The 115,826-nt window shown below is 30.4% G+C and overlaps 2 protein-coding genes across 2 annotated transcripts; one reads left to right on the top strand and one right to left on the bottom strand.

Moving 5' to 3' along the window:
• Window positions 1-14,964: 14,964 nt before the first annotated feature.
• Window positions 14,965-64,384, bottom strand: LOC129984789 (Krueppel-like factor 1). Its single transcript, XM_056094745.1, has 4 exons — window positions 64,012-64,384; window positions 26,740-26,922; window positions 19,160-19,453; window positions 14,965-15,524 (listed from the first exon to the last, which is right to left on the bottom strand). Exons 1-4 carry the CDS (start codon window positions 64,099-64,101, stop codon window positions 15,009-15,011), a joined length of 1,083 nt encoding a protein of 360 aa, XP_055950720.1. The 5' UTR covers window positions 64,102-64,384; the 3' UTR covers window positions 14,965-15,008.
• A 37,534-nt stretch (window positions 64,385-101,918) lies between these two features.
• On the top strand, window positions 101,919-103,379 carry LOC129983987 (THAP domain-containing protein 2-like). The gene is made up of 3 exons (XM_056093724.1): window positions 101,919-102,243; window positions 102,560-102,660; window positions 103,355-103,379. The coding sequence occupies exons 1-3, from the start codon at window positions 102,088-102,090 to the stop codon at window positions 103,377-103,379; spliced, it is 282 nt and encodes a 93-aa protein (XP_055949699.1). The 5' UTR covers window positions 101,919-102,087.
• Window positions 103,380-115,826: the final 12,447 nt, after the last annotated feature.

Here is a 115,826-nt window from a genome sequence, read left to right on the forward strand (position 1 = left end):
ATCATCAAAAGAGTGTGTGTGTGTGACGCTTATCTGTAAACATAGGAATCGAAAATTACATCGAGAAGCATTGAGAAACATCGAGAATTATCTACAAATATCGAAACGCACACCTCTTCTTCTGTTGCATGATTTTTAAATCAGAACCTAAATTTTGTATTCAAATTTATATTTCTAAAAATGAATATTATGATATTATCGGTTAATGTGGTTCCAGTTTATAAGTTTAATATGCCGATATTCTGGCATAGGGGTAGCATGTCTTCCCCGTGATCTGGGCGTCTGGGTTCGAGTCCCGGTTCGGGCATGGTTGCTCTTCATCTGTTCTATATGTGAGATGTGTGAATGCCCCCCCCCCTGTAAAAAGGGGCTGTGCAAGCAAATGTGATGCGTGAGTAGCAAAATCGTACCCTTCGCCCAAGTTGGCGTTACTAAAAACGAGGCGCTCTCACCCGGCTTGTCCATGGCAAGTGCCATCAGAAACAACAAGTTTAATATGGAATAATCTCAAATTGTGCAATAAGTTTAGTTATAGAAATCATGTTTGCATAAAACTTATTTAATCTATTATATACTAGCCGCCTATGGCGACCAGTTAGTTGGCCGAGAAAAAGGATTGTTTTAATTTCCGTTAAATCTCTTATACATAACTTTAATGCCTGTGATTCTTGTCATTATTTGTGGGTATCAAAATACAATAATCTTGTCATTATAACTGTATTACCTTAATTGCCTTACACTTGTGCTTTTTTTTATGTAAATGAACCTTCCTAATGAAGCTAAGTCCGCTGACTACATATTATTAAAAAAACACTTGTTCATTTATTATTATTATTATTATTTTACAACATTCGCTGTAATGTGATTTTGCTTTCTTATTCCTCACTTGAGCTGCAATTTATTTAAATACCATCTTTTTCCTTTCATTGTTCTGTGCGTTTCATTGTTCATTGTGCGATTAAATGTTCGATGAAAAAAGGAAATCGATTTCAATTGCATTTCAATAATGAAGGGCACTGTTACAAAATTATGCAAAAAGTATTTTAAAACATTGCCGAAATTCAGAAAACAATTACAAGAGAATTAAGATAGAATTGTTCAAAAACAATCTTAAAAATTTTTTAATGATGTAAAGATAATTTTTGTGTATTAATATTTTCTTTTAAGTTATCGCGGAAGAACTCGAAACTAAGACTGGAGTTTTAATAAATCAAATTTAGTATTTTTATGATACCCATCTCGCAAAAACCATAAGTAATACATTCTCCTTCATTATTAAAAGAAACTAATCGCCTTTGGCAACTATTTGGTTCGTCTGGAATATTATGTTTGATTACCTTTAAAAGTTATTCACATGATTCTATAATCATTGTACTACTGAATTGAGATAGAAATTTAAATGCCAATTTTTAGTTCACTGACATCTGTTTTGCTGTTTATGTTCATTATCAATTCATAGATCAAAATTGTATAAAAATCGTAGTTGCCCGTATTATCTAGCATGTATTTGATCATTTACTTACGTGGTGCTGTAACTTTACTTTCCCCAAATCTGAACATGTGAGATGCCCTCTGTAAGGATCAGAACAATTGTAAATAAATGAATAAATAAATAAAAACCCTCGATAAAAAATAGAGCTACAAAATAGTTTTTATACAGTAAATGCAATTTTATTTTTATGATATTCATCTCGCTAAAATTGAAATTTTATTCTTATGAGATTAAAGAATTTAAGTTAAAACTGAGCTAACCCTTAGAATTTGAGAATTAAAACTTTTAATGTCTCTCGCTTATTTCACGAAACACCAATTTCATGACAAACATAAAATACTATGCCATCTAACTCGTTGTCTTTCATTGCCCAATAACATCACATTTTTCACTTTTTATTCTAGAATTAAACTGGCTGTTAAAAGTAGAATTGAAAATTTTTCTGAGTTATATAATTGATATTTGCAATTGAATGTAAAAACTCAATTAAAGAAGTTGCATTTCATTCGATAATTTAGGCCGTCGTGTTTTATATTTATTGTCAACGCAAAATAAGGGATATCATAATTGAAACAAACCAAATTTAATTGAAAATTATTTTTAATGTCTTTTCTCATAATTATATTTATTATTTAAGCCATGCCTTTTGTAAATCTTCCTAATTCTTTTGGATTTCCTTCAATATAGTAAATTTCTTGTGCGTTTATTATTAGATTCTTACAATAGATGGCAGCACAGATGCGCAATTTTCATTGAATCTTTTCGCAAAAAATTTTTGCCGATAGATGTCACCACGAATAAACTAGATTGGAATTACAAGTATTTTTAATATAGTTTTCCTAAGTAAAGAAATGTTTAGCATTGATGTTGTTGCTCTAATAAGCGAAACTATTCGTATTCATGCTAAAAAGAGTATTGTAAGAACTAAGAGTTTTTTTAATAGCAAGAGGGATATTTGGGGGGGGCATTGCTCTATTTTATTAAACATTCTGGGATGAAAAATGAATAAATAACAGTAATCGTTGATAAAATTTTTCTCTTTTGTGTATAGATAATTTTTTTATGTAAAAATAAGAGAAAGATACCACCAAAATTCGCTGGGAACTTATTTCTGCGTTTACGGACATTTCATCCTCCTTCTGGTGTGGTGTGGTGACGAGGGGAGTGCCAGCTCAGGTGTCGTTTTCGTCATCTGACTGTGGTTCAGAATTACGAGGTCCGTCCCAAAATAGCCCTAGTGTTGCTTTACATCGGGACGTTAATATAACTAAACTACAGACATTTCATATTTCAAAATCTGTCTAAATAAAGTGACATCTTGAATCAAATTTGAAAGGAATAGTAAGTTTTTTTCTTTAAAAATTAAACCATGACATATTGAAAAAAGATATTTTTGGAATTATGCTTGCATGTCCATCTATTTGTAAACTCGATGACTTAAAAACCTGCAAATTAAAAGGATGAAATTTGGATTATGAAATGCCAATTATCCTGTAAGAACATTTTATAGTTATTCATAAAAGACATTTATAGCATTTTCATTGAAGTCTGCTTTGAAATAGCTATTAATATACCAATTTCCTTTAGCACTGAAAGAGAAATGCGTACTTTTAGTCCGAAATATCGTAGAATATAATTTTACGTCCATTTCTTCTGCCTTTATATTAATTTTAAAAATTTACTCTTAATTACACCAATAATATGCACAAAACAGTGGAAATGTCTTCCCACAAGTTTCTTGTATGATCTCATAAATTTGTAATGCCAGAGAACGCCTTGCATAGCATTGCTGTGCCATATTAACCTTTGGCTTGAATTGAACACTTTTATTCACTCCATCGCATCCTCCTTGGAAAGTTATTTGTCGATTCATAACTGGCATGCGTTATCAACATCCAAAAATCGATTCTGTATTTTAGACCCTTTCTCCTCAATCAATTGAAATAAAAATTTGGCACAAAACTGCACTAGTAATCATAAAATCCAATAAAAAATGTGATATATTTAAGTCACTGCGCTTTTGTATAATCACATTTACCTATTTCTGAAATTACAGACCGACAGACAGTCAACAATTTGTTAGATTTATCTCAAAATTTGACACTATAGATGTTAAATATGTGTACCGAATCCTATCTCAGTAGCTCTATGCATTTTGTAGTAATCGTGTTAACTTATATCCGAACAGCCGGACTTCCGCTGAACAGATTTTATTCAAAATTTGATAGAAACCTGCAAATCTAGTATAAAGATTCTATTCCAAATTTCAGCTATTTAGCTCAAATTATTTTGAGTTATCTTTGTCACAAACATGCAGACATTTTTCCCAAAAATGTGTTTTTCGAACTTCGGAAGGTCTAAAACGTCGAAATTCGTCAAAATCTCGAGTTCGAATTTTTTCGACTATTGCTATACTTTTTCTGCACTGTGTAAGTATACGGTAAAGTAAAAATTTATATTTAATATCGGTTTAATATGCGTGAGGATAAACAATGAATGCATCTCTAAAACAATGAATATTGTTTGTCAGCGCAAGATACTTACGATATTTCCAAGATGCTTCCAGATATTTTGAATGCTTATAATATGAAAGTATTGTGAAAATGCTTGTGGGTATTTTGCGTTTATAGGATCGTTGTAAAATTTACTTTAAAATATTTTAAATGTAAGGAAATAAAACTGATATCATTGAAAAGTTTAGTTTTAAACTTTTAAAATGTAAAAATGGTTTTGAGGCGGCACTGTGATTGGAAGTTATTGAAGAAAGACATTAAAAGTTTGAGATGACCTTTCATAGTGAGCATTTAATAGACAAGGAGTAACTACGAACCAATTATGGTAGCTCTAGATCCGATAGTCTGCTCTGTACAGCATTTTGAAGGATTTTTGCATCAACCATTTGCAAAATGCAACTTGGTTTGGAATGCGTGAATTTACAAATAATATCTTCCTTATGAATATTATCATAATAAAGATTATCTTATTTTAGCGTCCCAGGAGCATGCCAAAATGTAAGCTTCACGGTGATAATATTGTACCATACTTGTTGGAAAATATCATTTTTTCAAAATAGTTGTTCTATTAAAAATCTTAAAATTTTTTTTAATTAACCGTTAGCTGTAGTAAAGTGCTTATTAATACTATCGTTATATAACGTTATTCTGGACGATCCCCCAAGAAATTCATAGGCAACCAACTTATTTTAGAACATAACTGCTGAAGTTAAAAAGAATGCTGACGCCTTTCTTGATTATCAAAAAGAGAAAGGAGGCTCATATGTAGATTAAATAATTTTTAATTAAATTTGTAACATTCCTTAAATATTTGCTTCAAAATTATAATGGATATTTTCGTGAAAATAAATAAACAAACATCGTATTCTGTCTTTGATATTAAATAAATGCTACCATTCAAAAATGACAGCACTATCTGCATTTTCTTTTTCACTTCGTGCTTGAAATTTAAAACAGCGAAAATAATCTTCTCTATGAAAGCACAGAAAATATAAATAAAGTGTTTGTAATACTATTACGATGGCATTCACAAATATTTAAATCTTTTAGAACAACATAATGTAATTAGCCGGAGACGTCTCCTCGAAACTTTCTCGCATATCTTAATAAGAGTGTTGTTCTCTCCATTTCCGTATAAATTTGTGGACGTTAGACAAGGCCATGAATTCTATGAATACTCAGAATTTTATTTCCAATATCCTGAATAGAAGCACTTTATGCTACATAATATAATGTAGTCAACCACGTATGTGTATTAGACGTGGCAATAAATAATTCTTTCGACTGACTGAAACAGAAATTGTGTCTGGAATTAAAATTGTAGCAATAAGTTCATATACCAAATTTAATTTATCTAAGTTGTTGCACTTTTCGATTTTTACGAAAGAGAATACACAAACCGATAAACGACCAATCTTTTGACGAATTTTATTCAAAATATATTAAGATTACACGTTTTATATACTAAACCTGTATTCCAAATTTTAGTTTTTGCCTTTTAGAGTTATATTTACATTTATGGGAAAGTACACATAGGCAGATAGACGGTTTAACGGATTTGGTTCAAAATTCGGCACAGATTCACACTTTATATTCTAAATTTGAATGCCAAATTTTATTCATCTAGATCTTTATATTTTGAAGCTATCATGTTCCCTGTCATTCGGATAGCCAGATTGACACATTTCCTGTGAATGCTATTCGTTCAAAATTTGAAAGAATTCTAAAAATTTGGTATAAGGACCATGTTCCGAGATTATTTCGAAAATGTTATTTTTGGTTTTAAGGTGTTCTGAAATATGGAGTTTCGTCAAAATCTCGAATTCGAATTTTTCGACAGTTACTATATTTTCTCTTTGTATCTTTCGTATATGAGAAGGTAAAATTCGTGGTGAAAATAAATTATGTGATACCAACGTCGCCAACGTCAGGCCAAATTGTGCCTGTCAAATATTTTTTAAAAAAATTATTAAACATTCGCCATGTTGAAACCAGAATTTTACAATCTAAAACCGAAACTTTAGGGTTATTACAAAAATGAAGTGACTTATCATATATGGCGAGTGATCGCCAAAAAAATTCTAGTTTGCGAAGGTATTACTTACTTAATTCTTAAAATAACATAAATATGAAATGCATTTATCTTTTTCTCTAATGAAACTCAAAAATGCTGGTATAATATTATTGTTGAGGAAATATTAGATTTCAGCATTAATTATTATTTAAAATCATGATTAATTGGCAACAATTTCAATTTGAACATAATTTTTATTACTAAAAAATATTAAGAAATCATCTATAACTCGCAAAACCAAAAATAAATTATTAATCGTATAAATGATGCTTCATTTTATGTTGATGACTTTAATGGCTAAAATAACAATACGAATGAATCAGTTTCATCTGGCTTGGCGCTTCATGTTTTTTAAGCAGTTACGATACAAAGTTTCAACCATTTCCCTGGCTGTTAGCGGTCGCAGGACAACCCATTCTGTCATACCATTTTCCGAGTATAGGAACCGTCTTGTGCAATACATTTCGCCGGTCTTCTCCGCAGATACTACAGATTCATCCTCCTTCAGTTGAAAAGATCGTTTCGAAGAAGGTTTCAAAGGCGGAAAAGTTTCGCGAAAAATGCGGGCAAATAAAGGTATTATTATTAATTCAAAATACATGCTACAAAAGCTTAGACCTTTCAAACTATGATATTTACTATTTTACAAATAAAGTTTTAAAGTTAAATATGGTGTTGTAATTGGGATTGTTTATAATAAGAAAGTTTTTCTGCGTGCTGATATCTCCACGTAATCAATCGTTTCTTGTTTCACATGACTCGTGAAAAAACTTTTTTTTTTAATGTGATCAGAATTAAAATGTATTGAACCCGTCTTAAGATTGACGTTTATTCGATTTTTTGGGGGGGAGGGAGACAGCTTTTTTCCAAGTGTAATCTTGACAACATTTTATCGCAATCCTAAAAGCTATTTGTTTCTATTTCTCTTAGCCATCCAGGATGGTGGACTTTTGCTGAGTTTTGGGAAAGTTGGCATGATTTTGCTACCTTTGGCGAGAAATTAGAAATTCAATTTAAATCTTGTCATTTATTAATCTTTTCATGAATAACGATAGATCGGAAAATACTTTTTGTTCACAAAAAAGTGTTCAAGTATAATATTTTCTTTATCCAAAAAAGAAATTCGGAAAGGCTTTCTCCGGAATGTACAAAAGCCCTTTCAGCAAGTGGTAAGAAACTGTTGTTGCTTCTATATATTTTCGTGTGCTCTGCCCTAAATTTTCAGAAAGATTTGCAATTATAACAATAACAACTTATGCGCAAATTAATGTATTTCATATTTTACTGTTTGTGTTGGATTGGCGACGCTCTTATAAACAAACACTATGACTTAAATTATATGTGATATTTTTTTAGATCTTGAATAGCTACTGGCAAGCAAATAAATGCATTATACATGTAAACATTTTTTGTTTTATTAAATATCAGCATCTACATTGATGTTCCTCTCATATCGCCAACGATCGCCAATTACCAATGCCAAATAGAAAGACAGTTTATAGGCAAACAATGTAATATGACTGGGGATAACGGCCTTTGTCGCTATATCCCTCACTGTTTATATTCAAGTTCAATGTAATATGACATACCGAAGTCTACAAGTGGAAATACCCCATTTGATTGTTTGGGTTGTGATATTAGCGACGAACTCAAGCAGCCCATTAAAATATATTTCAACTGAAAAAAAATTAATTGCTTTTTCTTCTAATCCATCAAGAAATATCTTAATGTTATTAGTCTATTAATGAGCCAAGGCCTGATCATTGAAACGAAATCTGAGTTCATTCAGCGAATAACTAGACGATCGATTTCTGGCGATTTCCTGTTAAGTAAAACTTAAGATTTACATAGACTTTCCGCCAAGCAGTCAAAATCGCGCCAATCATCGAAAGACTTGCCAAAAGTTTTTTATCTTGATTGGTTACCAGAAATGGTAACAAATGGTTTTTAGGAATACAATGTTTAGGGATACAATAAAAAAATTGTCAGCATTGGAGAACATAGATTAAGTCTCAAGTCTGGCCCCTTGCTAAATTTCTAGACCAAAAAAAAATAAAAAATAACTATCTATATCATGATGCTATGCTGCATCGTAAGAAAGGTATTCGATTTTTCTTTAAGATCCAAATAAAATTCAGTTTTCTCGATTTATAATATTTTAATATTTAAAAAAATAAGTTTTTGGTTGAGTTAAGTTGTAATTTTTTAATTGAATACGGAATAATTTATCATGAAACATTTTTTTTATTTGATAATTGTTTATATTTAAACATTTTTTTAATATACTATTTATAAAATGGGCAAACAATGTGTAAAATGCGATGTGGTGGTTGAAAAATCGCTCAAAATGCTCTACAAAGCCCAAAACTGGGCTTAAATTTATCAAAATCTTCACAATCACTTTTTTGGTTAGTAAGGCTTACAAAAATAGATTTGTTTAAATTTTTATTAAAATTTTCTGTATAATTTTTGTAACGCATTATTGCACAAAAATATTTTTTACTCCACGATAAAAATATTTTTACAATATGACTTTTTTTTTTTAGCTCATATGAAACTTTTCCTAGATTATATAAAAAAAATATTTGGAATCATTTGTAAATTTAAAATATTAGGAAAATAATTAGCCAATCACTCCAAACACAAGTTCCCGATTTCGACAATTTTTATTTTATATGAAAGTTTATGACCTCTAAATATGCCTTTAGTTGACTGCCTTCCACCATGCTCTATTTTTAAGGTAAATCGGGGAAAAAAGTTCATAACTCATTTTCTCTAGTGAAATCTACGACAGAGTTCAGCAGCGCCATACCATAATAGCAATCTCAAAACGTTTTGTTTCCTATAAAAGCTCATGATTCATAAAATGTCATCAACCGTTATCTGCCTTCAACCATCTACCAAATTTGAGAAAAATCGAAAAAAAAAAAAACTTTTTTGCACATTTTTTTTGCGGAAATAGCTCTTCAAAGTTACCCAATTCCAAACCATCTCTGAAAATTTTTATTTCGTTCTAGTCGCCTTTGGCGATCATTTGATTCGCCAAGATTCATGCTCCCTACAATTTTCACTTAAATATTTTTTTCTTTAATTTGATTTCTTATTAATTTTTGCCGAAAATATTTTTAAGCTTCCAATTTTGATAGTCATATAATTCATATACTATTATAAACGCATTACAATATTCATTGTGATACGTATTTATTTCTCTAATTTTCTGTTAGCTCCCACAGAATCTGAACTTGAAATTGAAGCTTGATAAAACTTCAATAGATACAAAAAATTTTTGCTGAAATAATCAAATGTCTTTTAAAAATATGACTACAGAATAAAATATGACTATCAGCACAGAATAAAAATATGACTTTTTCAGCACTAACATCTTATGAGAACTTTAAAAAAATTTTTATAATTTATTCAATACCTCAAAAAATTATCCAATAAAAATTCTTTGATTCATCAGACGATTCGATTTTCAATTTTACTTTCAAAAGGGTTTAAATGTGGTAAGTTATGTGTCAATTTATATATCAGTTAATAAATTTAATTCCGAAAAAAACTATGAAATTTAAATTTTTTGCTGTCATTCGGTCCTATGAACCATATTCAATACAATAATCTTGATAGCTTAACGTTTTAATCTTCAGCTTTATAAAGCCCCAAATATTATTGTTTTAGGTCATTTAAGGCCGTCGCTGATGAGTGCATTTTCCTTAAAACGGTCAATGGAGAGGTCTAATTGTTCGTTTTTATTGAAAAGAGATATTCAAATTTTTCATAACTCAATCAACTTTTGCCACAAAAAAAATGGAATTTATTTAAAATATTAGTGTCTGAAAAATATTTTATTAAATATGCCTCCCAGGACGAAATCGTAGTTTATGAAAACATTTATTGATTCAAATTACATAAGAAATAACTAGGAGGCTGCTCGCTTATGCTCGCCAACCCCCAGGAACTTCTAATGCAGTTCCTCTCAGATCGCTTCGCTCGCTCGCCATCTACTAAACTACTTTAGTCAAGCAACAGATATATTCAGATTCAATTTTTTTCCAAAATATGATAAAACAATGAAAGAAATAAAAAATGTAAAGCAAAAAGGACACTCGTAATAATCACCTGCATCAAAGTTCTTTGTAAACACAAATAACCTTTCATTTAAATAACTATATACATCCACCAATGAAACAAATTTAAAACTTTTTTTCCCAGTAACGTGCCTGGCAAAAAGAACAGAGTTCTGATATAATCCCACAACTATGCTCCCGTAGTTTGGAAACTTCGCTCCGTACACATAACCGTTTAACCCTATCTCATTCATTACGACTGGATCTTCTCATGAACGATTCTTGATCATTTTCATTCGACCTGTCTTCTCTTTTTCGACGATTTCGTTTTAAAATCGATACGGTACGACTTAAACTCATTGTCAAAAATTTTGTTCGTTTCTTGACCGTTAATTTTTTGTTAAAAATTTTTTCATACCGAGCAAGAATAGCGTTCGCTTGAAATCTTATCAAACAGCGTGTTGATGTTCCCGGACTAGGTCAAGTGTTTGCAAACAGCGGTTAAGAAATTCGGCCTGATTTTGTGTCCACGTAAGCGTTTTATAAATATATATCTAGATAGATTATTTACTTTATTTAGATCATTTTTATGAATACATATGCATTTACTAAAGTTTTAAAAATAAGCTGCTCGGCCCTGATTAGAATGGCCTTTCTGTATATATTAACCCGTTCTAGGGCCGTGGGAAGTATGCTTCCCACCAAATGTATCAATCTTTGTATGAAATGATGTAGGTTGGCATAAGTTCTGACACACCTTTTTAGAAAGACAGAAACTTAGATGCTTCAGTTCTTTATCTCACACAAATTGATGCGTTTGATTTGTTACTTAATTTACCAAATTAATTAAGTTTATCTAATAAGCTAAATGAATCCCTTTTCTTATTCTAATTTCAAGTCTAAAAATATTTTAACACAATATGACTAGAAAAAAATGGCCCTTTAAAGGGTTAAACTACGTTTGCCTTAAATAAAACTGAATTTTGGGATGAACAGTATAGATATTTTTAATGTCGCAGAAAACGTTTTCTTTCGTTTATTTTTTTTTTAGAAAATATATCGCATTTCACATTTAATTTCATTCAGAGACGTGTTGAAAATTACACTTTTGTAGGTTTCATTTGCATTAAGAATTTGAACCTTTGTCAAAGTGATGGCAACGCGTTGTTAAAAGCTAATTTCTTATGCATGCATAACGTGCTTGTGCAGATATAATTTTACTTTTATTGATTTTATTTATTAATTTTATTTAAATTGTTTGGAAATATGATTAAAATATATTTTTTAATTCTTTTATGGTAGACATTTTTATGTTAAGATATTGTTAACATTAACAGTTAACATTGCAGCATACAAATTATTTTTATATCAATGTTTGCGAATGTTATCACAGAAAACCTCCATAAAATTCGCTTGATTTTTTAATACGATTCTGATTAATCGTATTTATTAACCATTTTACATTAGCCATCCCTACCCACAGGTATATAAGTTCCAAATTTGGTAATTCTAGGTCAGGCAGCGTAGTCTGTAAGCGCCAACACACATACACACGCACGCACGCACGCTTTTAATAAAAATGAATATGTGTGTGTGAATGAGAGAGAGAGGAACAGACCGCAGGGTGGAACAAAAACAGTCTTAATTTTTTAGCTTTTAATTTGGTAATAGTTCAAAAAAGTTGCCTTTTAGGTTCAAAAGCAATATCTAAAAGTTTGGTTGCAATATTACATAGTATCTTGGGGTGCCGCAAAGAGCTAATTTGTAAAAAAAATTGAGAAAAAAATGAAAATTTTTTAAAAATGTCTTTAAAAATTTTTCTTAATTTTAGTTTGGTAATAGTGGAGAAAAGTTAGCTTTTAGGTTCAGAAATAATTTTTAAAAATTCTGGTTACAATACAACAATATTTCGAGGTGCCGCAAAGAGCTTAAAGTTTGTAAAAAAATTGAAAAATTATAAACTTTGATAAAATATTTTATGAATTTTTCGTTCATATAATGTTACAGAAGATGAATTTAAATCATATATAAGCATTACAATTGGAAAAAATTATTAATCACAAAATATAAAAATAATAAAAAAATATTTTTATGTCAAATTTTGCGTTTCTTACTTCTGTATCCTTAATGATTACAAATGTTACAGCTGCAAAATGTTTGTTTCTACTTCATCGCCTTATTAAACTGTTTTTTAATTAAATTTTGGCATATTCACACGTGAGTCAATTTTTGCTCTTGCGCCTCTTTCTCTCGCAATTGAACCGCAGACATTTTGAGCTGATTCGGCTACCAGTCTCACAGATTTTACCACTGCTTCATGTGACAAGGAAGCCGAGAAAAGTCAATAACCGAGTCCAATATACTATTTGGTTCAGCTTCAGATGCCTTCTGTATAAAATTTCAACTTAATATTAAACGGCACAGGCACTTGGTAGTTTTATCGCTTCTTGTCTGTCTGATGGATCTGGTTGGCTTACCTCATTTTGCAAAGAACACTGTTGTTCTTCAGCTTTCTCATTGTGGTCAGTAAACATTTCTGATATTTTTTGCCCGTTCTTGATAAAACTCAACTATTCTCTGTTGTTCTTTACTCTTCCTTGCTTCTTTCTTCCTGAAAGCGTTTGTGGTAGCAATATCAATATTACCTATAACCATTTTCCTGTTAGAGCATTGATCGTTTAGGATCTCTTATTCTTTTGGCACATTTTTTTCTTTTATGCAAGTCAGCAATACCTAATAAACATCTAGAGTCTTTAAATTCTGTGAGGCTGTAATCAAACTTATCTGAACATCTATTGATTTTAGACTTTAATAAATTCTTTAATTAAATATTCTTTGATTCCAGACTTTATTAAATTCCTGTATTTAGTTTTTATCCTTTGTGAAATTCTTTTGCTAGAAACACTGAGAATAGAAGCTTTTGACTATATTTGTTCTATTATGGGAATTGCATATTTAGCTTACATAAAGATCCTTCTCTGAAGCAATTTTGAGGTTATTTCTAATATAACACTTGCACTAGATTCATATGTAGTGAGTTTAACATCAAGCAAATCGCTAATTTTTCTAAAAATAGAGCACTCCGATATTTGCCTTGTCTTCACTAATTTCGATTAAACAGTTTTTACTCACATCAAAGCACACAAGCACACAAACTAACAAAGGAGTTACAAAATAAACGGAGCGGAGACGCCAGCTCAGTTGAACTCGACAAAGCTACTGCTTTGAAACTAGCTCTGTCCTTATCACCGGATGCAGACAAATCTCAGCCTTACCTCAATAGCAACCGCTACGAGGATTCATTGTCATGCCAATGCAATAGTAGAACTATTTTTATACTTTTATTCATATGACAATGCCTAATGAAAACTTTTTATTTCATAATTGTGGCATGCAAAAATCCTTAAAAAGTTGCAAAAAGTGTGTTTTTATGAAACTTTAACGTCCTTGCGGCACCTCAAGACCTATTACAATATTTTTCATATTTATAATTTATTTTATCTACACGAAAAGGGAACTTTTCCGCGCTATTACAAATTGAAAATCAAAAATTGATTTTTTCGTTCCATAATGTACAATTGTATCATTTCTCTTTTTTTTATATATATGACTAATTTCTTAAGATTTTGCCAATATTATCATTCCTGCTTGCGCTTATAAATTACTATATATGGGATTTCAATTGAAGAAATTATTCCATAAATGAAATATGAAGTTTTTGGATTTAATTCCAATTTACATTTAATGACAGACAAATATGTTTATTTTGTTTGATTCCATCCATTTTATTATGTACATATCATATTCCAAAATAAAACTTCTAAATTATTTTCCAAAATTTCAAGTTTTCTTACGAAATATTTCACAAAGTTCATTGCCAGTTTCTGAGGCATATGATTAAAGAATATCAAATAAATGACATGTTATTTGGCATACTTTTAATCTTGCGTTTAAACAGAAAGGATTTCCCTTCTTTTCCAATTGAGTAACAGTCAGAAATAAAAAAAAAATAGAAAATTCTATTTGGATTATTATTAACACGTTGATGGACAGTAACGCCTTCAGGCATCAAGCTCATGAAAATGATACGACAGTACTCCTGTGGGCGTCGTATTTACATATGATCAGTTGTAGAGTGCACCGTGGCGGTGCACTTACGTGTTGCAACACGTTTTCGAGCGCAGTTGTTTTTCTAAAAGGTAAATATATATTGTATGTACTGTCCATCAATGTGTTAGATAATCTAATCCTCTTTTCTTTAGTCATAATATATTGATCATAATGAAGACGAAGTGAGCCACAATGGACTATGGCAAAAATTTTCTAAACTTCATTAGATAGACTTAGGTATAACGTTTTTACAAGCATCATAAGTGAGCCCTTGGCATCTGTTTTTTTATCAAAATAGAATTATTTAAACTTTTTCGATCTGTTTGCATTTTAAAAACAAACACGAATGTTTCTTATCAACATAATACAATGCCGGATTAAATCTTGATGAGGTCCAAAGCTGTTTGAGATGAGCGTTTTATAAATCCATTCTTTCATAGTTATTTGACTTCTGATAGTTCAGGTAATATTCTGGGAGCAAGCAAGAAAGTGGGAGCCTTGAGATATAACTTGAGTAAAACATACATAAATCCGGCACTGACTTGATTCTAATTATTCAACAAAAGTAACGAATTGATCCGTTGTCATTCCCAGATATCATCACATATGAAAATCAGAAAAATCTCAGATATATCTTAATCGTTTCCAAAACACTTTTTTTTTTTCATTTCACAGAATTTATTTCTCTTGCAAACTTATCGATAATATGAGTCGTAATTTAATTTAACAAAACAGACAAAAAAAGCGATACGTCACAACAAATCTGAGTGACGTTTCATATGAAGTGACAGATGATCCGACCTGGCAAATGCCCTGTCACAATACTCACAACGAAAAGGCCTGTCTCCTGTATGTTTCCTGAAATGTCTGGTCAACTCATCAGAACGAGCGAATTTCCAGCCACATCCACACCAAGTACAGGCATAAGGTTTTTCTCCAGTATGAGTCCTCACGTGAGCCTTCAAGTGCGAGCTTTTCGTGTATGTCTTGTTGCAGCTGTCGTAGGTGCAGGTGTGGTAAGTGACTTTGCGCTTAGAGGGTCTTTTTGATCGTCTTATTCTTTTGGAGAGTTTTGCTTGGACGGCGCAGGTAGATTTCGTGGTGGTGAGGTCGCAAGTGAAAACTTGTGGAATGTTGCAAGTGGTAGTTTCACCTGGATGGACTTGTAAAATGCTGGCATTTCTTGCTATGGAGTAGGCGGTAGGAAAGGGTCGGATGGAAACTGGAAAAGGAGATACATCGAGTTTCCATGTAGCTAGTGGATTGTACTGAAAAAAAAATGGAAAGTAAATGTTAGCGACAAATCAAAATTGTTTTAACAGTATGATTCACTTGTTTTAACGATTCAATTTGTCACCGACTAATAGGTGTTCGTGCTACAGTGGTGCAGTCCAGGATGCCAAGCATTTGATATTTGAATGCACAAAGTTTATTCCGGAAAGACGTAAACTCAGGGACTGCCTTCTAAAGAACAATATAGCTTGGCTTCATTTATCTGCCTTTGTACAACTTAAATCATCTTTCGTTTCCTTTTGTACATATATTAACAGTATTTTTCTCCGTAAAATTTAAACTTTACTTCAGTGTGTTTGCCTACATATATTTGCATATATACTTTTGTATTTGTATTTTGAATATTTTATTTGATTATGCTTCTTCAATTGTTTTATATCCTTTACTGTATGTTTCTGTTACTATGTGAGCAATTTTGTTTCATTTTTGCTTTTGTTGTTGTATCTACTAGTTTTCTCCTTTTTTTTTGCGTTTGTGCCTGCGTCCTTATATTTGAAATTTATTCTACTGTCAATTGTTTTATATCCTTTACTGTATGTTTCTGTTACTATGTGAGCAATTTTGTTTCATTTTTGCTTTTGTTGTTGTATCTACTAGTTTTCTCCTTTTTTTTTGCGTTTGTGCCTGCGTCCTTATATTTGAAATTTATTCTACTGTCGATTGTTTTATATCCTTTACTGTATGTTTCTGTTACTATGTGAGCAATTTTGTTTCATTTTTGCTTTTGTTGTTGTATCTACTAGTTTTCTCCTTTTTTTTGCGTTTGTGCCTGCGTCCTTATATTTGAAATTTATTCTACTGTCAATTGCGTACTGACTTACATCTGTAAGCCTTGTGCTGTTCTTGTTGGCACATAAGGAGTTTATACATCGAGAACAAAAAAAAAAATCAAAACATTTAACCATTGTAAACTTGCTAATAAAGCTAGGGTAATTGCTTTAAACCACAAAAGGGAAATCTCCGACGCTTTCTCATATGCTGTCTAATAAAAGTGGTCAAACGCGTTTGCATAAAATTAGGGATCTTCATTAGGGCAGTGCATTCCATGTGTAATCAGAATTTTATTTTCATAGTTTCACAAATGAGCATTTTGTGCTTCAAAGTAAAACAAACATACAAACAAAAAGATTATCTATTTTGGGTGTCTTTTCTTCAACTGGTTGAAATCAAAATTCGATACAGAACTGCAATTTTAATAGCAAGATCGCATATCAAATTTTCTTATTCATTTAATTATTATCAAATACCAAATTTTATCGCGTTTAGGTGTATGCGAAAGTACAGACCAACAGTCAACCCTCTGCAGATTTGGCTTAAAATTTGGTGTCGACCTATGCTTTAGATGTTAATTTTAAGTGTCATTTTACCATTTATCTTGTAATTATCGAATTTATTTTATTCCGATAGCCAATCAAACTTTTCATGAATAGATTTCGTTCAAGTTATGGTAGGAATTCTACAAATTTGGTGTAAAGATCAAGTACCAAATTTTATCCGTCCGGCTCAAAGTATTAGTTATCATGTTCGCAGATACACAAACATCGTTTCAGAAATGTGTTCTTTGGACTTAGAGCGGCGGGAAATGCGTATAAATATCTAGTTTGAAATTTTCCATGTTTTAGTTTAAACTCTCAAATGTCAAGTTTAAATATAAACTAGTATTAAAGTAAGATTCTCCTGATTCAACACATCTCATTAAAGATATTTTTACTTAGACTCGACGACATTACTATATGTTACTCTTACATTTGAAAGCGCAATAGAGCTTCAACTATTTAAATTCATCTGGTTTTCTTAGAGAGGAAAAAAAAGTTTTCCAGCAAATACTTTTAGAGTAAAAGTGGGCAAAGTTAGTGAAGCAATTGACTGCTATGTTCCACCAGTGATAATAATAGGGGGTTACACCCCCTGCTCGCTCCGCTTATCAATCTTCAAGAATCATATAGTGATCCCAGCTCGATTTGGCTCGCTCGGCATTTAGTTATGTATACCTGCCAATAATAAGATTTGATACTTTTCCATTTCGATGACACAAATTTCGCCAGACAGACTTTATTGGCGACAACACAAAATATACACATTAAAAATTGTTAATAATGCTTCAAATCTTGCCAAGCATACTCGTTTTGAAAATATGATAATAAAAGGTTACCAGAGGAGATATTACGTTTCTATAATCAATTTGTAGTGCAAATTGTATCCTTTTTGGCGACTTTATCGGCTGCGCCAGCAAAATGGAAAAGCACCTAAAACTCTATAAATGCATTTATTGCTAAAATTAAAATTAATTTATTAATTGCGTGAACTACCAGCAATGCTAGTAACTTTTACACATCAGAAATTCTAACTTCTGACTACTACTAATCATCATCAATTTCTCAAATTAAAAGTTTCCTGTAATAGCAAGATGAATTGGCCATGCTCCTGCAGTTCGGGAACCTCGCCCAGTAGAGAAAAAGCTTTCTATTTTATTCAATCCGACTGAATCTTCTTATGAATAATTTAACACTTTCAATTGCATTAACTTCTCTTTTCCAACTATTTCGATTTGTAATTGAAAAAATTCGACTTGAACTCATTTATTTCGTATAATCCAGCTCCAAAATAATAGAATTAAACCAGAACTTAAGTGTAAACAGTGTGGGGTATAGTGACAAAGCTTATTATCCGGAAAAAAAATAGTGTTGCTTCAGACGTTCCCCAAACTTGTAAACAATCCGAATTTGCATTTATGTAAGCATTTTATATGTTGAAATATTAATTTACAAAATATAAACACTTATTAATTGCATTGATTTTTTCTATGTTTATTTTTAACATGATAATGTGTTATAGCCTTGTGTATTATCAACAAATTGCGATACGCTTGAAAAACCGTTATAAACATTCTGTAAATCGACACGTAGGGCCTAAAATGATCAAATTTGTTTATTAATCTTAAGTAGTAGATGTTTACTTAAACAGAATTTTTTTCTGAACTTTAATCACGTTTAATTTAAGAAATTAGTAAGTTCAAAGCATTTTCTTACATAAACATATTATAATATATTAAAATTCAAAAAATAAACTTTCAAATCATGTAAATGCTTCTACTCTTACAATCTTTCCTCTAATTTTAATAAATTTTTTCAAATACTTTTATATCTATTTTATGACGACACCTTTGATTGTTTTTGTTACTATTTATACATATATAATATGCTCACGCATATTGCAACGATGTTAAATACAATTTTTTTGTGCATTTCACCATTGCTTACCTTGCATTTACCAGACGAATTTAAGAATAACATATAGGAATCAACCCTCAGACATTGTCATGTTATAATATTTTGGACTAGAGACTCGATTCTTCTTGAAATCACCCGAACTCTTTTTTCCCCCCTTCAATTGTCTGAGTATTTTATTATCTGATTAATATTCTAAATAGTATTAATTAGTAATTATTAGTATAAATTATTCTTGGATAAAGTTCTCCAACTGATCTGAATAATTATATTTCTATTGTGTTTGATATTAATAGTTTCTTTTTGATGCAAGATCCAAGGAAATCCCTCGGAATGGTAATAATAATGCAGCTTAACTATTAACTGTATTTATCTTTACTTACCTGCCCAGCTGCAGTCTTTGGCAAAATCAGCTTCTCATAACTCGAAGAAGGGAAATATGTGTTCTCTGATCCGTTTCCTGAGATAACAGTGCTAGGAGATGCAATATTTACTATGGCCAATTCGTTGGTATTCGATTCTGGTGAGGATGGGGGTGTGGGGCAATGGGAAGTAGAACCGCCCACTTCCACAGTGGTAGGATTAGTAACATTCTGATCATGTTTGGGCTGCATTGAAATACAGTATCTTCCCGGGATGTTCGTTAAACAGCTCTGCTTTGAAAGATATCCAGTATCCTGTGTATAAAAGAAAATATCTCATATGTATATCCTTAGTAGAGTAGGACCCTGATTTTCTGAACTTACAAAAAAAATAAAAAATACAGTTTTTGGCACCGGCTCTTTTACCAGAGATCTTGGTTTACAGAACTATTTCGTGTACCATTGCTTCTCGAATAGAAGTACTTATATTATTTCGAAAGAAGTTAACTGCAGTTAAACTACTAAACTAATGATTATTCAAATTTTTATTTTTATTATTATGGAATAAAAAGTGAAAATTGTTGATAATTATGCAAATTTTAATGGAAAAATGTAATTTTTATTTTCTCGTATACGAAGTACAGAGAAAGTATTGTAATCGTCAAAAAATTCCAACTCAAGATTTTGACGAATCCCCCAGGCCGCGGTGGCCTGGTGGTAAGGTCTCGGCTTGTGACTCGTATGGTTTGAGGTTCGAAACCCGATTCCACCGAAAAACCGTCGTGTAAGGGAATCTGTTGCACGTTAAATCCGTCATGTTAAACGTCCTCCCGTTGGTGTGGTGTGGTGTAGCGTGGAGAGGGGGCTGCCAGCTCAGATGTCGTCCTCGTCATCTGACCGTGGTTCAAAATGACGAGGTCCGTCCCAAAATAACCCTAGTGTTGCTTTACAACGGGACATTAATATAACTAAACTAACTAACCTGTCGAATCTCGACGTTTTAGATTTCCCCGAATTTGAAAATACATTTTTAGAAAAATGCTTGTTTGTGTCTCTGTGATAAAGATAACTTAAAAAAGCTTCGAGCTAGATGGATGAAATGTGGTATAGGGTCTTTACACCAACTTTGTAGATTTCACCAAATTTTAAGAAATTCCGTTCAAAAGAAATCTGTCTGTGTCGCTGTCTGAATGTAGTTAATGCGATAACTACAAAACGAAGAGAGCTAGATACATAACATGTAGATTAACATCGTTAGTGTGTACATCTTTCCAAATCCAACGTGTTTACCGTTTGTCGGTCTGTACTTTAATATGTAAACACGGTAACTCAAAAACCCAATGACTTAAACATATAAAATTTGGCACAGCCTTTCGTGACTACAAATGTAGCTTTATGCCAAATTTTTGTTTCAATCTTTACCGCATGCCAGAGATTAATCGCCAAAACGCTGGCCGAGGATCACATTCTAGATTCAGCAAAAATGCTAAATGCATGTCAAAGATTAATATTTTGTAAGTATTGTATGCCAAAGTTAGAAAAGGCGTTCTCTATTGCAAGAAAGTATGCAAGAAAGTTTTGAGGAGACTACACTTTTAAGATAAAATCTTTAATTGTGGGATAATTTAAATTTCTTGTGTAATTTAGACAAAAATGAGCGAGATGAAAGATAGCTGAATTCAGACTAGAAATAAATTGCACCATATCGATTAAGTTTCGTAAAACATTTATTTCCTTTTAAAATAAATTTAGTTAGATTATCTCTAAACATCTTAAAAACTTATATAAAATAACTATCGTAAATATCGTTTGTTTCATATTTTTATTTTGATATATCATCGTTTTTACTATTAGAATAGAATTACATAAATTTGACAATTTGAAAGTATTCATAAGACAAAATGTTTGGATGCATGTTTTTATCTCCTGTTTATATATTATTTGAAATTCATTTCATTAAAAGAATATTAAAGAATGACTTTAATTAATTAGTATTTATAATCTTATAAAACTAACAATAATGTAGCTTCTGGAAAAAGGGAAAAATTGAATGACATGTCCAAATGTATTTAAAACAAAAGTTACTGAAGTATAGAAAGGAAAAATTCTGAATATTCAAGAGAGATTTTAAAAGGCAATAAATGAATTATAATAATATAAATACAGAAAAAATCATTCCTGTTCAGAAAATTTTATGTTTAAATTTATTTTATAACTAATATTCTATTATTAAATGTCTTCAAAATGAATCCTAATAAAGAATAACTGACACAATTTTTGCTATAATATATTGGGAAAAAAAAATTCTCCTGAAAGATTTGTACCTTACTTTTGCGACACAATGTTTATTTAAAACAAACGCTTGATTTACTATGCTTTGGTTTGTTGCTGCTAAAGATATGAATGAGTTGAAGGATTTGATGAGATGAATGAGTTGAAGGATTTGATGAGATGAATGAGATGAAGGATTGGATGAGATGAATGAGATGAAGGATTGGATGAGATGAATGAGATGAAGGATTGGATGAGATGAATGAGATGAAGGATTGGATGAGATGAATGAGATGAAGGATTGGATGAGATGAATGAGATGAAGGATTGGATGAGATGAATGAGATGAAGGATTGGATGAGAGGAATGAGATGAAGGATTGGATGAGAGGAATGAGATGAAGGATTGGATGAGAGGAATGAGATGAAGGATTGGATGAGAGGAATGAGGTGAAGGATTGGATGAGAGGAATGAGGTGAAGGATCGGATGAGAGGAATGAGGTGAAGGATCGGATGAGAGGAATGAGGTGAAGGATCGGATGAGAGGAATGAGGTGAAGGATCGGATGAGAGGAATGAGGTGAAGGATCAGATGAGATGAATGAGGTGAAGGATCAGATGAGTTGAGGGATTGGATGAGATGAATGAGTTGGCAGTTAAAATTATCACATTTATTAATGTATATGCCCATCTGAATAATTTCGAATCAGTGATAAACAAACTGAAAAACTGGAATATAATTTAATAATTTTTTTTTAAAAAAATTGATTTTTTGTAAAGTTTATACACTGATATGTAAAAAGTAAATTTCAAATTTTCTGCAGTTACAGTCTATTTTATCAGTGAGATGTTCAGTGATACTTTAATATTTTATGTCTTATATTATTTGTAAAAATGAGTAGCGCAACTGAAATAATTTTAACACTAAATATACAGGCATCTCGCTGATACATAGAAACTGCCATTGGAAAATGGCATATGATCATTAATAGTATGTTTAGTTTTAAATTACACTAGATGCCTTTAAAAGCATAAAAAGTAAGTTCCTCAAAAAAAATCTTAATTTCCTTGAAATTTTTATTTTGAATGTTTGTCTATAGAATAGTGATTTTTAGAAATAAAATTTCATGACTATTTGATTACAGTATGAAAGAAATGATTTGAATCGATTAGGTGAAGGAGAGCTGTCATTTGGCGAGAAGCTGGCCAATTTCAGGCGGACATCTCTGAATAATTAAAGAAGTTTCACATATTGGTAACAATCTTTTGATATCAATTCCAAATTGCAGTGTATCAATCAGATTAATCCAATCAGTTATTCCAAGCAATATTTTAATACTCCTCGCATTTTATTTATAATATATCCCTAAACCTTCTCAAGTAACTAATTTTTATAATTGTTTCATTTTTTTCATATTACTGTACATTATCGTGTTCATTCATTTAGTTTTATTGTACTCTAGATACTTTTCATTCCTAGTTTATACTATTTTTTATTATGTTATATTTTGTCATATTTTATCATTTGTATGTTTGTTTCCAATTGATTTCGGAGTAATTTTTTAATAAATTCCATCTACATGTACACCAAACTGGAAAAGGCGCCACATGAGCTCTAGAAACGGTGTGAGGTGTAGTGTAAGTGTTAAACTTCAGTGTATTATCCTATTGTGATGAGGTCAATTAGATCACCACGTCTCAATCTAAATATATTTTGGATGTTCTAGGATAGTCATTACACGATGTCAAGTAAAATATAGCAAGGTTAAAAATCAATAATTTTTGACTGATGAAGAGCAATCTTTATGAAATCAATCTCAGCTTCTATTTAAAAAAAAATGTCTCCATAGAAGAATTGAATTTCAAAACCCCTTTTTGTAGTTTTTTATGATTTTTTAATGCATTGTTCATTCTTGTAGGAAATCTCCTTTGAGAAGAAGTTTTTGACGAAGAAAAATGCATTTCAAATGATAAAAAAAAATCAAATGTACATAATTTCGACAATCTAGTAGGGTTTTATTTTTACGTTATCTCGCTAGTTATCAATCTAGCTATCAATGCTTATTGAACATGTAGTGATACAATTGGATAGGAAAGTAACCTTAACTTTAACCGGCTACTCCAGCCCTCCATTAGGCACACTGGTAAATCCTATTGATCAGACCACCGCGACAGCAACACTCCTCGAATTATGGTTGAATTCTAAGGGCCATCACCGGCCACGGTATAACCCTTCCCGTGGGAAGCATGTCCCATCATCGATAAGGGGTAGGCGACGTCTACCATTTCTCTAGTCACCTGGGTGGCGAGAACCAACCACCATACCGGAAGCTATCATCCTCATTTCTGAGGTACCCCTCCGGTTAGAGGGATAGGAAAGTCAAACTATCTAAAGTGTGTTAGAAAGATAACGTGTATTATTAGTCAGCTATAAGAGGGGAGTAGAAATTAATGGTTAGCAAAAATGCGAACTTCATTCACTGGCACCACACGATCTAGCATATCTAGCCAAATCCATGAATTTAGGATTCGTAATAAAGATGAAATATGGCATATTCCAATAGTCAAAACCATCTTGGAGCTCATAGGCACCTCCTGAAAGTTGAATTTCAAAGAAAATTAATACAAACTTATATTTCGATGAATAGAAAACAAAGAAATCATTGAGCAATCAACCTGACCACGCCGAGCAATTCGATGCTAAGCTTCATATGTTTGCTTGTTTTTGACTAGTTAGAAAAAATCGAAAGGTAGTCAGTCCTTCTACAACTTACATCCTATAGCTATGTCAAGCATTATTCCTCTAAGCCAGAAGAATGAAGTTCAGTATGCCTTTGATAATCTGAATTTTGATAGATGTGGCACAGAAGAAGACGTGGAAGATCAATTCGAGATATTCAGCAGTATTATTGGCAGTGGAAGTGGTAAAGGAATAAAATGAAAACAGAGTTTGAGTGGTCTTCCCGAAACTTTCTCGTGTACTCTCCAATAAAATTCAGGTCTCCTTTCCCCCTCATAATTTTGTGGATAAGACCACGAATACATTTCAAGGAATTGGTGAACGATAGTTACGAAATACTGATCTTTAGTATGAATTTATCATTTTTATTAAATATATCATAAAAATCTGTTTTTTTTTTTTTTTGTTTTTTTTTGTCAGCCGGATTACACCAAAATTTGACTCGAAAGTATAACTGTACACACAAGATAACTTCATTGATTCAAGTTGTTACGTTTACATGCATATGAAAGTACAACCGACAGACGGTCAACTTTCTGATAGACTTAGTTCACAATTTGATAAATATCTATATTTTACCTGTGTAAACCAAGTTTTATTTACCTTGTTCATTGCGTTTTGCAGTTATCGAGTTCTTTTGTAATCAAACAGCAGACAGACTTCTTGGGAATGCACTTTATTCGAAATTTCAATAGAAATCTACAAATTTGATCGTAATTCAGTACACGAAATTTCAAGCGTCTACATCAAAACGTTTTTGAATTATTGTGTTCATATATAGACAGACATAATGCCAAAAATGTGTTTTCGGAATAATGATTTCTGAAACGTGGAGATAAGTTAGAATTCGAATTTATTGTCTATTCTAATCTATTTCCTATACTTTGTATAAGAGAAAGTAAAAATTAATTTTTTCCTCCAACTTGTGAAGGAAAAATTAAAATTATACAATCAGAAATGTATAATAATGATATTCGCTTCTAATTGTTAAACTTCTTTAATAAATGTATTAAAGCAGAGAACTAAGAAATCAGTGTTGAAGCAGTAAAAAGTTTTAACATCTTCCGGGAAACAGAACTTGGGGGGGGGGGTTCTCGTGTAATACGTGTATTAAGAACAAAATATTTCAGTAGACTTAGCAGTTTCAAACATGAAATTGTCTTCATACTATTTTAATTTTTAAAATTTAACTCAATAAAAAAAAATCTCAGTGAATTGCACTGAAGCTGTTTTCCATTTGAATAACTAATGAGTCATTTTTAGAATTTAACTTAATAAAAAAAAATCTCAGTGAATTGCACTGAAGCTGTTTTCCATTTGAATAACTAATGAGTCATTTTTAAAATTTAACTCAATAAAAAAAAATCTCAGTGAATTGCACTGAAGCTGTTTTCCATTTGAATAACTAATGAGTCATTTTTAGAATTTAACTCAATAAAAAAAAATCTCAGTGAATTGCACTGAAGCTGTTTTCCATTTGAATAACTAATGAGTCATTTTTAAAATTTAACTCAATAAAAAAAATCTCAGTGAATTGCACTGAAGCTGTTTTCCATTTGAATAACTAATGAGTCATTTTTAAAATTTAACTCAATAAAAAAAAATCTCAGTGAATTGCACTGAAGCTGTTTTCCATTTGAATAACTAATGAGTCATTTTTAGAATTTAAGATTAGTTAATTCGATACTATTTGAGTGCTGTCTAATGTTAGGGATTGAAACTTTGTAATATCATAAAAAAAAGGACAAAAAATGTAAAATAAAAAATAGATCCTACATATGTTATTAAATTAAATCGAATCACTTGAACCCATATTTATAATAAAGCTGCATTGTGTGTTGGCGCTGTACACGCTAATATCTACTCCATTTAGCAAATGTATATCTTGGAGGTCAGAAATGTGCACATCGTAGAGATTTTTTGAATTTTTAGCTAGAATTTTAATTAATTAAAAATTATGCGAAATTGAGACAGTTTTTCATGATAGCTTTAATTAAAAGTTGAAGTGTCAAGAGTCATTCGCAGAATATGATTTCTTAGGACCAAAAGACTTTTCAAAATTTAGACTATATATTTTTTGAAGTATATTTATAGACCGAAACAAAATAAAATAGTGTTATTCACGTTATTTAAATCCTTTCAAAAGTAAAACTAAAAATTGGATTGGATGATGAATCTGAGAAATTTTAATTCTTGAGATATTACATAAATTATGAAAATTCTGAAGTGCACATAAGACTTAAAAGCTGAATGAGTCTGCTTTTAATACTCATATTTTTAAAAATATGCTTGATTTCAGTGAAAGTTTTTTATATTAATTGTCGTTTAATCATTTTCACTTTAAAGTTGAAATTTTAGGGGAGCTGACAGAAAATTAGAGTGATGAATAGTACATTATGGCTTAAGGCCTTTATAATAATATGATTGAATTCTATGACTATCAAAATGTGAAGCTTAAAAATATTTTGTTGAAGTAGCTATTAAAAGAAAATATACATAAAATATTGAATTAAAAACTTTAATGAGCATTAAAATGGCGAACTGGCTGGTCGCCAAAGGCGGCAAGTTTAAAATAATGATGAAGCACTTACTGAAGTTGAGAGAGGATGATATGAGGTTGATAAATATCCATCATCCTCAGAAGAGCTCGCACATTTTACCTGATGATGAATTTCGTCGGCATCGCTGCTAGGAAATCCCGAGCTTCTCAGTGGCGTTTCGCATTCAATCCATGCAGCAGCGGAATGGAGGACAGTTTCAATATCTTTCCATATCTGTTTGAAAAATTTTTAAATTTTTTATTATTTTAAAATTAAATTAAAAAAATTTTCAATATCAGGAAGTAAAATATTTTTGTGAGTGATTCTTTTCTCATAATTTAACTATTAATGAGACGTACAATTATTTTATATTTGAGATTTTTGTCATCTCTTTAGAAGCCATAACTGCACTTCATGCCCCTGCAACTGTAAACATTAAGATAACCATAATGGAATACACTCGCCCCACTAGAAAGCATATGGAGATGGTTTGAATAAGGGGAAATCACGACAACATTGAAAAAACTATGGTAGAATCCTAATTGCCTTTATCTACCACGGTGCAATCCCTCTAGTAGGAGGTACATCCCGTCATCAGCAGAGGGATCCAACCACTAGGGAGAACCAATCACTATATAGAATGCTTCTAATTTCCATATCTATATATATCCCCTCGTGGATATTAAAAGTAAGATAAATAACAATATATGAAGAGTTTGTAATATTGAGAACGAAGTTTCAGACATATGGTTTTATGCTGAAAATGCACAATAATTACTATAAATTATTGAATAAATATATTAAATGAAATATATATTACACAGATTTTTAAAAAAATAGTCTAAAAGAGCGACAAAAATCAAAAACTTTCAATAAAAAAATATTTATTTTTTTCGTCATTTTTTTTCCTTTGGAAAATTGATTTGTTAATATTCTTTTTTTCAAAAACCTAAATCACAATTTAAAATGATCACATCATTCTGTATTAATAGTTAACGTTTTCTCTCGGAATATATGAAAAAAAATCTGTAAAAATTATATAGTTAAAATATAATGGAATTTTTTTATTAAAAAAAGTTTTTGTTCATAAAGAAGTAATAACTGTTAAATAAAATCGAAAGTGTGCCATATTATAAGCAAAAATGTATACTTAAAGCAACTTTATTTTCAGGCAGGCGGATATACTGGTACTGGTGGATATATGCACCTATGAAAGATTTTTTAAATTTTAATTAATCAATAAAATGTTAATCTTTTGTGTGTGTGTGTGTGTATTTTGTATATCGTATTTTCCTGTCATTGATGAAAACGGAAATTGAGATTCAGTTTATCCTTTTAAATTCTTTGCCGATATCGTTATAAATTTGTACATTTTATTTCATAAATTTTTTGGTTGTTTTATTTACACAATCCTCTAAGGTGTTAAATAAAACATCCAAAATTCTGAAAAAATATATTAAATGGATATTTTTTATTCGCATGTTCAATCGATCTTATATGCTGGTTAAAGGGTTCATACAATGCATATAAATTTCGCTGTTTTCCATTCCCAATTTGGAATGAACTGTATATTGTATCTGGAAAAAAAAGTAAAATTTCAGCATTAAACAACTCAAATTTAAATGGTAGATGATGTTAAGAGTTAAGTGCCATGTATATTTGATGTCAGTTGACACATTTTTAATACACAATAAAAATAGTAGATGAATGACTAAAATAAAATAAGTTAAAAACTTGATTTTTTAAGCCAGTAAGAATGGTATAATTGAATACTTCTAGCGTATTCCCAAACAAAAGTATCCCCCCCCCTTCATGCATAAAAAACAGTGGACCTTAGGCAAACCCATGAACACCATTAGTGTTAAAATTTTTACTTTTACGTATGCAAAAAAAAAAAAAAAAAACTGTGATTTTGATGATTTTTTTTTTTCGTTTTAGACCTTCTTGAACTCGAAAACATATTTTTGGAATTATATCTGCCTATAAACACAACAACTAAAGCTAGAGAAAAACACAGTGAACAAGTTGTATGTAAATACGACAACTTGATCTAGAAAAAAGAAAATTTAGAATATAACCTTTGCACCGAACTTTATAAATTTATATTTTATTTTTAATAAAATCTGTTCAGAGGGAATCTGTCAATCCAACTATCCAAATACAAATGAACACGACAGCTAAAAACATAAAAAATTAGATAGATAAAATTTGGTATACAAGTTTAAGCATCTGTCATGTTGGTCAATATCAAACTTGGGGCCAAATGATTCAAGAGATTCATCATGACTAAAATTGTAGTTATGTGCTAAATTTTCATTTCAGACTGCTTGCAAAAACATCCGTCCAAAATACGCATTCGATTTCCTGTATTTTAATACGAGAATATCGCATGTGCGGTACTCTGAAAATAAAAATGTCGTCACTCAGAGTGTTCACGATCTCAGGCATATTTTTTCTTCCCGTAAAACAATTATAAGATTGTCTCTCACACTAGAGAAGTTGGAAAGAGAAATTATTCACAGAAGGTAGACATTTTGTTGTTTGATTTGTGAACGAATCAATGTCAACCTTTCTGGATTGTGTCATTTTATAATTATTGTAGAAGCAAGTAAACTATTTGAGTACTTACAATAGGTTGTTTTATCATAATCATTTTGCTTATTACAAAGATGCTATATAGAGACGTCCAGCTGCCAAAGATTTGAGACACACATTAGAGGAAATGGTTACAAATAAAGCCTGTCTGTTAAACGGGTTAATAACTGTGAGATTTATGAGCTTCCTGATTTACTATTATTATGAAAGCTACCATGTTTTAAATTATACTAGCCACCTTCGGTGACCAGCTTGTTCGCCTAGATGATGGATGTTTCAAACTGTTAAATAGTTAATATGGGATGCATTTTTTAAAATTTTATAGTCATTAATATTTAATAATACTGAAAAACATCAATTGAATCAGTGTACAGCAAATTTATTGGAATATGAAGATTCGATCCCATTGACAGGGTGTGTGTGTGTGTGTGTGTGTGTGTGTGTGTGTGTGTGTGTGTGTGTGTGTGTGTGTGTGTGTGTGTGTGTGTGTGTGTGTGTGTGTGTGTGTGTGTGTGTGTGTGTGTGTGTGTGTGTGTGTGTGTGTGTGTGTGTGCGCGCGCGCGCGCGCTTTTCTTTGACTGGGTGAACTTTTAATGAAACAGTGAATCTTCCCCTGAACATTTCTAAAACTAATATTTTGCAGTTCCATTAATTAAGTGAAGCCATGCATTTAATGCAACTGTAAAAACATTCAATGAATTCGTGCCATGTTTTGTTTACATTTGATTGTCGCCATTCAATAGAAAGTAATAAGAGTAATTTTTGTGCCCTGTACATTAGCAGTTTATATATATAATATAATATACAGATAGATTCTATCTCCTCTATCAAAAAGATGGAATCGGGTGCACTTTGGAGGGTCCCACCTGCTCACCCTTGTTACTTTGGTAAAAGTCCTGGTTGGTGTCACCGTCTGGATATCTCTAGAAAACAGCAAATGGCTTTCTCTCGTTTCTTGAGTAGGTACACCAAATCCCTCACCTTCCAACACGGTCGGAGGATCTTTACTGATTGTTCTTGGTGCAAGGTAGATCAAGACTTCCCCAATCATATTCTTAAATGATAAAATTTTACTATTTTTGAGATTTTAAGGGATTCGCGATTGTTTTTGGACTTTTTAAAGATCTTTCGTTTCATGGAGGTGGTATAGCGCAGTTATACCACCTGGGATCAGAAACAACAACACAGATAGATTCTTATTGTTTGATCTTCAGACATTAAATATCGTGTTTTAATTATAATGTAGCGAGCGTATTTGAACATTCACTTTAATGTCTTCATGCTACACGGTAAATTATTTTAAATACTTAATTTAACTTGGTTTGAAAAATTATCCGATTTTTTTTTATATATTAGTATAAATTTGATTTAAAAAAACTTAATTTGCATGCACAAATTTTGCCCTTCTATCCAGTTTTGGAAATAACTCATTATATATTAAAAATATAAATTATAATTATTATATGAGATTAAATGACTGGCTTATTTAAAGTCAGTTGAAAGTACATGAGACACTCGGTCAACTGTTCAAGTTGAGATCACCTATAATTGACAAATTACCTATAATTTTTTTTTATCTTTTTACTCATGAAACCATTACTTAATCATAAATAATAAAAGAACATCCTAAATACTGAAAGCAATTGCTTTTTCTAAATTTTATGAGACTCTGACATGAAAGGGAACCGGATATCTAAGAATACATATTTTTTTTTCTTAAACAAGTGATTTTCCAAAAGCACTGTAATATTATAAATGTTATATCGGTTTTTAAATTTAATGTATTACAACATTATTAAAAAAAGATTATAGTTAACACTAACATTCATATACATAAGGTACATTCGCGATGGTGCCCGTTTATCTCATCTTACCACAATCTCATATATTTTGATTATTTAATTCCTTGAAATAAAAAGGAATAAAGCATGTAATAAATTGAGATCCGATTATTTAGCTTCTCATTCTAATGATCAACCTATTTATTATTTTTAAAAAAACGTACTCAGATTTTTAAAAAGACATCGCAGAAGAATTTCTAACAGCTTAAAGATTGGTAGTACATCTGGGGGTACGGCAGTGCCCCCGCCAAGTCGAGCAAAACCAAGCGGCACGGCCGTACTATCCTTTTCTCGAAGCAGTTCAGGCCATTTTCGAGCCCCTATATCTTCGTTGTGGATAAAACTAGAAGCCTGAATTTTCAGTAACCAAGCAGGCATTATATAAACACGGTATATTTCAAATTTCATTAAATTTGAACCAGCAGTTTAAGAATTATAACTAGTCAAAGTTTGTGAATTTTGTCACTGACTGACTGACCGATCATCAAAACTCTAAGGGACTTCTAGCAGACATAAAAGCTTCAAATTTAGAATACAATTATAGTTTAGTGTATAAATGAAGGAAAAACTAAAATATGCGTTAATAATGGACGGATCAATAAATTTTTCGAAGTTTCGAGCATTATCCATTTTGTCGGCAAATTCGTCGCCAAGTCGCCAAATGGTCGCGAAGTTTGTCACCAAGCTCTCGTATCACTGGCTCGGAATCCAGCAGCATCCAATACAGATTACTGTAAAACAGTCTTTCATATGATGACACTATTCTCGCTGAGAAAAATTAATTAAATCTCAAAATTAGAGGTTTCTAACAATATCTAATTTGAAATAATTCAATTTGAAGCTGTGGAAGCTGCAAACGCAATGGGTGACTTTCAGAGAATCAGTCTGGTAGAAAAAAAGGTCTCAAAATTACAGGTTTCTAACAATATCTAATTTGAAATAATTCAATTTGAAGCTGTGGAAGCTGCAAACGCAATGGGTGACTTTCAGAGAACCAGTCTGGTAGAAGAAAGCAAACTGATTTTCGAAGTATGATCGCAAAACTTAATGTCGATCAAAAAAGAGTCTTCGATATGATCACAAATAAAATGGACAGAATCGATAATAACGCTGACGTTTTACGCTGTTTTGTGAGTGGAACTGGTGGCACTGGAAAGAGCTTTTTAATAAAAACTCTGAAAATTTGGGTTAAGACGTATTTAAACAAAAAAAGTGGCAGTTAGTACTCCAACAGGAATAGCTGACTATACATAGAATAGATTGACTATACATAGACTATTGCAGCTGCCTGTAGAACACAAAAAAACACCGAAGTACAAACAACTTTCTGATGAAGTGCTCCAAGTTCTGAGATCAGATTTGAAAGAAGTAGTGTTGTTTATAATAGATGAAGTGTCTATGATATCCATGTTACTTTAACATATATTCACTTACGCTTATCTGAAATATTCGACACAAGAGACGATCAGAATGGGTAGTTAGGAAAAAAATATCTTGTAGTTTTCGGAGTTCTCTTACAGCGCCCGCCGGTAAGAGAAAAGTCACCTTTTGAAAAACTATCAACTGCTGAAACTAACAAGTTATTAGGTTCCCTCAGTGTACCGAATCTGTGGACTGAATTGTTCATATACGATGAACTTACAAATAACATGCGACAGCTCAATGATTCTGACTTTGTTGAAATGCTAAATAGAATAAGATTAGGTGTGACTACACAAAAAGACCGTGACTTACTCTCGACTAGATTAATAACTCTCAAATCCACTTCAAATTAAAACAGATTAATTGAAATAATTGAACACCTCTCGAAACTTCCTGATGATACCGTTTGCTTATTATCTACAAAAAACATGTGTCAACAATTAAATACTGCAATGCTTAAATCTCTTCCACATCCCAAAATAAAACTTACAGCTGTAGATAGCATAAATTTCCCCAGATACCTAACAAAAAGAGCTCGTGAATGCATAAAAAAAAAATATGAAGACGATGCGTCTATGACTGCAGGCCTGGAAGAGAACATAATTATAAAAATAGGAGCAAAAGTTATGTTAAGGCGAAATATTGACGTGAGTCTTGGTTTAGTTAATGATTCTATCGGTATAGTGCAAAGAGTAAAGGTTGATCCAGGAAATACAAAAAATAATTAAGAAAATATACATTACTTTTAATAAAGAACATGTTTACGAGCTTAGTCCGGTCAAAACTAAATTTGAAATTCTTAATAGAGCTTATGTTCATCGCGAACCGTTAACCATATGTATAGCCTATTCTATAACTATACACAAAAGTCAGGGTCTAAGTCTAAATAATGCCTTGATGGATATCGGTTCTGCAGCATTCACATCTGGTCAAGCTTACGTGGCACTTTCGAGAGCTACAAGTCTGGACGGCTTACATCTAATAAATGTCGACTTTGAAAGTATTAAAGCGCAGGAATCCTCAATCTTTTATGGTTTAAATAAATAGATTGACTTGACAATCGCACTAGACAATCTAATTTAATATAATATGCTAATGTAATCTAATTTAATGTAAAGATGCATTGTGTTTTCATGCGATGGCCAAGTCAATCTATTTATTTAAAAGATTTTTAATATTGATATGGTCACTATAAGATGTTGTTAGGTTAGCTAATTACGTAATAACTTAAGACAGAAGGACCCTTAAGTAGGGACTGAATAAATTGACCGACTTGGTATTACATGGATCTCACAACTTTTTACGATAGAAGAACTGAGTTGCGAGACTTGGTTTTTTTTTTTACAAGTTATGTTTTTGATGGCTTCAATTATTACTGAAATATTTGAATAAAAATAGTTTATCCATCATCACAATCATATTTAGAGTTCAACACATTTTCATCTGCATATTTAAAAGAAACAATATAAAAGGAAATATTGCGCATTTTTAATAAATGAATATTTATAACTGAGCTAATGGCTGCTAGCTTGTAATTTATATGTCGATATAGTCATAAACAACAAGATAATTACTTGTTTTTTCACTAATAAAATATGAGATAAGTATTTTTAGTAATCTTGCTTCCCTTATAAATAAAAAGTTAATTAGAAAATGTTTTAGTTTAAAATTTATTTCGATTATTTGTACTAAAGTATCTTAATTCTAGTACATATTGACTTTTTTTTTAAAAAAAATTTAACTTTTATAAACAGATTAATAAAATTATTACTAACTTAATAAACAGATTAATAAAATTAAATTTGTTCTCATGTTTTCTATATAACTTTTTAGTAAAAGAAATCACTTGTTTTTACAAACAAATCTTTTTACAGATAGTAGAGGTGAAAAGTCCTGGTGATAAATTATCTTCTAAACAAATTTTATGGCTTGATTATCTTATTCAGTTGGGAGCAGATGCTGAAGTCTGCTTAGTTGAAGGTGTGTAAAAAATTTTTTATTTATTTCCAAAACTTTCCTAATTCTTTAAAATATTTATAATAGTACACACAAAATATCTTAGATAATTTTTCAAAGAAAACTGGGCTAATGATTTTTATAATATCTACTGAAAATTGGTTAAATAACTTATATTGGATCTTAACTGTGCACCATCCAGAACAAAATTAAAAATGCATTTAAATGTATGTATGAAATGTAATTCTATATTTAAAATCTCTAATTTTGTTTTAAAAAATCTGTAATATTTATTTATTTTGAAACATTTTATACATTGCATTTAAAGAAAAATTAAATTATTGAATTGATGTGACTATGTGTTTCAGTTCCAAAGTAAGTAAAATTATGGGTATTAATATTATTATATTTTAAAGTTTAATTTTAAAAGTTAACTTTTAAAAACAGTGTTTACATGTTTCACTTGATCTTAGGGAATTGGGGAATAAGAAGTCAATAAATAAACAGTTTAATATATTTTTGAATAAAATTTTCAAAATATTTTGAATTTCAGTTTTGAATTGAGAATATTACCACATAAAGAAATCTTTTCAACAGTTTCTGTGATTCAGTTGATAGAGCATCAAACTGTAAGCCTGGTTGTCTATGGTTTCAGTTCTGACCACAGTAGACTAATGTAAGAGTATTATTTTATTTAGCTTATTAGATATTCTTTATGTCCTAGATGGTTTTAGTTCTGCCTTTAAAAATCTAGATATATATTCTAAATTATTCTTCAAATGTACAAAGTCTTGAAAGAGTCCCACAAAATATGAACTTGCATAAGGTTATTGATCTTTAATGGTATACAACAATATGTTCTTTTATCTCTTTAATATTAAATTAATATAAATGATAAAAATTGCAAGGCATTTGAAAGCCAACAAACTTTAATGACTGTGTTATTATTATCCTCCCCCCCCCCCAAAAAAAAAGAAAAATGTTGCTTGCATATTATGCATTGTGATGTATTGTTCTTACATAAACATTATTTTTACTTTGTATCTGTGTATTTTAATAATCGTTTTTAAAATTAAAAAATATTAGTTTATTTTTTTTTCTTTCTTTCTTTCTTTTCAGCTGTTGCATCAAAGAAACTTCGAAAAGAAACCTCCAAGGAAATGTAGTTTTATTTTTTATAATAGTTTGAAAAGAATTTTATAATAAATATTTTTAATGGAATTTAAGTTTGTTCAATTACTTTATTATAATATTTATATCAATCATCATAATATTTTTATGAAGTGCTTTTGATACACATTAAAATTTTTTTTATTTACTTATTTTTTATAATAATATAAAAAAAGTTCTGTATTTTAAATAGTGTACATGATACTTACTTATGTAAATCTCTACTATTTCATTAAATATTATACAATTTTCTTAGAAATAAGGATATGTTTATTTTAATTATGAAGTAAATAAAAACATATCTTTCAGTTTATGTGAGGTTTGGTAGTGGTTTATTATTAATATTTTTCTGTTAAAGGCAATGAATGGCAGAATTCTTTGTCGACATTTAAAAAGAGGGGGATAGAGAAAGGCTTTGCTGACAATTTATGATAGGAACAATAAAACTGCCATATTCAATTAAGTAATGTTATTTTCACATCATTAAAGTTTCCAAAAGAATTATTATTTTTTTGTGGGAATGAAAATATTAATTGAAAAGGAATATTGATATGAAAATCTATTAATGATTAAGATAAATGTTTGTGTGAAAGAGAACTGCCAATTTATAGACCAGATGGTTTGACTTAGGGCTACAAACTGGACACATATATATTTTGGAGGTTAGAATGTCCTTCTCAGAGTCTGCTTTTTAAAATTTTAATGATAATTATATTCAATTAAAAATTGAACAAAAATTTGTGTTTTTGCGCATTAATTTCCGAAAATATTATTGCACAAAAAGAAATTTTATACCATTCCAAAATTTAAAAAATTGTCTTTTTAATAATATGACTTTATAATGGATGCCAATTTTTAGTGAATTTTGGCAGTTTTATATATATATATATATATATATATATATATATATATATTTCTGATTTCCGAGAATAGATTACATTGTTGCCCTGAAATTCAAACCCTTTTCGTTATTTCATCTAATTTTAATCCTGTGATTCTCTTCTATTGTTGAAAACTAAAAAAGGATGAATCTATTAATTATCTGTGATGTTTACAAGACAAATAAAAAAAAAGTGAAATTACAATATTGCAAAAATTTGAAAATAGATGAATTAGACATTTATGTTTTTAATATAGCTGTCGTAGAACAAGTCTCCATTTGAAATGTTCAATGAACAGAAACTATGTGGGACAATTAAAATAACACGGCTTTAATGTCTATTTAACGGAATCATGGGCATGAAGTTATAGCTAAAGGATTTAACTGCAAAGCGAGTTGTAAATTAATAAAAATTGTTGAATAACCATTAAAACATTACCTATTTTCTTTCATTTTTTATAGTATTCTTCTATCATTATTGTGGGTTAAATATGTAAAGGTCTAAGAATTAATTTGATGAAGAAAAATTATGATTGATTCTTTTGATAAATATATCCACAAAATCAAAATTTAGGAAGGAAATATTTTAAAATTTATCAATCTTAATTTTTTATCTTAATTTCTTCTTTTATCAATTTTAATTTCTTTTAATTATTTTTTCTTTTCTTTTGAAACAAATTATGAACATTAAAGTCGTTTTCTGGATATGACTTAAAGGATAATAATATCTGGAAGGTTCTGGGTGGAAATCTGGTGAAAGAATTAAAACATGAACGAAACTGCATTTTTCATTTCAGTTACAAATAAATCAAACACACCGTTCATGACATGATAACCCTCAAAGGCTGTATATTATAGATATTCTTAATAACCTTATTTTAGTAACACTGATTAATTAATTAAAACCGTTTTTAATGTAAGCAGCCTTCTAAAAAAATTAATGGATTAATAAATGCATGTATATATTACTGTTTCAGGCATGTATATTTGTAATCAGCTGTATATATATATATATATATATATATATATATATATATATATATATATATATATATATATATATATATATATATATATTAGTATACTGCTGTTTGTATGGTCTTAAAAACTTTAAGTTCCTTGGGCTAGAGTAATTTACCTGTGCACCAAAACCCAGACTAAGAATGTGAGTGACTAAGATCCCCTGAAAATATCCACCAACTTAAATTGTTTCAGAGCAAAATTTAATGATAATGAAAAATCTTATAACTGTAAAAATCGCGCATTTTCAACTTATATGATTTTGGACCGATCGATCTGCCGAACGTTTCATAAGATTTTTCATCATGCATTTCGCACATTACAGCTTTTATTTGCCAAGCTATGAGAATTATTTGAATGATTATAAAAAAATAATATTTATAATTGAATATAATATAAATATAATAATTATTAAATGTAATATAAAATTAACAATGTAAGCACACTCATAAAAGGAATGATTATTTCTTTTCTTTTTTTTAGCTTACTAAAAATTAAATTTAAATTATATGACTTCACATCATGTATAACACACTTCATCAAAAGCTATCCCTCTCCCCCAAAAAAAGAAAATGATTTTTCTAATTGAAAATTTGTTAAAATTTTAATTGATGCATTTCATCTATTATATATGTCTGCATTTCGTATATAAATTCTCATTTTGCTGTCAAAAGTAAATTAATTTATAAGTAAAATAATGTAATAAAGTCAAGTAAGTTAATTAATTTACAAATTCAAGTAAAGTGAAGTAAGTTAGTTAATTTAAAAATAAAGTAAAAAGCATGACCAAACTTGAATTTTTCTTTGGCAATACTGCTCCAAATGTTTCATAACAATTAATAGTATCAGGAGGACGTTTGGCGAGCTTTTTAATATTTCACGCGATTTTCACAAAAATCTGGTGACAAACATCCACACACTTTTTAAGCCAGATAGAGACATGGGAGTTGTATCGTTTTAAAGCTTGCATCGAGACAAATCCAACGGTACTAGTTTTATGCTTCTAGGATCAATAGTTTGGTCACAATTTACGATTGAAAATTTAGGTGCAGGTGATAGATCTCGGCTCCTATGGTACCTAGAGAGTTGGTTCCACTATCAATGGATAGAGCATTAAATATTGAGTAAATTCCAGTCGGTGGTGAAAATGTCACATGATGCATAAGGGAATTATAGCCCCTCAAAGTTTGAAATTTTTGGACTTTATTGGACCTTTGCACGGAACCTATGGAACCTACCAAACAATACTTTGTGTCAATACGTGCAGAATGACTCGTTTTACATACCTACAGAGTTTCGTGTCGTTCGTATGAAAAATAAAATTTTGGTACCGGTACTGAATAAATACTACAGTATCCTCGATGATACAGGTACATTCGTCTCTTCGAGACGAGTCATTTGAGTGGTTACAACATATACCTAGGTCCCATAGGAGCCGAGATATCGATGATTGAAAATTTGACCTTGGCCGGACCCTAGGGGGTGACCCCTCACAGAAAAATTTTGGAGACAGTCGGACCATAAACAGCCGAGATATTCACATTTTTTTGATTTTTTAGACCCAGGGGGGGTCACCATGGGGGGTCGACCCCCTGGGGGGTAAGACACTCCATGGGGTACCTTCATACCAAATATCAAGACCCTACCCCCCATAGATCCCGAGTTGTAGGTAAAAACCCCATTTTACCATTGTTTCCTATAGGGAACCATGGTAACGTGCACAATTGTGTGATAAAATTTCTAAAGATTACTATGGTGAAAACCCCATGTCTCTAACATATATAGTTTACGAGATATAACGAAAACAATCCGCGCTCAATCGCCAATTTGTTGCCTACGCATTTTGAGGCTTCAACAATTTGTTGCCTACGCACTTTGAAGCTTCATCAATTTGTTGCCTATGGATTTTGAGGCTTCAAAAACCTCAAACCAAAACATCATGTCCACGCATGATTTAAAAAAAAAAAAAAACCGCTTAAGGCGGGTTTTTTTTTTTCTCTCTCTCTCTCTCTCTCTCTCTCTCTCTTTTTCCTTTTTAACGTTTATAACATTTTTTCCTGTCCTCCAGCTTTAGGAGTGTCACAACTCTATGTTTTTTGTCAATTTCATATATCAGACGCCACCTTGTATGCCCGAATTCTTTACTGTACTCGTTTCCGCGTCCATGAAGTTTTTTCCCTCCTGCATGAAAAGGGTTCGCGCTCAATAAAGATATGAATTCATCAATATTTGTAAGATATCGCCCGAGATCACCATCAGTCAACCGGTTTTTCTGGTATGTTTTGGTTTCAACGATGTCGTAAATAATTGTTTTGTCCATACTTTATTATAGCGCAACATGGTCCCCATAGGAAACAATGGTAAAATAGGGTTTTTACCTATAACTCGGGATCTATGGGGGGTAGGGTCTTGATATTTGGTATGAAGGTACCCCATGGAGTGTCTTACCCCCCAGGGGGTCGACCCCCCATGGTAACCCCCCCGGGTCTAAAAAAAATCAAAAAATGTGAATATCTTGGCTGTTTATGGTCCGAATGCCCCCAAAATTTTTCTGTGAGGGGTCACCCCCCTGGGGTCCGATCAAGGTCAAATTTTCAATCGTGGATATCTCGACTCCTATGGGACCTAGGTATATGTTGTAACCACTCAAATGACTCGTCTCGACGAGACGAATGTACTTGTACCATCGAGGACATTGTACCACTTATGGTACTCGAGTACCGGTACCAAAATTTTATTTTTCATAGGAACGACAAGAAACTCGGTAGTTATGTGAAACGAGTCACTCTGCACATAATGACACAAAATTATGTTTAGTAGGTTCCATAGGTTCCGTGCAAAGGTCCGGAAAAGTCCAAAAATTTCAAATTTTGAGGGGCTATAATTCCCTCATGCATCACGTGACCTTTTCACCGCCGACTGGAATTTACTCAATATTTAATGCTCTATCCATTGATAGTGGAACCAACTCTCTAGGTACCATAGGAGCCGAGATCTGGCACCTGCACCTAAATTTTCAATCGTAAATTGCGAGCAAACTATTCACCCTAGAAGCATAATACTAGTACGTTGGATTTGTCTCGATGCAAGCTTTAAAGCGATAAAACTCCCATGTTTCTAATCGGTCTCAAACCAAAGTTCCAATCCGGACCCACACTTGTTAAAATCCGACTCTCTCATAACTCGGCTCCTAATGATGCGAACGATTTGAAATTTAAACTGTAGACTCATCTCTGAATCCTAATCCCAATTGACCTTGAACCGAGTGTCTAGCCATATTTGATCATACGGCCCGTATGTCACTAAAATGATCAGTTTTCAGGCTCCCACGGGTCCCTATGGCCCCGAATGACTAGATATTTTTTGCATTCATCTTTATTCGTCAAGACGGTTCACGTAATGTATCACACATGCTTATCGAGCAATAAATTAAACATTTCATAAAACCGAGCTGAATGCATGCAATTTTGCAAACTTTGAGCTCGGATAATTTCTGTCTGGTAAAAGTCATCTTTACAACAGTACTATATTTGTACTGCTCAAATCATTCTGCGTCATTTGATACCAAACACATGTCACTTTGTACCAAAAGAAATCGAGTTCTGGGACCAGGTTTCCAAACTTTAACCCTCTATTGCGCCAAAACTATCAACTTGATGAGCATAAAATGACTACCGTTGAGTGTGTCATGTAAAGATCTTTCCAATGACAAAAAACATTTGTCACTAGCAAATCTGTAACATGGGTTTCAGACCGGGTCCCAAACTACATGAAATTGCAAACTCTGTAACTCGTCTCGTAATAACAGCAGCAATATGAAAATTTAGTATTAAACATATCTTGACAAGCTTTATGCAACACCATTAAATTGTGACTCTGGCAAAACTTGTTTATCTGGCAGATTGCATCGGTCATCCAGTATGTTTCCGAGTTGTACGGTCCACCTACGACTCTGAATGAAAAACTTTTTTCACCGTATGAGTAAACACGGTAAAACGAGTTAAATAAATAATTAATATAAGCAAATAAATTACAAAATTGATGCTTGAAAAATGCAATGTTAAAAAGCCATACAACGTACCGTAAGCGAGGCAAGAAATTTTTTCCGACCAAAAAAATTTTTCAGACAGAGACAGTATTTTTTTTTTTTTTTTTTTTTTTTTTTTTTTTTACTTGACTTTGTCTGTGTCTCTTCTGAAAATTCTTTCCCTTCACTGTTTTTAGGGTTACTGGTTTCCTATACTGATTTTTCCTCTTTTTCCAATAATGTGAAATTTTGCTCAAATTTTCTTTATAATCATACCTTTTCCGCTTTATGATCCAGTCTGACTTACTCTTTGTTGTCCGCAACTCCTTTCCATATTTGTTTTACTTTCCAGTCATGTTACATTCCAAGACTACTGGTCATCTGTTTGTAGTTTTTACACTCTCTTTCTGTAAAAGTCTCGTTTGCATCTTTCCAAGATTGGCATTTCATCTGATCCAAAAAAATGGGAGAGAGTCGACACGAGTCTGTTCAATCGACTCTCTCCCACCTTTTTGGGGAAGCTGGTTCTCAGTTCACAGTTCATACCTGCACAGAGGACAGGTAACATCTTCAAACATCCATCTTTCCAAGCACGACGAGAGAAACGTATGTCCACAGGTCGTCTCCACAGTCTCTCATGAAGCTGCAACAGTCTTTGAAATAACGCAAAAAACTTTTTGCAATCTTGGCAAGTAAACAGAACCAAAAAATGGGAGAGAGAGAATTATTGCTTCTGTTTTCGAAACGTTAATAGTGATTTTCCATTTTTCGAACCAACCTTCAAGTTTGTGGAGGTGTCTATTTAGAGCTAGCTGTATGTAATTTGGATTTTTGTTTTTAGCGAGAATCGCTGTATCGTCTGCAAAAATGCATAGCATAGTATTGAATTGTTTGGGTATATCGTTTATAAATAAACGCACTGGAACAATTTTGGATCCTTGGGCTACGCTGGTTTGAATGTTTTTTTCCGAGGAAATTGCATTTTTAATTTTTATTTTAAATTTTCGATTTGACAGGTAGGAGTGAATTATTTGAATAAGATAGTTTGGGGTATTGTAGTTAATTAATTTGTAGATTAGACCGTGTTACCAAACTCTATCGAAGGCTTTTTGTATGTCTAAAAAGACTGCTGCAGCTTTTTCTTTATTATTAAAGGCTTCTTCGATGAATTCGGTAACACGGTATAGTTGATGGGTTGTCGAGAGATTTTTTCTGAACCCAAATTGCTCTGGGATAAGGACATTATTTTCTTCTAGGAAGATATTTAGTCTATTAAGAATTATTTGTTCGGTTAATTTACTTATTGAAGGTAGCAGGGATATGGGTCTGTAGTTTGTGGGGTCGGTTGGGTCTTTGCCGGGTTTGTGAATAGGTACCACAGTTGCTGTCTTCCATCTTTTAGGAAAATACCCAATAATTAAAATTTTATAAATTAAAATTGTTAATTCATAAATAATATTGTCAGGGAGATTTTTAAGCATTTTATTATTAATACCATCGTGTCCTGAGGATTTATTATTTTTAAGTTTTTTAATAGCTAGTTTAATTTCAATGGGGGTGGGAGGTGTTCTGATTTCTTTAAGGGTGTTTTTATTAAATTTAAAATGGGCTACTGTTTCATTTGCTATATTGTCAGTGACAAAGTCTATTGTATCATTATTTTGAAATTGTTTTTCTAAACTATTGGCTATGCATTCTGCTTTATCCTCATCTGTAAGAGCAAGAGTATATGTGTCTTTAAGTGGTGGAATGTTTTTGAATTTCTTTTTAAAGGGTTTAACAAGTTCCCAGATTGTATTATCTTCAGGATTTGCGTTGACTATTTTATTAATGAAGTTGTTTTATTCTATTGTTTTATTTATTTTGCAATGTCTTTCGAGAGGGCTCGGCTTTTATAGTCTGAGAAAGGAGGGCAGTCGCGTCTGATTGGTCCACGTCAGAGTACGCGATGGGAAGAAATGTTCTAGTCGGACTTGCAATCTTGAAATAATAATTTTTTCTCGTCCCAATCTCGGTAAAGAGATAAGCGCACAAACTTTCTTGCGCCAAACAAGATTTAAGAGAGTGAAATAGAAATTTTCATGCATAAAACAAAACCAAAGTCGGATTAAAACTTGTTTAGTGAACTGCCCAAGAAATTACATGCAACAATATACTCTGCAGAGAGCACAAAATATTATGTGTCAGAAAAATTTTTCAGTAGGAACAAGAAGACAAGACATTTTTTTTTTATCCACTCTGAAATTTTTTTTAACCAAAATTTTTCCGGTTGCCTCTTACTACACTGTTCAAGTAACTTTTGTACCCGTGCAAATAATGACATTTTCCTGCAAAGATTCTTCATTTAGCTTTTCATCTTCCACAGAATTCATAGCGATGCGACATTCACACGCAAACGGCCGACTGGTATTCAGCATGATTAAATCTTCACACGCAATTTTGGACAAGGGGCAATAATCCCAATGAATTCCTCTGTTCAAGACGTTATTGACCAAAGTTTTCTCGCGTAAAAACTAACGCTTGGGATGTGAAAGATTAAACTTGCAACTGCAATCTTCTTGTCTGGATAAACACAGGAGGACAAATGCCAACCGCAGTGAAATATCAAACGGGGATTGACTCCACAATCCAACTGGGTGGATCGGATATCAAACTCCAATACTTTTGCAAGAGTGTTTAACCGATACCACAACTGGTACTTGTCAGCCTGGGAATGTCACGAATGGCATCGTGAACGGTCTTGTCAACATTATCCATGAAATTCTCGACATTCGTAATGAAACAAACTCTTTGTTAAACATGCCATGTTAAAAAAGTAAAAGTATGTACCGTCAGCGGGGCAAGAAAATGCTGTGACAAGAAAAAATTTTCAGTGGAGACAAGAAGACAAGTAATTTTATATATATATATATATATATATATCCTCTCTGAAAATTTTTCTTCTCCAGAAAATTTCTTGTTGAATCCTGACACACCAATTTCACAATTGCATACTTTTAACATAACGTTTTTCCAGCTCACCACTTTCAGACAAACATTCTCCTTCAGCTGATGTTTGCTGGCTGCATAACATACGTTTCATTTCTGAAATAATTCTTCTCAGTTTCTCACATTCCTTTTGCAATGTCTCGTAAGACATTTCACCCAGACAATACGGGCAACGTTCTCGGACGTGTAATCCTTGCAACCAACGACCGTGTTGGGTGTAAAATTCATGAAACCAAATGGGATTATAAGAAGTTGGACGCGTTACAGGTAAGTCATCAGCACAAGAGGCCGACATGACGTGTAACACGGTCCGTACTCCACGAGTGCTACTCAAAGAATGAATGGTGTGAACATGTGCAATAGGAACGAGATGGGAAAAAATGAATGTCACGTGACCGATATGTGGTGTGTCACGTGACTTTGACGTAAAGGCCAATGTCAAAAGTCACGTGACAAACCGGCGTGTCAGGGGCTAAAACCATAATATAGTATAATATAAATGCCATCAAAAACATAACGTGTAAAAAAAACCAAGTCTCGCAACTCAGTTCTTCTATCGTAAAAAGTTGTGAGATCCATGTAATACCAAGTTTGTCAGTTTATTCAGCCTCTACTTAAGGTTCTTTCTGTCTTAAGTTATTACGTAATTAGCTAACCTAACAACATCTTATAGTGACCATATCAATATTAAAAATCTTTTATGGTTTAAATAAATAGATTGACTTGGCCATCGCATGAAAACACAATGCATCTTTACATTAAATTAGATTACATTAACATATTATATTAAATTAGATTGTTTAGTGCGATTGCCAAGTCAATCTATTTATTTAAACCATAAAAGATTTTTAATATTGATATGGTCACTATACGATGTTGTTAGGTTAGCTAATTACGTAATAACTTAAGACAGAAAGAACCTTAAGTAGAGACTGAATAAATTGACAGACTTGGTATTACATGGATCTCACAACTTTTTACGATAGAAGAACTGAGTTGCGAGACTTGGTTTTTTTTACACGTTATGTTTTTGATGGCATATGTATATACAAATTAGAAACAAGTCAATTATTGAATGCTTTGAAAACGATTTTTTATTGAGGTAAGTGCCAAACATCTGCATTAAGACAGGAATCAGATAATGTATGCGGCATCGAATCTCCTGCTAAATGCAGGAACAATTTAAATGGATATTTCTTTCATATTTCTTTCCTGTAGCCATGTAGGAAGTATGCAAATGAGAGAAAGGATTATAAAATGAATTATCGTCAAAAGAAATCACGGTTTTTTTTACGAGATAAATGAGGTGTAAAATATGTAGTTGGGATTTAAATAAAATAATGCATGAGCCTCCAAATAGAATATCTAGGAAAGGGAACAACATAGAATTTGTTTATGTATTAGATCAGTTCCGTACCTTTTTATTAATTGAGGCGCAACATTTTTTCACTTTTGTAATGAACCATTTCGAAGTCCAATGCTTGTTTCGTTTTCAATCCACAACAGTGATATTGACGATGTTGCTAGTAGAGATTCGCGTATTAAATTTTTTGTCTTTTTAAAATTCAAAATTTAAATAATTATATAAAATCTTAGCATTGGTATTTATAGAATTGCCTTTTGTATTTTATTATAGCTTTCCAATGATGATTTTAATCCATTTTTCTTTGAAATAGTTTATAATATATAAACGTGGGCGAAAATTAAAAACTTGTATGGCGAAATATATAACCTATATACTAGACCTTGGCTATAAAATCCACAAACATACCGAATCTGTGTAGTTACTAGAATTCGACTTTCCTGGCCGGTTTATTTCGAGTTCAATTTTAGAATTTTAAGTGCAATCGGTAATGTACAATAGTTATTGCCGAAATATTGCTTATGGAACTTTTTACACAAATAAAACGAGGTATTAAATACATAACAAACAAGAATTGCCAATTATTTTTTTTTATTTTGCAAAAAAAAAAAAGTACAAAAAAAATCTATTTTTTATTAAGTTATAATTGTGTCTGTAAGACCTCTATTACAAGTAAAAATGATTAAAAAGCACTTTCGAATTGGTTTGTGTCATGCTTCTGACATCTTTCGGACTATCTGTGAAAGCCATTTTACTCGGCTATGGGGCAATCCGGCGTTTCGGAATCAATATGAATTCTGTGTTACTTATAATAAGTCAATTTTAAGAATTTCATGTCATATTTATATTACAATACAATGTTTCACAATCGTTATTTTTCAACTAGTGAGGAAATTATCCCTGAATCTCGCCATCAGTATTTAAAATATTATTTTATATCTGTAGTTTATCGCAAAAGAGAGAAAAAAATATTTTAATTGTTTTAAGGCAAACGATTTGCATTTTATAGTTAATTGTGATTTAAAACTGAATCTATTATCCTTTTTAAAAAGGCAAAGTTATCTTGGATCAATGTTTTTTTTTTACAACATGGTCTTTGGTTTCCCAATAAAATTTTCAGAATTTCATGTTTTTTTTATGCCTCTTAAAGCATATGCTACATAATTAGAAGCATTGATTTTGGAATGAAATAGAATATCTTCGCTTTGTATCTGACCGAAAAGATGAAAAAAATTATTTCTTAGACGTAAACTTGTGTATAACGTATTAAATGAATCACTTCAAATATTTTTTTTTTTTTTTGCATTCTACATATTGGCTTAACCCTTTCAAGAGCCATTTTTTTCTAGTCATATTATGTTAAAATATTTTTAGGCTTGAAATTAGAATAAGAAAAGGGATTCATCTAGCTTAATAGATAAATTTAATTTGATTCATTAATTAATTTGGTTAATTAATAATTATGTAAAAAATCAAGACACATCATTTTATCTGAGATAAAGAACTGAAGCATCTAAGTTTCTGACTTACTAAAAAATTGTGTCAGGACTGATGCCAACCTACATAATTTCATGCAAAGATTGATAAATTTGGTGAGAAGCATATTTCCCACGGCCCTAGAAAGGGTTAATACATTAGCACTCCGGTTTGTTGATATTTCCCACCTCGAAGCGATCGTGATATCTCAGTTTTAGATGATTACTATACTGTAATCAAAATAACATGTCTATAAAAAAAACTTCTTCAGGGATTTCGATTATACATATAACAAACGAAGATGTTATTGCAAACATGCTCTAATAAATATGAGCAGTGGTTGCCCCTGATCAATTAAGTCTTCTGAATCAGTGTTAAACAATCTCTACTGGAATTATCCAACGAGCAGTGAATCCATCTCGGACGTCATTCCAATTTCGCGTCCTTCAAAACCCGAAGCTAAGCAAGGCAAATTAAGACACTCTAGCAGAAGTTGTACCATTCCGTGCGTGCGCGCGGAGGGATGCGATTACATGCCTACTGCTCAAAACAACCCAAAAAAAGAAACCGACGGCAATTTCTTTTCAATCTTTTGTGATTAATAATTTATGAAGGGAGATTTATTTTCCAGAACAATCATCCATTCAGAGCACGCACTCCAATTGATATCTGTGCGAGATGTATTTATTCGTAGAAGTTCTGTTTCTTGTTTTCAGTGGTGACTTCACTCCGGAGGATAGGGTCTTCATTTATATTTGAGTCGGATTCCACGTTGTTTTTTTTTTTTCTTTTCTTTCTTATTAACGATGTGGAGCACGTCATGTTATTAGGTGGTGGAGATGTCTGACGGAGAGAGCCGACTCAATTTGTCAAAGGATTGTTCTTGAAATTGATTGTTGCGCAAGGGCTGCTGTGGTAGATCTTAATCAGGTGAGATTCGACAGCGAGGGTTGGTGGAACGAGATTCGTTGCTTTTGATGCCGATTGTGTTTTGTGGATGGATCAAAAGGTTGAGAAATAGATGCAGAAACATTATGCATAACCTGATGGGTATTATCACTCGGGTACATACAGTAATCAATTATGCAAAGGAATCAAATAATAATATAAAAAGTTAAAGGAGATTCCAGTCTCATGAATGAAATATTGTGATATGATAATCTTTTAAGCTTTGATTCATCTGGCTTTATATTTTGAAAATTTTACACTCAATAACATAGCAAAGCCAAGATTTATACGGACAATATATTTAATATCTTGGTAGTTATAAACCATAAAAATCATAGTTGCAAAATATGTTTAAAATATTTTTAATTTTTTAATTTAAGGAAGTTTTGCGGAAATAAAAATATCTCAAAAGATTTCATTATTAAATGGCATAAAAATGTGGGGGGGGGCGCAATTACTATGTTTATTTTTAACTAAAAATTTAATTTTTTAAAATCTTTTCTTAGCGAAAGTAAATACAGTATTATTCGGCAACTCTAGGTCCAATAATCTGCTTTATTAAACTATTTAACTTATTTTTAATTAATATTTAATCACATCTAATTAAACTATGAAAAAAGCAAAACAGATAAAGGATCTGAAACTGCGTAAGAGCTATTAATCTGTAGTTAAACTATTTAAATGATGATATCAAATTTTAAACATTTGTTAGCTAACTCTAATCACTGTCTCTAAACCAGCCAGAATGATGTTTTGAACACTTTTTTTGCGGTCCGAATGAAACCAAAATTTCACATGAAAATGTAGTTTTAATTACATAATAACATACTGAATTTTTTTGATTTAAAGACTCAGCGTTTATCAGTTAGTGCGTTTGCATGCATTCGGAAGTACAGAGAGACGGTCAACTCTTTGATAGAGTTAGTTCAAAGTTTGATAAGAATCTATATTTGAAATGTTAAGCCTATGTGTGTGTATTTAAATTTTATTTATCTAACTCTTTGCGATTTGGAGTCATAGAGCTCACTTGTTCTAGAACAGCCAACCAGGCAGACTTACTCTAATCAAAATTCGATCGAAATCTACTATTAAAAATAATTTATAAACCAAATTTCATCTGCCTGGCTCAAAGAAATTTTGAGTAATTTTCACAGACAAACATAATGCTAATGTCTTTTTCAGATCCGGGGTGGGAGAGGGTCTGAAACGAGGAAATTCGTCAGAATCTCGAGTTCGAATCTTTTTGACAATTACAATACTTTCTTTATACTTACGATACCAGTAAGGAAAAACGATTTTATAACGGCATTTTACATCGTTACATTGTAATTGCCTGTTTTACAATCAATTATTGAATAGAATTGAAATTATGATGTCGGACCGATAGAGCGGTTGGTCCAAATTCGGCTAATTCTCCCCCTTTTATTTTATTAAAATGAAATTTAGACTTTCTTTCCCAGCAGATTTGTGACTTGCTTCTTTGACTTTGAAACTAATTTTGTCATTTAAAAGTTTTGCTAATTTTCTCTAAACTGAAATATAAATTGTTTCAGTTATCATTCACGCTTATATTGCTTTCATTAATTGAAACAGTTTCTATCATATGAAAAAAAGGGTCAATATGAAATTTTTACTTAAAAAGATCGCCAAATTTTTTCTATTATCTTTATTTAATCTTTATTCAAAATAATAATTTGTATCGTTATGCATTGTTAAGCAATATATTTGCCGAAGCTCACTAGAAACTTCTTTAAAACATCCCCAATCTAAGTAAAATTTAGAATTGAGGTAAAACGACGCAAATTCAATACATTCAGTTTGTCCGATTCGTTTACAAAAGTAATGATAACCTTACAATTAGCAAAAAATTATTAATAATTTGATACCTATATTGATATATACCTATTGAGATATATTAATTCTATTTTTAAAAAAGAATATAACATCGTTCAATCTTTTTTTTTTTCTTTCTTATATACGAAGTACACAAAGAAGACAAAAAATTCGAAATGGAGATTTTGGCGAGTCTCCAAGTTTTTGACTCCCCAAGTCCGAGAAACATATTTTTTAAAAATTATCTGTTTTTATGTTTATGAATACGATGACTAAAAAATACTTTGAGCTAGATAGATGGAATTTGGTTCTTTCCCTTGTTTTTAAATTTAGAATTTGTAGATTTCTATCTGATTTTTAATTAATTTCATTTTCAAAAAGTCAGACTGTTTGAGCATAAATGAGCAGGACAACTAAAAAAACGTTAAAATCTAGTTTGTTTCAGTTTAGTGCTCAATTTCAGTTTCTGAAGTACAAGTTTCTATCAAAGTTTGAGCCAATTTCCTTGACGGTCGAACCCTGCATTCGCATGTAGGTATGTCAAAAATGAAACAACTTACTTGAGAAATGAAACTTGGTAAGTGATCTTGTAACAACAGTTATAATTCTATGATAAATTTTGATTTCAATCAGTCTGAAAATAAGCGTCCGTAATGCATATTCTATTTTTGTGCATTACGCTTATGCTAGCAATCAATTGCTGAAAAAATCGCCAATGATAGCGTATTAGATTCAATAAAAAGACTAAATTCCCGCCAAAGATTTATATTTCGAACTATAACTCGCCAATACCATGCAAGGAATTCAATGCCTTAACCATGGTTCACAAATTAATGTGGAGGGAAACAACACCCTTAGTAAAGAGCATGCGAGAAAGTTTTAAGGCGACTACTCCCTTTGGTTAAAGAGAAGGTATTGCTACGTGGTTGCAGTTAGTGAACAACTAAATGTAACTTAACTAAATGTTACTGAAACTAAAGTTACTGAATAACTTAAATTTATGCCATCCACTAAATATTTAATCAAAAAGCTATTGACCATTTCGCATACAACGACATTTAGCAACAGAAGAAAATATCAAAAAATACAAAAAAAAAAAATCACTTAGAAACGCTTTAGTACCTCAAAGACCCTTATCTATACTTATAATAAAGCTCAATGTGTGTGTGTGTGTTGGCGCTCTACAGGCCAGACCGTTTGACATACAGCTACCAAATTTGGTACATGTATACCTTGGAGGTTGGGAATGTGCACCTGGGGTTTCTTTTTTCGAATTTTTAATTAGAATTTTAATTATTAATTAAAAACTAACTTTCCCGCCAAAAAAATCTTCCATTTTCCCCACCGCCAACTTTTCCGCCAAAAAAATCTTCCATTATCCCCAGCGCCAAACGAGAAAGGCTTCAGTTTTTTTCTTCTCCCAACAGTAATGAGGCTAGGGTTAAAATTTTTCGGCGGATTATTTCAATCGGTTCTGTTTATTTTCTTAATGTTTGATGCATTTAAAATTAAACATTGTTAATGAATCAATCTTTCAGATTCATTCTGAAGTACTTTTGAATTAAAATAAAACAGAATAAAGGAAATTAAAAATTTCTAATCCGCATAGCGTTACCCCAACTGGCGTAGAAAAAAAATCACGTATTTGCGTTACGTAACCGGCGAAGAAAATTCACGCATGCGCATTCTGTTCTGATTGTTGCCATGACAACGTTATCAATGAATGATTTAAATTATTTTTGGGTTAGTTGCATGCTTTTGTAAGTAAATTGTATTTATGTTAGTTATATATTTTTTGTATATGCTTATAGTTTTAAGTACATCGTTTTTTAAGTAGTTTTTTTTAAACCTGTTTTCAACCGTTTATTTTAAACGATTCGTTTTATTTTCTTAGTGTTTGATGCATTTAAATTTAAACATTGTTAATTAATCGATCTGCTCATAATGAATCTAAGAAAATTTTGTTGACCAACTCTTGAGATATTACATAAATTTAAAAAGATATTCTTTAGTGCCCATAAAGTTTAAACGCTGAGTGACTCTATTTTCAGTAATCAGATTATAAAAAAATGCTTTGTTTCAGTAAAAAATATTATTATATTAATTGAAGATAAATTCTTTCCACTTTAATTTAAAGCATAAATTCTACGGGTGCTAACAGAAAATGAGAGAGATACATATTACGTTATGACTGAAGGCCTTTATAATATTATGAATGAATTATATGATAATCAAAATTTGAAGTTTTAAAATATTTTGATGAAGAAGCTATTAAAGTTGAAATTGCATAAAATATTTAATTATTAAAATTTTAACGAACATTAAGATTGGCGAACCGGCTGGTCGCCAAAGGCGGCTAGTATTATTATAAGAGTCAAGATAAATGTCCAAAATAGGTGTACCATCTAATTAAGTAAACTCGTATGTCACGAGTTTAAGAACTTACATTGTTTTAAAATCAGTGGGAAAATATGTTATATCTTTAGAGAAATTTTCCATGATTAGATTGCTATATAATTTTATCATGTAAAAACATGATGTTGTTTTGGTTTGGTGGTTTTGAATCTCGAAATCGCGTAGGCAATGAATAAAGCATAAATGGCAATTTTCATCATCATCATCATCTTTTAATCACATGTATTTTTTTTACCTGCTTTTACCAGTATTGCTTTATTATTATGCATGCTTCTTTGAAAGCAGATGCGTTTTTAAAAGGTTGACCTGCTTTTACCAGTATTTTATTATTATATATGCTTCTTTCAAAGCAGATGCGTTTTTAAAAGGTTGACCTGCTTTTACTAGTATTGCTTTATTATTACGTATGCTTCTTTGACAGCAGATGCGTTTTTAAAAGGTTGACGTAGAACTGTGACATCATAACTGTTATTTCCTCTCAAAATCGGTCGAGCTCCAAAATTTTGTTTGCCAAATAGAAAAATTGAAAATGAAAGTTTAAAAAAATTATCATATATATAATATAGCGATAGATACCAATAGAGAAGTCTCGTGATTCTTTCAAACGGGTTTAAACTGATTAATAACTTGAAATTTGCGATCGTAGATTTCATTTTTTAAATTAAAATTAGCAATTTTTTTTAAAAAAGCAGCGGAAGTTGTCTCTCCAAAACATTCTCGTATTCTCTGTAATAAAGAAATAATCCCCTCTCTCCGCATAAAATGATGGACTTTGGATAAAATCATGCATATGGCATGGGCGAACATTAATTACTTAATATAGATCTTAGACGTGATCGTAGTATTTTTACATAACCAGTCGTGTGATCTATGGATTAATCCCTGGCTAGCTATTAATATAAGCATCGGAAATCGAATTTCCATTTATTTTTTTCACACCGATTGATATCAAAATTTAGCATAGAATTACGATTATGGTCGCAAGATTTCAAGACATTTGGTTTCATTTATGTGTTTTCATGGCCAGTTTATCGGCATGATAAGACATGATTAACAAAACGGTCAACCCTTTCATAGATTTTCTTCGGAATTCGATAAGAATTTACATTTCAGGTGCCAAACTTTTGTACCAAATTTTATTTATCCTGCTTTTATGATTTGTAGTTATCATGCTCATGTGTCCTGCTTTTATGATTTGTAGTTATCGTGCTCATTTATATTCGGACAGTCTTCTGAGTGATTTTCTTACAAATTATGGCAGGAATCTACAAATGTGATGAAAATTCTATATACCAAATTTAACCCTTCTAAGTCAACTTAATCATCGTGTTCGCAGACATGATACCAAAAATGCAGGGGAATTTTGTAATCTTTTTTTTTTTATTTCGCGAGATTTGAAACGTGCAAATTTACCAAATATCAAATTCGAAGACTTTGACGATTACACTACTTTTTCTTCATACACAAGGAAAAGATTAATTGGGGGGGGGGGTAATTCGGTGATCTTCCTCTAAATGAAAATGAAAACTTTTCTGACTCAAAAAAAGGTACTAGAATTGGAATAAACCAATCAAATCGCTAACGAATTATTTTTTCTTCGATCTTCTAATATATCTTCACGATGTAGGCATTATGTCTTTTAGCTTCCCCGCATAATGAAGCGAAAGCGTTTAGAAACGTGACCACTTTCCTCCCGAAATTTGTAAAGATCTACAGTTTCAGAATAAAAATATCAAATTAATTTTTGTTTATCTTGCTCGATACATTTTTGAATCAGTAAACACGCATGCGTAAGGATAGACATACAAACATTCAGCTCACTGGTGGGTTTTCAGTTGTCAAAAAAATGTATTCACATCTGCATTTCAAATGATAAAACAATATTCAAAATTGCATCCATGAACTTCAAAGACAGAATAACTTCCCATATTCTATATGTAATCATTTCTAAATGTTTGCATATTGATAGACATAATTCCAAAATTGTTTCTTCCATACTCAGGCAGATCTGAAACACGGAGATGAGTGACATTTTCTCCAATCCAATTTTTTAGCCATTACGATGCTTTTTATATTTTAAACCAGTCGCCTCAGGCGACCAGCGAGTATGTCAGAATGTTGGCTATACCTGATTTCAGATAAATCATTTAATATAATGTTCATACTTATGATTTCACTAAATAATCTAAGATTTAAGTTTTGCTATTTTAATTGCTTTACTTAATAGCATCATAGCGTTATACTCATAGCATCATAGCGTTATTAAAAACTCAAGCATCTTGCTCGTCTGTTTTCTAAATTTCGCTATATTGTGATTTCACTTTTTATTTTTTCTAATAAACTACACAAATATTAAACAGAATCCTTCTTTAGTTTTCAACAATGAAAGAAAATCAAGCGATTCAATATTTTTTGAAATAATGAAAACATCTTGAACTTCAAAATAACAATGTAATTTGTCATTGGAAATTAAGAAAAATATTTTTAAAAAATGTCAAATTCAGAAAAAATGCACTAATATTAAATGGATATCATTAAAAAGACAATTTTTACATTTTGAAATGGAGTAAAATTTATTTTTATATAATAATATGTTTGGAAATTATTGTGGAAAAAATGGGAGAAATTTGCCCAATTTTTATTTTAATAAAATTTTAAAAACAAATCTCTCCAAGGTGTACATTTCCAACCTCCAAAGTATTTATGTGCTCTTTGGTAGTTCTAAGTCAAAAGGTCTGGCCTGTACAACGACAACACGCACAGATTCATTTTATTATTAATAGAGATATGAGAAATAATAAACATGCTTTGAGTCAAACGTTGATTTTTTTTAAATTATGAAGAAAATAAAAAGTAGTATAAAATATCTACGATAGCAATATAACTTTTAAAAGAAAAAATAATTATCTATGTTGTTTGACTTAACCTTTCGGGCCAAAGAAATAACGTAGTTTAAAGCATGAGTGTTATCTATGAAAGTAACAGTTATCAATAAGCATATTTTATTATTAACTTCTTTTATTTAGTATATTATTAAAAGCGTGTCTTTTTTAAAATTTGGATGAAACTGAAATTACCTTATATGTATTATTATATTATTGAGAGCCTTATTAGATTTTTGGTTAACCTATAAAATAGATTTAAGGTAAATTTTCTGAAGCGCACTAAAATTGAATTGTTTAAGATTTTATATTAGTCTTTCACTGAGATTTAGATTAAAATCAAGAAAAATTTGAGCATAAAAAGTTACAAATATATTAATTACTTGAAAAAAAAATCTGAAAATTGGCTTAACTCACTAAATAAAAATAACCTTGAAACAACGCAAGGAAAATTTTGAATTTGCATTTCAATAGATTTCACAGGTGTTTAATCTAGAAAGTGCAATTCTGTTTTACATCTCAGAAATTATTCTTTCTTGAATAAAAAATTTATTAATTTATTTAACTTCCTTTTAATATATCAGTGTTATGCACAAGCACTGATACTTCCACTTAGACATCGGAAAATGACCTTCTATTCGAATTTTTCTGAAGACCAGTTTAATTATTTGGGAAAACTTCCGAAGAAATCAATTCGGTTCACAGATAGGATTATCTGAACAATTTTTTTATTTTTTTATTATAAAATACAATAAAAAACTAATACCAGACGCACGTGTTATGTGACGCCATATAAAAAATAGTCCGGTATAAAAGAAATTATATATTAATTACAGCATTTGTAAATTTTTAGATAACTGGTAGATAAAAAAAAATGTGAATAAAAATCAACTGTCATTTTCGGTTTCAGCATAGTTCATTATTATTAAAAATTCCGTCACCGATATTAATTCTATGCACTCGTATTAAACTCACGCCTTATGATTGGATTGTCACAAGTTCGAGCCCTCTTCCATGAAAAATCTGCAGCACATATGGGCTTAATATTTATTCAATCTACTGAGGATCAAACAAATATCCACTGGTGTGGTGTAAAAGTTTGGTGAAAGAGATCCCAGCTTTTCGTTGTTCTCCACATTTGACCAATATTATAAATTAGCCACCTTTGGAGATCAACTAATTTGTCAAGAATATTTGTGTTCGCTTTCCAATAAATTTTTTATACATCATTTGTAGTTCACGATCCCATCAAGAAAATATTTGTAAGCATCGAATTGGGTTGGTTGGTTGGTTGGTTGGTTGGTTGTTCGGGTTTTTTGGCGCAAGAGCCATGTTTGGCTATGCTGCGCCAAGCAGATGGTAAAAAAAAACAAAAATAATTTATATAAACACACATGTTAAGATATAAAAGCCAAATGTATCAAAAAATGGGAAAAATGAAAGTGCAGAAATATATAAGGTTAATGCATTTATAAATGAAATACTGATTCGCAAAACGAACGTTACAATGAATTGTCGAATGTGAACAGAAGTTAAAAAATGCTAAATACAACTATAAAAACCAATGGTTTTTAAAAATTTAAAAATGTTTGGGTGGAATTTTTCACCCACCAGGTCTTGTAAAGTTAATGACGATGATTTAAAAAAGTGTAAACGAAAGGAATTAAAAGATGCGCACTCGATTAAAATATGTTTAATGGTAAAATCTACACGACATGTGGAGCACTTTGGTGTTGCCTGGCCAAAAAGGAGATGTTTGTGTGTAAAACGAGCATGTCCTATACGGAGGCGAGTCAATTTGACATCAACCTCTCGTATAGGATGGACAGGCCACAAACTAATTGTCGGTTTAATTGAATGTAATTTGTTGTGGATCTGCAGATCCCATGATTGCTGCCAGTTAGTAAAGAGCGAACTAGTGAAGGAACTTTTGGCATCAGAATAGACAAGTGAATGTGTTAGAAAAGTTGATGCAGCTTTAGCAGCAAAATCTGCCCTTTCATTGCCGTAAATACCTACATGCCCCGGAACCCAGCAAAAAATGACTTTAAATCCTTTATTTCGTAGGATTGTTAATGTAAATAAAATTTGGACTGCAGCTGGGTGCATCTGAATCTGATAATTAGAAAGTGTTTCTAAAGCACTCATACTGTCAGTATAAATGATGAAATTACGCTGAGTAGAAGAATTGGGAAAGACATCAAAGTCGTGTTATTTTAGTAGCTTTACACCTGTTGTGCTCATCCTAAATGCGTTATGTTTCATGATATGATACTTCAATTACAAATGTAACTGTCCATTTATATATCTTCTAGTTATAGCTATAATGTAACTTCGCTTTTTTTTCCTGTAAATTATATTGATATTAAAAAGAATCTTTCTTTAATTCTCAGACGGAAAGAAAATCACGCGACGAATATTTGAAGGAAAAATGAAAGCGGCTTGAATTTCAGTTTCAAACAATGGAAATTATGTGAAGATTATGAAAAGAAATATTTTAAAGTATACAAAATTCCTTAAAAATTTGCACGCCAACTAAAATTGCTTTTATTAGAAAAATAATTTCTAAAAATTTTGCAATAATTTTTTTTAAAAAAAATTAAGCAATAATATTTAGGGGTGTTATCACTGATAAACTCCAAAATCTCCCAAGCTTGAAAATTTTTTAATTAGCTAATATTTTAATAAAATTTCAAAAAAATATTCTGAATATCACATTTTCACTCTCCAAAGTATACTGCGTCCAATTTAATAGTTCTTCCTCAAATGGAGTCTTGTATACCAGCAACACACATACTCAGAGGGACAGAAACACACATTCTCATTTGTTATTAATAGAGATTATGAGGTCCATGCGGAACAAAGCTATAGTGCTGCTTCAAAACTCTATAACTAAGTTCAACTGAGACTCGATGATGATCTCTTTCAAATAACTCGGGATTAAGTGTTAATCTAACAAGCCAATCAGTCGAATACATTGTTGAAAACCAGGGGGAGTGGTCTTCCCAAAACTTTCTCGCATATTCTCTAATAAATATGCTATCCCAGAGAATGCCTTGCATGGCATTGGCGTACAATAGATATGAAATGTCAACCTTTGGCGAGAATTTAGCCTTTTTGAAAAATCTAACAAGTAATCCTTGGCGAGTGTTTCGGCGATTCATCCCTGGCATGATGTTATAAGTATCCAAAAATCGAATTTGGGTCTCTGGTGCGTTCTTCCCAACCGATTGAAGCAAATATTTAATATAAAACTACACTTAAAGTCGTACCGAATCACGTACCAAATCTGATATATTTAAGCCATTGAAATTTTGAATTATCACTTTTATATGTTTCTGAAAGTACAGACCAACAGACGATCAACCCTATTTGGATTTCTCTCCAAATTTGGTAGGTTTCTATACTATAGATGTTAAATCTCTGTACCGAATCTTATCTATCTAGCTCTGTTCGTTTTGTAGTTATCATGTTAACTTATATTAGAACAACTGGACTTCCTCAGATCACATTTTACTCAACATGTGATAGAGATCTGAAAATTTGCAGTAAAGACCGTATACCAAATTTCAGCGGTCTAGCTTAAAGTGTTTTTGAATCATTTTTGTCACAGACAGATAGAAGAACATTTTCTAAAAATGTGTTTTACGAACTCAGGGAGGTCTAAACTATAGAGATTCGTCAAAATCTCGAGTTCGAATTTTTTGATGATTACTCTATACTTCGTTTATGATGAATGATCATGAATGCTACTATCATGAATGATTCCCAAAATAAAATATTTTTTATATATTCGGCCTACATGCCTATATAGCAACATTGTTAATTCTTTATTTTCTTGAATACTTTCTCTCTTTGGGTAGTTTAGATAATCGTGTATAATTTATCTCTTTAGGTAGTTTAGATTACCGTGTATAGTTTATCTCTTTAGGTAGTTTAGATAATCGTGTATAATTTATCTCTTTAGATAGTTTAGATTATCGTGTATAATTTATCTCTTTAGGTAGTTTAGATTATCGTGTATAATTTATCTCTTTAGATAGTTTAGATTATCGTGTATAATTTATCTCTTTAGATAGTTTAGATTATCGTGTATAATTTATCTCTTTAGATAGTTTAGATTATCGTATATAATTTATCTCTTTAGATAGTTTAGATTATCGTGTATAATTTATCTCTTTAGGTATTTTAGATTATCGTGTATAATTTATCTCTTTCGGTAGTATAGATAGTGGCGTATCGTTCTTATAACGGAAGCTAAAATAAACTGAAACCAGCAGGAGTGGTCTTTCTAGAAGACTCGCTAATACAAGTCCCTCTCTCTCTCTCATCTTAAAATGTTGATCTTGAATAGGCCAGTCACGCCATCATAGTCTAGATTGTTAGTTTATGAGTCCCATGCATGAGTTACATACTTTTTTTATTCATAGTAAAAAATGAAAATAAAATCCTCAGTCCCTTTTTTTTCCACCGAATGAAATGAAAATCTACCAGAGAACTACTGTTTTAATAATAAGATCCCATGCGTGTTATAATTATTTAGATGCTTTTTTGAGCTATCGCGTTTATATGAATGGGAAATGACAAAGCAACAGGTGGTTGACAATCGGATGGATTTTGTTCAAAATTGGATACACATCTATACTTTAGATGATAAATTTACGCACCAGATTTAGTTCATCTAACCCTTTCGTTTCGCCATTATCGTGTTCACTTGTATTCGAACAACTAGACATCGACTTATTGTGGATGTATTTCTTCCAAAAGTTGATAGAAATTTAGGATAAAGACCATATACAAATTGCATCCATCTCTTTAAAAACGTTTTTGAATAATCGTGTTGAATTAAGTTATAATTCAAAAAATATACTATTTGGCACCCAGTCATATCTGAAATGTGGGAATTTCTCAAAATCTCAGTTCCGACCAAAATATTAACCAGTCCTAATTATTTATAAAATACTACGTATACAGGAAAGTGAAAAAACAGAGTTTATAAATTTATTCGTTCAATAAAGAGCTCAATTTAAAACTATACTCAGAGAAAATTTTCATAAAATTTATATAACTTTTTTTCAAAATTGAAACAATATTTTTTTTAATGATTTCTGAAAAATGAAGAGATATTCCTTTTTGGGGGGAAGAAGACGTTATTTATAAAAAAAAAAATGTTAGACTATGATGGGAATTAATTATGATAATCAATTAGCTGTGCAAATGAATAATTATCTTAACCCTTTAAAGGACCATTTTTTTCTAGTCATATTATGTTAAAATATTTTTAGGCTTGAAATTAGAATAAGAAAAGGGATTCATTTAGTTTATTAGATAAATATAATTTGATTTATTAATTAATTTGGTTATTTAATAATTAAATGACAAACCAAGACACATGATTTTGTCTGAGATAAAGAACTGAAGCTACTAAGTTTCTGACTTACTAAAAATTTTTGTCAGAACTTATGCCAACCTACATCATTTCATATAAAGATTGATAAATTTGGTGGGAAGCATACTTCCCACGGCCCTAGAAAGGGTTAAATCTAAAAATTAAAAATAGTCCAAAATATAACAGAGCTCCTAATTTATTTCAAAGTATTTCAATAAATAATAAAATTTAATTTTGAACATATCTAAAGCTGCAGAGAACGGATAAATGTATGAATTATATTAGATTGCGTGATTTTCTTCTATGATCTTCACTCATATTTAAATAGGAAAGTATATCGAGAAATAATTTCAAAAATACCAAAGTAACTTTTAAAATGCTGATAATCTCAAAAAAATATTTTAGGGAAATTCACATCTCTATTTCAAAATATCGTTGCGTCATATTATTTTAGGCTTGATTCATTTAATTTTTCTTAATTATATGGGAACCATAACATGCGTATAAAAATCGTGCCTAATATCATTGCTACGCAAGTAAATATGAATCTAGTCACTAAAACGATAAAGTGTTATTGTGAAATATATTTTTAAATAGTTTTAAAAAATTAATAAAATTTGAAAAAATAAATTGACTTAAATTAATACATCTAAATTTAAAAAAAAAATTTTTTTTAATAAAATTTTGCACAAAAAAAATGCTCATCAGTTATCGAAAGAAACCTTTAAAATCTTGAATGATTTTTTTAGTGAAAATCTAAATAAAATTTCGAAAAACCCCTTTTTTAAGCAGTACCTACTGTCCAGGCACAATTTCATGATAAATTTAGATACTCAAGTCCAGTTCTCTTGTGCATTTCGAACGATTTTTTGATGACTCATGCTCGTAACATTCATATCATATTTTGCCTATAAAAATCTTCTTATTTATAATAAAGAGTGTGTTTTGGCGCCCTGTCGCCCTACAAATTAGATCATTTGGATTAAAGCTTCCAAACTTGGCACATGTATATCTTGGAAGGTAAAAATGTGCACTTCCGATAGATTTTTAAAAAAAAGTTTAATTAAAATTTTTATTCATTGAAAATTCTGGAGTTTCCAATATTCTGCAGTTTTTCCACAATAAATTCCGAAAATATTAAGCATAAAAAACAATTCTTGCATCATCTAAAATTTATCTTTTTCAATGATACTAATTTTTTAACATATAAGTTTCAAATTTTTTAATCAGTTTTTTTCTTTTCTTTTTTTTTTTTTTAATATTCTAAGCATATTTTCTAGCAATTTATTTCACACAAATTAAAAATAAATTTTTTCTATGTATCATAATGTTGCACGTGCATGGGGAAAATTGCATGGGGATTTTATCAATGTGTTAACATCACATCGACAAAGGTCAAATTAAAAAAACCTAGAAAAGAGTGATTTTCAGCACGTATCTGAGAGAAATGAAATGAACACAACAAAAGATATTCTCTACAAAGATAAGTGCAAGCAAAGTTTCCTGTGCTTTAAAATATCAGTATTATTATTTAAGGCCAAACACACACACATATATATATATAATTTAGTATGCTCACTCTAATCAGTTCTCAACGTCACATTTCTAAACCGTTAGTATTAGGCATATCTAAAAGAAAAGAATTATCTAAATGAAGTAAAGAAATATTATTTTAAGCAGTTTGATTAAATTATCTTAAGAATTATGAATTTTATTTTTTCATGCACATCCTCACTCCTATGTCATATTTAGTAGAATATATTTAGATACACTAACAATTTAAATAAAAAGAAATGTTCACTCTATCTCAGCTAAAACTGAGTGGGTTATGAAATTTTGAGTATTACTATCTTATAAAAATAGACGATTTTAAACCACTCCATCCATCATCTCAAAGAAGATGCCCCAATACGCACCCGCCATTTTCCAAGATGGATTAAAGCAAAAATTATAGAAAATTAAATATGACTATTAAATTTAAAAATATTTTGCCGAAGGAGTTATTAAGAGACAAAATTGCATAAAATAGTGAACTGAAAATGTCAATTGTAATTCTAGCAAACCAACTAATCAAAAAAGGCTACTAGTTTTAAAATATTTTCTTTCTATTAATCTAAGTGAATAATAGTTTTCTGATTTTATGCTAAACAGTAGTTTACCCTTTCAATACCAGTTTTTTCTTTTCCAAAAATAAGATAATTTAGGGCTCTAATGGGTCAATTAAAGTATAAATAGCTATTTCGCCTGCGAGAACAGTTCTAAGTATGTGAGCTCAGCAGAAGGTGAATCGCTAGGCTGCTTCCTTTCTTATCAGGCCTCTGCTGAACATATTCTAGACTGTTTAGGATTTCATTGGGGAGAAATTTATTCTTCTCCCTTCCTCGCTTTTGACTTTCTTCTTGTCAACGGATTTTTGGATTTGGTCTGACTAAGTCAGGCCATGGAGATTAGCAACAACAACATAAACAGCTATATTTTGCTAAACAAAAATTAACTATAGGTGCCGTTTTTGAGGACGGTCATAAGTGTCCCAGTGGTATTATTAAATGGAACACACGTGTCCCGTTGGTGTTGAGGTGACCATATAAAAAAGAGTGAAAAGTTGAGACTCTAATTTTTATAATATTTTAAAACCAATTTATTGCAAGAAAACTCTCACCAATTACATATATTCAACATTATTCATGACATTTCTATGTATGATACACTGCTAAACAGTTTTTGCAGAGTGCAACTTTACTCATGGCACATGAGTTTTCGTTCGGGTTCCTTTATTACTACTTTATCACTAAAATGTAATTAAAAATTCCACTAACATATGAATGTAATCACAGAAAATCATTGGAACATGCACTTCAATTACTTCCCCACTTACTTATCCTTTTGGATGATTTAAAAATATAAGCGGGGGGTATATGCCCCGGTGGACCCCAAAGAGTTAAATTAATGTAGGAAACTAATCTTTACAGAAAAATCATCTTTGTATTTTATAATGGAAAGGAATTACGCGTATAAAGATATTTTATTTCATAAGAACTAAGAAAATTTCATAAAAATAATCGATTGAAGAGAAAATAAAAATTAAAGAAAAAAAAATGAAAAAGGAAACGATACTCACCTCTTGGAAGTCAATGGTACTTCCATTTTTATTTCGCTTCTCTTCGAACGAAATAGGCTCAGGCTGTAGAACTTCTGAGCAAATGTCCATTTTATAGCAATTACAGTAATTATGCTTAGTTTTAGAAGCAGGCTTAAAACATCATCTATTTTTTGATAGTTTAAAAAATGAACTAAATTGATTTTAATTAAAAATAGGCTGTCTTCGACTTTTGGATCAAAACAGTGCTCAACTATTCTTAGTAATGCTCTACTTTAAATAGAACAACTTTAAAAAAAATACAGGAAAACCTTTGAAAAAAAAAACACTTCTATGCGGATGCAGAATCAATTATTTCTTCAGTTAATCATTCTTCGGCAATTACGAAAAAAATCGTTCGGTTACTCATTGGTGTGAAGGCGAAAAAACGTGTTACAACTCTCACCGAAACTTTTCGAAAACATTTTTACCTGTTTCAAAAGTGGGCGGGAATAAAACGCGTGCCGAAACTCGTCCGCCAATCGCGTTTCAGCTCGGAGGAGAGCAAAATTGCAATGGCTATATTTTATTACTTTTCGGCCTCCCGTGTATCTTTTTTTTTTTTTCCAATTAATCGTGGATTTTGTTTTGAATTGTTTCTTGTAATAAAGATTCGAACAAGATTTTGTAGCTATTTTATCTGGTAGGCACTTCTTTGATTACATGTCTATACGATAACACTATTTATGGCGCAATTTTTTTTTTAAATGTTACTGACACACACATATTATCTAAAAATAGCATAATGGATTATGTCTCCAATTGGATGGATTAATTCGCTTCTTTTTTATTAGTATTGAATGGTGTAATGTCAATATCTGACATCTAGTGGACAAAATAAAGAATTAGACATTTTGCTGTCCTAAACAATGCTCACTGTGAAACACCCTTTTTATTTTCTCGTTTACGTAGTATACAGAAAGTATTATAATCTTTAAAAAATTCGAGCTAGAGATTTTAACGAATTTCCATGCTTTAGACCAGCCTGGGTTCGAAAAGCACATTTTTGAAAAAATGTCGGTCTATCTGTATGTGACAAAGATAACTCAAACTAGAGCTAGACCTTTGAAATATGGATGCGGTCTTTATACCAAATATATAGATTTCTGTCAGTTTATGAGCAAAATCCATTCAGAGGCAGTCTGTCTATCCGGCTGTTCAAATCTGAGTCAATACGATAATTACAAAGCAAAGTGAGCTAGATAGATAAAAGTCGGCTCCCGCATTTAATACCTATAGTGTACCCATCCAATTTTGTACCAAATCAATTGAGGAGTTCAAGTCTGTCCAGCCGGCTGTTCGAATATAAATATGATAATTAAAAAGAGAGCAAAGAGAGATAAAGAAGAGATAAAATTCTGAACATAAATTTAGCATGTATAGTGTAGACAGTTGTCAAATTTCGAGCCAGATCCAACTAAGGGTTGACTGTCTGTCGGTCTGTACTTTCAGAAACATACAAACGTGATACCTCAAAAACGTAATGAGTTAAATATATTAAATGGAATTTTGTGACTACAGGTGTGACATTTTAACAAATTTGTTTCAATTTTTATAAATTTGTTTTAACTTTTTTGTTTCAATCGATTGGTAAAAATGTCTCTAAAATATAGCTTCGATTTTCAGTTGTTAGTTATCTATTTATTAGAACTTAATCGACACATAACTTGCCAAGGATTGAATAGATAGATAAAAATGATGGACTGAGAAAAATGCTAAATTTATGCCGAAAGTTAATATTTCATAATTATTGTGCGCCAATGCCATGTAAGGTGTTTTCTGGGATAATACCTTCATTAGACAGATTCCCCCCTGGTTAAATGTTACTAACACGTACAAATTATCTAAAAATTGCTTTATGGATCGATTCTCTTATTGAAAGGATTAATTCCTTTTTTCGCGATTATCTAATTTAATGATCTAATGTCTTTCGCTGTCTTAACCCTTTCTAGAGCCGTGGGTAGCATGCTTCCCACCAAATTTTTCAATCTTTGTATGAAATTTTGTAGGTTGGCATAAGTTCTGACAAATTTTTTTAGAAAGACAGAAACTTAGATGCTTCAGTTCTTTATCTCAAGACAAAATGATGTGTCTTGATTTGTTACTTAATTATTAATTAACCAAATTAATTAATTAATCAAATTAAATTTATCTAATAAGCTAAATCAATCCCTTTTCTTATTCTAATTTCAAGCTTAAAAATATTTTAACATAATATGACTAGAAAAAAATGGCCCTTTAAAGGATTAAGCAGCTGTCTACACTGCCTAGCAGAAACTGACTGACAGTAAACTCGATTGTTATAAAATGTTACATTATATTTGAAATTGATTTGAAAAATTCTGCAATGAGTGAAAATAAATGACCTATCAATCAATGACAAGATTTAAACATTTCTTAAAATCAAAGAATCAAACGTTGTAGGGAAATAAAAATGGGTATCGCTGAAAAATTTATTTTTTTGAATTTTAGAATGATATAAAGATGAGTTTATTTTTTTGCAGTAATATACTTCCTTAAAAAACCTTATTTATACTTATTTTAATAATATATATATATATATATATATATATATATATATATATATATATATATATATATATATATATATATATATATATATATATATATATATATATATATATATATAATTTTGAAATTGCTTTTATTAAATTAAAATGCTTATTAACGATCATCTTCCACGCAAAAGGAAATTATATGCCGTAATTGGTAGCTTTAAGGTATGTCTACCTGTAGAGTATTATCACACGGTGGTGCCCTCGTAATTGAGGATGAGTAGCTTCCGTCATGGTGGTTGGTTCTCGCTACCCTTTTGTGTACACGAAAAGTTTGGGGGTCTGGCTCTTTCCATCAATGACAGGACGTACTTCCTTAGGGAAGAGTTGTGCCGTGGCTGAATGTGGCTCTTAGAACTCAATCACAGTTCTCAATAGCGTTGCCGCTCAGGCAGTCCGGTCATTCAGTTTTCCATGTGCCTTCTGGATGGTCGGAGTAGTCAGTTTGTGATTCCTGTAGAGTGTTTTGAACATATTTTTCGTTCATACCGCAAATGACAGATAGTATGCCATGCTTTTAACAATATCATGCTAAAATATTTGTTATAGTCATAATAATACAACAGCAAGAAAATTTATCAAAATTTTGAAAAAATGTGTGCTATATGTTCATCTTAGACATTAAGATCTTCGAATGTATTTTTACCCAAACGTGCAGCAACAGTCTTGCTTCTTATCACATGAATTTATTTCTTACCAAAATGTATTCTTACCAATTTATTCTTACCAAATAATGAAATAATTAAAACGGGAAATTTATCATTTATTCTATCACGATGACTGGCCATCATATAGTACATTCAATCAGAAAATCTTAAAATGATAGGCGCGCCTCATGAGAGTCAAAATTTAAAAAATTCCATTTCGTACTTTCAAACGATTTTCCGAACAGACAGCTATGTTTTATGTTACTAATCTAACATTCAGCTTAAGAATTTGCTATAGTGTTACCATGGCAACAATGTGATAGGTTTTCCCTAAATTTTCTCTGAGTTTTACAATGCTTAAAGAATATTTTGGAATTCTATTTTTTTTTTTAATTGGAAGCATTGTTTATCAATAGTGTTTCCTCTTAATGAAATTTTTTTCTTGAGCCTAAATTAAATTTTACTAAATAAAATATTCATATAGATATATAAGCTATTCTTCTATCAATTTTCTACTCAAAATTTAAAATTTCTTTCGTTTGCGAAATATACAAAATGAAAAATATTATAATCATCACAAAATTGCAACTCGAAATTTTGACGAATCTCCATGCTTCAGAATTTCCCGAATTCAAAAGACACATTTTTGGAATTATTTCAGTCTTTGGAATTTAGTCTCTGAAAATGATTGTTCAAATATACTTTAAGCTAAATATATGAAATCTGTGTATGATCTTTGCATTAAAATCGTAGATATCTACTGAATTTTGAACGAAATCCTTTCACAGGAAATATATCTTCTCTGAAACCAAGTGTACACAATAACTACAAAAAATAAAAAAACTAGATGAATAAAATCTAGTATACAGTTTTATCATCTGATTTGCAGATTCTTAAGAAATTTTGAACCAAAAATCTGTACTTTCCTTGCATGTAAACGCGATGCCTCAAAACTTAGTGATAAGAGCGATAACTGAATGACTTAGATAATGGAATTCGGTATGGAGTCTTATTGCTAAATTTACTTCTGTCTCAGGACCGGTATAGCCTGGTTGGTAGGGCGTTGAATTCGCGTCTCTTGGGTTGCGAGTTCGAACAACGCTGGTCGAAGACTCCACAAAGCTGTGTGGTGGCTGGCGCACGTATAAGTCTATCGTGGTCACAAAGTCCTCCATGTCGAGAGTAATACCATTGGGGGTACTGGATCAGGAGTGATCGTTCTCTGATTCAATTCTAAATGACACTCTGTGATTGAGTGAATGAAAAGCCTGAATGAAGTCCGCCACGTAAAAAAGGTTGTGACGTGTGTGTAGCTAAGTCGTACTCTTGGCCTTAGATGGCGCTGCTGAAAAAACAAGAGACGCACCCTTGGCTTAAAATCACTGACTTCTAAAGTCAGTGGGCTTGTCTATGACAAGTACCATTAGAAACAACAAAAACTTCTGTGTCAGATTTCACTTTCAATTTTCCTTCTATAAAGCATCCAAAATTGCATACTCAGCCTTTCATCACTATACTGCGAAGCATAAAATGCTCATGTGCGTGGGACTGAAAATAAGAATCTGGACACTAACAACATTCACGCCTTTACTCAAGGCCATTATGTGAGGCAATAAACGGGATATTATCGTATAGAGTATCGGAGAAAATTTCTGGAAAATCACTACTACTGAATGTCACATGTTTTTAACTTATTTCCATGTTTGATATGTTTGTGTTCAATACAGTTTCTTTTCTATTAAATTATTGTTATTATTATTTTACTATATTCGTGAAAAAGAATTTTTTTCTTTGGAAATTTTAATTTGGCATTCGTTTAAAGAAAATATTTAGATGGATGCAAAGTTTTATTTAAATGTTTTTTTCATGAAACGATCAGACAATACAAGACTATTTTTGCAGTTATAAAACTTATTGAATTGGGAATTCTTATTTCAATTGATGACCGTCAGTTTTATTGTTTATTAATTTACAAATTATTTTTTACCTAGAGAAAGATAAATGATTCGGCCACTGCTTATGCTTTAACTGAATTCTAATTGAACCAAATCAAAAGAAAGAATTTTTACATATTTACGTCTTTTTATCATATTTTCATCAAATTAATAGAAGATTAATATAACAAAAGTCGAAATGTGGGTATTAATGCTTTGGTTATTAGTTGAAAAGAGAACCAGGGGAAAAAAATATAATCTATTTTTTCGTTAACGTTTTAACCCGTAACTGGAGATGGGAGTTAAAATGACTTCGCGTTGTTCATTAGCTCCGATTATCACGTGGTATTTTGTCCTTAAATACAATCGTATCTCTTCAGTACCTTCAAGTTGTTCTTTCAGCAGTATTTTGGCAAAAGTCTGAGTATGAAAAAATGCATGTAACTGAGTTATTCTTTTTCAATTTTTTTTTCTGTTATTTAAGGAGTCATTGACTTCATGTATATCTGAAACTGCATTTAATTTAAATAATGCAAAAGGAATAAAGAAGTAGTCTTAAAATAATATTTTAAAATATTGTACTCTTCATTTTTGTTTTTTAAATTCTAACATTTATTAACATTTGCGTAATTCCGCAATATCTAAACAAAGTAAATACTCGTTAAAAGATTGTTTAAGTTTTTCTTATAACATCTTTCCAACATTTCATATTATAACATTTAACATATTTAACCCTTATCGTGGCAAGATTGCTTTTTTGAAGAAAAGCAAAAAGAATGTATATAGGAAACTTATTTTATATATATATTTTATATTTTATATATATATTTTTTATTTTGTATTTTTATATTTTATATATATTTTTATTTTATAGTGGTAGTATATTTTTATAAAGTTGTATGTATGGTATACTATACAAAATGAACATAAGGGTTAATATTAATATTTTTAATATTTTTGGTAGCTACATGATTTTCAGAATGTACCGTGTTTCCAAAATGAATTCTAATGTTGTTTACAAAAGACAAAAGAAGAAAAATAACAATGGAGCCATTTTGATTCCATGTCTCTGGTCACGTGAGGAAATTCATGCCACCAGAACGGGTTAAAACCAAATAGGCCGAAAGATAGATGGACCCCCTCTATCCTACTTTGTGAAATGTTTCTGATTTCATCAATTCAAGTTGTATAATATAACAACCATCCAAACTTCAACTATATTAAAAACTGCAAGTTCACTCATCCCTGCCTTTCTACAATTAATTTTCTTCATAACACGCGCGCTTACGTATAAACACAAATTATTAGATTTGAAGATGACCCACAATTAAAACCATCTTACTTTTGTTATTCATTTAAGAATTGATTAATGAATTCTACCATTTTAATACAGGCTTCTCAAGAAATGAGCGACCCTACACTCACAGCAAGGTCACTTTTTTCATTTTTGTTTATTCGAAATGGAACGGTTCTTTCCCGCCCTTTTCACCGCCCTCGCGTTGCCATTATCCCAGCAGCGAACGCACTTGAAGAAAAGTTCCGCGCCTGTGCAAAGGTAGGGCTTCGTTAAGGAGAATTCCGCCATTTATTGTGTAGATTTCTTTTATTATGTCCTATGACCTTCCTGTTTGACCTCGGAACCACACCGTTTGACACCCGGTAAAAGCACTTGATATTAAAAACAGATTCGTGCTATGTGGATGTGGGTTTTAGAAAAAGGGCTTGCTCGGTGGTAATGAATGTGTGCTTTTTCAACATGACGTTTCAACTGTCAGGTTTATTATTCAAAGTCAAGGGAAGCACTCGCTTTAAGAAATGTACGATACTGCAAAGGTCAATCGAAAAGTTACATATGGTGCCAGGTATGGGAAGAGAGAATGTGTAAAATAAAGTTATTTTATGCCCTCGGGATTTTGTTTTAATTTCAAGTTTTAATAGTAGTTGGAAAAGTTGAGGTGGAGTAGCAAATGCTATGGTGTAAATGGGAAATGAGAAACAGTTTCCCGAACTGACAGGTGTGAACTTGCTGTGCAGGAAGTGAGCACGTGAAATCGGACACTTCCGTGAATTTATTTCATATTTGGGTTTATAATTCAAACAAATATTAATTATATTTTAACTGTGCCATCATCAACGTTTAAAAATTAATGGCGTTTTGTTTCATTGCCTTTTGAAATTATAATAAACGCTATTATAATCTTTCCTTAGCGTGTGCTCTTGAATTCACGTAGGTGAATAAATATGAATTGCATACACGGTTAAGTCACAATTCCTGAAATTCAAGAAAAGAATTTTCATTTTTATTTTAAGTATTTTTTTTTATTTTCAAAAAAAAATTATATAAAAAATAAATTTATTTTTGTTTTCTGTAAGTTACAAGCATTTGATTGAATATTCAGATCATAAAAAACTATCTGGATTATATCTTATTGTAACTTTTAATTTTAAAAAGAATGGAACTTAGTAAGATGATGTTTTATTTATAATTTAATTGATTGTTTATAGGATTAAATTATATTAATAGAAATTTTGTAAAAAGCATTATTTGTACTTTATTTGAAAGAAATAAATGAAGAAAGAAAAATGGAATTAATATAGATTTTTTTAATGAGTATTTATTACTCAATTTAATACTTAACTTAAATTTATTACTTACTTTATTTAAATATCATTAGTGTTTACCCAACAACATCATGCATTTACTGATGGCAAATTTATTAACCACCAATAATATATTCGATAAATTTTTCAAAGAAAACTGCATGTCGATATATAACAAAAAATAGTTAAACATCTCTACTTATAATAAAGATGAAAGTGTGTGTGTGTGTGTGTGTGTGTGTGTGTGTGTGTGTGTGTGTGTGTGTGTGTGTGTGTGTGTGTGTGTGTGTGTGTGTGTGTGTGTGTGTGTGTGTGTGTGTGTGTGTGTGTGTGTGTGTGTGTGTGTGTGTGTGTGTGTGTGTGTGTGTGTGTGTGTGTGTGTGTGATGGCGCTCTACAGGCGAGACATTTTAACCTAGGCCAAACTTGGCACGGATATATTTTGGAGTGTGGGAAGTTGCACCTCGGAACGGTTTTTTAAAGAATTTTTTGGACGAATAACGAAGAAATATTTTGAAAATTAATCGATATTTTTTGTGTTTTTCCGCAACAATATCTGAAAATATAAAGCCTAAAAAATGGTCATCTTAAGATTCAAAAATTTATCTTTTCAATGATACCAATTTTTTTTTATTTATAAGTTTAATTTCTGTTTTTAATTAATTTTTAAAGAAATATTTAAATATAGTTACTACAATATATCTCATTAATGAAGTGAAAATCAATTGTCTTTATTGCTAATATTAATTTCATTCTGCCCTTTATAACGTTGTTGGTATTAAGGTATACTGTGCGATACCCCGATCTAGCCAGAGGCCATGCGGGAAACTTGATAGGGCCGCCGAAGAGCAACCTCAGTTAGCACGAGAGAACAAACTATACTTGATGACATTGGAACCTTGCAAACAATAAAGAACCTTTTTGAGAAAATACATAGGGGTACAGAAAAAGAATAGAAAAAAGTGCATTTTACATTACATATTAAGTTGTGAAACATTAAAAATCCTTGAAATACATTAATTGACTGTTAACTTTTTACATTAGGAGAGCTAAATACAAGAGACAGAATGTCCCTAATAGAAGATTTAATGAATGGAATTTTTATGAGTTCTTCGACTTCAAAAAACATCCAATTTCTTGGCTATCTGAGTTTGTGTTCTCGCCATAGTGCATAGGCTTTGATCACAGGATTTATAGATCCTTCTTCAGTTCGGTATGGATATTCAGATTATTTTCCCACGTTGCGTGGGTCTCAGTTAGGGTATGCTTTTAATAATTTTTTTCAAATTTTGTTGTACTTACAATTAAGGCTTAACTTCAGACTCAAACATGGTAAAAAATCAGAATGGATAGAAGAATAAATAGAATATCGCACTCATTAAAATAAAAGCAAGTCTCCGAAAATGATGTTTTCGAATTCTGGAAAGCCTAAAACTGAAAAATTATTGAAATCTCAAAATCGAATTGTTTGATGATTAAAGTATTTTTTCTGACTAAATTTAGTTTTGAGACAGAAGAGAAGATTTATACCAAATTGAATATTCAGTCTTTAAAAATTAAGTATGAAAATGCAAGGAAAACGTTCCTGTAAATTGATATGTAGTATTTTATAATAGATTAGCTTTAAAATAATAAAAAAATAAGCGCATTATATATATAAATCACATTAACTTGAACAAGATTCCTTCAAACTTGGTCGCATAATCAACAAATGATTATTAGGAATAAATTATCTTAATTTCAATACGAACTTTGACACGTGGAATCTTCATAAGTAATTCTGTCAACGTTCAATGGATTAATATTATTAATGATTCAAAAATGCGGCATTGCGTTGTCACTAAGTTAACGACGGTGTACAGTTTTGTACTCGTTCCTGCAAAGATAATTAAGTATAATTACATGGAATTGGTAAATACTTTTAATGTAATTTTAGATTAAGATTTTAGAAGTCGTTATTACAACTAAAATGCGAATGAGATTCTCTCCTCTCTCGTTTTAGCATTGAGATAGATTATTTAGGAATACATAGGAAAAATATTAATACTCTGACCATTAATAGGGGTAAATAATAGCTTTTAATAGTTCTTTTAATGTATAGGGTGATTAAAATTAATGTATAGACAGTTAGAGCTCAGTAATAAAGAAAATGTCATGCCAAACGCAATGCCACTTTATGTACATTCGTATTTAGTCCATGCCAATTGATTTACAAAGGAAATAATCAATATTTTCCCTACTAGGGACAAAAGTGTCGCTGCAGGCCGAATTTGAGTAGTAAAATAGATATAAAAGAGAATGTTTTATTTGTAAAAACTTTTAGAAAAAAATAATTATTTAATGAAAAAAAACCCTAGTTTTTAAAAATCAAACTCCACTACCTAGGGATAATTGACGCATATAAATTTTGCAAAAGATTATTTTCTTTCTCGCTCAATTGAAATTCATTTGCTTTTGTGAATGTTTGCTAAAACCTTTTGAAGAAAATGATATTCAATCGAATTTTTAAAATAGTTTTTACTACACTTTCAAGTATTAATATTCTGACTAAACTCACTCAGTATTATTTTACTTTTTTTTTGACGAAAAGTTTTATTAAGTATTTTATTTTTCGCGGTTGAATAGTTCCCATTCTTGATATATATATTAATATCGTTTATTCATTTATATTTAAATAGAAATGCGTCAAAATATGCCAATATTTCAATTATTTTCAGATGTTCATTTGAGCTATATTTCATTATGCTATCTAGTATCTAATACTAGCCGCCTTTGGTAACCAAATATTTAATCGAATTGAAATAGAATTGCAATAATCTCTTTCATGCGTAGCTTGATGATAATATTCTCCTCAGCATGAGTTCTTAAAAATCAAATTTTAATTGGCATGTAATATGCATGATTTTAAAAACATTACACATGATGTGTTCATTGTGCTTATATATACAAATTCTTTTTGACATGAAACCAAAAATTTAAACTTTAATCTGAACAGAGTAATAATTAAACCATTTCAATAACTTACTTACCTAATCGAAACATGTTCAGAAAAATATTTAACGATAAGTGAAATAATGGAATTAAGATTTTGAAATACTAAGATTTATTTTTTAATATCTGAGAGAATTTTTCTGATTTTTTTAAATTAAAAGAAATCAACTCACTGCTATCTAAAAAACAAATTCAAGTTTAAACGAAATCATTTTTACACATTAAATATTTAACAAATAAAAGTAGCAGTATTTAGAATTGTAAAAATTATAATATATTTTCACCATTGCGTAAACATAAAGTTAAATCACAACTGTAATTATTACAAAAGCTAAAAAGAAAAAAAATGAATGATTCAATCAAAATTTTATTTTAAGGCCCGACTTTTGAAAATAAACCTGCTCAATATGCAAAGGAACTAAAATCTTCAAACTTTGACTATCAAACATGAAAAAAAAAACCTGAAAAATAATACTTTCGGTAATACTGAAATTGATTCGAATTTTATAATAATAATGAAAATTACTGTTGCAATACATACATAAAATATTTTTTTAAATTAATTAAAATTAGACAATAAAATATTCCGCATTTAAATTAATATTAAAAAATTTACAATTTTTGGATGGTGTAAAAATTCTTTCTTTGGCTATAACATTTTCCAAAGTTATCGAAATTTTGCTTATCTTTTTATTAGAATTCTAGTTAAAATTTTAAAAAAAACTCCGAGGTGCACATTTCCGTTCTCTAAAATACGATTATACCACATTTTGTAATTCTAGATAAAGTGGTCTGGCATGAAAGACACTGGCACGTACATTCTTCATTTTTATTATTAGAAAGTATTTGAGGTGTTGCCGACATTGTATAATGATATAAATAAAAAATAAATAAAAGAAAAAATCTTGTCTTTATTGCACTTTTAAATCTTTCACACACAATTTTAGTAAAATTGATGACAATCTTTCCTAACATGCTGTTACTTTGATCTTCAATTCTTTTGTTGCCGTGAAATAATTAACCGTTGTATTTGTACGTATGTTTGAAGAACGATTTTTTTACATAAATGTTTTTCTTTTTATGTTATCTATCCAAATTTTTAATTTATTATTGTCATAATTTTTTATTCAAACTTTTATCAGTTTAATCTTAATAATTACGAGAGAAATCTAATGTATCTGAACTTTGAATTTTCCTGCGTACGGTAATGATGCTAGAGCGGCGCTACTGTGCATAGTGGAAGAAAACTAATGCGCATGCTTGAATTTTTTTTCTCCATATTCGAGTGTATCATTCGCTGCCTGCTGTTCTCTGAATAAGATGCTGCTATAAGTGTTCGTCGGATTTTTGATTTCTCTCAAGATGACTGAACGAGTTGAACAAAGATATTTCATCAAATTTTGTCGAAAGCTTTGTGATTCCCAAAGTGATAATTAGTAAGATTCAAAAAGTGTTTGGAGACGATGCTATAGGAGTTAAACACACGTGAAGGAGTGGTTTAACCGATTCAAAAATGACCGCACATTGGCCATGGAAACGATTATAAATGCATCCTGAATACACACCAAAACGACAACAGTACTATCAACAAATTATTAGTTGACTCAAAGATGCAGTTCGGCACAAAAGAGTAGACCTCTGGACGACAAAAACCAGGTAGTTGCATCATAACAATGCTCAGGCCTATTTGTCACATTTAATCCAGACTTCCTTGGAGAAATACAGAATTTCAATCGTCTCCCAACTTCCCTACTTACTATATGGCTCCTTGCGACATCTGGATGTTTCCAAAATTGAAGATGCCATTGAAAAGATTGCATTTTGAGAGTAGAGAAGAGATAATTCAGAACGCGACAGCGGAGAAGCCTTTCAGGAGTGTTTGTGCCACTGGAAAGACCAGTGGGCTAAGTTTATGAAAGCGAAAGAGGGGGGAGATGATGATGGGGATTAGGGTCCCAAATTCGTTACGTAAATAATTTATTTTTCCTGGCCAAAAGTCGGATACTTTTTAAACAGCCCTCGTTTCTTATATTTTCAAATAGCGGCAAAATCAAATATATAAAAATGAAAGAATAGAGTTTTAAGGATTTTATCTTTATTTATGCTTTTATTATTATTATATTGAACTAAATTAAACAAAAAAATGTATCTTTTTTTCAAAATGAAAGTGAGAATACTAGAGAATATACTTTTTCGCTTCATGATGCATTTCAAATTTAAATCTTCAATTTTTTTTTCTTTTTGTTTTGCTTGTAGTTTGTAGTTTGTATAAAGTACCCGAGCAGACTAATTTGCTTCTTGTTGAATCTGTAAGAAATACGGCACATCATCTACAAAAATTATAAACATTTCCACAGTGTGTTTTTTAAAAACATTTCTATGATTCGAAATATTTAAAGGCAGCTATTAGTATATTTTAGAAATTAACTTTATAACCAAATTTTTAATAAATAAAAATTTTTAATTGATCTCTGGAAGTAAGTGAATATAGTACTAATAGAACTAAAACAAATTAGAGTTTGATCTATTTATAAATTTATATTTTACGGAATATAATTGAACAGATTAAAAAAAATGGAAACAAAATTCCTCAATACTTAAAAAAAGAGTAGAAAGATTAAAAAAATCAGTAAGCAAGAATTATGTTAATTAAATATGTAGAGCGAAAAATCATTTCTTTATTTATCATAAAAGCAATAATTAAACATTTTTATAAGGCGTCAAAAGACCGGAAATTCCTGTCAATATATAGCCTTGACGGAACTGATTTCCATTTTATCTCGTAGCTTGGTTACATATTATTCAGAAAATTGCATAGTGAAATACAGTGCTTGTCCCGTTAAGTCTCAAACAAACAATCATATAATTAATTTTGAGTACGAGGTAAGAATATTTTAGAAATGAAAGAATTATGGAAGAATAAATATTTAAGAGAATATTTCTGGATATTTTTTTGTACTTATGAACGCTTAATAATTAATTTCTTAAGAAATACGCTTATTCAAATATAACCATGAAAAAAAAGGCCAAAATCACTCTTTTTGTATTTTAAGCAGCTAATTCGGAGGATAATATTAAAAGTAATCTACAATCAAAATAATCATTCAATTTCTTTAAAAATCTTGATTGAAATCTTCTTATATACTTTCAATATTTTTCGCAGCTTATTTATATTTTTAAATAATTAAGACACAGATCAAGAGGCTTAAGCTATCGATAATAAAATATATAAAAAATAAATAGAAAGCGTGTCAATTTACATTGAATTGGTTAAAATACTTTACATAGTGCAAAGTCAACTCAAGGTTTTATAAGAAATACAATTCGAGAAGTTGAAATCTTATTATGGAGTGATAATATTAGTATGTTTTTATAATATATAAAGAAATCATACATACTTAAGATGTGAAAAATAAATATCAAAATATTTCACCTTAATGATAACAAATATGAAATTCCTTTATTTACATTACAATCAAAGCTATGCAAACGATTTTATGAAAATCAAAAAAGAATACTTCTTCTCAAAATACTGTCTGTAAAAATAAATTTACGCATACATTTAAAAAATTTTATTTCAAAAAAAATAAATTATTTTATTATTTAAAAATAATAAATGTTATTATTTAAAAATAAAAAATTTTAAATTAACATTAAATTAACGATAAGAAAAGTAAATTATCCTTTGCAATGGCGCTTCTATGAATTAAATTCATATACAGAAAACCAATTGAGAATTGCAGATATTTGTACAAAAAAAAATGTGATATGAAAGAAATATTTTTGTGTTTGAAAATATTTAATATTATTTAAAGAACATCGTTCCTTATCTGGTACAAAAACAGAAAGTTAAAATATGTTCAACATTTTCAAATAACAAAGAACATTTCAGTAAGAAATAAAATATCGTTAAATGAACCACGCTTTAAAATTTCTTTTTCCAATTTAAAAAAATATTTAACTAATGAATTCGAAAATTTACAGGGTTTTTAAAATCAGCATTTATAAATAATTTCTCTCTTATTTTTGAAAATGTTTAATTAAAAATGTGTAGTTCTAGAGAAGCATTCGAACTTTCTTCTTAAAAAATGTTCTGAAAATTTTTAGCAAAATGTTGTTTGTAATATGGTATGATTCAATATATAAAAAATGTTCGAACATAAGCAAGATAAATTAAATGTTGCGGAATCTATTGTGAATTTTTGAGAATTGTTTATCGATGAATCCCTGGCATGCGGTTATTAATGGAAGAAATTCGAATTTATGTTTTCGACATGTTTTTACCAACCCATTGAGGCAAAAATTTAACACAAAACTAGCATTGTAGTCTGAAAAATCACATACCAAATTTGATATATTTAAGTCATTGAGTTTTTGAGTTATCGCTCTTACGTGTTTTTCTGAAAGTACAGACTGACGGACAATCAACTCTTCTTTGGATTTGGCTCACACTTGGAAAGATGTCTACACTATAGATGTTAAATCCGTGTACAGAATTTTATCGATCTAACTCACTTTGTTTTGTATTATCGTGTTAACTTATATTCGAACAGCAGAAAGACTTTCCCAATATAGATTTTGCTCAATATTTGAAAGAAATCTGCAAATTTGGTGTAAACACCGTATACTATATTTCATCTGTCTAGATCAAAGCGTTATTAAGTTATCTTTGTCACAGACAGCTAGGCACACAGAGGGACATTTTTCAGAAAAATGGTTTTCGAACTCAGTGAGGTCTAAAATGTGGTAATTCGAATTCGTCAAAATCTCGAATTAGAATTTTTTGACGATTACAATACTTTCTCTATTCTTCGTATACAAAAAAAAGTGAAAAAAAATATATATGGTTTATAAATCGACAAAATTATGAACGCCAACATAATACGGTCAATTTATAAAAAATAATTACATTATACATTTGCTGATGCGAAAACAAAAGCGAAATGCTTTTATGGAGTTCAATTGATCCCGTATTTGTACTCTGAAAATTAACATAATATAAATAGCCTGAACATTACATAAAGAATTTGCTTTCAGTGTGCATACAGTTGTTTCAAACCAAAAGTCAAAAAAGGAAGGGGAATAAAAAGCAAAGAAAGTAATTCTTAGTTTGACTGAATGTATATAAGAATATGCAATTTCTATGACAAATTCTAAAGGGAATAATTTATCAATTTTGTTTCCTGACATAAAGTCGAAACAAAACTAATAACGATTTGTAAATCTATAATCACTAATAATGCCGTAAATATCCTAAATAATCTATATAAGATGCAAGTATTGAAATACCAATTTTTAGAAGCTCGGTACTTTGCTTATCAAAATGCACACAGGATCCAGCTAATGCCTTCCATCACCTTCTTATGCAAGCTGCAATGTTAAAATTCGTCGGCTTTCCTTCAGAAACCAGGGAAGGGGATGGGTGGGGGGTGGAACAGGCCGCAGTAGCCGAAGTAGATTCCTATCAGCTTAAAGGTGTCATGGAGGGCCCGAGGGCCGCCATTTTTCACGCGTCCTGATCGTTACTTAAATATGCTGTGTTCTGCTGAGGAATAATTCAGGGGATTTAGATCATTATCGCAGGGCAATCTAGGTGTTAGTATAACGATTTCTCATGTTTCAACGATGCCGAGAAGAATAAAGGGATTTTTGCCTAGATTTACGGTAAAGTAGGGAAATCTTGGGGAATTATCGTTGAAAAAATTAAGTTCATTTCCTTTGCTTGTTTTGAAAGTTTAAATTTCTCAAGAATTTATTTTTGTAAATTTATCGATAATTAAACAAATATTATTTCTTTTATCACATACAGTTTATTTTTTAAAATACCTGTTTTTTACTTTTTTATATTCAATTCTAAAGAAATCTAGAAGATGCAATAAATAATCTTATGATTTTGTTGTAAACTTTAATCTGGCAATTAATTATTTCATTTAAAATCATTTTTGATCAGATTATAAATGCAGCTGATCTCAAAAACAAATGGCTTTATTCAGTAAATTAAAGAAAAACGGAACGTATTCGCGGAATTGAATAAAATATTTCCAAAATATTGGCAAGATATTGAAAAAAAAAATGGAAATTATAATAACATCTCCTTTTTTTGTATTATCATAAGAATAGAACAAAAGAGCACTAATTGAATATACAGTTTTTTTGTACACGAAAGACAATTATTTATGATAGAAGACATCTGTACGAGGGACAAAAAATTGAATTTATCAAAATATACGATTTTTCCAAATATTTTCAATGAATGACATTAATTTTTTGTAGCAAAGAGGATTTTGGTTTTGAATTTCGAGTACAAAATATAACCTTATTAATTTTGTGCATTAGAAAAACATGTTCATTTATTTGAAACATTTATTTTAAAAAAACAAATCATTTCTTCCAATTTTAAAATTGTAAGTTACATCTCAATTTTACAGAAAGGTTTTTCAGATAATAATTGCAGTAACTAAATTTAGTAATAATAAATTTTAGCAACTGAACTAAAAGAAATGATGGCAAAAGCATTTAAAAATAATTTTAATACACATTTATTATGACTTCAATGCATAGATAATATACAGATAATTCATATGAAAATTATATTAAATGTGTTTAAGTAGCATTATAATACTTTGTGCTTTTTTACGCAACTATTTCATCAAAGAAAACATTTTTTACATCTTCAGTTAATTAGTCACTTATATTATGAGATTTAAAATAAGACAGGATTAAAAATTTATAATAAATATTATATATAATATAAGAGTAAATTAGATTTACAGCATTTTTAAAATCCTTTTTCACGCCATTTATTATTCAAAGAAATGAACATTTGACTTCCAAATCGTGAAGATCTAGAATTTCCCACGCTATCAAAATTGATTTATAAGAAATTTAACTTTTCTGCATCCATCTGACTGTATAAAATGCACCATGATCCCCAGAAAATTGCATATTTACTAATTTATCTGTTTTAATTTCTAGATGAGAGAAAATTCTAATTTGCTACATTTTTTTATGTGACTACCTTGAAAAGTCATTTTTTACGAAATTATGTAATTTTTTTCATTCAATGTTTGTAATTTTTAAACAGACTTCTTTTTAAAATTCTGTTTATAAATCTATTTTTTGGGACGTTACACTGTTTTTTATATTTGTAATTACATATATTTTAATGCTATTTTATATTTTTAGATGCTAATATCTCAAATTAATCTTTTTGCCACAATTTCATACAAAAAAAAACTCATAAACTAAATGTAATGCATATTTTTTGTTCAAATTTTGTATATTAATTTCCCAATATGTCCAGCATTCCTGAACTAGAGAATAAGTAATCTATTCATTTAGAAATATTTTTGTTGTTTTAGTGCTTCACAATATGAAAAAATTGGAAATTTCGTGTCATTTATCAGTTGAACTCCAATGCTTAAAAAAATGGATAAAAATACTGCTTATTTCTTAGTTCGGGAATAGGTAATATATTTCTTAAGCTATCTGCAAAATTTTAATCAAATCATTTGATAAACCTATAAACTATAAGATTTTTGCTTTATACCTCTTTTTAGATTAAAAAAAAAGTTCTTTTATCCAATTTTCAAAAAAAATCTATTATATATATAATAATTATTTGTATATATATATATATATATATATATATATATATATATATACTAGTTGACCCGGCAAACGTTGTTCTGCCATATAAGTTATTTCTAGTGAATATTTTGGTTGTTAATTAAAAAATAACGAATGTATTGTAAGTGTGTGGGGATGGGATCTATGGCAGAAAGAGGAATGGAGCGCTGTAGACGATGATCACCGATAAAAACAAAACAAAAACACCAACCAATCATTTTCTCAATACAATGTATTTCATTAACGTAACGAACATATACATTGTTTGATCTCTTAAAAGTTAAACGTAAAGTGAAAAAAGAGTAATATATTTTTATCCTAAAGTATAGAAATGAAATCAAGAGAATACATTTTCATTTCGAAGAGCAATTGAATGGACGATATTTTTTTGTCAGACCGTCTTTAGCCAATACAAAAAAGTTCAATGGTTTGCCCACGCGAGAACATGCCACCTATAATTGTTCGTGTGAAAAACATGGTGTGCCCAAATCTAAGCCGCAAACAGACATCGTTTGACCTTGCGACTTTTTGAATGTCATTGCGAATGCCAATCTAATAGGAAATTGAACGCGTTTGAATTCAATTGGCACGTCTGTGAGAATCATTGGAATTTATGGCAGCAAAACACTTTCGGCTCGGAATTTGCCATTCAAAATTATGGTTTCGATAATGTTTTTCATCAATTTTTTTAATGACAGCCGTGTTGGGTTCGAATTCCGAAGTAAAATAACCGGAGATTCAACTTTCAATCATTGAAGGTGTGGTGACATGCCTGGCAAATCCAGTGAGTTCAAAAACTCTGTTGGATAATTTACAGCTTCGTTAGCATCTCAAACTGTGTCGATCAATTTGTATGATACCAAGTATCTTGTATGATACCTGTATCTTGAAGTTTAAATCGTCGACGTCCACATTTTTTGCTGCCAAAAATGGCTCTTCCTGCCAGCCACGCATGATTTATGTATTGTGTGCGTACATCGGGAAATATGCGGTCAATGAGAGCATTCTGCGAATCAACGATAGTGCAGAAATGAGTGGGCAATTTTATGCATCCAGTATTTTTATAGACAGCAACTTTTTCATCGCCGATATCTAACAATTGGTCCAAGAATGTATCAGCAGACGGATTTTGTAGCATTTGGACGCGCGTGCTTATTTTTAGCTGGACTTTTTCAAGATTACGCCACAGTGGCGATGATTTCAAGCAAGCGTTGATCTCATCAGCGTACGTTGAACGTGGAATGACGGGAAAACACTGGATAGGAACACCCTAATTACCTAACGTTATGAAATATACTTTAAGACCTATTATCATACCTACCAAATACACATAAAAATTTAATAAAAATCGGTCGAGCTGTTTCGGAGGAGTACGAACACAAACACCGTGACACGAGATTTTTATATATTAGATTATTTATACTGTTATATATTTTCATAAACTATAATATTTGAACTAATATACTTAACTGGTATATTTTGGTATCTTAGATTTTTTTTCAATCTTTTTTATGCAAATATTCAAAAAAATATTCAGATATTCGAAATATTCAAAGTATTTTCGAACGTTTTTCAAAGAATTCATTCCAAACATAATCATATACCTAAAACATCATGCAGAGAAAGCGTGCCACTATTTTCGAAGTAGCAAAAATAAATTGGAGGCAGGTAATTTCCCTCCAGAAAAAGAAAATCCCTATTCTGCAGAGCGGAATTCTGTCCACAAAAAGAGGATTAGGATTTGTCTTTATCAATTAAACGTTTACCTTGCGTAATTGCAGAAAGCGGAGAAGTGAAATCCCATGATTCATGACAAAGGAAGGTGTAAAAAAATAAATAATTCATCTCGTTATCGGGAAAATCTCCCCCGATGGGAAAGATTATGTTAGAATATATTAGCTCCAAATCTCTGAAAGACTGCGTTGTTCACGATCTGCTGTTCGCCCTCCAAGTGCATCTCGGAAATTTTTGGTTCTTACAAGGAAATATTATTTGCTATGTTCGGCTGATTTACTTTTATGTTTGAGAAAAAAAATTGCTTTATTTCGTTTTATAGCTGCTGTGCAGTTTTGAAAAGAATTAAAAATTGTGTTGTAAAACAAATCAGAAACAAAATTTTAACAATAAGTAAAAGTTTATCTTTTTTTGTAATTGCCATCGATTTACAGAAAAATATCTTTTCTGAGAAATGTAGTGGGTGTTTTTTTTTTTTTTTGGACACTGAAAATTAAATACAGAAACCAGTAAGTAAGTAAACCTATTTAACTCACCAAGATGCTCTGGCATACTCTCTAATAAAGCTTTCATCTCAGAGAACGCCTTACATTGCTTTGACGTACAATAGCTGCAAAATGCTAGCCTTTGGTGAGAATATAGAATTTTTACAGAATGTATCGTGTAATCCTTGGAATGTAGTTAATAAGTATCAAAAATTCGAAATTTTAGGCTCATTTCTCCCAACCGATTGAAACGAAAATTTGACATCAAACTACAATTGTGGTCACAAAATCCCATTCCAATTTTGATATATTATATAAGCTATTCCGTCTTTGAGTTTTCATGTTTGAGAAAGTACAAATCGAGAGACGGTGGATAATTGGCTCAAAATATGAAAGGTGTCTAGACTACGGATGTTGAATCTGTGTACCCAATCTTATCTATCTAGCTCTCTTCGTTTTGTAGTTATCGGACTGACTTATATTCGAGCAGTCGGACAGACAGGCTTCCTTTAAATGGATTTGCCCAAAATTTGATGGAAATCTACAAATTAAGTATAAAGTACGTATACCAAATTTCAATCGTCTAGCTAAAAGCGTTTTTTAGTTATCTTTGTTACAGGCAGACAGATATTTTCTAAAAATATGTTTTTCGAACTCAGGGGGATCTGAAACTTGCAGATAATTTCGATTTCGAATTGTTTGACGATTTCTATACTTTTGGCCTCGGTCTCGGAACCGGAGGGTTTCAAGTTCGTGACCCGATTCCACCGAAGAACTGTCGTGTAAGCTAGTCTGGTACACGTTAACACAGTCCGGGCCAAACGTCCTTCCACTGGTGTGGCGCGGTATGGAGAGGAGGATGCCAGCTCAGGTGTATTCCTCGTCATCTGACTGCGGTTCAAAATTGCGAGATCCGTCCCAAAATAGCCCTAGTGTTGCTTTAAAACGGGACGTTAATATAACTAAACTGAACTTACTATACTTTCTCTATACTACGTATAAGATAAAGTAAAAAAAAGAGGAAACAGAAATATACATGTGCGGTATTTACATGTATGGCAAGTAGCATTTATTTTACATTTATGGTGTCATGAAACGTTCAATATGTGTGTGTGTGTGTGTGTGTGTGTGTGTGTGTGTGTGTGTGTGTGTGTGTGTGTGTGTGTGTGTGTGTGTGTGTGTGTGTGTGTGTGTGTGTGTGTGTGTGTGTGTGTGTGTGTGTGTGTGTGTGTGTGTGTAATGATCTCTTAGATTAATTTGGATATAAATTAAATTCCTAATTTTTATCTTCAATTACTGAACAATTTATTATAAAAATGCTCCTTGTTTTTATTAAACTGTCTCTAGTTTTATCTTTAAAAGCATCGATTGCAAATGATACGAAAAAAGACCCCAAAGATGTTCCTATATAGCATTTGATATTTCTATAATTTCATTGACAGAACATTTATTTATTCTATATCTGCAGAATTTAATAGTAAACTTTCGAATATAAATTTCATGTCTTCATTATCAGGTACATGGATTTAGTACTATATTCGGAATACGAATTTAATTAAACGTCTATTCAAAATATGAATTTTATTTAATCGCTGTCAGAATATAAATTCCAAAGCATCTCTGTTGAAAAGCTTCATTAAATATCTGTTCTGAATATGATTTTTTTTACATCACTATACTGATCATGAATTACATTTCTATTCTAAATAATGTTTTTTTTTCTGCTTATTAAACACTTTACGCTCTTATAAATTTATGGGAAACTTTCGAAAATGAGTTTCATCGCATCTCCACTTTGAACATGAATTTTATTACATTTACATTTATATTCGAATTGTAATGCACGTCTGTTCGGAATATGAACAATAATATTCTGAGCATGAAATTTACTCTCTGGCTGTGAATTTTTTAAAATCACTACTTAAATGCGATGTTTGCAAATAAATTCAAATATTTTTCAAACAAAGTGAACTGATGCTGTACGCTATCCGATAACGATATGAAATAATAAAAATCTGAAATTGTAAAAATAAACACTTTAAACTGTGAAAAACATTGGATGCAATAGAAAATGGATTGATTGCCAACTCGCGGGATAAGCAGCTAGAGGGTTAAACACATTTCTTTTAAATGCGTATTTTAGCATTATTTATTCTGAATACTAATTTTAATTCACCTCTGTTCGGAAAGTGAAGAATATTCTGAACATGAAATTCAATACATCCACTCTAAATATGAATTTTAACACATGTCTGTTCTAAATACGAATTTCAATACATTTATATTCTGAATATGAATATTGTTATATCACCGTTTCAAGTATAAATTTTATTATATCCGTATTTTAAATATGAATACTAATTCTTCTCTATGCTAAATAATATTTTTCTGCTTTTTAAGCACATATTCTGATTTTAAAATATTATGATATTAAATCAACTATATTTTAGAGAAATAATCATTACATTCAGTTATCTTCTGATTGAGTTTCAATACCTGGTTTTGTGCTTTATTTCAATAACAATGGACAGACGAAAACCATATTTCATTCAGAAAGGCTGCATTGACAGATGAGGTCCGATTTAAATATAACGAATCCTTCACCTGCGTCTGCGAGGTCATGGTTGCTTCTGGCACGCCTTTTCTTGAATTTGTTTTCATTTCTGTTGCACTGACAGTTCCATTTTCGGAGAGTTCTAAAACTACTTCTTGAATTTTAAAGAAGTTTTTTTTCTTTAAATTTTTGATAAAAATTGAAAGGAAATATTTTAATTAGCTATATTTGTTACATTTGGTTTTCTGTGATTAATGGTTACTTTAATTTTCAATTAAATATTTTGTGTAACTTGTCTTATTGGCTACCTCAATGGAATATTTTTAAATTTCAAATTTGGCAGATATGTATTCGTACTATTTTACTCTACTTCTTCGTATTAATTAACTGCTCCATTGATTTATTATGCCTTTTTTCAATTGTCTATCAGCATATTTATGCTCCAAAATATATCGCATGAAAAAAAAAATCAATTTTTAACCCCTTTGCATACAATGACGAATCTGATTTGAGCATCGAATGACTGAAATTTTACAATTTTAATCTGCAATTAAGTGAAAATATTAAGTAATTTAAAATGCAAATATCTCTTAAAAATGCATAGTTATTTCAAAGACCTTATATTATTACAGGAATTAAAGTAATAATAATTGTCCTAAATAGGATATGTCAACTACATAGGAAATTAAGTAAATACTTATATCAAGGAGTTAAAAATGGATGAACTCTAAAAACTTTTCAGTATTACTTGATTCCGAAATTAGACTTGAATTGTAAGTACAACAAAATTTTAAAAGCTTATTAAAAGAATGCTTTATACTAAAACCTATTTAACATAGAAAAATCTGGATTTTCATATCTTGATCATCAATGGGAAAAAAAGGCAGGTATCATCAGGTACCGGTTAAATATTAGTATCAACTAAGAAAACACTTTGTTTCAATTCAAAACGAAATATATTGGAATAAAATATGCTTTATTTATTTTGTAAAAACTAATTAATATAAAAAAAAATATAAGACAAAATGCTTGGTATCATGAGGAAACAGTTTGAGTATCAGATTTTGAATTTTAAAATGAAGTAGCAGTCATTTTTGTGCTATGATATTTTCAGAAATTATGGTATAAAAAAAATAAATTTCGGCTATGTTAAATTAAATAAAATTTTCAAAAAATCACTCCCAGTTGCTCATTTTTACCTTGTAAAGTATTTATGCGCCAAGTTTTAAGCTCTGTGTCAAAAGTTGTAACCTATAAAGCACCAATAAACAAACACACAAATTCACCTTTATTATTAGTAGATAAATGTTAAGGTTATTGAAATATTAATTAAAAAGGAAAAATATGAAACCTAAGGTGCATAATAAATTGTTAAAAATTAAATTTACGGATTAGTTTTTTTTTTACTGATATATGAAGAAAGCAATAGAATTGTAATTATAAAAACATTCGGCTTCCAGATTTCAATATATTTTCTTCTTTTACATCATCCTAAATCGGGAAAAAACATTTTTGGAATTATATCTCACCGCAACACAATATCGGAAAAACGCGACAAGCCTGCAGATGAAATTTAGTATGCGATCCTTATATGAAACTGACGATTTTTTTGTAAAGTTTTGGACGAAATTTAAGAATTTTAAATATATAACATGCTTTGATCTTATTTATCTGTTTCGTATGCGGATGCGAAAATTCGAGATCACTTCTAGTTAGATAAGTGAATTTTAGAATATCGTTTTTGTATTTTCGTAGATCAATGTTTAATTTTGAGCTAAATCCGGTACTTCGTCTGCAAGTATGTGAAAAATATAACTCAAAAAGGCAATGATATGAATTAATGAAATATGGCATAATGTTTTCACCATAAATGTAGAACTCTATCCAAGTTTGGACCCAAAAGACCAGTAGGAAAAGACAAAAGACTTTGCATCATGCAATTTACAGATACTATGGCAAGTTATAAACATTATCACATCCAGCTATTTTACATCATGAAATTTACAGATAGTATGCCAACCTATAAACATTGTCACATCCAGCTATTTTACATCATGAAATTTACAGATAGTATGCCAACCTATAAACATTGTCACGTCCAACTATTTTACATCATGAAATTTACAGATGGTATGGCAAGTTATAAATATTATCACATCCAGCTATTTTACATCATGAAATTTACAGATAGTATGCCAACCTATAAACATTGTCACGTCCAACTATTTTACATCATGAAATTTACAGATAGTATGCCAACCTATAAATATTATATCTAAATGTTCCGATAAATTTAATCTTCTGAATGAAATCGCTCTTTCATAATAAAGCTTGCTTTAACTAAATTTCTATAGATATTTTTGCAATGATTATCATTTTGTTGATTTATTATTTTGTAAATTATTTCAAAAAAACTATTTGAATTCATTTTATTTTGCCCGATTAAAGGTCAGAATCCATCATAACAATTAAGAACATTATATACATTAAACATAAAAATGATCTCCGTTATTATTACAAGATTTTTTCCAAAGTGTTAAATCATTTTGACCTTGAGAGCAATAAATATCCTACCCTATCTCGAAATCAATCTCATTTTATTTATTGAATAACATAACTTTGAGAGTAAAAGAACCCATCAATGAATTTCAATCATCCTCTAACCCCAAATGCCTCCACTTCGAACACAAAAAAAGAAAAAAAAAACAATATACAGGTAATTTCACACATGATATCAGCAATTAAAATCCTGTTCATTATCAGGGGTCAGACTAAATATTAATTACACACTTCGGGAAAACGAAAATTATAGCCCTGTGCCTCATAGCCCGCGGTTGCAGTGGGAAGGGGAAAAATGATTTCCACATCTTCCAATGGCAAATCAAAGTGTCGATTAGGTGATAACTTCCACGTCGAATTTATCGATTAATAGGCGAGATGTTTCTCTTATAATTGCTCCGACATGAGACTCTCCATTAGAAGTGGGAGGGGGGAATTGAATTAAGTAGTGAATCAAAGGGACCTTTCTGGGAGATGACGACTTCGATCATTAGCGACCGAGGTGCAGAAGCAATAATTTAGTGAAAACTAGAAAATTATTCAAATGCCTCGCCCCGCGCGTGCAATTTGGTATGAGATGAAAATTAAACCGCAGGTGGGGATATTAATAGCAGAAAGAGGGAAAATCATTTCACCACATAAATTGTTGCGGCATGTCGCGAAATGACTCTAAACACTAATAGACGTTTTGTAAGTCGTATCATGCCTTTGTTGATGTGTTGCGAATCGATTAAGACTTATATATGCAGATACAACTGCATAATGCATTCGATATTTCGGTAGGAAATGGTATGTTACTGTATGACCAAAGGCTAACGCTTACAGCCGGCGTTAGTGTAACAAATGCCTCCGTGAAATTTCGGAAGTGTGGTAAGTATAAGGTAGTAAGTTATTGAAATGAGTATTGATTTGATGGCTACATAAGTATTTGTGAAATTACATTCGCCGGTGTTCATTATTGATTTCCAGATTCATATTCATCATCTGCGTCTGTATGTATTAATAAGTTCAGGAATTTTTGACACATGAGTTATATCAATGTAATACAGTTTATGTTAATTTAATTTTATTAATACTTTGCTCTTAAAAAAATAATTCGATGCATAATTATTTACTTAATACATGAACTTGTTTATTACTACAAAAATAAATATATATAATAATTGTTTTAAACTGAATCTTGGTTAAAAATTAATCTATCTTTTTACCATTCTGTAGGCGTTTTTAACAATCAAAATTAAAAAATAAATAAGTAAAACGTCAAAATGATAAACCGCCTTGAATGGGGACTGAGAGACACCATCCGAGTGCAAAAGGTTAACATCCCGTTTGGAATGTATTCGCACTTGGATGTTTTCTCTCAGTCACCATTCAAGACGGTGCATCATTTTGACATTTTTATTAATTTTTTAAAATTTTAATTATTAAAAATAGTTACAAAATGCTAAAAAGATATAGATTAATTTTTCTGGGAAATTCAATTTAAAACAATTATTATATATATTTATTTTTGTAGTAATAAACAAGTTCATGTATTAACTGAATAAAAATGCATCGAATTACTTTTCCGAATGCAATGGGTTAAATGAGCAGTTGAGAAATTTTCTTTAAAATTCAGCTTATTACTTTACAAAATTAGGCAAAAAGGTTTTTTTTACATGTATGGAAGAATACAGACAGACAGACAGACGGTCAACAAATTGACTGACTTGAAAAAAGAACTGATTCGGATCTGGGTTTTAGATGTTAAATCTGTGTACTAAATTTTATCTATCCATTTCCTTTACGTTTTATAGATACGGCATTTAGGTAAGCCTAAGCTTCTTATACGTAGTTATCGTTCAAAAGTTGATTGAAATCTACAAATTTTCTGCAATTGTTGAGTGAAATGTACAAATTTTCTGCAACTGTTGACTTAAATGTACAAATTTTCTGCAACTGTTGACTGAAATATATATATTTTCTGCAACTGTTGACTGAAATCTACATATTTTCTGCAACTGTTTACTGAAATGTACAAATTTTCTGAAACTTATTACTGAAATGTACAAATTTTCGGCAACTTATTACTGAAATGTACAAATTTTCTGCAACTGTTGACTGACATCTACAAATTTTCTGCAACTGTTGACTGACATCCACACATTTTCTGCAACTGTTGCCTGACATCTACACATTTTCTGCAACTGTTGACTGAAATCTGCAATCTGAGGCCGTATACCAAATTTCATCTTCAATTCAAAGCGGTTTCAAGTTATCTCATTCAAAGACAGATAGACATAATTCCAAGAATATATTTTTCGTAATCGGAGATGTCTGAAACGTGGAGATTGGTAAAAATATCGTATTGTTTTACGTTTAAAGTTTTCTCTTTGTATGCTTTTATAAAGGGATGAAATAGTGTGCAAAAAAGGAAAAATATATAAAATTAATGTGTTCGCATGCATTAGAATTCTTAAACCACATTTACATTCTGTAATAGAAAATTTATGAAGAACTTAGCCTCAGGTTACGCGTGATGTATTTACATTTCCCTCTACAACCTCTGATTTAGTGCTTGTTGATGGCTTTGCCCACGTTTCTCAAAACAAATATTTCCCTTCGCCGGATACATAGTAGACATAAAATTAGAGTGTTGACAAGTATTAGCATTAAAGAATGATGGCCAGTATTAATATTAAATGGAAATCTGCTTGAACAGACCGCTGAGAGGTGTAATTATCACTTTCGTCGTTAATTAAGTCTCCGTAACTAATGCGAAAAATCAAGGTGTGGAAGTTTTGAAGTTTCCCGTTCTACCGTCTCTAACCTTTCAGATCTTGCTGGTGGTCTTGCTTTTTATTGTTTTCAACATTAACCGCAAAATCAGAAATTTCACAAGGTTAAAGGGCATGCTGTTATTGGCACACTGGCTGCTTTGTGAGCTATTAACTATTCAACTATTATAATACAACTGAGTAGCATTCCAGTTAATTTAATTGGCTCTGTCAAAAAGAAACGAAATCCGGCTCAAAGAATCGTTTAATATGTTAATGAGATGAAGAATTTATTCTTATTGCAAATTAGAAAAGTTAAATTACTTAAATTATTAAACTGTCGCATTAGTACAAAACTAGTAAGTTATCTCTCAGCAAAATATATACGATTTTCTTATTTAAAACTTCTGCACGATTTCTGGGTGTTCATTATTAAACTTGTATTTTAATTTTCATTTTTGAACATTGTTTCGATTTATCTTAAGACACTGCAGGAAGTTGGTATCTTTAAAAATTATGATGAAAATTTTAAAAGTCTGGCTTAATATCTCTGAATAACAATGTGCAATATAAAAAAAAATGTCCTAAACATTTTTCAGGATGAACTTTTCTTCTATATTTGGCGCGTATTTTTATTCTTGAGAAATAAGTTTTCACTACGAAACGTTTAAAAAAAATTTTAAATAAAAATTAAGCAACTTTCCAACGATTTTACATAGTAAATCCGGGGAGTATAATCAAGCAAAATACACTTTAACACCACTTTACGATTTTTTAAAAAAAAACAGCTTTTCAACGATAATTTTATTTTTTTACAGTTTTTCCTATGATTTTAATAAATCCCTAAAAGTATACTAAAATGTATTTGACTGTACTTTTCTTTGCTTTCCATGTGTAAAGAAAATTTTATATAAATTTATGTGATAAGGAAAAGTGGATTACGAAAGAAAGAAAGAAGGAAACATCACAGAACAGATTGAATCTCGAATATGCTAGCTAAAAATGTTTAGTTCTTCTTTGACATGCACAGGGGAAAATCCAACAAAGACCGTTGTGGGTCGCTGTGGCCTGGAGGTAAGGTCTCGTCTTCGAAGTTCAAAACCCGATTTCACCGAAGAACCATCGTGTAAGTGGGTCTGGCTCATGTTAAATCCATCGGAGCCAAATGCCTTCCCGCTGGTATGGTGCGGAAACTTGGAGAGGCTGGTCCAGCTCAAGTGTCGTCCTCGTCATCTGACCTCGGTTCAAAATTACGAGGTCTGCCCTAAAATAACTTGCGAAAATCCTTGAAGGCTGGATTTACTGTGGTCCTGGACAACAGTACTTAAAATAAGATGTTATCCGGTATATTGAAGAGAAATTTCGCCCAAACAAGAATTTCTGCAATAAGAGAGCATTTTGCAGAACACTAATCAATGATCAATATCACTGACAGTTACACTCATGGCAAAGAGAGTCATTGTATAAGTTGAAGCAGCACAGAAGTCCTGATATTATTATCATTTTGGATTTAAGTCTACTGGCGGAGGTATCTCGTCTGTTTCTTGTCCAGGGAGTAATAGTATTAATGTCTGGAATGCCTAAGGAATTAAAGTACTCGATATTTTGAAAGTTATATAAAGGTTTCTGCTGCGAGGTATAATAATATCGTCTGAAAAGATTCATTTAATGAATTGTCAATTTTCTGCAATTCACATTAGTAGTCTATCGGCTGGATCATTCCAGGTGATTTCAGAATGACTCGAAACCCACATGAATGAAATTCTCCGATTTAGACTTGCAAGTGTTTTGACGCAATCTGTTAAATAATTCTTTTAGAATGGAATGAGATTTTTCTAGGATCCCAAAGTGAAGAAACTATCAGAAAGAATTAAAATCTAAAAACATCTATGATTTAGCAATAATCAGGGATTCTACTGTAAAGGTGAAGTTAAAATGAATTTAGAACCGAAGACAAGCATGCAACTAAAATATAAAGGTGAGTAGAAGTTATAAATGCATCGGTTGAGATAATGAAGTAATTTGATAAAAAATTCTGAGTACACACTTTGAATAGGATATCATTCTCAGATATCTAGAACTTTTTTTAAGAATTAAAATACTTTGAGAAAGATTTCAAATCTTCTTGGGTTAAAATTAAGCATTAAAGTGATAATGTGATTGATGCTAAAATTTAGATTGTTGAGCATATTCAAGACTAATTCTGTATCCTTTTTGAATAACTTAAATCTCCGATTGCTACGGATATCCATTTTATAATTTGGAGAATTGAAACCATTGACTGTTTGCTAGGTGAAAAATTGGCATTCCAAAAGTTAGATTTTTTCAAACAGGATTTCTTCTGATGCTTAGTTTTTCATTAATAATGTAACGGACATTTTAATGTCATCTATATTTCTTTAAAATGTTAAAATGTATCCAAAACACAACAAGATCTCTTGAATTAAAAAAAAAAAAAAAGAAAAACGCCTTTTTTTTATTTTAAACAAAAGATAATTTTCATTGCAATCATTTTCAAATTGTCCTTGTAAATTAAATAAATTAATTAATGATAATTTAATGATAATAAAATCAATGATAATTTAAGATACTTAATGAATCTCAGTGTTCTTTAGATAAAAAAAATATAATTAAATGCATAATTAAAGTTTTATCAATAACGATAAATTTATTCAAGAAAAAACAAAGAAATAGATTACGAATTGTGCGTAATTAATATATATTTTTTTTTATAAGTTGATGTTCCAACTGAAACCATGATTCTAAATTAATTCAAACGAATTACTAGAAACTGAAAAGAGAAAATCAGACGACTTTTAAACAGAATAATTGCAGACTTTGACAATGAAAAAAAAAATAAAGTAATTGTAATACATTTTTAAATATTTTTGCTGGCGATTTTTTTTATCGTGAGTCCATAGAGAAGAAAATAATTGAGGAAGTATATTTGTAGTAATAATAATACTAAAATAAAAACTGCATTACTTTCAAATCCTGTAATAGAATCATCAAATAGTAATATTTGCGATTAATATGCTATAAAATTTAAATATGAGAATAAAATTTAACAATATAATTAATTGGCACAATAATATTTCGTTTTTAATTGAATGGATACTTTTTAGATAGTATTAATAAAGAGGAGACATTGTTCAATTAATTGTGTTTTAAATTATTTTAATCCCTTAATTATAATTTTTTTTTGCTTGTTTGTAGCCTACCATTTTCAAAGAATTAAATGTAGATGCTTATTACTACATCAGTATTCAATAAAAGGAAATAAAAAAAAATCAAAATATTAAAATACTGGCCAACAGATTCTTCTGATCTGAATGAAATAAAATCCTGAATAGATACATTTATTCGCTTAAAAACGTTCAATAACGAATTTTAATTGAAATTGTTTACAAGAGTTATTTTATGTATTTGGTTATCATTTTCATTTGAGTAAAAAAATTTTTTTTTTTAGTTGTCAGTGTTTTTTGTGACACTTAGTGAACCAATGATTAATTTTTTTTTTTTCAAATAAACGATTTGCATTTCAGTTGTGAAAAAAAGCAGATAAATTATCATATATCATAGAATTTCATGATATTCATAAGACATAACAATTAGAGAAAAGGCAATAGCTTAGATTTCTGATAATGAGGAGCAAATTATACATTAATATATTCTTATTTGGGTGTAAGTTAAAATTGAAAGAACTACATTTTTTGGATAAAATATACTTTTCGAAACTAGAAAAAAATTTGATAATTTCCCAAATTTTTATAAAATCCAAATATCATTTCGAAATTTTAAAATATTATATTGCGGCATACAGTGGCTCAAACAATTGAGAGTACACCATATTTTTATTTGATAAATCAGACTTTTAATATAGATAACACATTACCGGGAAGTGCAAACATGTTTTTGTTTTTACACATAACAAATGGTTCAATTTAGAATAAAAATAAAGAAGAATCAACAAAAAAACTTCAAAATTGAAAAGTTTCAGAAACATTTTAAATAAACGTACACAGATTTGTGCCTCAAAAAATTGAGAGTACACCAATTAATTTTTTGTAATATCACGCATAGAAAGAAAGTGTCAATATTTTGTTGCATGTCTTTTGACTTTTATAATTGCCTCTAAACGTCGTGGTACCGATTTGACCAACTTTTGAGTGGTATCTGAAGGTACTTTACCCTATTGTTCTTGCAACACAAATTTTAAACGGTTTTTGTTTCTAATTTTGTGTTTTTGGACCGCTGTTTCGAGTGTGGTCCACAGATATTCAATGACATTAATGTCGGGGGACTGTGATGGTGTGTGTAACTGCTGTTTACTATGAAAAAGACATCACATTTTGACGTTACGTGCAGTGTGTTTGGGGTCGTTGTTCTACTGGAAAATAAAATTTCCATCTAAACTCAAATTTTTAGCACTTTCCTTTAGATTGTTGCGAACTATATCCAAGTAAACCATATGGTTCATTATGCCATCTATACAAACTAGATTTCCTACTCCGGATAAAGGCATACAAGTCCAAACCACGACGGAATCACCACTATATTTAATTGTAGGCCGTAAATTGTTTTTTCCTTTATTGTTAGTAGAGATAAAGACGACAGAATTACTAATGATCTTATCTTCAGGATTAAAAACGTAATAAACATGATAAACATGATGGATTTCCTTACTAACGTTCAATGTCTTTGCATTTCAATACATTTATTAACCAAGAAATAAAGGACATTTTTGTTTTCCCCCATCGGCGTCTAGATGTTCTCTGGAATTATTACTGCAGGGGGGAGGATCCGTGTCCTTCGCTGCTGAAAAGAAGGCGTGATCTTCGTAATCTAATAAAAACCTAATTTCCTGCCCTTCGACCTCGCCTCACTACAAATTTCCCGGCCGTCTTGACACAGCGGTAATTAAAAATCGACAGCTATGCGTGATTCCACTGGATAATGTCGCTTACAGACCGCCAGGGGGAATTTTTTTCCTTTTTAGTATTTATTTGATACTGAGCTCATCAGTCAATTGCATTTTTCACCTTTTTTGAAATGTTAAAGTGGAAAATTCTATGTAAAAAAGCGTGGCTATGTTGTCTGATTTTAGTGATTTTATTCACAACTTAGTCCATTTTGGTGACTATTTGGTTCGCCGGTTAATGATTACTAAATCTTTCGATTAATATCTTGTGTTTATGTTTTAATCGCTTCCACAACAAAATATTTTTTAAATTATAAATTTTAATTGATATCTAACTTAAACTGTTTTAGAAACTGCACATTGTTCAATTTATTGTATTATACATTATCCTCATTTTCAGTCTATACCTTTAAACATCCAATTATATCTCGAGAAAGAACAATGGTATTTAAAAATGGATGCAATTTTTAAAAAAAATCCCTCTTGCTTGATTTTGCAGTTAAAGCTTAATTGCAAGTACAACAAAATTTCAAAGATTTTGTTCAGCACATACCTAATAGTGGAAATTACGCAACCTGAATAAAATAAAACTAATCTTCATATTATTAGCAAAGGGAAAAAAAATAAAAAGGCAAAATGGAATATTAATGGCAGCAATGAAAAGGATATGAACTTCATTTCAAAAATGAAATATAATGTTGTAAAGTACGCTTAAAATGTATCTTGAAAGTTAATAAAAAGAAAGAAAAAAAATTAGCTGGCAAAAAATTGGCATTATTGAAAAAACTATTTTTAGATTAAGATATCGCAAAAATTTGAGCCGTAATATTTTTGGAAGTTATCACTGAAAGACCAAAATGATCTATATGTTTTTAATTAATTAAAATTCTAACTAAAATTTCAAGAAGAATCGTTTAAAGGTGCACATTTGCATCCTCCAAAGTGTATATTTGTTCAAGTTTGATAGTTTTAGACTGGACGGTCTGGTCTATAGCGATGATCTGGTCCACGCACACATTCGTCTTTATTATTCGCAGACATGATTCTCAACCTGAGCTGAAAAATCGTTGCGTTAGGTTGGGATTTGCTGAATCGTTTAATAGCATTTGCTCTTTTGGAACTCATTATGGCAAGTTAGATGTTATGGATAGAAACTCAGCAAATAAATATTAAAATCGTCATTTCAAATTCTATACGTCTCAGCAGAGTTCGTTCAATTGAATGTTTCTAAAGTATTTCAATTAAGTTCATAAAATTAGATTTGAATTTCTGTATGCGTCTCGAAAGAAAGTCTAGTAAAACAATTATGATTTCGACATTTTTGGAATATATAAACCTTGTGGCGGATTTAGATCCATTTTTTTAATAAATTGATTAATTTAGTTTTTTAATGCTTTGTGGAATATAATAATGCCTTAATTTTGGTTAATTTTTCTTTTATTACTTATGTGTGATTTATTTTTATTTATCCAATATAATTATAGACTGCCTGTAATCCAAGTTTGTGCATCATTATTATTTAATGTTTATAAATAATCTAATGATTAAGTAAATGCATTGAAGCATATAAAAACTTAATTAATTATATTTAAAGTGTTAATATCATCCAAATATTTTGCCATTCCTAAATTTTGGTGTAAAAATATTTAATCGCGTTATTATTTTTTTAATGCCAAAGAACAAAGATTAGGTTTATTTTTTTCTTTTATTTATTAAATTTATTTTATGTTCTTCAGCAGTATCATCACGATTTAGTTCTCTCTTATATTATTTCATAACTTTTTATGTTATCTATTAATAAAACCCCCTAAAATGTTAAGAAATAAATCCAATATGCTTAAAGATTACAATTTATTTTTATCCGCTTAATGCAACACAGCTAACGTACTGTTCGATGTTCTCATCGAATGTAAATAAAATGCGCCGAACCATTTTAATGATGGATTCAAATTCGTATTTTTTTTTCTCGGATTTATCATTTTATTTATCGAAGATTTATTTTAAATTGATGCAAAGCTTCTTTTTTTATTATCATGTGAGAACATCATGGTGTTTTGGTTAGGGAGTTGTGAAGCTCGAAATCGCGTAGGCAATGAATGAAGCATAAATGGGCATTTTCATCATTATCTTTAAATATATATTTTTTTTACCTGCTTTCACCAGTATTGCATTATTATTATTATGTATGCTTCTGTGACAGCAGATGCGTTTTTAAAAGGTTGACGTAGAACTATGACATCATAGCTGTTATTTAAAAGTTTATTTGCTCCAAAAGTTTGTTTGCTAGGCTAGAAAAATTGAAAATGAAAGTTAAAAAAAATATCATTACATATCTCTCTCTCTCTCTCTCTATATATATATATATATATATATAAAGAGAGAGAGAGAGAGAGAAATCTCATGATTGTTTCAAACCGGTTTAAACTGTTTAATGACTTAAATTAATTAAGACAATTAATGACTTAAAAATAATAATGTCCTCACATGATAACTTGAAATTTGCGATCGTAGATTTCATTTAAATTTTTTATATATTTATTGTCTTTTTTTAAAATTGGATTGAAGATGTCTTTTATATTTTTAAAACATTAAAACCTCCATTAGTATACAACTAATTAAAAATCTAATTAAAATTTTGGAAAATACTTTCTTAATAAGCACCTACTGCCCAAAAAGTAAATACGTGCCAAATTTGGCAGCTCTAGATTGAACGATTGAGCCCAGTAAAACGTTTACATAAAAACAAGCTATAGAATGTATATGATTAAAAAAGTTATGTTAAAAGTTCCAAAACAAATGACAATGTTAAGTATAAATCTATCATAATTGTATTCATTTTAAATACGAACTGGTCTTGCAAAGAGAAAAAATTTGAACTCATTCTTACAGTGAGTGAAAATAGCTAGAATGATTGATCACCGACGCCACTAACGTTAAATAAATAACGCCAACGCATAGCATCTTTTCCTCTGCTGTTATATCTAGTTTTAAAATTTTGAATGAATGCGCCAACATTTTAATGCTTACAGGCAGGTACTCTATCAGGTAAATTGTATTTTGTGTTGTACATGTTGAAATAGAGGGAGTGGTCTATCCAAAAGTTTATCACATACTCTTTAATAAAAGTTACCCCCACCCACCCTCGCATAAAACTGCGAACATTTGGCAAAATCGTGAAGGCATCAAGTAATCAGATTTGTATTTTCTGAGTTTCGCCCATGAGGTTTTAGTCTTTCGTAATATAGTAAAGAAAGCTTATCATACATTTTGAATAATTTCTATAAATCAAATGAAATCAAAATTCAGCACATGACTTTGATTTTAGTAACAAGATCGCATACCAAGTTTCATTTATTTAAGTCAATGCGTTTTAGAATTACGCTTTAGCGTGTATGTTAAAGTGATATCTTATATGATGGCTGGGGATTCAGCCGTTTGATATTAGAGTACTGCAGTGGAAATAATGACAAATAAAAAGTCTCCAAAAATTGGGTCCAACAAAGGGAAAGGTTTAATTTAAACACAATTTATTAAGAAGAAATAAAATTAAACACGTGATGAACTATTTACAGATATGATAAGGGACAAACTTATAAATACATAGACGATCATTACGGGACCAGATACCAGCACCGAACCATTTTACAAACATAATGACACGTATTTATATCATGTCTTAATTCTTATATTTGCATATTAGCTACGGTTCCCGGGTTAAATAAATGTCAGATATGATACCGATTCAATAGTTATATGTTTAATGTCAAGTCGATTTACTCATACTAATGACATACAATAGCAGGTTCAAAATGCATTGCATCATTTTAAAATAAAGTACGGGAGACAAAAGAATTCGGAATGCCTTAATGCCGAAATTTCCTAACAGTGTATAACAAAGTGTAAATCAAAAAGTGGTCACCCTTTTGACACAGTTCAAAATTTGATCTACAAGTTATATGATGAAGATATGTGTCAAAAGTTAAATGAATAACTCTTTACTTTTTATTGTTATTGAGTTCACTTGTACTCAGATACCTAGCAGACAATTTCCTGTTGATAAATTTCATTCGAAATTTGATAGAAATCGGCAAATTTGGAGTAAAGAATGCATACCAAATTTCACACTTCTAGATTAAAAACAGTTTTTAAATTGTTGTGTCCACAGACAGGAAAACATAATTTCAAAAATGAGGTTTTCACTTTTTTCGAATACGTAGTATAGAAGAATTATTATAATCGTCAACGAATTCGAACTCGAGATTTTGATGAATCTACACGTTTTAAACCTTCCTGAAACACATTTTTGGAAAATGTCCGTCTGTCTGTGACAAAGATAACTCCAAAGCGATTTGAGGTAGACGGTGAAAATTTGATATACAGTTTTTGTACGAAATTTGTAAATTTCTATCATAGTTCGAGTAAAATCCGTTTAGAGGAAGTCTGTCTGTCCACGACCTTCGTAATACAAGGCCTCACAACTCCCAACGCGTTCAGCCCGTGACGTCACGAGTTAGGATGAATTTTCAGGAAAATTCTAAAGGCAGCTGGTGTAAAAGAGTGCGGTTAGTCACGGTAGATGTTGGCGTAGCGAAGTGCGGGTAATGTGTTACTGGTTTTATTTAAAAGTTTTCTGATCTTTTTTTCATATTAATTTTAATTTATTGTAATAAAGATGCCTAGTGCGTGCTGTGTTCCTAATTGTAAAAGTAATTACACGAAAAATAGCCCCAATATTTCAGTATTTTCGTTTCCAAGAGATGAAAACACTAGAAGAGCATGGATCTCTGCAATAAAGCGGGACAATTTCGTGCCAACTAAATATAGTAAGGTAAGTTTGATTCTTTTTTGTACAATTTTTAGTTAATTAATTCTCTTGAACTGTGAAACATTTAAAATTATGTATAACTTCCATTTCTGTCATTTTTTTTTTCTCTACATTTAGTTGCTTATGCTTCCAATTACTTTGGTATTGTTTTGCTTGAGCTAAATAAAAAATTTCTTTGTTTTATTGTTACTTCTCATAGTCTTTTTTTTAATTTGTTCTTAATATTTAAAATGTTTTGTTTCTGTATCTTTTTAATTATACTTCATATATATATTTTTTAAAATTTGACTTAAGCCTAATATTTGTTTCATATATGTAGGTCTGTGCTAAACATTTTCCAGAAAATCAGTTTTTAACTGTTAGAGAAGCGTTTAATACCAGTACAGGAGAACTTATTCAAGTACCAATGGAGTATAAAAGGTAAGTTTTTTTTAGAAATATGTAATAATTATCACCAAAATCTTACAAAGTACTTAAGTGATTTACTGTTATTATACTCTTATAAAAAAAGTTTAAAATCATCTAATGAATAATAAAACTTAATTTTTTATTATATATATCATGACTATAGATTGTAGCAAATTAAATTTATATTTTGTTCTAAAATATTATGTAAAAAAGTTAGATATAGTTGTAAAACAATATGAATTGTATGCTCATATAGGTTTAGAAAATGTAGTTTTTGTTTATCTATAAATCATCAGATTATATATAAAACAATTAATATTTATTATTTTTAAATATCATTAGTTATACACAATCTTTAATTATAAATGAATGCAACTTTTACAAAATATCTTAAACTTTTAAAAAAAAGTAATGAAAAGTTAACTGTTTTTAAATCAATTTTTCATACCTTGTAAAATCAATTGATTAATTCATGTAGAATATTGTATTACTTGAATGGTAGTAATAATAAATAATTATTTTAGATATTCCAACACAATATTGAACTATTTATTTTGGATGAATAAATGTTTCTGTTGATTTTAAATTTTATTATTTAATAGTATGATTTTATTTAATACTGTCCAATATGCGTTAGCTTTCAGTTTATGCATTATAAAATTACTAATTTTTTTTTACCTAATGAATTCCACTTTTTTTTTTCTAGGCTTGTACCTGGTGCTGTTAATTGACTTTTATCACAATTGTTTCTTTTAATATTGTTATTAACTTTTATTTATAAATTTGTATTTTAACTTTATTTAATATTATAATTATTTTCATTTGTCTGTGTGAAATTTATAATAAAGTTAAGAAACAAAATGTATTTTGTTATTGTCTCTGAAAATAAAATGTTATGAATCAAATGGTGTGTGATTTTTTATTTGTGTTATCCTTTACTGTTACTTCAGATTAAGTATAAGTGCATTGAAATGTGAAATCAGATGTAATAAAAGCTAGTTTATTAAATTGTATGAATTACTAATATATTAAATGAAAACAATTAATGTGAAAAAACAAGGTGTGAAAGTAATTCTTTTTTATCAACAGAATTAGTTGGTGTAAAATTTAAATCTGATATTAAATACATTAATGTTTTATTTGAAAGTTCATAAGTAATTTGAGAAGTAAACAATTATATGTTAGTTTATAAAATACATGTATTACCTGTCACTACAATAAAAAAAATCATCAAAAGCTTTTAAAAGTCTTAATGATTGATTAATTTAATTTCAAGCTTTAAAAAATATTTTCAAGGAAAAAATAAAACGATTTTTAACAGCTTTTAATAAAATAAAAAAACTATTAAAACAAGAAAACTAACAATACCTCAATGTATATATCTAATAAATTCACATCTTCGAAAGTTTGAATGTTATTAAATGGTCAATACGCTATAGAGGACTTTTAAGATTTTCTATCATGCCGTTTCTTTTATTCACACGGGAAAAAATAAATCTTGAATTTTATGCAAGATTCATGTCTTAATATTAGGAATAGTAAGTTATTTTTAAGTGAATTTAAAATATACCTGCACATCAAGGAAGAAAGCAGGATTCTGCTCACGGCAGGCAATCATCCTAATTGTGTGACGTCACAAACTAGTTGTGAGGCCTTGTATTACGGAGGTCGTGGTCTGTCCAGCTGTTCGAATATAATTTAAAACAATAACTGCAAAACGAAAAGATCTAGAGAGATAAAATTTAATGCACAGAATTAAAATCTAAATTCTAGACACCTATCAAATATTGAGCCAAAACTAACAGGTATTGGCCGTCTGTTGGTCTGTTATTTTAGAAATATTTAAACACTATAACTCAAATATAACTCAATGACTTAAATATATCAAATTTGGTACGGGATTTTGGGATTGCAAGTGTAGTTTTGTGTCAAATTTCTATTTCAATCGATTGGGAAAAACGTGTTCGAAACAAAAATTTGTTTTTCGAATACTGTTAAACGCATGCCAGGAATTAAACAACAATAACAGGAATTAACAATAACAATTAAACAACAACAATACGAAGGATAGCAAGATAGATTCAGTAAAAATTATAAATGTTGACCAAAGTTTAATATTTTGTAACTATTATACGCAGAATTTTCCAAAATTTCGAATTCACATTTGTCGAAGATTAACAATATTTATCTGTGTATACATTTAATACGAGAAGGCAAAATTCTTTAAACCTTTCTATAAGACAGATCCTTTGATCAACAGTTGCCAAATTTGGTATATAATGACATCTTAAATAGGAGTTAATTATTAAGAAAAGTTTTTTTTAATTTTAATGAGATATTTAAGTAAAGATTAATAAAAATTTTAATATTTTCTCCGATTTCGAAATATAATGTGGCAATATATACATTCAGACTATTTCAAAATCCAAAAGATTATCTTTTCAATAAAACTAATTACATTTCAATAAGTTTTTTTTTTTTTCATTTTAATCAAGTTATAAAATATACTTTAAAAATTGTTATTGTCTTTTTTGGACGTTTAATTAACTATTACATTAAAAACTTTAACCATGTTTAAGTTTCTGTTGTTTTTAAAATCGTAGTTGAATTTTTTTTTTTTTTTAAGCAATGCATATCACCATAGCATGGACCTCGGGGCATAGCGAACAACATTCCACTTTGATGATCATGGAATACAATGATGTAATTATTATTTGGCTGCGATATTTTTTCTTCTCGCCAACGGCGACAAATTCTGCAAAAAGCCGAAGAAAAAAAATCGCCGGGTTGTTTTTCTTCCCCTTCTTAATGACAAAGCGCATGGCGAGATAATAAATTAAAAGACGCTACTCCTGGAGATATTGATGACATGCAGTAGCGCGCCATACATCAATTTGACACCTCGTCGTGTGAGGTTAGCAGAAGGTTAGTGAATTTTTTGGCCAAGGGTGCGAAATCCTAACCGCATGGTGTTTTTTAATCATCGTTTACTTTTTGGCCTCTCAAATACTCTATATCCAGCATATTTCGCTACGATCTTCTTCTTTTAGGTGGAATCCTATAGGAAAACTACCTATTGCAATGGTTCTCAAAGCAAGACTTCGGGAATATTTCTTCGATTTCTTTACTGATCATGATTCCTAGAATCAAAAACCACCCTTCGTTCGAAAGTTATATTATATGCATATAACACTTCGTCCTTGTTATTTTGGGAACTGGAAAACTAGAGTAATTTTGTTTGGATTTTAACAGGCTTGGAATAGGTAGTTAGAAATTTAAAAATCTCGGACGAATTTGTAAATGGCCCATCTAGCTCAAAGGGGTGTAAATGGTGAGGGGGGGGGTGAATTTTCATTTCGCAATAACTTTAATGTTGAAGATAGAAAAATAAATCTAATTAGCCATGTTAGCGCCTCATTAAGACGAACAACTTTTGTATTTAAAGTTTTTCGATGACTGTAATATCTTAGAAGTTAGGGGCTGAAAAGTGATTTTCAAGCCTTAATTTTAACTGTTTCTAACATCAACAGTTTATGCTGTCGGATAGTAACTTAGATATAAAGATATCTACCTTTGCTTTCCAGCTTGCCAAGATGAATTTTTTTGGTTGTATTCGAAATGCCTAAAATTAACTATCCGAAGTTTTAAGTAATGGGTGGTAAATAGAAGTAGATTTCAAAGATTTACAAACCCTAAAAGTAGAATCTCTATTACTGATGTTGTGCTATTCGAGTTCCAGTTATTTCATTTGCAATTATTTTTAAATTACAGTAAACCACCATTTATTTGTCGTTTTCATTAGTCTCCATTCATCCTTCGTTCAATAGTGGTGGGGTGGTCAGGAATACACAAAGTCCCCATTCGTTTATAACCATTTTAAGGATCAAGTCCTCGGTTATACGACACAAATTTTCAATTATACTTCGTTTTGCTAATGATTCTTTTAAGAATTTGTGAATTTTCTGCATCTTTCTAGTGCTCCGTTTCTATTAATGCCATTTCCAAATAAAACAGGCAGAAAAAGTAGAACATTGGATGACTAACGGGTTGAATGAGAGGGTCATTTCACCAGACTGATCTGTCAGATAAGCATGTCATTATTTAATTTCAGTTTCTGAGTTCCCACTTCTTTTTTGCACTTAAGACAAAGGAATAACATGAAATAAAAGTATGATTATTCTAATTTTCATGAAAAAGTAATTTTAAAATTTAACTATTACTTTCAGCGCGATGTAGTGATACAAGCTAGTTATAAAGTATTTACCTGCTGACTAAAGATTATTACGAAAGAACCAATTGAAATTTTTATATGAAATAGTCATGCTCTTATACTTTTTTTTTAATTCAACAGATACCGCAACTGATGGAGAAACAGTAAATTTAAATTCTACTTTTATCAACATGGTATCAAAGAAGGAAAAAAATGAATGTGTTCTTTGGCTCCAAGAATTCAAACTAGCCATTATTGTTGTTCAATGTCAATTTGAAGCTGCATAAATGACAGAGTGTTTGCAATGCCAATTAAAAATATTCATATTTTCAAAATCAGGATCACTGATTCTAGGGCTATTATGACAGCCGGAACGTTGGGCAAAACTTGGCGATAATTGCAAAACCACTGTAATATTCTTTTAGTTACCAAAGGCGCTCACAAGAAAATTTACAGGCTCAAGTGCTTTTATAAAAAATTTTATAAACATCTTTATAATATATCGAAATGATCATATGCCGGATTATATTTTGTTCAGCAATTGTTTTTAAATCAGGATAAGAGTTTGTGACTGCCTTGTATATTAATGCTATTTTTAAAAAATCATTAAAATTATTACTTTTGAATATTAATATTAAATATGTAATAATCAAAATTGTTTTTCTATACATTTATATATCGTTTCCCATAAGCCACTTAAAAAAGGTATAAATGGTGACTTACCGTATTTATCAAACGAGTTGATAGATGAAAGATCCATAAAAAGATCCAGGAAGATCCATAAAATATCTTTTGATCAAAAGTATAGAGTACTATCATTTTTTTTTCTTTTAATTGTATATTATATGAGAGAAAACGTAAGATATTATTCACTGTGGAATTTGATATACGTAGTCGAATCTTAAAATTTCTTGGATTAGAAATTAGTTAACTAAAATAAATAAAACTAGAATTAATAATAATGAAAAATAATATTGATAATAGCAACAACAATAATAAATGGGCATCTTTAAAGTATATTTATTTGTATTTTTCATGATTGTACTTTCAAGAATTTCAATGCGTAATTAATATTACTCTAATGACATGAATTTAAGTAATTATCTCATTTTTTATCGCAGTGGATATAAACTGATGAGATTACAAATTTCTTTATACATATGAGAGAAAACAAAGAACTAGGAATTATGCTCGACATATTATATGTCAGAAAATGAACTTAGATGAATAAATACATTTTTCCTAAATATACAATATATTATTCAAATGAATTTTCGATGGTAGAGCATTTATGCGTGTAGGTGCTCTAAATCACGCTCAGTTTAGTCATAGTTCATTTTGAATGAAATTAATATTCATATAAAAACAAAGTAAATGTACATTTTAATATGTTGATTAAATTTTCGATAATGGATCGATTAAAAATATAAAGGCGAAATGCAAAGCAAGCATTTTTAGGTATGTGACTGCCTTCGGAATGAATATTTTTGAAAAATGTTATTAAATTCCCCTATTTTTGCGTAAAATAGATTGTAAAAATAATTTAAAAAAATAAATAAAAAATATAGAAGTTAAAAGCCAAAAGCGTTTTAAATTTTGGAAGAAATATTGATTTCATTTATTTATTTATTTGGTGGGGGGGGGGGTGTTAAAGAAGTATAACACCTTTTTATAGTTAATGAAAGTTTTCAAACTATTTATTCAAAATCGCACTGATAACTTAAGAAATATATTTTCTAGGTACTGTATTTTAATCCAAAATTTAAATATTGGGATTATATTCTTAATCAGACAAATAACATGAAATGTTTTATTGTGAACTATTAAAACAATTGTAAAATCTTCATAAATGAGCAGATTGCTTATTAAAAACTGAAAATTATATTGAGAAATTATTATACCAAATTTAAAGAAAAAAATATGTATTGTATTTTATTTGTGAAGTTTTAATGAGTAGAATTTCGTAAATTTAGAATTGGAGAAAATAGAACAAACGCGGTAATAAAATTCAAACGGTTTTATAAAGAAAGATATTAAAAAAAATATTGAATGAAAATTATTTAATAATTACGCCAAAAATCGACTTTTGAACGTAATCACTTGCCTTGAAGATAAAGTTGTACCAGTTTGGAGTTCAATGTTTAAATATCATATACCTCCACATCACAATTTTTATATACTATTCTAGCGTTTTTCGACATTATTAAAACTGTAAAAGTAACGAGGAAAATTGGAAAGTTAGGTATGCTCCAAGTATAACGGGGATGTTATACTTTGAAAGAAAGGCACAGTAAATAGATTGAACCAGATAATTCGCTATTTAATATAGTCTGGCTCCTATAAGTTGGCGAATGTGACTTATAGTATTCGACGAGTCTATTTTGGTAAGTTAGAAGATGCAGGTAAGTCAACCATCTAACTCTCCAACCCGCCACGAAGGCACACGGATTTAAACCATAAAACTGAATGACCGGACCGCCGCAACAGCAATTGGCGGGAACTGTGGTTGAGTCCTAAGGGCCGTCACCGGCCACGGTACAGCCCTCCCCGAAGGAAGTACGTCCCGTCATCGATGGGAAGATGCAGGTAAATCAAAGTTTGTTCGATTTGGCTGAAAATAATGATATTGGTTACATCAATAATAAAAAATGGCGGGGGGGGGGTGCGACGAGCTCAAAAGAATCGCATTTATAACAATTCTACTATTTCACCGCTACTGGATTTCAATTTCATACCTTTCTCCTTCTTAGCAGCAAATGCACTCATCTAAGTTCGAAAATGAGTTGCCATCTCGTCAGAGTCATAGAGAAAAGTTAATAACAAAAATTTAATGATAATGACGATATGTATAACATAAGGAATGCTACAAGATTTATATGTGGTTTCCCAAAGAATGATCCCTTTGAGCAGTCTTGTCTTTTCTGACAGGAGCATGGTGAGATTTTATTAACATTTTTAATTAATTTTTTTATGGTCGCAGGATCAAGCTTAACTGATACGAAATAATAAGTAACTTATCATAATTTAATACTTAGTTAGAGAAATACAAAATAATATCAGAAAATTTGCATAGTTCAAGACCCATTTGAATTCAGAGAATCAGTTTGGCTATAAAAACTAAAAATATATAATAATCTGAATAATCCACTCATAAATATGAATATGAATATCTACTCGTTAAAAAATGTAAAATATGAAAAGTAAATATGAATATCCACTCGTTAAGTGTTATTAATTCAGAAAATTTTATTTCCCTTTTTTTAATTTATGAGAAGATGGGTTTTCTGCAATACCAGCCATAAAATCAAAATATCACTGAAAATCGATTTAAAAAAGAAAATGACGTAGTTATATACAATTTAATTCACAGTTTGCGAAAATGAATTATGATTAACAGACTGGTTCGCCCCACAAATTGTTAATTTGTCAAAAATTGATTCAATAATATTAATTGAAGCCTAAAATTTATTCATTACTTTTTCTTTAATTTATGCAAAACTCACTATTTATTTCATAAAGATGTCGAATTTTAAATAAATAGCTTTGGATAAATCTGGATTCAGTAAAGATGTCGAGTATCGAAAAAGTTTGAAAATCATTGTTTATAAAAATAAATATTTATTTTTTAAAATAATGCTTAAGTCACAGTATTCTATGAAATTAATTTTTTTTTAAGAAATGATTTCATTCCTTATCTTATATTGATATCAGAAATATCAATAGACCAGAAAATAAATGAAATTTTAAAAAGTTAAAACAAGACTTATGCCAGGTTTACACTCGGCCAGTAAGCACATGCGTAGAAAGGATGAAAAATGCTGCTCGGCCGATGGTAAGTAATTGTCCCGACGGGACAACATTCCGTTGCATTGTATTTTTTTCTTACTGCGCATGCGTTTGTAGAATTTGGCGGTTTTTCTTCGTGTGAAAAATTGATAACTTATCATAGATTAATTCCAACATTTTTTTTTCTCTTTATTCTTTCTGATACGAGGTTGGGTTTTTTTTTCCTTCATTTTATTTGCCATTTCTTTTATAGTTTTCCAAATTTAGGTATGTTGACCTTTTTTTTTATTTTACCATTTTGCTTTGTGTAAATATCCATCATTTAATGCCGATACGCAGTGAAAAAGAAAAATTCAAAGACGCCAAAACGGCAATTTATAGCCAAGCATGGATTGCTTAAATCTATCTTATAAAATTGTGGCAAACATAAATCAATCCCTTTCTACGCATGCGCTGCCTACTTGCCGTCTTATTACTGGCCGAGTGTAAACTCAACATTAGGATAATAAAACACAAACTGTTTTCTAAACATATACAAATCTCTCCTTTTCGTTATACACAACTTCATTTCTCTACTTAACAATTTATTAATAGACATTTGACTATTACAACCATTCGAGCACAATTCTAAGCCTTACTGGAACGTTTCAAGTTTATACAAAAATTAACAAATTATAAAAAGCAAAATGTATAAAAATGTATAATTCAATACAACTACTACCTTAATATTTCGTTTTCTACAAAAAATTGCATGCATCAACATAATGAAATGGAAAATAAGCAAAAATGTTTCTCATAACCTATCATTTTTAATAAGACATTTAAGTATTCACATTATAAAACATATTAAAATTCAGGGATTACCTATCGCAATTCGTGAATAAAAATACAATTCAATAAATTAATAATTAGTATACACCCGGCTTCGTGTACTCTCAATACAACAGTATATTCAGAAAAATGGAAGAGATTTCATATACAAATAGGTCTCAATTATATTTGCAAGTAAACTAAATTAAAATTTCTAAGAAACGTAAGATCATCAACTAACAGAGAAAAAAAAATTCACGAATTATACTGTTAGCAGGGATGGTTCGTAAATTTTAACGCCAATGACTACAGCACATCACCTTTTTTACAGTTTTAAATATTAATAATTTATAAAATTTTAAGCGAAATATCTAAATTTATCAGCAAGCTAATACGATCGACGATCGCTTTTAGAACCTTACACACACACACACAAAAAAAAAAAAAATGTACTTTTCTTTTTGCAACAGGAGAAAGCTTTTCAAAGTATTGCCTTATAACTTAACACCAATTTCTGCTGCCGTACGTGAGCAGGGACAAATGCATTTGTTTCGTGCACGGTTTAAGAGAGAACGCTTTTGAAAAATACGGTTAAAACGCTGCTTCTAGAGATCCCAAAAGCAGCGCTTAAAGCGAATTTTAATTTTAGCTCATCAAAAATTTTAAAATTTTTCAAATGTAAGATAATTAATGATAAGTAATAATAAAAAAAATACTACACTCTAAATTTTTTTAATAAATAAAATGATATTCTTTTTAAACTAAAATTTTCATAATGTGTTATTGTTCAATCGCATTTTTATAAATGAGAATAAGATCTGCACAAAATATTATGAAACAAATTTTATTTTGAAGTTAGATTTTTAATTAAAAATTAGCAACGCCTTAGCTGCAATTCCTCCATTAAAACTTACCTATTTCAAATAAAAAATATATAATTAACCAGACTCGTTATTTCTGATTATTTAATAATAATTAGAAAAAGAAAATTTTAAATTATGTTGATATACTGCAATACCCCTACTGACTATTATTTACGTAAAATAATTCTTTTTATTTAAACTTTTAAAAGTGAAAAACAACAAAATAAAAAAATAATAATCAATGAACTGTCATAGAGATAAGAGAGACTGGAAAATCTCATGACAACCTAAACATGGCTAGAGCTGCAAAGAAAAGAGGTGGACGAACTAGTGGGCCCTTGATTATAAAGATTATATTGAAAGAAATAATTTTAAATATTATTTAGGTAACAAGACGATTTATTGCTTACTTATATTAAATTTATATGAGATGATTTTATTTTAGCTAAAGATATAGTTTAATTCTCATTCCCGATCCATTCCAAATGGGTGTTTTTAGTTCTTTACGTCATATTTATTCAATAATTCGAATTTCATACAGTGGTAAATCTCAGCTATGTTATTTATATATTATAAATTCAAGTATTTGAGTAGCAAGATAATTAATGTAGAGGAAATTACTCTCAGTTTTTTCCATTAGGACCTCAAACTAAACTGGAAACCTTTCAGAATAAAATACATAAGAAAAAACTCTTGTTATAAATATCATATACATATATATTCTGAAGATCGTATGTTTGAAAGTTTGAATATTGTAATGAATGTTAAATAACATTAAATAATGAGAACGTTAAATAACATTCAAAGATGGCCTATAATGTTATTTGATTGTACGTAAATTTCTTTAATTCTGAGAAAATTTAAATTATTCCAAACTAATATAAATAACCATAGAAGCAAAAGTGCATTATAAAAGCAATCTATATAATTATTTGATTCAGCAAATAGACATCAGAAAATAAACAATATCTCAGTCCAATTAAAATTTTATTTACACAATAAATGAAGCATGCTAACACAACTTATGAATGAATTTGAATCCGAACAGAAATATTCTTTCAAAGAATTTGAACCCAAGCTGTAAATGATGACAATGAATTTTAATGCCACATGAATCAGCTGATGAACAGATACATATATTCAATGATAATGATGATTGTGATGTTAAAAAATCATTTATGTTAGCATCTACCAGCTATTAACCAACAAAAAAAAAATGAAGTACTTTAATATATTTGTATTCTATCAACACCATACTGAGATTAAATATATGTTTCAGACATATTTAACATCGAGCATGCAAAGAAAAATGAGCAGAAGTGTTCCTGTCAAAAGTCAAATTTGACTACAAGATATCTTTAGCAATATTCTCCCGCATTATATAATTCGAAAACCAGATTTAACTAAAGATCCGACGTGTAGGAACGTCTGGTGCACGTAAAGTCCTATGTTGTCGGCCAAACGTCAGATTTTACGTGTAAGTATCGTTCGAAAGTTTGGACGAGGGGGGGGGGCAGTTTAGATATTGTCCTTGGAATTTGAATGGTCTCAAAATTACAAGGTGCATTCCAAAATAAGCCTCTCGTTGCTTCCAGATGGAACATTAAAGAAACTAAATTAAATTTATAAGTAGATTTATATAATTCTATCCTGTAAACTACCCATAAGGATACACAAAACACCCAAACAACATTGTTACGATATCCTCACGATATTGACCGGTATTTAAAATGTCGAACAACATCGTGAAGATATGGTACAGTATCTTTGTGCTAATAGGGCTCTTTCAGTGTCTGTTTCAGAATGCAGTTCTGTGTAGATTAAGCATAAATAAAAAATAAAAAGAGTATTTTTATTAAGCACAGTCAAACAAAAATATTGTTTCAGGTTCACGCCCATAGATGGCGTTTCTGTCGCGTGAGAAATTTTTGTTCATTCGTTTTGTATCTTAACGTGCAGTGAAAGAACGTCTTTCTGTGTTCGAGACGTGGCACCCAATGCTAGTATTGAGAGAGGTGTCATAATCTGTGATAGTCAACTCGAAGTGGCACAAATTGTGCACGAAAATAAAATGGTGTCAACAAGACAAGAGTTTTTATTTGAAGAGATTTACAAATATAAATCCAAAGTTTCGTTTTTGTTGTTGTTATTGTTTTTGCCTTTCATTTTTTTCTAAGTGAAAAATGTATCATTCTAAGTCACCAAATGCGAGGGTCAAGTGATGCGATTGCACTGATGCGCCACTGATCGATTATGTACAAGAAAAGTGCTTTCTTTGTACACCCGAATGTACACAAAATTTGCAGATATTCACATTTACCAATCCAAAGCAAGGTTTGATTATCATTACACTTGCATACAGCTGGCACCAGTTCAGTTCAGTTACATTAACGTCCCGTTGTAAAGCAACACTAGGGCTATTTTGGGACGGACGTCGTAATTTTGAATCGCGGTCAGATGACGAGGACGACACCTGAGCTGCCCCCCCCCACTCCCCTCATCACACCACACCGGCGGGAGGACGTTTGGCATGATGGATTTAACGGGCAACAAACAGACCACTTTACACGACGGTTCTTTAGTGGAATCGGGTCTCGAACCTGAAACCCTACGGCTCACAAACCGAGACATTACCACCAGGCCACCGCGGCCCAGCTGGCACCAACTACTTAGTTCAATCATAATCGAAAATATCGTCATTTCTTTTAAGAAAAAGATGATTCCCAGAAGAATGAAAATTATCTTCTCAAATATTAAAATGGTTTAAATGCAATTTCGCTTTGCCCTTTGCTGCGATGTGTCATTTTGGGTCTTCTGACCAGGGTTCATAAGTACGAGTTCCATCTTGAAATAGCCTTAAGGTTGCTTCCAAACCGAGAGCATCAACATAATTAAATTCTAAACTAAATGTGACTTCGGAATACTTTCTTGATTGCATATTTATAAATCAAAAATTTGTCATCGTATTTTGCAATTTAAAGTCACGATCAATAACATTAAAATATGTATTTCAATTGTATCAATATTCTGTACATTAGATTGCCCTTACCAATTCCATCACATCTGTAGAAGTCTTTCGCAAGAATGGGGGGGGGATGTTCGTGACTCATGCTAGCTCTTGAGAAATTTATTTTCCTAAGGCATTTTATTTATTAAATCTGAATGAAACACAAAAATTAAAACATGCTATCAATGAATTTGCAAAAAGGCAGATAAAAACGTAGCAGATATACCAAATTGATTTTTTAAAAGTTTATGGAGCCATTTGATCGATTATTTTCGAAACTGAAATGTAAAATAATTAAATTTTCTTTTATAATCATCATTCACAGACATTCTTTCAATTCTTACTATGCCAATTTATGCAAATGTATTATATTATTATTTTGTTTACAAAATGTATTTATGTTCACTTATTTGGCTGGCTCTGTTACTGTGCGATTTTAAAAGCATGAACATCTTTAAGGTAAAAATATAATAAAATAAATCATGATAATCTATGGTAATAA

This window comes from Argiope bruennichi, chromosome 9 (genome assembly GCF_947563725.1).
Source record: "Argiope bruennichi chromosome 9, qqArgBrue1.1, whole genome shotgun sequence".
NCBI classification, from domain to species: Eukaryota; Metazoa; Arthropoda; class Arachnida; order Araneae; family Araneidae; genus Argiope; species Argiope bruennichi.

Coding starts and splice junctions, on each gene's coding strand:
- LOC129983987 (XM_056093724.1), top strand. CDS start 102,088: ATGCCTAGTGCGTGCTGTGTTCCTAATTGTAAAAGTAATTACACGAAA. Junction 102,244..102,559: donor TGCCAACTAAATATAGTAAG/GTAAGTTTGATT, acceptor TCATATATGTAG/GTCTGTGCTAAACATTTTCC. Junction 102,661..103,354: donor GTACCAATGGAGTATAAAAG/GTAAGTTTTTTT, acceptor TTTTTTTTCTAG/GCTTGTACCTGGTGCTGTTA.
- LOC129984789 (XM_056094745.1), bottom strand. CDS start 64,101: ATGGACATTTGCTCAGAAGTTCTACAGCCTGAGCCTATTTCGTTCGAA. Junction 19,454..26,739: donor ATCATCCTCTCTCAACTTCA/GTAAGTGCTTCA, acceptor TTTTATACACAG/GATACTGGATATCTTTCAAA. Junction 15,525..19,159: donor CAAAGACTGCAGCTGGGCAG/GTAAGTAAAGAT, acceptor TTTTTTTTTCAG/TACAATCCACTAGCTACATG.